Source organism: Crocodylus siamensis, chromosome 4 (genome assembly GCF_052110815.1).
Source record: "Crocodylus siamensis isolate JL-2025a chromosome 4, ASM5211081v1, whole genome shotgun sequence".
Lineage (NCBI taxonomy): Eukaryota > Metazoa > Chordata > Crocodylia > Crocodylidae > Crocodylus > Crocodylus siamensis.
In genome coordinates, this window is record NC_143398.1 from 58,872,321 (window position 1) to 59,016,499 (window position 144,179).

A 144,179-nucleotide genomic window follows, 5' to 3' on the forward strand; every position below is an offset into this window, starting at 1 on the left:
TTCTAAAGGTTATGTGAGTGTATTGAGCAGGCTGTGCTGGCAAAATGGGAGGATTCAGCATATTTTTAAAAGATCTGTTAGTTGAGCACTGGTCCCTGATTGTGTTGAGGGAGGAAAGAGATCATATAAACAGAAAATCCACTAAGGTTTGTCTGCCTACCTGATCAGGTGCTGATCTAGTTTTGTCAGAGGTATGACCAGGTGTGTGTTAGCATTCACATAAGCAGCGGACTGAGACCTTTAAATGAATACAGCCTTCAAAACACAACAAGAATGAGGTGCAAGAGTTGGAAAGACAGACAAAATTAACTTTCCTTAGAGGGGTTGTGCAGAGACGAGAGGGGAACAAGGAGGTTCTTGAGGCTATACAAGCTCTGAATGCACTGCCTTCTTTGTATCTGAGCAGTTTTTTATTTTTCCAATGGAGAGAAACTAGCCACCATTGGGGAAGGGTTGGTTTTTTTTTTGGTAGCCAGTAACCAGGCCAACAGCATACTTATTATTGAAAACCAGTATTGCAACCTGGAGGTGGACTCTATGATCAGTGAGGACCGAATATCAGGACTGTAAGGCTGCATTGCTTTGCTGATTAAATATTAATTGGACTCTCAGAGTAGTTGGCTAACATTGTATTTTCTGTAACCTAGTTGCATTCCTCCCCCATGCCTTTTAGATTGGTCCCTCACTCAGGCATTCTGTATTTTCCTACTGGCTTTGTCATCTTTTTGGTTCATGACTCTTAACATCTACTAATAACATTCAATCCTCTTTGTTTAACCTACCGCCTCCACCATTGCTGTATGGGTTTGTGTGTACCTATTCTTTTTCTCTCTCAGCATTGCGACCCCACTCCCTCCTCTTTCCCCACCCCTGGCTTCGTTGGCTAATATTGTATTTTCTGTAACCTAGTTATGCTCACCCCCATCACTTGAGTTAGTCCCTCACTTGGGCACTCTGTATTTCCCTTACAGCTTTGACATTTCTGTTTTATGATTCTGAACATTTTCTAATAAAATTCAATTTGCTCAGTAGATGTCACTCCCGCCCTCCCAATTTACTTTCTATATTATGTAAATCCAAACCAAGTAACACCTTTTCCCAAGAATTCCAGCAACCTCATATTTGCCAGGCAATAAACTTTGACTAGCAAATGCTTCAGCAAAGCCAAGGAACATTAAGCCAACAGAAGACTGCTGGTCCTAGCTAAAGCCATGGCATTTACAAATTTATACAAGCAGCTTTACTAGGCTTTATTTTGCCTAAGTGCAAGCTGAAACAACATTAATGGTGCTTGAGATGTATAAACTTAGCTTGCAGTAGATGCCAGACTGAAGGAAAATTTCCAATTGCCAATGTAAGTCTTGAAAAATATAAGGTTACTGGAATGAGACGGCCCCTCCAGGGGTCCTTAGCTCAAATCTTGAATTCCAGGATACAGGTTTCCCTCGCTTTATGCTGTACATGCATTCCTGGAAAATGGAGCATAACTTGAATTCACATAAAGGGAACCATTTTACAAGTAACAAATAGGGATACGTTTCAAGACCTCGACTGTACTGACCCCCAGACCTATTTCTACCACTTTTATAAGACAATTTTGGTACTCACCAACAGCAGACAGTACACACAAGCACAGGATGATGGTGAATGTTTAGTTGGTGTGAAGCGAGTAGTGAAGGCTTCATTGATAGATCAGGGAAAGGGGTAGGAGATAAGCTAGCAGAATGCTTAAAAGCCTTAATGGAGATGGCAACTACAGAAATGTTGCAGACAAGAAGTGAGTAGGAGATCCATACAGGAGACTATATTTTGGTGCACATCATTCCCACAAGGCACCGCACAAAGCAGCTGACTGTAGGCTTTCACCACACCAAACACAAGTGAATTTACCTTGCATAAAACAACATTTTGGTATAAAATGGGTGATCGCATAACAGCAAATTCGCACATGCAGAACCCACATAAAGCGAGGGAAACCTGTACTGCAAAAGGCCCTGAATGTAGCACAACTGGTGATGCTGCACTGCCTTGGGTTGGGAAAGGACAACAGGTTGCAGTGTGACAAGGAGTTTATGTCCTGTTCCTCAGGAAGCTATGATTGTAGGGGTTTGGAGACAGGGATGTGAATCAGTCTTTCTGCCCTAATCCTCCAACAGCTCTTTACAAGCAGAGCTAACACTACTCTGTTGTGGCACAGAGCACCCCCCTGCTCTGCAGCCTGAGAAAAACCTGCCTCCCTTTTCTCTACAAATGAAGGAGGAAAAAGCAGAGTTTCTTCCTTTTAGGTTTTATCAATTTCCCAATACATAGTGTTTGCTATTATTATCATGGGATGATTGTTCATTCCTCTCAGGGTGCAGAAAGCCCTCTGTAGAAATGGGACTACTTAGCTACAGAAGGGGCAAGGTAGTAGAGGGCTACAGGTAGGGGCTTGCATCTTCTCCATCTTCAAGGAGCCCTTCTCCATGGGGACCCTGTGGCCAACTCTCAACAGGGAAGATGTAAGGGCAAGACAGAGTTTGGCCAAGAATGTGCTCTTGCAAGGATCACCTGGTCCTTTTACCTCTTTCTTGTGTGGGAAAGCAGCTGGCTGTTGAAGGATTATTTTTTTTATTTTTCCTCTTCCCAACTGAGTTATTAGTCCAGTGGTTCTGCACCAGGGTGCCACATGACCCTTACAGGGGTGCCACAGTGCAGGTGCCACTGTGGGCAGGTGGAACTGCCTGTGCAACTCCTGCAGAGGCAGATCAGGAAGCAGCTGTAGCTGGAGCACATATGCTTCCCACAGCCCTTACCACTGCGACCCCACACACTCCTCCCAGAAACAGAGGTGAGCTGGGTAAGTGGGACTATCCCATGCCCTGTTGTTTCAAGGAAGACCATGCAGAGTTGGACCAGGGAGGGCTGTGGTAAGAGCACGTACTCCAGCCCCCTTGCACTGCCTGGATGGAAAAGCCAGGTTATACCACAGAAGCCCTTTGCACTGCCCATCTGAAGACAGGCTGTACAAGGACACCCTAGAGCAAACAAAACCATCCTCCTTTCCCCTAGCATTACCCCCTAGACTACAGGGGAGTTTTACCCAGGACATGACACTTGTTACTTATGCCTCTGCTCTTGGCAGCTTTAGGTTTATTAGATAATCCTAATTCAGGCAGAAGCATGCAGCAGCATCCTAACTGAAAAGCACTGAAGAAACAGTAAAAGTTATTCTCAACCCAGGTGCTGCCAAAATCAAAAGTTATGGAGGGGTGCTTAGGCTCTGAAAAAAAGTTGAAAAGCTGTCTTAATCATTCAGTTGTTTCTTAGGCAGGAAGTGTTTAGCCTAAAGGCAGGATTGTAGTCACCAACACTTTGCTGATTATTTAGTTCCCAGCCACCTGAAGACCAAAAATGTAACATTTTCCAGAGCTCCTAAGCAACTTCAGCAGTTTTGAAATGTTCATCCAAAGGCTCTTCAACACTTGTGGGTTCCTTAGACCATCCACTTCCAGAGACTCTAATATCACTGAGTCACAACACAACACAAGTTTCTGGTTCAAAAGGGCGCTTGAATGTGCAACTCACATGGAGTAAGAGATTCAAACTCATTCTGTTTAAGAGATTGCAATAAACATGTGTTTTTCTCTTCAAAAGAATTAACATAACATTCACATTACTTCAGATTATATTTTTAATGTTGAAAAACTATATTTATGAGAGATTATAGAACTCATTCCATTTTTATTTATACACAAAAACTGAGAAACATATCTATTTGAATATTTTTAATATGAACAGCACAAAGTATGGTGACATTAACAGGAGCAACAATGGACTTGAATAATCCATTCAAAATTAATTCAGATCAGGTGTACATCACTCAAACAGCAGCGTTTGAATTGGAGTTGGGTGAACCTGAACATATACTGGGACTCTAGAAAATGGAATGATATAAACAAGCTACAGTTCAAGTCTTGTTGAAAAAAGCCTTTTACAGTTTGTGTTTTGTTGGCTACAACACTGAAAGCAAGATGTAAACATGTGGCAATTTGCAAAGCTCTGTAAACGCAACTTACATTTCCCTCCCAATTTGTGCTCATGTTTGAAAACAAATGCTACTTCAAGTTTTGTCTTTATCCAAGGCTACATAGTAAGCTTGGAAAATAAATAGTTATTGTTAGACCCGCTTCTCAATCTCTATTTTTAAATAAATACTGAATAATACATAGTCCAGTGTTTACAGTAAGAGCATTGTATGCAATATTCATCATATTTTTCTACAGTTCCTGTTTTTCAAGAATGCCATGTCCAAGGGTGAAATTTGCCACTTTGTACAGGGCCAGCATGAGACTGGCTTATCCCTTACGTTCCACTTGATCCTCACTAATGACCTAAAAAAGGAATGTGTGTCATGAGCGCCCTGTGCACGTAGAGTAAATTTACCCAATGTGAACACTGTTTGGATAATCCGCTATTGAGAAAAAAACAATACAGGCTTTGGAATTTAATTCTAGCAAACTCATTGGACTATACTGAAAAATTGTGGCAATTTTTTGATACATTGAATAATATCACTATAGTACGTGTACTTGAGACACCTATGTTAAAAAGATAAAGGGACAGATGTACATTTTGCCAAGTCTGAAGCTGCAGTTTTAATATTTCTACAGGTTTCCCTCACTTTATGTGGTACATGTGTTCCTGGAAAATGGCTCATAACCCCAATTCACATAAAGGGAACCCACTTTAAAATGTAATAAATAGGGATACATTCCAAGACCTCAACTGTACTGAACCCCAGACCCATTTCTACCACTTTTACAAGACAATTTTGGTACTAACCAAAGCTGCTGCTGTGTGCTGCACTTTATGCCCAGCTGCAGCTGCAGCTGCAGCTGCCCTGGGAGCAGCATCCTGCCCTGGGGACGCACATGACATCACACCACTCTCAGGGCAGCTGCAGCAGCATGCGTACCAGCTGCCCTGAGCAGTGGGTTTCCACCACACCAATCATATAATGAATTTACCTCACATATAACAAATTTTTGGTATAAAAGGGTCATCGTATAAGAGTGAATTTGCACATACAGAACCCGCATAAAGCGAGGGAAACCTGTATTTCAATTTGGATAAAAACACTTATTTTTGTTAATATGCAGAGACTAATTGATCACTTCTATTTCAGAGGGGATAAACAACTGCAAAAATATACAGCATCCTATTTATTTACAATATATATACAAACAAAAATGACATTTCCTACAATAAAACATAACTGCATAGATTCTTCTTTAGAAATATAAACAGGCATGTGTACAATATGTGAACGTTCCAACCTTTCCAGCCTTGTACTCTGTTAAATCCTCTTTTTCATAGTTTATAGTGGAAAGCCTTACATTTTGATACAAATAAAACATTCTTTGTGCATATTGTAGGGAAAAGGTTTTCCTGAAGCCAAGTGCTCTTGGATATTTTTGTTTGAGCTCTTGGTAACAGGATATAAATCCATTTCTTGGTATCGCTGATTAAATTAAATACATTCTGTTGTGCCTCTGTCCTGTGCACATCAGGGATGGGATTTTGGAAGTGGGGTTGGGACAGTTCTGAATGGGAAGTTTTTTGAGTTTTCTCTTTTGCCAAGATGCTTTTTAATCTTACTAGGTTCCAACTCTCAGCTGTAATGATTGAAGGGAGGCTAGGGGTTGGGTGGCAGAGCAGGTAAGACATCTCACAAAAGCAGTGCTTCTCAACCTCTGTAGACTCCAGGCCCCACTCCATAACTCTGCTGAATTTAGTGGTACCCCATTTCAAGAACTATATTTCACTCATTTTTCTGACTATTAGAAAATAATTGAGCAATTCTGTTACGAAGAACTCAGAAAGACCACAAGTCAGAATGTTTGATGCTGTGGAATCCTACTTGAAATCTCTGGGTTTATCTTGTGAATCATGTGTAGGAGTCTGCACACCTAACAGTGCTAATATTGTGTGGCATCCTACAAAGGATCTCACAGCACCCAGGGTGCCAGGGAACTATAGTTGACAATCACAGCCCTACAGGTTTGAGGTTGAGCCTTATACTGAACTTGCATTGAAGGCTGCTCCTAGCTGACCCAGAAAATGTGCAGCTGGTCATTTGGGCTGGAGTGTCAAAGGCACCCAGACATGATGCCAGCCACGTTTCTTGTATACCGTTCACAACGGAAATCAGTGTGCCTTAATCACACCAGCTCTAGCTTCTATTCTTGGGTGGATCTTTTACTAGTTATTAGTGTAGCACCCTAAGTATGTATGGTGCTTATGTACCAAATGAGGCAGATGCAGAAGTGGAACCCTTACCATTCCCACACACATTAACAAAGCTACAATCATGTGTGGCCTGTCAGAAGGAAACACAATCTATATATTCTTACTAAGCTCAGAAAACCAACCTTCTGGAGCAGACGTCAGTGGGTGAGACTTTTCCTTCCTGCGTAAGACCAGCGTGAATGCACTGCTGCATGTGCACTGATGAGTGAAGAGACAGCTTCACTGATGCACTGATCTCCTGCCAGGCTCTGTGCACAAAGGTGAACTTCCTCCAAGGACATTATTACTTCCAAGAAACTAGACCCACGATGGCAATTTGCTGCAGTATGTTATCTATTCTGTTCGTTACAGGGCAGGACAGGACAGGGGGTAGCTTCCTTTTCACTTCTCTCATTGTCAATGAAGTGCTTATCCACACCAAAAGCAGAAAAAGACTATGAGTCTGATTCTCAGCTGATGCAATTTGGTACAACTTCAGTTCAGGATGGGGTCCTTTGGTATGACAAGGAATCTGTTCTCACAACTATTTTCTGCCTGCCTCTCATTACCAAATTGTTGTTCTTAAGAAAATTATCAATGTAAAATATTCTGTTATAGTTACGAGAAGTAGTTTTACACCCAATCTATAAAATCTGCAGTGATCACAATAGTGACAAACTCTCTAAAAGGACAGCATGCTGCCACCAGCTAAGTAGATATGGTATTTTTGATCCTACTGATTTAACAACAGAGAAACTTGTATATAGCATTGTACTGTGCTCTTAAAATCCTAGCTAAATGAGAGGCTTGTACATTTGATGGCTTCAAGTTCACTATTCCAAACAAACTAAATAATAACAGTACATTTTACAGATTACTTCATATGAATAATGTCATCCATCACTGATGTCAACAGATACATTCTTTACAGAATGCAGACCCCACTGTAAAAGCCTGATGAGAAAATAAAAAGCTTATTACTTCACATTTTTCTTATCACAGACATCAATAAACTATTTATGACTCCCTTTCATAAATATCTATATATATGATATCAGTAAACATTAGTGATATTCATCCCTGTACAAAAGACCAGCACAAAGGCCTATTTAAGGACTGAGTCATGTGCAAGCCTATTTTGGGATCCTAATATCAGTATGCAAGTGGTGGATAGGCCCTGATGGTCCTGTGCCTAGGGGAATTTCCTTCTGTCTTACTGATTCTTATTTTTATCTTACCTAATAAGACTGCAGTATGCAAATAAACCGAGTCAGGGAAAAGGAAAGAGTAACAGGAGAAATTTTCAAAAAGGTACAAAGGACTGTTTGTTTCCATTTAGTTACAGTGGCTCTCAGGTGAGCTCCTAACCCTCATGTGAGCCTTTGAAAATCACTACTGTCTCTTTTGTCACAGTCCCAATCAACTCAACAGGCTAAAATGCTTATTATTCATTACTTGCAGAAAGACAAGAGGAAAGGAAGAGGAAATGGGCAGAAGCAGCCCCAGAATTTCTGTGAGATAACACAGTAACCTATGATATTTTCAAAGGTCAAAGTTAGTTTTCCAGAGATCAATCTTCAAGGTCCTGAGAACCTCCTGTGAGCTGCTGTAAGATCTCAGCTCTTAATGACTTCAAGTGATACATGACAAGGCAATGGGAGTTGGAGGCAAATCAGCAGCTCACACGAAGCCCAGAATCTTGAAATGTCAGGTTCTTACATTAAAAAGAAAAATGAATGACACGATACCCATAAATTGCTAATGACCATTTTTCCTCCTTATTTACAGTAAGAGTGTAAAATGAAACAACGACTGAAAATGAGAGTTATCACAAGCCAGCAGACATAGCTTACTAAGAGGTCAGCTCTTGAATATCCTAGTTCAGGACTCCTGTGAGCCACTAGTGCCATCACTAAGAAGCTGGCATGGACTTTTGAGAGCTAGGCAGCAGACTCCCTTTGATTCACACAATTCAGCATAAACCAGTCTGTGTCTCTGGTAGTACCCTATTATTAGCAGTGATTCTGCATGTGATGATAAAGAGTACCTGCATATCATTTGATTCCTCAGCAGCTGTTTTCTAAACCAACAATATGGCAGTGTAAACGTTAGTTTTGTGGACAAGTACAATTCAGGGGTTCTGCAAATAACACTAATAGCTATTTTCTTAATTTTTATGGAGAATTAATGGATAAAAAATATAAAACAGGCTTTTTACATATATAAAACATGTTATGTTTGTTTAAGGAAACATCAAAGATTCTGATCCTCATTAAAAATCCAGGAGTGTATAAGGGTCAAAGCCTGCTCTCACTGAAGTAAAACTACTGATTTCAATGAAAGGAAAACTGGCATTAGTAGGGGTGTCAGTCTTTACACTGTCAGCTTTAGCTATACTCAAAACTAAGAAAAAGCTATTATTTATGATTAAGGCTTTTAATGTAATTGGAATTAGCTATTTTTTCTTTAAAAGAGCAGATGCTCTTTTTAGTAGTAGTAAATATTGGTTTCTATTGAGGAAAATTAGTATTTTTGACTCTTTCCATAAAGAAATTAGCTTGATCTGTTCTTAGTTTCAAATATTCATTGGTATATGCCAAGTATCTTTCTTGCTTAGTTTCAAAAGGAACAGTAGGTAAGCGATATGGAGTGGACAGCTGGTGTTGAATCCTCCCTACTAAAACAACAACAGGAATAACGACAAGAAGAAAACAAAAAAATCTTGTGCTGATGCTCCAGGGGAATCTTACAAAGAGTAGTACTGTGTTTAGGACCTACTATTATCCAACACCAATCAATGCTTTCATCGTGCTTTTCATTCAAGCACTCTGGAATGCTACACCTCCTAAGGTAAAAAGGTTTACAAACTAATAATGAAAATAAATCAGATCTAAAATGCAGAGTTTAAGAACACAGTTTTGGTGAGAGGGAGGAGGTATGATCCGACATCATGAGGGGTAATTATTCCAGAGCTTGGATTGTAAACAAATATTGCTTGTTTCAAAGGAGTAAATATTATTATTTTAACTAATACAAGATTAATAATGGAAAAATACAGTTCATGGCCAGAAGAGTAAACATACGTTCATTATGATCAGTACCAAATGGACAATGCCTATGAAGTCTTACGGAAAATCCGCACGAATGTAAGCATCTGAGAATTCAATGGTATGAGACAAACTGATATTCTGTTAGGACAACAAGTCAATTTTCTGCAAGAAGATACATCCATATATATATTTTCCATACCAGTATTTCATTATTTGGATTCGATCTGCGTAAACTCACAAAAAACGAAAAAGACAGCAACCAGGTTGATAGGGATTTTGGTGAGTAGCAAATGGGACTGTATTTTCAGTATGAGGTTGACTTTAATGGCCTTCAGCCTTGTCTCCTGTGTGTACCCAGTCATAGATGACCAAAGGAATGCTAACAAGGGAAAATACTAATCCCAATGCCAAGAACAAAAAAGCCTGAAATAAAAAAAGAACAAGTCTTTTAACTACGGCAACTTTGTTAAGCAAATTCTCAAGTTGATATTTCAAAAGTACAAATTAAAACGAAGACGCTCTTTTGGGTAGTGCAAAAACAAAAGATACCTGAATTTATTAATGTCACTAATATAATTACTTATTGAGCCCGGAAAAGGAAACATTCCTCTGCCCTCAGTTCACAATTCCTGCTGCAAGTGTTGCGTCTCACTGACTTGGTCTGAAAAGTACTGAATCGATCTTTCCTGGGGCCCACAAGCTCTGTTCCTTAACTAACCAAAGGACTCACTGAAGACCAAAGGAAAGCATTCTCATCTCATCAGGGTCAATTTCTATTGCACTTTAGTACTTGTTGGTTTACGGAGGTAGAGAATAGAGGCACATGTGAAACCAAGACATAACTACATGCCTGGAAGCTATTGCAAACCTGGCTGAAACAAAGAAATTGAATAAAATTGTTCCAGATTAGGCCTCTGCCATTGTCATATGAATGAAACCAAAAGTATGTTAACAGAAGGCATGATTCACAAGTACCAAAAGTACTCTCAGCAACTCCCAGAGAGTAAATAGACTCCCATGGGCACTGAAGTAAATTCTAGGACATTAGCAGGATCTTCCCTTTAGAAGTCCAGTGAAAAGATGCAATACTCTGCTGAGATCACTTTGTCACAGTTCCACATGCTTGTACATAGCTGAGAAGCTAGAATTACAGTGGCCTCCTTATGTAGGGGTGGCAAGCAAAACATGATGAATGTGAAATGCAGTAAATGTAATGCACTTCAGATTCTTTCAGGCAATGTGTTGCAATGGGAAATGCATAGAAGGCTAAGGTAGCAGTCTCTCCCTCCCTGACTTCACAGGACTCAGAACCTTGCTAGGTTTTATTGTTATTTGTTTTATAATAGCTCCAAGCAGATCAAGGCTCCTTTATACTAGGCACTCTACAAACACATAAGGATACATGATTTTGTATAAGTAGAGTGACCTTACATCCTACTTTGGCTGGGACAGTCCTGCATTTTGTAGGCCATCCTGGGCGGTTGGTGAAAATGGAAACAGAAGACTGAGATAGTGCCACCCAGTCTGTGCTGCTTGGCCCAGCTCCTCCTAAGCAGCCAGAGGTTGGGGGTGGGCTGGGCCCCACTTCTCCTGGGTGGGGTGGGGATCAGCTGAGGGAAGGGCGAGGGGGATTTCCTTAAAAATATGGTCACCCTATGTTTAAGGAGGATTATAATTTAATTTAGGCAAAACGAACCATGAGAGCATGTGGCAAATAATTGGAGAAAATGAGAGCGGAGGAAGGTATCTGAAATAGGTGGACATGCATGCTCAGACAGCCACATTAGATCTGTTCTCATTCTGGTAAATTTTAATGATCTATAATAAAACATACCCAAATCCTTTGACTCTGATTTGCTCTGTCCTGTTGTGTGATTTTTAAATACAATGACGAAGGAAGAATGAAAATCAGCATATTGGCAGAAGTTACCCCTGAAACATGCAAATAAATTAGTTTTGTCATTGTGGAATTTCTTCTCAGTAGCAACATTTATTAGCAGGCATCTGTCTGTTGTTTGAGACAACAGAATTGCATCAGGTGAGACATCAGCTTGCTGAATGTAATCCTTGCTTGAAAGATAAAGCTAAATTGGAGTGACCTCTCCGAGATGCAAAAACCTGGGTAGTGTATATGAAAAGACTGAACTACCCACATACCAGGGTTCCCCTCTTGTCTTGCTTTGTTAATCTAAAGGAAAGGCAGGTGCCAGTATGTTTGGAACCAGCTTGGCTGCAGGAGCTGCCATAGCAAAGGAGATCATTCATTTGCCCATCTATCGGGGGTCCACTGCTAGAGTGGCTGCTGAGCAGGATTAAAGAGCCCAGTCCACCCCATCATGGAGTGGACTTGTTTTACAACCTTTTGGCAGCATTTCCTTCACCGGGGTAAGACTAGTACCCCCTCTCCAATGTGCTCATTTGCACAAAGCTGTTGGCACCTTAGAGGTTGCCAGGTATTTAACTGCCACCCAGCATTTGGCATTAACAGTTGCAGGCAGTGCTTACAGGTCTACTGTAAGTTTTGGTACAAGTGAACCTGACCTGACCTGCAGTTAAGAATCACACCCCTAATCAAAACACTCAGTACAAAGACTACACAAAGGCCAGACCCAAAGCACATTTTTCAAGGAACAGATTTAATGTAGAGGCTTCACACCCCTTTAATGAAACACTGACTCTAAGAAGGCTTCTTCCTGTAGACTCTTTCCTATGCCATAGGAGACTTTATTGGCCACCTTTAAATGGGAAGAAAGCCCCCCAGGGATTGCTTAATGGTCAGACAAGAATGTAATAAGAAGCAACTATAAATATAAATAGTATAAAATTAGAATACTGTACCTACAACTCCAAATATGTCCTTCATGTTTGGAATAAAAATTACTAGCATATTAATAATAACCAACAGGACAAGAGTAACTAGCACATGATGGTGTAATTCAATCTTGGTTTTTTTAGCCAGCTCAAATAAAGAAGAACGCACCTGCAGAAAAAGAATGAGTTCTGTCAGAAGCAGGATATACCACTCAAGCACTTCTCAAACTAATTCTTGCTGATGCTGACCATGACAATGAAATTTGTGTGGACTTCAGTAATTCTGGAGCATTCAAATATAGGATCTTTTGGAATAACCTTTACATTTCACTTGATATCTGAAAACAGGATTAGAGTGCTTGTGTCTGTTGGTATTTTTCCCCCAAAATAATATTTATTTGCAGCAGTGGGCTATGTTACTGCTGTCTGTTTACGTTTCAGAATTAACTAGCGATATTCTGACAGGCTATTGAACAAGGCAGCCCTCAGGCCCAAGCTCTTCCAGCAGTGGGGACTATAAGAGGGAGCAGGACCACTGGCTGTTTAGATACTCCCCGCTCAAATTTATTGCTGTTCTGCTGGAGTTAAAAACTCAGGTAATTTGTATGAGTGTAATTAAGCAAGGCTGGGAAAGAATGGAGAAGGACCTTTATCATTTAAGACTGACTTAATACCAAGTGATAATTAATTTACTTTGATCCCATAGCAGTTTATTAATTCATGCATGCAGAACTTCTCCTTTAAGTCAAGTTCAAGTGGGTCTTTGGAAGAGCTGACTACAGGTTCTAGTCTTTGTAGCCTGAATGTCACTGACTCTGAAACTCACAACATCCAGCTGTGCTTTTGAGAAAGGGTGCCTATTACTGAATGTAACTATTTCCAAACTGCAAGGAGCCTTTACTTACAGTGAAGAAAAGCACTGGAACCGTAAGTATTACTGCAACAATTACAGCCACTCGCACTGTCAGGATGAGGACATCACCTTTACTTTGGTACTTGTGAAGCAGATTTGACCCCACAGCGTCTACAGGAAACACAATAGAAAAAGTGGTCAAGTAAACGGCCAATTAATTCACAGAAACCATCACTTAACAGTTTTTGTGAACAACAAATGATTTATCTACAAACAAGAGAGCAAGGAATGAAACAGGCTGGAGCATTTTACACTATGCTGAAATGATCCCATTACCTCAATTTAGGAAAGCATCCTAATTCAAGAAAACATATACCTAACTTTATGCAAAATCCCATTGTAGAAAAGGCCACAGTAAGGTAAGCGCTACGTTTTTTATATATATTTTTAAACGAAAGGCAAAAAAAGAGGCTACTGCTATTTGGGTTTTTTTTCCTGGCAGTTTAAAATGATATAAAAATAACCACATGCACTGCAACTTCTGAATTTATACTAAATTATAAGGTTGAACTAAACAAGTCCAAACAGCAAATAAACTGCTAAAAGAAAACAGAACAGCCACTCCTGAAGAAGAACAAAGCCTCTTTTAGGTTAACCTTTTTCCTTTCAGCATGACATTTCTTCAGCCACACTGACGTTGCTATCTAGCTGCCCTCCCTTGCTTTTTTTACGAACCTGCCACCCCACCTCAACATCACTTGCAGCTCTTGCACCTCTGCAGCCACCTCCCGGAGTCCACGTTCCATTCTAAATGCTGCTAACCTGGGTCAATATGATGCCCACACAATGGTGTTCTGACAACATTTCAACAAGGTATGCCACAAAGGTCTCCCTTCCCCTGTGATAACTGCTAAGGACTTGGTGTACTTGTATTCTGGCAGACAGGAAGGAACTGGAGAATGTGTTAATTTGTTTACACACATTCATAACTTCTTATAACCATAACCAAAGGAAGCAACTCCACAGTGCATAATGAGTATATTACAAAAGGGGCACAATTTGTTTATGAAAATAAAGGTTTATGTCACCTGATGGTACCCCTAAAGGTACAGTCTGGATAATCTGGGGTAAAGAGTTTTCATGGAATGCTCTGAGGAGATTTAACTTAAAAATGAGCTCTTGCTTGGCATAATCTGGTCTATTCCTGAAATAAAAACTGAACAAACCAAAATCTGCTCTCCAGAAAAATTTCTGAGTTTCAGGGAAAAGTCCTTCCTATCATGGACCACCTATCGCTATCCAGAGAGGAAGTGAACCCTGTCAGAAGAATGAAAGTCCTTCTGAATTTCCCTTCAGGTAGAGGTTGGAATTTTAAGTGGGGCTGTTACATTTCCTACTAATGCCCAAGTTTAAGTGACATGAGGCTCGTACTCCCAGCAGGAGCCCAGGCTGATGCCTCTGCATCTCTCCCCAGGTCTAGTAGTTAGTAAAGCAAAAGGCAAAGTCTGAAATGCAAATTCTGGTCACCACAGGAATACACAGATGCGCTGTGCAATGCAACCACGGTGACCTTTAGAAAAAACCCAGTTCCTGGAACAGTCTTTCTACAGTGTAAATAGAATAACTGTGAAAACTTGAGTACATGAGCAAATAGACACACAGTGCTGGTTTAAAAAAGAAAAGGCCAAAATAAAATGCTATTTGTATTTGTGAAAAGCAGCAGCATAGACAGTTTTTCACAGTCAGGAAAAATCCTGGGCCTGTGCTCCTCATGTCAGTGGGGGACCATGCTCCAAAACGAAGTCTTTGGCTATTTGGTGATCCCTGAGAAAATGATGGCTCAAGGCAATCACACTGCTTTCCTTCCCCACTATATCTATGCTGCCTTTAAGGCCTTGTTTCTGCATTTCAGTGTGCAGATGGACTTCACTCACACACCATCAGTATTTATGAACCTAAGTCTGAACTGGGGAAAGGAGCACTAAGGATGCAAAAGCACTACATTTCCCTTTATCACAAATTTCTGGAACCTGTAGGATCAGAAGAACACAGCTGTCTCTTCTGTGGTCTCCAAACCTGTCTTACATGAGGGAAGAATTTCAAGGAAATTTCAAGAGGTGAGGGCCTGGACTTTATTTGCTTTCTCAAGTCTAGTGGGAGAGATCTTCAGCTCCGTTGAAATCACTGGAATAGATTTCATAGATTTCATAGACATTAGGGCTGGAAGGGACCTCGGGAGATCATCGAGTCCAGCCCCCTGCCCAAAGGGCAGGAAGTCACCTGGGGTCATAGGATCCCAGCAAGATAAGCATCCAATTTACTCTTGAAGGTGTTCAATGTAGGTGCTTGAACCACCTCCGCTGGCAGACTGTTCCAGACCTTGGGGGCTCGGACAGTAAAGAAATTCTTCCTTATGTCCAGCCTGAAACAGTCTTGCAAGAGTTTGTGACTGCTCGACCTCGTCATCCCTTGGGGCACTCTGGTGAACAGATGTTCCCCCAGATCCTGGTGGTCACCCCTGATAAACTTATAGGTGGCCATCAGATCACCCCTGAGCCTGCGCTTTTCCAGGCTAAAGAGTCCCATGGCTCTCAGCCTGTCATCATAAGATCTGTTTTCCTGACCTCTGATCATGCGCGTGGCTCTTCTCTGGACTCTCTCAAGCTTCTCCACATCCTTTTTGAATTGTGGAGCCCAAAACTGGACGCAGTACTCCAGCTCCGGCCTCACCAAGGCCGAGTACAAGGGGAGAATGACGTCCCGGGATTTGCTCGAGAAGCATCTATGGATGCACGCCAGCATTTTGGTCGCTTTACTAGCCGCAGCATCGCATTGCAGGCTCATGTTCATCTTGTGGTCAATGATGACCCCCAAGTCTCTTTCTTCTGTAGTGCTAACCAACGTAGCACTGCCGAGCCTATAAGGGTGCTGCAGGTTTTTCCTCCCAAGGTGGAGAACCTTGCATTTTTCGGTGTTAAACACCATCAGGTTCTCGTCTGCCCACTTGCTGAGCTTGTCCAGGTCAGCCTGGATCACCCGCCTATCTTCTGGCATGGATGCTTTGCCCCAAAGTTTGGTGTCATCGGCGAACTTGGCCAGTCCACTCCTAACTCCAATGTCCGCATCGTTAATGAAGATGTTGAACAGTATGGGTCCCAGGACAGAGCCTTGAGAGACCCCACTGGTTACAGGGCACCATGATGAGTGACTGCCATCAATCACAACCCTCTGGGTCCGACCACGAAGCCAATTTCCCAGCCAGCGGATCGTGGTGGAGCCAAGGCCACAACTGGCCAGTTTGGCCAAGAGGTGATCATGGGATACCAGATCAAAAGCTTTTTTGAAGTCAAGATATATGACATCAATCTCATCTCCCTGGTCCAGGTGATAGGTCACCTGGTCATAGAAGGAAATGAGATTGGTCAAACAAGACCTACCCGCAACAAACCCGTGCTGGCTGTCCCTTAGAATGTTAGCCTGGGCCAGTCCCTCAAGGATGGCCTCCTTAATAAACTTTTCTAAAATCTTCCCCAGGATAGAAGTCAGGCTAATGGGCCTGTAGTTAGCCGGATCCACTCTCCTCCCTTTCTTGAAGATCGGTACCACACTGGCCTTCTTCCAGTCTTCGGGCACTACACCAGAGCGCCAGGAGTTTTCAAAGACCCGTGCCAGGGGCTGGGCTATGACGCTCGCCAGCTCCTTGAATACCCTGGGGTGCAGGTTGTCAGGGCCAGCTGACTTGAAGGTATCCAGCCTCTCAAGGTGTTCCTTCACGAGGTCAGCATTGATGGAGGGTAGGGGATTCCCCTCACCCAGATTGCCCTGTCCCATAGCAGGCATGGGCATCCCGTGTGACTGATGAAAGACTGACGCAAAGTACCTATTTAATAGGTTGGCTTTTTCCTGGGCGTCAGTTGTCAGTTGCCCCATCTGGTTTAGCAGGGGTCCAACATTGCCTAAATAGTACTGATTTATACCAGCTGAGAACCTGGCTCACTGCGCCACTTCTGCAGGAGGGTACATTTGGACCCATAGCTTCAACAAATGTTTAATTTTCTATGAAAACTTACTGGTTAGCAGCAGCCCAGCTGTTGGAGAATGGCTATCAATGTTGGCTCCTGCAGCATATGCACTTGGCTTCATCAATTTCCTCCATTAAACAGAATTGGACACCTCAAATTACGTAAATTTCTGAAAATTGGAGGCCTCATACCCACTATGACAGCCTGATGGTAGAAATTAATATGTTCTTTAGAGGATGACAGACAGAAAAACTTTTGGTGACCTACGACCAAAATGTCAAATTTCAAATTTGCTTTTTGTTCCTCCTAGGATCTGAGGCCCATAAAAAAAGAGTGCTGCTCTGATGGGTAGTTGGAAATAGGGTTTAAAAAAAACGTCTTGTGACTTTGCTAACCCTTCACGGAGAAGTCAGATGTCAGAGCTACAATATCCCTCTTCCTGACCTAATGGCCCATGATGTGCATGTGTTCTAAAATTCAAGATTTAAACTGTACTGGAACATAGGATCTGTTCCTGTTGCAAGAGTGATGCTGTATCTAATTTTTATTTTTTTATTATTATTTTGCATAATCCTTTTGAACGGGAAAACAGACACGATGTGTGACTCTTAAATATTTTTACAAAGTGAATTAGCATTCCTAAAAGAAGCTAGGTTGAAAGTCCTGTACAAAGAAGTATCCTACCTTTACCCACAAAACTATTTTCAACAGGAGAACTGCAAAATTCCTAAGACTACACTGCCTATTTATTTAACCAAGACCTGAAGAGAGGAACTCTTCAGAGGGCGAGAAGCAGCTCAGTTTTTGAAAACATTCAGTTCTTTACCTTTATGCTAAAAGTGGTAATAAAGCTGCCAACAGCTTTGGGAGTGATTTTAATGACTATTCGCCTTGAAGTATGCTCATTCTAATTTCACACAGAAAACTTAACAGCCAGTCAAATGACTTACTAGCTTTAGGTCATTACTGACCCGAGTTAAATTCAAACTAGCATTTCAGTTTTGGAAGTCTTAACATCACACTGCTGATCGCCAGCTCCTCAAGCAAAACTAATTTACATTATACTTCTTCCTGATCTCTCCTCTCTCTCACTCTTGAGGATATATTTGTCAATGCTCCTTGCAGCTACTCTCTGTATCCATTCAAAACACCAAGATTAATATGTTAATAAAACATTTACAAAAATTGAATGGAAGAGTCCAGTAAGGTGAATGAGTGTAAATCTCCTTTCTGAGGTAGGATACACTACTTATTTCATACGGAGTCTTTTTTATTTTGATACTATAAAAGTTGCTTACTTACCATAAAAAGTCAAATAGCCAAAAATGGCGGTCAGAAAGTACATAATGAACATGGCAAAAAAGGAGATGTTTGAAACCATCTGCATTTTTTTCTGCGAGCGGCTGGAAAAAGAAAAAAAATCCATAAGGAACATTTGAACTGTATTGAAATAACTGTTAAAAAAGCATCAAACCTGTGTCAAAACACACTCAATAACACTGCTAAGACTCCTGAATACATCTTCATTTAAAACAGAGTTCCCTCCGACTAGCCATACTGAATGAGAAAAATGCCTTCCAATCTTACTAGGGTTTTAAGTCAACAGAAGCTAACAGCTGTCCTGTCAGAGGTGTGTAGCAGAACACAGGGGTGGCCATGACATCCCCTGGTGGCCCAGCAACTCCTGCCCCACTCAAGCTCCTTGGGGTACCCTCCATTTTTACCTTGCCTGCCACTCCTTGATGTAACTTGTAGGGTTTCAGGAGGCTGCCTCAAGGGTCCCAGAGTGATCCCTCAGCCCTCTGGGTCCCTGATTCCAAGTTAGGTTGCCTTCACTACATGTGGCCTTAGCCCTCCCAGCCTTGGCCTAGCTCCTCCAGCCCTCAGGGCCCCTGGCCACAGCAGGTGGCTGTTGCCCCCACACCAGTCCTCAGCCTTCTGGGTCCCCAATCCCACGACAGACTGCTTTCACTCCCTGTGGCCATAACCCTCCCAGTCTTGGCTTAACTCATCCAGCCCCTGACACCAGCACAGCTGTTGTGGCTCTGCCCCAGTTCTCAGCCCTCAGCCATCTGGGTCCCTGACTCCAAGTTAGGCTGCTGTCACAGACTGCCCCAATAGGCACCCCTCCATGGCCTCTGTCCTCCCTACAGCCACCACCTGGTCCTTTGACTCCAAGCCTAATCACAACACAAATACCAGCAAGTCGCTGCACAACTAACATCCACCCCACTTTGGGTTACTGTCTGCCTGCAAGCTGTAAGTCCCCTTTAGGTCTCTCCTTCCATCTTTATGGAGCAGCTTAGCTACCTGCCAGTCTGCCTCCAGCAGCCATCTCCCTCAGGAGCTCCTCTCCCTGCAGCATGCAGGACCACACTGTCCACTTGGTCTCAGGCACTGGGTTAGGCAAACCAAAGCTCTACCCCTTCCTGTCATGTGGCTCCCCAGTCACATACAAGTATTTTCACTTTGGCTTAAAAGCCACCTGCTCTCCTCTGCTGCAGCTTCACCTAGCTGCTTACAGCCTTTACTTCTGGGCTGCCTGCCCTTTGTTTGCTGCAGTGCAGCTAGCTCCCTTTAAAGTAGCAGGGGCCTCGGGCTTCCTGTTACAAGGTGTAACTAGCAATTTTGGCATTTCAAGCAGAGATACTGTCAAGTGTCAGAGAGCCAGGGAGGGATTCTGCTGGTAGACCCTCTAAATCAGTGCCTAGGCCTGGTGCCCTGCTCTAGGTATGCCAGTGCCTCCTTATACTACTCTTCTGAGCAGCACAGTAAGGGGCAGCTTGGAGCTGTAATTCCATTTAAGGATCAGGAATACAGGAGAGGAAACTCATACCAGGAGAAAGCATTTCAAATATTTCTAAAGTTGCTGCTCCATGATCCTTGGCTACCTAGCCCTAGTGAAAGTTTGGCTGGCATAGCTATATTCGTTAAGAGTGAGGAAGAATTCATGTGTCCAGTTAACATATCTATGTTAGCAGAAGTCCCTGTGGAAAGGTAGTTACACTGACAAAAATGTCCTTCTTTGGCAGAAACCAAGCCTTTGCTGGGAGGGTGTAGTTATAATAGCAAATCTTTTCGAGTGTAGGCAAAAACAACATGATATGTTTTTTGCAATGGACTTTTAGCTCCATCAGAACCAACAGCTTTAGAATACAAGAGTCCTGTGCAAGCTGTAATAATTTGCACTGTTTAATTTCAGAAGTAGCCATGTACACCACAGAAAACCCCAGTAATATCATGCTTTGGAAAAGATAAATTCCAAAAGTTACAGGAGTCCTTCTTTGTTTACTTTTTATTTTATTAAAGTACCTCTCTTCTGAATTATATAATGCACAGCAACTCTGCGCTAACATTTTCCATGCAAAACTATTCAAAACAATTAAGCAATAAAAAAAAATCTTACTCTTTAAGTTCGCTGTAAATCGGAAGGACGGATGGGTGGCACACAAATGCAAAAGCAATGGTGGGCAAAGCATAAACAGTCTGTTTAAACACAACAGAAGAAAAAAACAATTAAGAAACATGCATATCTTTCCCAACGCCAAAAAAAATTATCAGTGTTTTAATTACCTCAGCTGAGGCTGCATCTTTCAACTGAATACAGAGAATGTAACCTGTTGATTAATGTGTATTTAACAAGACATCAAGAACACATTTTCACCAATAAGAAGACAAACTGTATTTCTCATGCAAAGGCTGCTGAGTCAGTCATACATGACAATTGTGCAGCTGTCTCTACCACCAGATTTCTTCCCTGTAATGGAACTCTCTCATCCCTGATTAACATCATGACACATTCCTGCGTAAAAGATGCAAAATTACATGCTACAAGGAGAACAATTAATTTTGATTTGATACCACAGGAGGAAAAGTGTGAAGCAGAACTGAACAGCTTCTACTGGCTTCCATGTTTTTACAGGTAGTTTTCTTTTAATTGCTGCAATGACACCAACATAACAATACTTGTGTAACCCCCTAGTGTGGAGGCTCTGAATTGGTGTAAAATGGGGCTTCACCAAGAAAAGCTGTGCTGGTGCTAGAGTATTAAACGTGGAGACCTGAATGTGGAGCTCATGTAAGTATGGCTCCATGTTTGCCTTAAAGACCAGGTGGAGAATCCAGCTTTAGGTACCGTCTTCAGTCCCTCATCTAAGTCAACAAAAGACTGGGGGTAGTGTGGAGGCAGCCCATCAATTCTTGAGGAGAAAGAGCCCGTTATCTTGCTATCAATCAACTCCCTGTGCCTGACAAAGGATGAGCATGAAAGGGCTTTGACAGGACTCATGCCCAGCTCTCCTTGGCCAAAAGAATGGGACCATTCAATATGTAGTCTTATGGCTACAGATTCACAAAAGTGCTTAGCGTTTTCTCCATGGGAGCTGACAGGTATTGAGTTTATTTGGTCCCTTATAGTTTGTTTTCTTGTATACAACTGAATTCAAACAAGATTCAGAAAATAGGTAGAAAGATGTCACTAGGTTCTTCCTCCATATTAGCAGGGTTGCTTATTTTGCTGCTCCTTTTGCATATGTTCTTTTACTAGATATGAACTGATTGTCCTGGTGTCCCCCTGACTGCTACACACGAGGGACAAACTGAAGGATTTTCTGGGGCTTGCTTCTCTTTTCTTCTTTTTGCATGACTAGAAAAACATTCTTGACCTTCATCAGGTGGAAAGAGGGCTCCTCTTCAATATATATCTTGAGCTATAAAAATGCTATTGAAGATTCAAAATATATATTAATTTTTAGGATGCAAACTACAATGTCCACTCTAATGCTCAGAGAAGCCCAAGGGTGATAGACTTCATAGACATTAGGGCTGGAAGGGACCTTGGAAGATCAAGTCCAGCCCCCTGCCCGAAGGGCAGGAAGTCAGCAGGGGTCATAGGATCCCAGCAAGATAAACATCCAAATGTCTGTTGAAGGGGTTCAAAGTGGGTGCTTGAACCACCTCTGGCGGCAGTCTATTCCAGACCTTGGGGGCTTGGACAGTAAAGACGTTCTTCCTTATGTCCAGCCTGAAATGGTCATGAAGGAATTTGTGAGCATTCGATCTTGTCATCCCTTGGGGCGCTCTGGTGAACAGACATTCCCCCAGATCCTGGTAAGCGCCCCGATAAACTTATAGGTGGACACCAGATCACCCCTGAGCCTGTGCTTTTCCAGGCTGAAAAGTCCCATAGCTCTCAGCCTTTCATCATAAGGTTTGTTTTCTTAGGCTTGTACCATGGGCTGAAGCAGTTTAGAGGATTATTCTTTTAGCGGGTGTACTGCGAAGCATGCTATTTCAGGGAGACAAATATCTCCTGGAGCAGCATGCCTCAGCCTGGTTGCAATCACCTGAGCTGTCATTTGGTACACAGACGGGAAAAAGTGCACCCCCTCAGAAAATAAAATTAAAACATGGTGATTACATAAGCTGGGTCTCTATAGCTACCCCATTACTACCCATCTACAGAAGGGCCAAGGAGAATCTGGTCTTAAATGATATGTTTAATTGACTTGGAACATGGACTGTCACCTCATAAATGATTTGAATTTTAAAAATAGTATCATAAGAAGAAACATACCTTGGAATTAAGGATAGCATACTTTGGCTTACACCCATACTCAGGTGCTGAGCTAAAATTTGATGGGATAATTGTTGTTGTATTTGTCTCCATTATGGGACAGAGTATTTGAAACTTCTTATAGATAACCTGGAATAGAATGGCAGTTACTTGTAAAAAGGTATTAAAATCAAACCAAATGATTAATCTTGGAAATGCTGTAGGGGCAATGTTAACCCAACCAAGACAACAAGTAGAACTTACCACGACAAGGAAAAAAATCATGCAACTTAGGGAAAATCCACTTGTATATCCAAGATAACCTACAAGAAATTCACAATAAATATAATCAAGAACTAGTTCACTTGTCAGATTTGTGTTTTTCTTTTATTTTTTTTTATAGCTTATTACTTCACACCATAGTTGAAGTTATTCCACATTATATATTTCATCCATTATATTCTGTGTTGAATTTATGGATCATATAAAAATGTGTATCTGTCATTTCACAAAGCTACTAGATTCAAGACAAATTAGAGCTTTTTTCCAATTTTTTTTGGCTCATGTTCATTTTCCTTCCCAGCCTTCTCTTGGATCACTTTTTAGTTTTTTTTATTTTTTAAAGGGATTTTCATAACAGATGCAATCTTAATAATAGGGGACTGCCCTCACAACAGATATGAAATCATGATGTGCATAAATATTAAAATTTACCATGGGATAGATTATCCAAAAGATTTCAATTTTAATTCCAGTGAAATTTCAGTGTCTCTATAGGCACTTTTTGAAGAAAAAAAAAAATCTCTGAGGTACCTGTCAGCAACTTTAGGAACCTAAATACCTTTGAAAATCTGGGCCTATGTATATAACAGTAATATAGCAGTAATATACATATCCATATATACATGTTACATATACATTAACCATTGATTAAAATTTTGAATTTTGACAGAAATTTAGATAAAATATTTGTCAATTACTTTGCAATTTGTTTAAATATTTTATAAGCACTATGTAATGTCAATTTACTTTATGCAACTAACATCTACTTGACCATAAAATTAGTAACCTATTCCTACAGTCAAGTACAAAAGATAACAACACATTATTTTGGATACGGTTCTATACTAAGTTCATTTGTTATGATAAATTTAATGTAGTTTGGCTTGTTCCAGGATGCCCAACACAGGGCTTATCCTTGGGGCATCATGATTCTCTGGATCATGACAGGGTGGCAGACTATTCCATTATGATGGAATTGCCAATGTTACCCTTACTAGAGCAATGGCTGGATACCTTCATTTTATAACATTGATAATACCTGTATTCTTACCTAAATTCTTAAGCAAACACAAGGGGAGGATTATACCAAATGTCACAGCTACAACAAGAACTCTCCCATCCAGGTACCATGCACTGTAAAATATTTCAAAGGTACAGTGAAATGTCCTCTTATACATCACCACTTTCTCTTTACACTGAATTAACCATTTTTAGTTCAGTAGTTATTCTTAGTTCAGTAATTACAGAATTATTTCTGACTCTGTTTATGCTGCATATTTAACTAGGTGCAAAGGCTAGGCAGCACCAATCCCTGAACTTCTCAGGACACTGGCTACATGTGGCATCAATTAAGTATTTTACTATGCATTTCTTAAAATGTGGCACTGTTTTGAATCAGAACTACAACAGATTTTCAGTCACTGAACAAAATGTTGGTGCCACTGGTAGAAGCTGTGGCAGGACTGGAAGGCTGAAACAATATCAGCAAGCATTAGACATAAGCCATCCTGCTAACACATGAAAATACTGCTTGATGGGGAGAGAGATAGGGAATGTCTGCAAAACAGTGGTTCAATCATGCTACTGAGGAAATAAGCCCTGCACAGCCACTCCCACTGTGAGTTTTATCAACCTTGGAACTGAGACAATAAGGATATCTGGCACTTGACTCAAGACCTGGGCTTCCAACAGGCTCAGGAACAGCAGCACAGGATGCACCCAGGGAGCCTAATGGCGATTGGGAAAGCTCAAAATGGGGGAATATTTCCTATAACATACTTGTGTACTGTCTAGTCTAACATTATACATCTCCAGGGAGAAGACTCTTTTTGCTAAATTACAGGTCATCATTGAACCTGGTACAAAGGACACATACTGATGGAAAGAAATGATACCCCACTTTGGTTTAAAAAGTTGGTAAATATCATCCATCAGTAGAAACAAGTGACACAAACCCAGGCTAGGTAACATCATCGTTTATTACTGTAGTAGTCTATATCATAGTAAATGATTTAAGGTGTTCAGAACTCCCAGAGATGCTGAGTACTTTCAACCCTTATTGATTTCAATAGGTGCCAAAGGTCTTCAGTGCCTCTAAGTCAGGGGTGGGCAATAATTTTGGGCAGACAGCCACTTACTGAGCTTTGGCAAGCCATCGAGCGCTGCATGACAGGCAGCCCAGGGCAGATTAATAATAATTTTCTAAATTTTTTAGGGGCCCCCAGGCCGGATTTTGCCCACCTCTGCTCTAAGTTCTGCTTGATATTTTGCAGGATCAGGTCCTAAGACAAGAATGTGGTATAAATCATTCTTCTGAAAAACCTAGTGTAAAAGAAGCAATTAGTCAAGGCTCATGACTGAATTTCTCTTTCTTTTTTCCCCATCTTCCTTCCTTTTTATAATCCCACAGAAGGATGAGGGATACCCAGTAATTAGTGCTTTTATAAACTCATCCTCTGACTTATCTACATGAGGTTTAAACTCTAAAGCCAAGAAGCAAAATAGAATTTAACTTACCAAAATGTTTCTTCTTCTCCCATTAGAAACTTTAAGGCAGAGGGCAGTTCAATTTTTACTATGAAAAGATAGCTGAGCATTGCTGCAAAAAACAGTTCGTGTTAGAAAACGAACAGCATCATATGGCATGAGCACACAGAAGGGTACTTGATCCCTTCATCTCATGCGAACCCTATGTATTTTGCAAGATGATTCAAGATATGGAATTCTTATGGATTCTAAAGTACTGAATCCGAGTCCTACCATCCAGGGTATCTACTACTCCCCCAGCTTGGTGTCATCTGAAAATTTGCTGAGGGCGAACTTTCCCATTTTCCAGATCATTGATGAAAATACTGAATAAAACCAGCCCTAGGATCAACCCCTGGAACACTCCATTTGATACTGGCTGCCAACTAGACATTGAGCAATTGACTATTTCCCCCTTAGCCCTGATCCAGCCAGTTTTCTATCTACCTTACAGTCCATTCATTCAACCCGAACCTCCTTAGCCTGCTTGCAGGACTGTTGTAGGAGACCATATCAAAAGCCTTGCTAAAGTCAAAGTATACCATGTCCACCAGTCTCTCCGCATCCACAAAGCCAGTCAGCTCATCATAGAAGGCAATCAGGTTGGTCAGGCATGACCTGGCCTTGGTGAAGCCAGGCCAACTGTTCCTAATCCCCTCTTTCTTCTCCAAGTGCTTAGAAATGGATTTCTTCAGGACCTGATCCATGATTTTTCCAGAGGCTGAAGTGAGGCTGACCAGTTTCTAGGTCCCCAGATCCTCCTCCTTTCCTTTCTTAAAGATGGACACTATATTTGCCCTTTTCCAAACATCTGTGACCTCTCCTGGTTGCCATGAGTTTTCAAAGATGATGGCCAGCAGCTCTGCAATTACACTGGCCAAATCCCTCAGCATCCTCGAATGCATCTCTTCTGGCCCCTAGGACCCATACACATCCAACTTTTCTAAACACCCCCATACCTATTGTTTTGCTACTGCTGGCTGCTCATCTCCTCCCCAAACTGCTGCAGTAGACTGGCAGTCGACCTTGCCTTTGAAGACCGAGGTGAAAAAGACATTGGGTGTGTCTACATATCGTGTTACGTTACTGGGCACAAACTGTGATGCCAGTGCTACGTCACCATAGTAACGAGCTACCTCACTATAGCATGTTGTTACACTGATGTAGCTCCTAAAAATAACTGTGCACCACCAGGATGGCACAGTAATGTTACTTCCTAAAATTCTTCCTAATATCTAACCTAAACTTATCTTGTTGCAACTTGAGACCATTGCAATCGTAAAGCAAGTACTAGAAGATGGCGCACTAACAACTGTGCTGTGGAGGGCATGTGTAGACGTGCCCATTGAGTACTACAGCCTTTTTTGCATCCTTTGTTACTAGGTTGCCTCCCCCATTTTAGTAAGGGACCCACACTTTCCCTGATCCTCCTCTTGTTGCTGACATTCTTGTAGAAATCCTTCCTATAACCCTTCATGTCCTTTGCTAGCTGCAACTCCAGTTGTGCTTTGGCCTTCCTGATTTCAACCCTGCATGCCCAAGAAATAGGTTTATATTCCTCCTTAGTTGTCTGTCCAAGTTTCCACTTCTTCTAAGCTTCCTTTCTGTGTTTTAGCTTATTGCAGAGTTCCCTGGTAAGCCAAGCTGATCTTCTGCCCATACTTGCTGTTCTTCCTACACATCAGGCTGATTTGTTCCTGAGCCCTTCATAAGGTTTCTTTAAAGTACAGCCAATTCTCCTGGACTCCTCTCCCTTTCAGAATGGCTTCTCAGGGGATCCTGCCTATGAGTTCCCTGAGTGAGTCAAAGTCTGCTTTTCTGAAGTCCAGAGTCCTTATTCTGCTGCTCTCCTTCCTTCCTCAGGATCCTGAACTCAATTGATTATTTTGTGGTTGCTGCTGCCCAAGTTGCTATCCACTACTACATTCCCCAGCAATTATTCCGTTTGTGAACAGCAGGTCAAGAATAGAATGGCCCCTAGCTGGCATCTCCAACAACTTCCTGGATTGCCTGTGCACTGCTATATTGCTCTTCCAGCAGGTAATCCCAAGTGGCCAGGAAGAGTATGCAGGCTGACAGGTTTGACCAGAAATTAATTTGAATAAGCCAGATTAATTTACAGATGTACACAGCACTGTCCCAGGAAAACGTGTTAGTACATTTTAACTTGCATACTTTGCAGTCACTTGAAGTGGGACAATGGATAGGTACCTCTGTAGGATCCCAGGAAAAAGGCCTTATCCTGGGAGAAATGCCACATCTTGCTTACATCCTGGGAGAATACAACATTGAAGGGCCACATAAAAGCCACATATATATCTCCATTCCTTAAGGTTTACTTTTGTGGGTTATAACCCTCCATTTACCTCCAATGTTCTGGAGAGAAGTGGATCCAAAAACAATAATTTTTCCTGGAATGCCAAAGACCTGCTCACCCAGCTTTTCATACACCATGCAACCTAGGTTAAAAGAAATGAAGGAGAAATTAAAAGCCAGTGATGACAAGGAACTATGACGTCAAAACTGTTAAGATTTCTCTTCAACTAACTGCTTATCTATGTTGTTATTCCTTCTGTTGACAAGCAAATGTGTCTGTTCTATAACAAATAGGCGTGAAGGATACTTATTTGAAAATATCCTCATCTTTTTAAACGTCACAGGAAGTGATTGGTAGCCATATGAGTTGAAGCTCATAATGGGGCTATTATCGCCATTTAATATAACAGTCCACCTACAGTCTTGTGACATTTACAGTACCGGCATTCTGATCTTAAGTTTTCTCCCTCAATAAGAATAATATAGAGCTGTAACTGAAGATAAAATGCAAAACAGCAGGGATCTGCACTCTGGCACACAAGTGAGAGAGCAATGCTTTAATTCCATTAACTGATTTATATGAATTCAGTGAGGCCAGAATGAATTAATAAATATTTATATTTCCTTAAGATCATATACTTACTTATGAATCCTCACTTTTTTATGCTTCCTATGAAAAAAAGGGAATATTGATAACTATAATTAAAACTTGTTTAAAGCCTGTCTAACTCAACAAGAAGTGAGTTAGACAGGCTATTCTGGTAAAATTTATCATTTTTCTCTTATAGCTGTGGTTTGGACTGATGCAAAAACCTTAGCACAATGAACATGGATTAGAATGCAGCAAGACCAGAAGAGAAATGTCGGATGTCAAACTCCAAGGATTGTCTCAAAAAGCTGCCATGCTGTTCAGACCTCTCACACCTCCGCTTAGCTGACATTTTCTCTTTGAAACTTGCAGGAACAAAACCCCAAATCTGTTTGAGTTTGAATTTAACTCAGCGCAGCCTAGAATCAAGGCTCAAGATTTTTTTAGGGTTGAAAGGCTACATATATGTATGCATCTAGTACACATCTACTTTGACTGCTGCAGCAATAGTAGCGATCTAGGATGTGAACATAGAACACATTTACACGAGTATGAGCTGCCTTTAGCCTACAGTAAATGGAGAGCATACACATCACATGCAGCCTAGATCATTCTACTGTGGTATAAAGATACTTCAGCATGAACTAGTCTGTCTGTTCTTAAACCTAGAGTAATTCACATCAGTGTACAAAATGTAAGTTACTCTGGTGTAGATGTGCTCTGTCTTGGAGGTTCAAATGTGTAAGCATTCTTATGCAGGGGTATTTTTTTTAATTCTGGGCCAACAGGTTATCTTAAAACAGATATTCTTGGCCTATGATCAATGAGGCACTTAACATTAGAATAATATGCGTGTGTGTATGTGCATGCATGCATGTGTGATAGACTGCATGCAAGGACTGCTCCTTCTTCCCTGTGTACAGTTTTACTCTGGATACAACAGCAACACCATTGTTCTAGTGATGCCATTTCATTTCCAGATAAGCCTCAGGATAAACATGAACTCATTGTGCTTTGAATTACAACCTACATATTCTAATGGATAACCCATGGCTTTCCTTCTACCTCATTATAGCTTGGGTAGGTTCAACTGCATCATTTTTCTGCTTTATAGCAATAGGCCAGGCTTTGCCCTCTGTCACTGGTATAAATCCTGAGTAACTATGGCTTAGAATCTGTCTATGTTTCTACAGTGTCATCAAACTGATGGGGGGGAAAGTGTTTTAAACTCTTCTGAACAATTTTTATTTTATGTTCTCTATAATCCTGCTACATTGATATACATCCTTTCAAGTTACCTGTTTCCTTTGCACATATCAACAGGAGATTTATTGAATAAATAGACAGCAATGTCACTGAAATCAAAAGCACCCTAAAAGAGAATGGAAAAATAAATGTTATAACAATTGAGATCTTTTGTCACTGCATTTCTTTTTAATCTATGGGATAATACTTTCATTTAGCCTAAGCCTCTTTTATATTCTTTTGCAAGTACAGAGTTCCTAAAGTGAATATAAATGTCATATATACTCTATATAATCCTTTATGCTATTATAGTACTAGAAAGGAGGTCTGTATAGATGAGAATCTGGGCCTTCACAACATACTTAACAGGCACAGAGTGTTTCCATACTCCACGAGTCTTGAATAAAACCAAAAGAAAAATGTCTTACCATGTAAGGAGTGATAGCAGTGGTGCGCTAGACAAGTAAGTGGGGGGAGGTGTTTAATGCTCTCTGAAAGCTGAATAAAGATTTCAGGAGGCATAAGGGCCAAAACCAAATGTCCTTTCTCAAGCCAAATTCTAGGTGAATTTGCTTTCTGCCTCTGAAGTGTAGCAAACAGTGGGAATGTAGCCATTTACCCCAGATGAAATGCTTAAAAAATGACCCTTGAAAAAAGAACCTATTGGAAATGCTTCATGTAACGTAGCATAGGCAATCCCTCCATTGATGGGTCAGAAGTTGCACATGCTTCTGCAGAGGAGAGCAGGCTGTAGGCCAGGAATTCTCGTTTTTCTTCCTTTGCTCTCTCATGTAATGCGTACACCCTCCAGAGTGCTATAGGTAATTGCTCAGTCCTCTTGCATTCTAGTGCTTTGCTCTACCCTGGGGCTCAAGGGGGAAAGACAGAGCCAACAAATACACTTTATGTGCTCAAAGGTCCTTGAGAACCTCTGGAGACTGGAGGTGAAGAGGCATGTTGGGATTCCTGCTTTCCAGTACCTTGGCTGGAGAGCTCTAACATTATTGCTTTCATGGACATTTTGAAGCACTTAGAGGAGATAGGTGGTGGGCTACAGATCTGCATGGTACTGAAGCACTCCGAACTGAATCAGGATTTAGAGTATTTCCAATGGAAGCCCGCCTGCACACTTTGGTTCCTGGTGTGCCACTGCCTCTGGGGACCAGGGGGGAGAACTGCACAAGTGGCTCTGCCCACTTTTGGACAGAATGCAGTGAGCTCTCAGCCTGAAAGCTGGCTTTAACAGGTGTAGTACTTTGCCTTGTATTAATATCACTGCTAGTCCTAGCCTCATACTAAGGTTTCATGCTATAGGTATACCTCATAGGTCCTCTCTGGGACTTATACTCCCATGGCTGCTCTCAAAAATATTGAAGTCCAAGGTTGTGAGAGGTACTGCAGGGAGACACCCCAGTAAGTTCATCTGCACATTTCTCAGTAGGCAACCATTGCCAAGTCTAGTGCCTGACCTTGCAATGAAAAGAGCTGAGACAGAAGCAATATGTTGCTACCTGCATTGGGATTACAGTTCCCTTCCTGATCTCGTTCCTGTGCTGTAGTGATGGGGTATCCATGATGTGGCCCCCCCGAGCTGACAGTGCTGACCTTCAGAAAGAGTCTAGAGTTAAGACAGGAATCAACACCAAGTTGACAAGTGCCGGACACTTGCCAGCACGTCCAGGAACAAGTCAGGCCTGTGGGTCAAGTGCAAAACTATTTGCTCAGTGCTCCATCTCTACTAGAACAGAGCATATTTCAGGCACTGCACATTGTTCTCTTTTGTATGTGGTTACTCCAAGACAGTTAATTTACTAGGGATGTAAATATTGGTTTAAAACATATTCATTTAACCTCCTCTAATTATATCTGCTTAAGGATTAACAGTTAACACAGCAGCTCCCACACAGCTGCTGCTGGGAGCTGCTCCTGGAGCCCTTTGACTAAGGGGAGGGGGCGAGGAGTCAATCCCAACCAGCCACATAACCCAGGTAAAGCCCTGAACTGGCAGGGAGAAAGCATTTGTGAAAGAACAGCTAATTGCTTAATTGATGAGTTACCATGAGGCTGCTGTTTTCCTGAGTACTAGGTGCCTTTGCTCCCCCCTCCAGCCTTCTGCTGGGACACTGCCTGGCTTTCCTTCCCCACTTCCTTGCCAGACTGCGCCCACCCCAAGCTAAAGGATAAAAGATAAGATAACCAAATATTACTGCATTTATCCATTAAATGATTGTTTAAACTTTCACACCCCTAATATCTACCTGGTTATTATGCAGTGTATGATTTAAATGTACCTTGCAGTACCACAAAAATAAGCCTAGAGTTAAACAGAAAGCTAGCTGCTATTTTATAGGGGTAGTTTAAACTGCCAAGACAGCTTTTCACAGAGAGGTAAAGGTAGGAAGAAAATAATATTCTTGCACTGTCCTTAGGCTAGAAATACTTCAGAGCTAAACTACACCTGTCTTTGCATAGATGGCACAGGGCCAGGGGGAAGAGTAGAAGAGTAAACTTTTTCTCAGGACCTACCGCAAAGCTGCACTGCTTGGAGGACAAGGAGGCAACAGAAGACAACTGCAAATAGCGTTGATCGTTCCTAAGAATTTGTCCACTGGGTCTGCACTGAGTATTGGCTAATGCCTTAGGGTACAGTAAGTACTGCTGCTAAACAGGCTCCCTCCAGAGAGAGTATGCTTGTTTGGGCACTAAGAAGGTACATGGGCATTACTGCCTGGCTTTTGCAGCCAGTCCTCCTCAACACTGAGTGGTTCTGGCTGTACAAGATTAATATTAAAACTGCTGTTTTTCAGATTCCAAGCTAGTAGTGTCTCTGCAGAGGTAAAAATAACAGTCCCAAACCAGCCAGGTAATCCTATGATCTGTTTTCCTTACCTCCCCTCAGGCGTCTCACAGGTCGCTATGAGAAACTGAGAAACCCAGTCTTTTCATTAAAAACATATGAAAAGCCTTTTTGTGCAAGGGCAGTGGTTTGGACAGATGAGTGCCAACAACATCCCAAGGAATGGAACAAAAATGTTAACGCCACCAACTCTCAAAACATTCAAAACAGAAGCAATGAAGTTTAGGCAATTCTCTAGACTCAAACTGTTCTCATACTCCACATTTTGCTGACTTTAAAAAGTGCTGGCATCCAAAAAAGCGATACACTTTCTCACAAATCCGGATTAAACATCTTGGGACAGGGAACGATATAGGATTATTAGGGCAGATTCCTAGTTGCCTTACCTGCCCGCCCCTGCCCCCATCATGCTGTCCATCCACAGTTGGGACCTCAACAAATCTTAGTAATTGGCCCACTGCAGTGCAGAGGCCAGCATTTTGTGACTGGAGGATATGTGGAGTTCATGTATTAACTGCATACTTGCCCCTCCTTCCCCCCTCCTCAGTGCTGCCATACAAATTATCTCAGCATTGTCTTTTTAACCTGGACAGAGCAAAGCTTGTTTCAATGGCAACTTCAGGGGCAGAGCTTCCTTAAAGGTGTCTGTGGGCTGGTCAACATATAGCCTTCTTCAGCCATGATGATTTCTTCCTTTCAGGCATGTATAAAAAGTCTTCCTTTAGCACAGCTTGTAGTTATTAGCCATATTAGATTGTCAACTCCTATGGGGGCTCTCATCTTATTTTATACCTGGAAAGCACCATACCTACCTATACCATTTAGTTACACAAATACTGTCACCATAATTATTTCCTGCTTTGTTTATTTTGCCTTTCATTTGCTAAGACTATTGAATCCCAATGCTGACCTTAGTTGGCTGCTGTAAATCAGGTATGATCCCAGCGAAGTCAAGCTGTTAAGCTGTTATGAAAGTGCTGAGGATGTAAATCTGCCCTGAGTGTTTAACTGTATAACTTTCCCTTTCCAGCTTTATTACATATGTATGGGGCATAGTATGTGGTTTTCCTGCATCACAATCTACCCAGTTCAAAGTAGGCTTGGAAATACTTTGGAATATTTTTACTTAAAAGCTGGAAATGCAATATGCATATCCCTGTATTCAAAATACAATGGTAACATTAATTTGTTCTTGCTTTTGATCGTCTGTGCTGTAAATCTAGAAAGTAATACATATATTTGTTGTATGTGATTTGTATATATGTTCATCAACAGTGAGGAAAAAAAAAAGAGTTGGATGCCCTGGTGGATTGGGGTTAACATTGCATGAAACACTGCATGAAACAGGAACATTTTGAACAATTCCATTTTTTGGCACAGAGCTCCAGATGCCACATTAATATTTTGTAGCTACAAGCCTGGTTTGGAGGCTCTATCCATGCTAACTTGCTTCTTATTCACCAGCTTGCCATGAACTACTTCACCTTTAGTTTTAAAAGATTTGTCTGCACCAATGTTAACAGAACTGAAACCATTAACCAGCCAGCAACAAGTGTGACTAGAAAAATTAGTATCCACCCTTAAATGTGGGCAATTAATTAGGTGAAAAATAGTTCTGTTCTTTATAGTTTAAAAAGTGTAGCTAACATTTATCTTAGCCAAATACTTCATACAACATTCCACAGCTCTATACAGTACTTGGGGCAAGACTGGTCCAGCAAAGACCACTAAAAGCTTCTCTGGGTTTTTTTGTATCATTGGTATGACCTATTTAGATGACAAAATTGCCTTTTTAGTTCCTTTACAGCAATATAAGCAGAAACACACTTTTCAATTCTCCAAGAAAATGTATACTTACTAGAAACGTAAGCAGCTTCTTAGTATAGCTAATGATTTCAATACCATTGTAAGTGTTGATGAATGGCCCAGAAAAGGTTGTTCTAGTTTACTAAGAACTGAAACAGGAAGAAGAAACCTAGAGAGGCCTCAATTAGAATAATTGTGGGGTATTATGTAAAGCTCAGTGCAGTATAAGGAACAACTGCAAATAAAATTCTTTTAAATCTATGTGGAAATGACCAAGTGCTTGAATTAGATCCCACCTATGACTTTGGCCTGGCCTAATTATGACAAGAGTTAGAGATCTAAGTGAAATCAGGATAAAATAGGTCTAATGCTTTGGAATGTTCTGGAGTTTGAATCCTGTTCCTGTGACAGCTATTTCTCATCTACACTAAATTTTTAAAGTCTCTTTAAAGCCAGGTACATGATTTGGTTACAGCTGTAGTATAGACAGGTACCTAAACGCTCAAAAGAAAATAAAATCCCAGAGTAAAGACGCAATGATTTCTTTTTTTTCAATGGGCTTCAGATTGGGCAATCTTATTCTGTCCACGTATATATAAGACAGACATTTGCAAATAGCATATAGAAACTTTGAAATACTTCACTAGTTAATTAAAAATCAATGATGCAACCATTGCTCTGGCCACTTTCAATTGTACTTTGATATATAAGCAGTGAAGTCAGCACTTCAGCAGCAAGAGTTCAAAACATCCTGAACCAATACTTACCTTTTCATATTTTAAGTTTTAGATTTAGACTCATCTTTTGCAGCATGTTCTCTCTCTCAGGAAGGGAAATCCTGGAAGGCAATCTCATGGATTTCCTACCTACCCCTTTTACTGGCTATGCACAGAAAAAATTTAAATGTTGAAAAAAAATATCATATTTAGGACATTGCATCTTGCCAACCATTATCAAATGACCTAAATTTCTACCCAGAACCCTTATCTGGTCTGCAAATTCTCTGGTAGATTTAGAGAGGTCATGAAACTAGGCTCTCACACAAAACTATGGCCTTAGCTCCACTGTATTATTTTTTGTACCGTTCTTACCACTCAGTATTTATACAGTGCAAACCTCTAATGTCACCCTCATGTGAACAGTAACTTGCCTTACTGTAACTAACACTGGAAACGTGGTTTCCAGTGGATGTAGAATTTTTAAAAGGGGGATGGAGCAGAGAGCTCAAAGGTGTAAGGGTCTTGGAGGTAGAGATCTCACTGCATGTGCACTACACAGTCAAAGTGGTGACTGAACTACCACTCCTCTATCCCCAGCACCCAGATCCACCCTTGGTTACACTGGTGCAAAAGACTCAGTCCTAGTTATAGAGTACTTAGTTTTGTTTTCATGTTTACAAATGAAGACCCAAAAGTGAGTACTCAGTGCAAGGTCAATCAAGGTCCTTTAGAAACAGTGTTTCTCAACCCATGGGTCATGACCCAAAAGTGGGTCGCAAGACTATATGAAGGGGTTGTGAACAAACTTTAAAAATGGATTCTCCTTTAAAGGAGCAAAACATAGGATATTTGCTTTTTCCTTGCAGAGTTCCAGCCTGCAAGGGGCTGCTTGGGGCCCCCATGCCTCATATTCACCCACCCTCTGCCCCACACTGAGGGGTGAAGGGCCACCGGCAGGGCCAGGGGGCTGCTTGCTATTTAAGCTATTTTCTGGGTCAAAACTGGCCAATGGTTACAAATGAGTCCTGGTACAAAAAAGGTTGAGAATCACTGCTTTAGAATAAGGTACCAACTCACTACTGACATTGAGTATTCTTCAAATATTATGGTATACTCTATTGTACCCCTAATACACAGAAACATCTCCCACAAGTACTAGTGGAATATATATAATATGCAATGGATTTTTTAGCATCAATCATATTATAAAGAAATGTTTCTTCTGGAATCCAAAGTCACACAGCATTGCGCATCTTAATTTCCTAGAAAGTGGCATCAATCCATTTTTAAACCACAAGGTTCTCCTACTTTACCAACTGCCTTTATTTTGATGAAGCCAAGTACTTCACTTCACATTTCTTTTTATAATGAAGCTGCAGGTCTAATTTGTTTCAGCCTTTTGCATAGCACACTGAAATGTTTTGTTTTAACTCTCATAATTCAAAACCAAATCTTTTATTTTCATGATGTGCATTTGAACAATTTAGATTTCTCAGCTTTATCTCTCCTACTGTTCCTTAAGCAAGCTTTAGGGCAAAAACTGTGCTTTGGGCTGGACTGTAATTTGCTTTGCCACTGGGGGTTATACCAAAGAAGTCTCTTCTGTCATTCTGCATGGCCCATTCAAAGAACTGATACTATGAACAGCATTTACTTACTCCCTACCTACATCAATAATTAAATCACTCTTACAGAGGTAGAGTTAAGTAAAACCACTGGTCACAGTTACCCTTTCCACATCAACCAGTGGAAACTTATAGAAGATGCTGAGTATAACCCTTGAAAGAGACAGTCTGTCTTAGTGCTTCTCTTTGGGTGGAGTTTTTCAACATAGGTCCCATCATGGACTCTTGGTGCAAACTGCACATATCCTTCCTTTGTAAGGCAGTATTATTACATTACACATGTGCTGAAGGATTTTAATTTGAACTGTTTTTTAGAACAGTTTTGTGCTATGTAATGAATAAACTATAAGCATCTGGATTCTTGATGCTGCTCCCAGCAAAGGCAAAACTTTCACTGATTTCATTGGGAAAAACATTGAATTCTTAATAGTTGATATCTAACAGTTCACATTTTTTAAATACATAAACATAACCCATCCACCTATCTTAATAAGGACTGCACTGCTGGACATCTGACCCAGAGCAGAGGTAGAGAAAAGGAGTGAGACTGCACCCAGACTGAGAGGGCCTAATAGACTGCAGATTAAGCAGGGAATTATCTAATTTACTAACTTTCCCCTACAGCTTTCTACTTTGTATGCTGTAATTTGGTATGTACTTGTTTAGATTGCATTTTCTAGGGTGGGGGCAGAAATGGGATAAATATATGGTAAATCAACTATAACATGGACAAGTTCTGCTCCCTTAGTTATAAGAGGTACCACAATGAGGTACCACTTTCTGATGAGAGTTACAGATCTGTAAATCACTGAATGTGTAAAAAAGTAGACATTATTTTACCTTAACTGATGTGTAAAACTGTTATTTTTAGCACATATTTAACTTGTAGAACCTGGCTGAAATCTTGGTAGTACTATGGTCAATGGTAAAACTCCTACTGGTTCCAGGATTACACCCCTTGTCTTTGTATTCACAACTGTGATACATTTATTTCTGAATTTCCAGGCATCTAAACTTAAATCCATGTTTAGATACAGGCCCATTAGCCTGACTTCTATCCTGGGAAAGATCTTAGAAATGTTTATTAAGGAGGCCATCCTTGAGGGACTGGCCCAGGCTAACATCCTAAGGGATAGCCAGCACGGGTTTGTTGCGGGTAGGTCTTGTTTGACCAATCTCATTTCCTTCTATGACCAGGTGACCTATCACCTGGACCAGGGAGATGAGATTGATGTCATATATCTTGACTTCAAAAAAGCTTTTGATCTGGTATCACATGATCACCTCTTGGCCAAACTGGCCAGTTGTGGCCTTGGCTCCACCACGATCCGCTGGCTGGGAAATTGGCTCCGTGGTCGGACCCAGAGGGTTGCAATTGATGGCAGTCACTCATCGTGGTGCCCTGTAACCAGTGGGGTCCCTCAGGGCTCTGTCCTGGGACCCATACTGTTCAACATCTTCATTAATGATGTGGACACTGGAGTCAGGAGTGGACTGGCCAAGTTCGCAGATGACACCAAACTTTGGGGCAAAGCATCCACGCCAGAAGATAGGCGGGTGATCCAGGCTGACCTGGACAAGCTCAGCAAATGGGCAGACGAGAAGCTGATGGTGTTTAACGCTGAAAAATGCAAGGTTCTCCACCTTGGGAGGAAAAACCAGCAGCATCCTTATAGGCTTGGCAGTGCTACGTTGGACAGCACTACAGAAGAGAGAGACTTGGGGGTCATCATTGACCACAAGATGAACATGAGCCTGCAATGCGATGCTGCGGCTAATAAAGCGACCAAAACGCTGGCTTGCATCCATAGATGCTTCTCCAGCAAATCCTGGGACGTCATTCTCCCCTTGTACTCGGCCTTGGTGAGGCCGCAGCTGGAGCACTGCGTCCAGTTTTGGGCTCCACGATTCAGAAAGGATGTGGAGAAGCTTGAGAGAGTCCAGAGGAGAGCCACACGCATGATCAGGTCAGGAAAACAGATCTTACGATGATAGGCTGAGAGACATGGGACTCTTTAGCCTGGAAAAAAGCAGGCTCAGGGGTGATCTGATGGCCACCTATAAGTTTATCAGGGGTGACCACCAGGATCTGGGGGAACGTTTGTTCACCAGAGTGCCCCAAGGGATGACTAGGTCGAACGGTCACAAACTCCTGCAAGACCGTTTCAGGCTGGACATAAGAAAGAATTTCTTTACTGTCCGAGCCCCCAAGGGCTGGAACAGTCTGCCAACGGAGGTGGTTCAAGCACCTACACTGAACACCTTCAAGAGTAAATTGGATGCTTATCTTGCTGGGATCCTATGACCCCAGGTGACTTCCTGCCCTTTGGGCAGGGGGCTGGACTCGATGATCTCTCAAGATCCCTTCCAGCCCTGATGTCTATGAAGTCTATTCGTCAGTCAGTACTCTGAGTATCGCCTACTGTCTGGGAAGCCAGCATTTCTGTACTCCATTTACTTAGGTAATCCAGCACACTGAACCGTGAATGGCCGGAAACAATCTCACTTACGCTCAATGCATATTTTCTGTACTCAAAGTGAAAATGTGCTCAGTTCTGCTGTACAGTGCATGAATACTTACAGAAAAAGGAGGATTCCTGTGTTGGCCAATGCAAAGGCAAGGCCTAAAATCCCACTGCCCATAATGGCATTGCTGAGATTAAAGACGGACATTCCCAATGAGGTTGTTCCTGGAATCTAGACAAAGAAAAAAAAAGTCATATGAGAAACAACTTAGTGTACATTGTAGAGTGCATTTACGCGTTGAATTCCAAATCTTGTTATAGTAAATACAAATACTAATACTTGTTATAGTAAATACAAATATTCATTTTTTAGTATGATACAATATAAAAACCCAGTACAAGATTTGAAAGAGAATAAAACACTGAATTTTTTATAAACATTTCGTGATTGCTGCCTTATGCAAGGAACAAATGGACATAACCTCTCGAGTCATATACATCCCTCATATGTTTTCAGTATTTCCACTAAGTCTGTGGCACATGTTAAAACACAGACTGATAGATTACAAGGCCAGGAAGAACCTTCATAATAACCTGGTCTGACCTGCTGCGTAACACAAGTCATAGCATTGCTCCGAATTAATTCTTGTTTGAACTACACAACAGGACCTGATTTTCAAAAGCGCTAAGAATATGCTGCTCCCAGTAGTTTCAGCTGGAATTGTTTCAGCATCTCTTATAACCAGGAATCCTGGTTTTCTCCGATTTAATCAAAAAAAAAAATCACACATTCTCTGATTAAAAACTCAAAATCTGCAATTCAAATGAAACACCACTGTATATGTATGTGTATGTAATACATATAGGTATCAACTGAACACAATGTTTTATTGATATATTTACCATTTTAAAGCAATTTGGAAGCCTACCAGTACCTCAATCACTCAATAAATTCTATATACTATAACATTTTGGTATTTGATTTTGGGTTTTTTATCATGGAAAAAAAAAATCAATGCTCCCCCTCCCTTCTTAGCTCACCCATGATGCAGGTCCAGGCCCCTCACTCCCCACCTCCAGTCGTCCCAGCCCTGCCAGAGGGGGCCCCCAGCTGCCAGGGATATGGGGCTATGAGGCCAGACACCTAGGTCCCCAGCTCCCTGCAGTGTAGCAGAGTGCAGCAGCAGCCCCAGCCCTGCCCAACTCCCTCCCTCCCTCTCTATAGGGGCCTCAATCCCCCACTTTCCCCTCTTCCTTTTCACCCCCCAGAGTGCCAGACTTACCTGTAAGAGCTGCTCTCAGGCTGCCTGGCAGGGAGGGGTTGTGTGGGTGTGTGTGCATGCGCATCCCTTTGCAGGCTGCAACTCTGCCAACATGCAGAGAGCTCTTTACAAAAGTGCAAAATCTGCATGTTTCTCCATTAAAATGAAAACTCTTAAATTTTTCCTCAGATAAAAGGGGAAGTTGCATTTTTTTCTGTTTTCCATGGCAAACAGAAAACCCAGATCCCTACTTATCACCAAAGTGAAATGCTTCAAATATGCACAATATACAGTTTATTGAGAGTTAGAGAAAGAGACTTACATATTCATCGCACTTCTTTTTTTCCAAGTGGCTGTTTGTCAGACTTCTCCTGCTTTCCCGGTCCGAAATAAACTTGCTAAAAAGAAATGAGAGAACATGTTACCTAGCAAAAGGATGTATAACATTCTAGTACATATTTCACTTTTATAAACAGATATCGGATACGTAAAAGGAGGTCCAATTCATTGCTGTTTAAAATGGAGGTCAGCAACTACAGCACATACAGGCTTTGTTGGCATGTCTGCAGTGTTCCTAAAGGTGGGGACTTTGTCTGCACCCACAGCAGGGCAGTGAGGAGCTGCAACAGGCAGCTAGGAACAGCACCTGTACTGCAGATGGGATGTAGGCAGAAGCAGGGAAAAGTTGTAGCAGCCAGGATCCTAACCACAAAGCCCGTATAACGCAAGAGGCTTATCTTATTGAGGCTCACCCTCTAGTGCAGGGCCATCAAACACGCCTTTGGGCTGTACTTGGCCTGCAGTGTTGTTCCATCCAGCCTGCTGGGCTACTGGAAGTTGGGAATGTGGTCTACTACAAAATCTAGGGTCCCCGTGCCCTGCTGGACATAGCCATCAGCAGCACGGGGGTGAGCAAGAGATGTGTGACACCCCCACCCCTCCCCCTACTACTACTTGGCGCTGCCAATATCAAACATTCTCATTCCTTCCAGATCCCTGCTGCCCCCAGCCCCAGAACTGCAAAGCCATTGCTGTCCCTGTTACCAACTATTGATCCTGCATATCTGCCCTGGTAGAAGCCCCATGGTCTGGCCCTGGCTCAGGGCCCAGGATGGGTTCAGCACGTTTGTTCTAGCATCCTACAGTGACCCAAACTCCCTTCTCCTAACAGGGGTTGAGGCTAAGGGATAAGGGCCTGGCTGTGGTGCTAATGAAGCCAATAATCACTAGGGACCTACCTAAACTACAATGAGATGAGGGGATTTTCATGGGCTACAAGCCAATTTTGTGGTGAGCATCCCCGCCGCTGCTGATTGGCTGAAGGGCTCCAGTGGCCCCTCCCCTTGCTGTTGATTGGCCAGTCACTTATCTTCAGACTGCAACATTGCATCTGACTTCTTAAAAGATGGTGCAGAAACCTTTTTGCTTTCCTGACTGGTGGCTCCACTGAGCCAATGTCACTACCTCAGCCTCTCAAATCACGTGCTCTATGGCTGCAGGGATTGCAGCACTTTATTTGTATTCTGATAAGTTTCCCTCCCCAACCCCCAAGCCATTTTACGCAAAATTGTGGGAAACACCATTTTTTGGCAGTGATCTTGGAAACTACTGTTTTTCACGGTTCCTACAAAAATCCCCAAACCTTGATTTAAGTAGGCCCCTAATAATAACTGGAGTTAAGGGGGTGGAATTGGCACTGAATTACCCAGGTCAAAGTTGCAGGGCTGCACAACTCTAGCTTGAGCTGCACTCCATACTCTGCGGCTTTAGTCAAAAATCTGGCCACTAGATTTATAACAAAGGGTTCTGGTAAATCCAAGAAGTTAGCTCACTGTTAGTTAGCACAGGAAAGTAGCAAGAGAACTGCTCTTCAGGGTGATGTAGCCCTCTTCCTTAGACCTCACTTGCACTACCGTATTTTTTGGACCATAAGACGCACCTGACCATAAGACGCACCCAATTTTTATGGCAGGAGAGACTATGTGTGTTCCGGCTGGCCATTTTTATTGCCGGCTCCTGGCCACCGGCACGGGCGCCGGCTTCCGGTGTAAACAAGCAGCGGATGTCCCGCTTGGGCTCCGCCGCCTCCGCGGGCAAGCTCCGCCCCGTCTCCCCGGGACACGGCATAAACAAGCGGCGGGTGTCCCGCTCGGGCTCCGCCGCCTCCACGGGCAAGCTCCGCCCCGTCTCCCCGGGACATGGCATAAACAAGCAGCGGGTGTCCCGCTCGGGCTCCGCCGCCTCCGCGGGCAAGCTCCGCCCCGTCTCCCCGGGACACACACCTTCGGACCATAAGACGCACCCTCGTTTTCCCCCCACTTTTGGGGGGAAAAAAGTGCGTCTTATGGTCCGAAAAATACAGTATTTTCTTTTTCTTTCTGCACAGTCTCTTGCTATTACGATAGAAGCATCTGTCCGCTGCCTTTGGGGTCCACCACTCTAGAGTTACGAGCACAACACTTACAGTAATTTTCTCCTACTTCCTTTCTCTGATGAAATCTTTTGGATTGTGTAAATCTTGTTGGGTGGTTTAGCTTCTGTGGGTCTGTGTAAAGTGAGAGTCCTAACCGCTTTGTTAGCTTACAGATGGGTCTCTGGACTCTAGCTCTTGCATCAGTTATTCTAATATTTGATTTTTAACTTTAATTTAATCCTCTTTGAAAGATTCCTTTTGTTTTAGGTAAATTCAAGCAGCCATTATTTAATATAACAAGCAAGCAAAATGAACAAAGAGCGTGACTTGACTTAAAAACCTCACTATGGGCATGTCTACATGTCACTGTGATTTAGTAATTCCTTTTGGAAGTACTAAAGCACGGTGCAGTAACCTCCCATACTGCACAGCACACAGTTAGATTTTCTTGCTATGTCACCATAGCAGCATGCTAAAATGGGGGAGCACACCCTTACAGCCACATACCCGCTGATCACGTGTAAATTCACATGATCACTACATCTCTGTACCACACCATATAGCGACATAGCGCATCACTACGTTGCCGTAGGGCAATGTGTAGATGCACCCTAGAGTTTCACATTCTGAAGTTGTTAGATGAACTAACATCTGCTGGCTGGGGACATACAGTTCTAATTTACCTAAGTGTAATAAGCTCCAAATTAAACTGTGTATTACTTTAGCACATCAAAAGTTATTGCAGGCTATACTTCTGCATTTTTAAATCAAAGATCTATATTTTTAAACTAAAGCCCATGGTTGCCTTCTGCCCAGTTTCCATGTGCTTCAGGGCAGGAATCCCAGTAGCAAGTTTTGCCTCAACACCCCAGATCAGCAGTGGTACACATGGTTTAATATTCAATGCATGTGGTTTGTGATGTCACAAACCACACATGCCTAGACACAGCCTAGAAGTCCATCGAAACATTTGCTACTCGTTTTCTGTCAATACAACTGCTTATGATAGCAAGTGCTATCTATGTTCAGGAGTAAAGGCTAGCCTGGATCGCCTTGCCTCTGGGTGGCATCCTAAACTGGTACTATTAGGTAGCACTCAATTTATTATTTATTTACATTGGGACATGAACCAAAATCACCAGCCTAGATGCCAAAGGTCATCTGGTCCCATGCAGGAAGAGCAAGGGATGAGGGCTGGCTTTGGTCCAGGTACTTTTGCTTCTGTTTTTCAAAACTGAATGAAAGTTTCGCAGGAAGCTAGCTCTTTGCAGCAGAAAAGTCTGAGCAGGATAAAGGTAGAATCCTTTAATAATTTCAGCTTCTGTTCAAAACCCAACTGAATACCTCTCTATAGTACTTTGCAATAATCATGAAGGACATGGCATTATTCTATTACTAAAATAATAGAAAACCCTTAACATTATTTTACAGCTAAATTTAATAATAATAATGTAAAATATGCAAGGATATTTTACTTCAATTACTCGAAAGAGAATTTTTTTTTGAAGTTTAAATACAAGCTTTAGATGTGAACCTCTGCTGAATTTTCTAAAATATATAATCTATTAGGGTTTTTCCTACTATAATCTTAGGAGTAATGGTTTTGGATATACTCCCACTTGCACTTTTTAAAATATAACCTGAATCTACATTTATTCTTATTAATGCAAGTTACAAATTCACAGAAGTCTAAACTACATGGACATGGCCAGTAAGGTTACAATCCTCCATTTGTGGATTAAATGACAGTGAAAATCTTTGCTCAAAATGTGTCTTGTTCTAATTATTATTATTGTTATTATTTCTGCACACTAGAAGCAGACATTCTGAAATGTTGGCTTTTTGATGTACTATATGTTTATGCATTTTATTGGACTCATTTGAAAGATTCAAAAGGATGAATAAATTGTTACTCTGTTTGCTTTATCTGCTGTTGCCGCCTTTGCCCAACAGATGTCACATATGAAATTCAAATTACATCTTCAAATGGAGCATGACTTGGTAATGAATAATTCAAGACCTATACTGAAAATTAGAATACTGTTTTTAAACAGTGTGTTCACAGGACAGACAGTATCAGTGGAAAAATACTCACCTATTTATCTGGCCATTTTCTACCTCTGCAGAGTCATTTGAATCATTGCTGATGTTATCATCTTCAGGGACCTTCATATTCTGCAACTCAGTTAATTCCACCCCGTTTTTGAAAGGCATCCTAGTTTAGAAACTGTAATATCCAAATATTATGGCCTGATTGATATTCTGAATATATGTGGCAGTCACAATGTGAACTGGACAAACCTAAAATTCAGGAAGAGAAACAAGATGTGCATTATCAACAATGCATAGTACTGAAATAAATGAAACCCTTGTACCAACACTGTCAAACAACTACCAATCAAAAAGGAGCCTCTTACCAATTAAATCTTAAATCTCATTAGGGATACAGGTCACTAGAAAGATTATACTTAGGCTGAGTCAATAATTTCCAGAGATCACATCATACATTTCTAAGAATCAAAGATGGAGTAAAATTCTCTCAGACATTAATCAGAACTCCAAAAAGCAACCAATTTTTGTCAGTACTTTCAAGTGGATACTTCAGACCACTCACATTTATAAAATGGTGAACAAATTTGCAATACCAACATCATAGACCAAGTTTGTAGCCCAACAGCCAAGGAATAAAAATGTTCTGTTAGTTCAAACTCCAGGAAGTTGTCATTCTATATTTCTTTATGTTGTCTCTTTCCTACTTACAAATATAAAATGTCTCAGCAGTTATAACTTGGATTACAAGAATCTACCCTGATGCCAAGTGGAGGCAATTCAGGAATACAAGTACTTCTAGTTCTCCTTTTTCCAAGCAGTTAAATTCCAGTTATTTAAATGTGCCAATATCTGTAACTAGCTAATCAGACAGAAAAATGCCACTGATTAACAATTTCATTAAATGAAGGTTACAATCTGAAGCATGATGTAAACAAAATAAACTCAATCCTTTGACACATAGGCAGGCTCTCTCTTCAATCAACCAATTTAAACCATTCATTGTAAGAAATAAATTCTCTCCTACACTGGAAGATGCTTACTTGTGATAACCAAAAATAACTAGGGAGAATGGGATGAATCCACTCCCATAAAATATGAGTCCTCATCAGAGATACAGGCCACTTGAAATACTATACTTGGGCAGAGTCAAAATTTCCACAGATTACTTCATGCATTTCTAAGAATCAAAGAAGTCTGTAAGTCAGCTAACCACAACCTGTACATGTGGGGAAGGGTTTCAGAAACAGTTCTTGCAAATTTCTAGCCTAGGCTACAATATTTTTTATTCCTGTCCCCAGACCTTAACATTTGCCAGTCAGCCAGGGGACAACAGAGGAATCTTGATCAAGACTCAAAATACTGGGGGAGCCAGGCATTCAGAGCCTCAGAACTGGTTCAAGCACTCAGAATAATGTCTTTGTTTATCCCTTTTTAATCTCTTCAACCCACCTTCACCTTCTATAGCATTCCCTCCTTTTTTCCCTCTTTTCCTATCCATTGTATAAAAAGGACTTTACTCCCTTCTACTTACTGCTCCGGCTCTCTGCAAGTCCATTCATAGCAACTGGTGAAGTCTGCTGCCTACAAAAGCTCATTGGTCTCTGAACAAGTTAGTCTATAAGATGCCACGCTGCCAGACCTCCTGGTATAAATGGGCTACAAATACATTTAGGCTGATTGTTAAAATAAAATTTCTAACCAAGAGAGCAGTGGGGTTCTGAAATAGGCTTCCATGTGGAGCAGTGGGAGCAAAAACCTTGCTCCTTTGGAGATGTAGCTTGATTACTTTATGAAAGGGATTCTATGACGCAGTGTCTGTAGGGGATTAGGTTTGACGTAGGAGGCCTTTTCCATTCCTATGCTCCTGAAATAAAATGTACTACTCTGAAATTGAAAAGAGTGTCTACACAAAGGTTTGCATGGATTTAACTAAATTAGTTGAAAATCTGAAATCTAAATTAAATTAGTGCAAGCTTTTCATGGAGCCCAGTTCTGAAAGCACTTGTTATATGCATAGCGCATATTACTTCTACTGAAGAATTTCCAGACCTGTCCCTACACATTAGTGCTTAATATTCTCAAACTGAAGTGCAGAAATTAACACTTCTCAGAACCGAGTCAAAGGCAAAGTTCACAACTCACTCAGGTACAGCTCACACCCCTGCTTTTGCTAATGTTCAGCTGAGAGCTGCAAAGCTGGATAAAAGAAGACAAGTGAGCTGATTTCAAGATTCTCTTGGCAATAGAAAAACCTAGAACCTGTGTTAATGGAAGCTTAGATGCTATGAAAAGTGGATATAACAACATGTTATGCAGTCCTGCCCCACTGAAGTCAGTGGAAGATTTACCATTCACTCTGAAGTGAATGGAGCCAGGATTTTCGATTTCCCTTCAGCATCCTAATACTTACCAGAACACACAGTGTTCATGTTAGCAGTTTGTGTCTGCTGGGCTGGGGGGGGAATTCCCTGTGAATAGCAGCCTGAGGGTGGAGGACCGCTGCTACTCACCCTGGGATGCCGTTGACCCGGAGTAGATGTTGAGTCGTCAAGTTCCTGCCCTGGTTCTCACCTGCCACGACTTGCTGTTAGGTTCAGTAAGGCGGTTCCTGGTTACTCCACAGCCCGGGATCCCCGGTGGTCACGTTGCGGGGCTCCGCCACCCCTTGCACCCTGGCCTCACGCCTCCTCGGGTGTCCTTTCTAATCGATGCCCCGGCTCCCTATCCTGAGGCCAGTCGCCTCACCGGCCCAGCCGACCCTTATCCTCAGGCTCCCCGTGCCCTGGGCGTTACAGGACCGGGTCCCGGCCAAGACGGGGTTTCCTCTACGGGCCCCTGCCTGGTCCTCCCCAGCGATACTCCTCGACGGGCTCCTCTTCTAATGCGAGGAATCTGGAAGGCTAACACTAAGTCTTTAGCCCGGACCTTCCTAGGTCCCTTGCGGGCAACCCTTCTCTGGCTTTGGCCACCAGTGGCCGACACCGGCCTAGGCCCTACTGTGCCTCGTCAGTGCCCTCCCGGGCCGACGCCCCGACCCCAGACCTGTAAGCCCCGCAAGTTGAGGGTTCACAGTCCCAGAACTCTTCCTCACTGGATCCCTCGTCTTCCGGGCCGGTCTGCCGCTCCCTGCTTGTTGTGCTGGGGCTGGCTGCCACTGCTATTCTCCCCTCCGTTTGGGCGGGCTGCAACTCCCTGCCGGGGTCGCCCGTCTCCCCTCTGAGCAGGCCCACCGTTCGGCCATGGTTGCCGCTCTCCAACCCTTGGTCTGGGCGGACGGCAGCTCACCTGCCCCCGACGTCCCTTGACCCTCCTCTTGAGGGGTTTGGGTCCCATCCCCCTCTGGGGTCCTCACTCCCAGTGGGTGCGAGGTTACCTGCTCGCTTCCTGCTGGGATCCTCTGCCTCAACGGCAGAGAGCCCTCTCTCCGGGTCCCGCCACCATCTTTCCTCGGCGGCCGCTTTTATCGCCGGCCTCTGACTGCCGGCACCGGCGCCGGCTTCTGGCTGCACCGGCGTAAACAAGTGGCGGATGTCCCGCTCGGGCTCTGCCGCTGCCACGGGTAAGTCTCGTTCTGGCTCCCCGGGACACAGTTCATTAGCAGTTCATTTTTGATAAGATAATAGTTGGCTATTAACATCAACAAAATGACCCAAGTAACAAGAAAAAGTTTTTCACTACATTTCAGATAAAGGAATATTTCAGTCATCAGAACAATGCATATAACTTCTCAAATGAGAGAATTTCCTAAGCTGATAAGCCACTCGGGTCTAGAGGTTTATGCAGAAACCTAGGCACTTGGAAACCTGGACTATTATCCTGACTACTGTTAATTCACTGCGAGTCTTTGGGCAGGTGCACGTAGTATTTTCATCTGTTTTAAAAAAGGATTAAAATAACACAACCCCAGCTTTATTAGGTGCTTACAGGTCCGCAATTGAAATGCTAGGTAAGTGGATGGCATTACTATGCTTTGAAGAAAGCTCCAAAACTTTTTTAAAATAAAAGCTAGTCTAAATGTAAAAATATTGCTTGAATAGCAATAACAGCAAAACGCTCTTGATAGGTGCAGCTTTTATTTGCTATACTAACAAAATGCTTTGCTAGTGTAACTTATGTGGGTTCTGGCAGTGAAATAAACTACTGGCAAAAATAATTTTATGTCTGCATAACTGTGTACACACTATGGCTTTGGCCATCATAAAAAATGTTGGAATAAAAAATATAAAACTTTTGCCCAACGTTGCTAAGCAAGCAAAAATCCCAAGCACTGACTTGGCCTAATATTTAATTCTTACTATTTTGGTTTTTAAAAAGCTATACAGCTACAACCAATTATCTGATCAGTAACTGAATTAATTCCAATTTCAATCATTACCTATATTCTCACCTTCCTTAACCCAGGCTTGTCCAACATGCGGCCCACCAAGCCATTTTCTGTGGCCCACGGTGCTGTCATGGGAACCCCCTGTCCCTCCCCCAGCCCCTCAGCAGCTTCCTAATGGCTGCTGAAGGGCTGAGGAAGGGTCAAGGTTCCCACATGCACCGTATCAGCTTGACGTTGCCAACGCAGTGTGGCTCTTCCCCTCCCCCCTCATTTCACTGTGTCCCTTCCTGGCCCCACCCCTCCCTTCCTCATTTGCAGGCTGGTCCCCGCCGTGCGCGTGGGCTGGAGCAGGTCGCAGTGCAGTGGGCGGGCAGATGCAGGGGGCATGGGTGCTGCCGTGGAGGGATGCTTTGGCCAGCCCATGGGAGATGTTGCTGCCATGGCTGTTGGAGCGGGAAGCCGGTGCCACTTCTGCCTCCCCACATCCCCCCGTGCCCGCAGACATTGCACTGGGGGTGGTGAGTTGCAGGCCCCAGGGAGGGAGGGACCCCTCCACTTGGGCTCGGGCTGCCCCAGGGGAGAGGGAGCAGAGGGGTGTCCCTGCACATCCTGCACCCCCTTGTAGAGTCCCCACATGTCCCCCTGGCTGCTGAGCCCAGGTGCGCAGGTGTGGGAACATCCTCAAGGCCGTCCAGGTGGCAGGGAGGACACGGCAGGGTCAGGCGGCACCCCTTGACCCCCAGGCTGCAGCCAGACTGGACAGGCTGTGCAAACGCCCGCTCCTGCCAGCCCACTGGGTGATAAAAAGTTCCATGATCTGGCCCCACATTCAAAAAGGTTGGGCAGCCCTGCCTTAACCCTAGAAAAGAACAGAATTGTTAACCGGCATGCCGGCTTGTAAGGTAATGTGAAATCAGACGTGCCCACTGTGGCATGTCCAGTTTTTCTGAACCCCCATAGCCCAGGGCCATAACTGGCTGCACGGGGTCTGCCTCCCTGTCCCGCAGGAGGGTCGGCAATACCCAGGACGCAATGAGAAAAGCAGTGGCCTGAATAATCAAGGACGCCTGTTCAGGACGCTCAATTAACCGGTATATTTTGTTATCTGGCATCCCCCATTCCTGGGGGATGCCAGCTAACAGCACTTTTACTGTACATATAATTTATTTACCCTACGTTATTTATACAGTACAATACCTTCGCCTTGAAATTTATGGAAAGGGATTATGAGAAGTCAGATATAATGCATTTTTTAGCATTGTTGAGAACCTCACAGACTATTAAAAAAAGCTTTCAAAGAACTTGATGCATTTTCTTTACCCCACTCCTGAAAGGTCCATCATTCTAATAGAATCCCTGAAATCCCAGCCTCCTGGATGCTACAGCACAGAGGTAGGGAGCAGGAAGTAGAGCAGGAAGTTGGGCAACAGAGGACCAGAGTGGTACTTGGGAAGGGTACAGGGCCAATTTGTGGCACATCTGAGAAAAAGGTTCGCCCTCGTTACTTTAGCGCTAGTAACAGGCTTAATCTATTTGAAAAGTTTGGATATCCGAACAGACCACGAGATGGTAAGTCCAGTCATATTTATCTGCTTGTTCCAGTAGTACCTGTACACAATGACATTCTAGACAATTTCTCTCTCTCAAACCTGGCACTTCTTACGTTAATGTCACAAGAAAAGGAGGTAATGGCACCTGCTTCATGCCTGTGATATCTTTTACCTGAATCTAACCTTTATAGACTTTTTCCTCATCTGGCACCTTTCATAAAGTGTCAGAATTCTGCCTGTTCAAAAGTAGCAGATATCTGAGAGGTATGTGAGGGCAGTTGTGAGCTTCAGTAATATTCTTTCACTTCTGCTCAGGATTTTCCCCACATAGCTTTGCATAAATTCACTGTGGAACTCCCAGTAATCCAATTGTCTTTTACCATGGTAAATTTCCCAGATACAATTAACTACGTTTTAACTATGGAATTCAAGATAATTTGCTTAAAAGCTGAAATCTGATTTAATTTTCTGTTCATGCATATAACAGACCTGCCTCAAACTGCTCTCTGCAGCTTATTAAAGCAATCAGAATCCAGAGCTTTGTGTTTCACACAAACTGCTTTCTGCCAAGACTGGGATGTGATATGTGCCCTGCCTTTGCTTATACCTTTGAGTGTTCTTTGCAGGGAATAGCAATATGACCCACAGGAGTATAAGGACATAAATAATGAAACAATGAGTTTGAAAATGTGTATATTAAATATTCATTTAAAAAGCCAAATACCAAAATGGGTCTTAAAAACAGGGTATCATGTCAAAAGCCAACCTCCTCTGAAAGAGACTTGATAAAGGAAATTATAGTGAAGTTGGAAACAGACATTAAAAGACAATACTGTATAAAGATAAGAGAAATGAAGACTAATGTAGAGGTTCTTTACCTTTGTTACACTGTGACCCTATGTTGCAAGAGTAAGTAGTATCAGGAACATCCAGTCTCATTATTTTTGGAGCTCTCTATTCTATTCAGCCATAATGAAATGCAGGGTAATACATTCTTCTAAATCCTGGTTACAGTCTCCTAGCTAGCTTAAGAACCCATGGTCTACCAGGTTGTGAACAGAACTGTAAATAAGGGATTGAAAAAGTTCAATTCTGACTCATCTACTGACTCATTGCTTGGCTTTTGGCAACTTACTTAACGATGATGCAAAAAGAAAAGGTAAAAATATATTTTAGTATAAAATTTCTGTTTTGATATTATAGAAAAATGATTTATGCAAAACACAGCAAAAGGATTCCACAAACGAGCAACTTTTTAAAGAGTTACTTAAAATTTGATTTGGTCCTGAATGTTCAAAAGACTCCTAGGGAGGGAGATCTTTATACCTCCATTGGTTTTATGCAGTTCCTCCTACCATCTTTATTTCAGTTTCTGCATTTATAAAATTGGAACAATGATATTTATCTGCCAACCTCACTGTATAATATTTGTAAAATACTTAGGAGTTAAAACGAACTGTTATGATTATAACAAAGATTAGCTGTTCAAACTTCCTGTTTTGGATTTAGGTTATAATAATTCAATACTACCTGTAAATATAACTTTAGTTTACCATTTATATTCAGAATAGTTAAATCTTTCCACAATTCAGGGCCTACTCCATGTAACCCTTAGACCAAAAGCGCTTTCCATAAAATTGATTAAACGAGGCTGAAATTGATTTGTGGTATGGATTCCTCTTAAACACAATAATAATATTCACTATTTTAACTAAAACCAATTTTTTTCCTGCATGTGTATTTTTAAAGATCATATTTATTTAGGCTTAATGTGCTAGCCCCCCCTAGTATGGAGAAAGAGGCAAAACCACTGTAAGTTAGTGAAAATGTAGAAACACAAAAGGTCCCAGTGCTGCCCAGTTACCACTCTTTCCTGCTGGAAAACTTTAATATTATAAAAGCCTAAGTCTGTCTGTTTGTAAGGCTTGATTTGCACTCCGATTGGCTGACGGAAACACCCAATCAGAGTGCTCCACATGTGGGGGAGCGCCACAATGATTCCAAAGCTGCCCGGAGGATGGGACAGAGGGTGGTAGAGCCGGGGCTGGCCTTGGCTTTCCATCCCCGCTCCCTGCAAGAGGCAAAACAGTAGCAGCATGGGGCATTAGGTGGCAGCACTCCATCCCAGCACGCTCCCTCCCCCCCCATCATTCTTGATGGGCAATTGGCTAGCTTGATAGATAAGGGCTTAGTCTATCTATCTGTAATGCTTTTGGGGGCGTGGGTCTCCCCAGTCCTGCGTCAAGAATGCCCGTCAAGAATGACAGGTGGGTCATGGCTCCAGTGGAGCAGGCCAGGCGGAAGCAGAGTGGGGGAGCTGGGTTGCACACAGCCGGATGCGGAGTGGGGGCAGTATGGGGTGGTAGGTGGCGGCAGGGGCGCGGGGCCGGATGCAGAGCAGGGGAGAGCATGGCTGGACATGGAGCAGCAGCAGCGCGGGGTGGTGGCATGCCAGCTTCCCCCACTCCCCTGCTCCTGGGAAGTGGCAGCAGCACAGGATGGTGGCACTTCACCCCCTCCTACCCTGTCATTCTTGACAGGCAATTCACTAGTAGTGGAATAAAGGTACAAGGTCAGACTGGACAAGTAAGGAAGAAATCCCTTTAAATTGTTTCTCCTCCTCCTTCATGCATTAGTGTCCTTGTGAAAAGGTAAGTTTGAATAGTGAAGACGAAGTGATCCTCCATACCCTATGGCATTCTACAGAGGATTTCTGAAAGAAACATGGGAAAAGAGTCCTCTCCACTTAGACTCCAGAGCTTCTGAGTCAGACTGTTTATAACCCAACCATCACCAGCCTTTCTACAGTTTTGAGTGTCTTAGGTACCAACCACATCACCTCTAATCCTACCGTACAGAAGAGAAGAAGCAGTGGGGCACATGCTGCATCTGGTGCATAATGATTCAGGCGAGTGCTCTTTCTCACATTTTTTTTTAAAAGAAAGTAAAATTTAGAATCACATTCAGAACCACTTGATTCCTCTGAAGTCAGTGAAGCTACATCTCAGTGAAGTGTCACCAAGTATCTTGTCCCAATTGGGCTCAATGATTCCTGGGTTCCACTGAAGTCTTTACTATTTATTTTGGGAGCAGAACAAACAGGGCATGGTCTGAATTTGGCCTCTTCTTGATACTGTTTATTTACTCTTCTATGCCAGCTGAGATTTCCTCAGTCAGCCAAAAGGTTGTGAAGTCTGGGCCTATGGCATTAAGTTTTCTTCTGAATATATATTTTTCTACTAAAAACATTACTGATTTGAGAGAGGTCATTGAGAATACAGAGCATCTTTTCCACGTTGGAAATTATTTAATCAAAGATTAAAAAAAAACAAACTACAGCCAGTGTTTTCATTTTGGCACAATGAAAGGTCTGCAGCATGTTGCCTCTCCAACAATACCAAAGAACAAAAGATGAATGAAGCACCACAAAGCAGCAGTCACTTATCAGTTGAAAAAATAGGTTAGTAGAAATGCCTACGAGCAACACGTGCATGCTGGCAAGCTGCATAATCTAATGATATGCGGCAGGGTCAAACCCGAGGGGAGGCAGGCAAAGGGCAGCTGATGATGGGCATGATTTCAGTTGTCCTTCTGGACCTAAAGCAATGTATCTCAACCAGCAGGTCACAACACAAAAGTGCACTGCAAGAATATACGAAAGGGTTGGGAACAAACTTTAAAAATGGATTCCCCTTTACAGGAGAAAAACATGGGGAACCGTGGCTAACCCCCTGCAGGCTGGCAGAGCTCCAGGCTGCTTGGGCCCCGCTGCCCTGCAACCCCCCACCCCCACTGCTCTGGGGCTCAGGGGCACTGGGTTGGGACCTGCTATTGACATTTACAAATGGGTCCTGGTACAAAAAGGGTTGAGAACCACTGACCTAAAGGAAAAGCAGGGTGTTTTTGTTTTTTTCACATACAGCATCTCTCCTCTTTCATGAGGCCCACATCTTAAAGCGACAGATGGGAGGCAACCTCCACGTTGACAGCAAGGGAGCAAAAGCATGCCCTGCCCAGGAGAGCCGTCTGTACCCATAGGTGGATGCGGGTAAATTTAGCTCCTTTGTTCTTGCCTGCAGCTCCAGGAGAAGGGGAAGAGCTGAACCCACCTTCTCACACACCTCCGGAGGGGCCTTGGATAGCCCGCAGGCAGCGGGGGTCCCCGGGCGCAGGCAAGGAGAGCCCCCAAAGCCAGCCAGAGGCGGCCGCCTGGGGCAGGGTGTCTGGAGGCGCCGGAGCCTCCCCGTTGTCTCGGCGGGGTTTCGGGGCCGCCCCGAAGCCCGGAAATGGTGGGGTGGGCGGCTACAAGGGCGGCGCAGCATCCCGGGCCCGCTGTGGCGCAGCACTGCCAAGCCCCAGGGCGGCCGCCAGCCCCCCGCTATCCCGGCGCCGTCTCCCGCCAATTCCTAGGCGCGCGGGGCTCCTTCAGCCCCGCCGCGGGGAGGCCGCCGCACGCACCCAGGGGCGGGGGGGGAGGATGTCCCCGCTGCCCTCAAGGAGACTGAGTTCCGCCGCTGAGTACCGGATGGGGGGCGCACACTCACCTCCCCTTCGGGCGGGCCCTGGTGCTGCCTCCTGGTCCTGGACGCGGCCCGGGGGATGGGAAGGACAGCGGCGGCGCCGACGGGCGGGAGAAGGAGGCGATCTGCAGCGGCAATGTGGTAGTGGCGGGCAGGTGCCTCCTCCCCTTCCCTTCCTCTTCTTCCTCTTCCTCTCGGGCCACGCCGTCCCGCCCCGCCTGCCCCCACATAGCCCGGCCGGCCTGGCTGCTACCCCCAAGGCTGGAGCAGGGGCTTGGCGGGGCCTCGGGGCAGCGCCTTGCGAGATCCCCTGCGAGCCTGTGTGCAGCCTTTGTCTGGCTCCATCCCGGGGCCGCGCCCCAAGCGGCGCCGCCGCCCCTCGCTGCTGTGGGCCGTGGGTGGGGGTCGGACCGCGGGGGGAGCCTGCACTCGGCCTGCCCCGCCGGGGGTCTGTGCTCCGGCCCCTGCCCCGGTTTCTTGGCTGTGGAAAAACCCAAAAGACATTTTTGCTGTTGCTGAAGAGGAGGAGCGCTCCCAGGGCGGGATGCTCCGCGCCGTGGACTCCTGTTAGAAACCTCTGGCTTCATCAGGGGCATCACCATTGCCCACCTCAGTTTGCCTGGCACCCTGAAAGGATGCCCAGGATGCCACCAGATGCCCTCTGTGAGAATCATAGAAAATGAGGGCTGGAAAGGACTCTTTATGATTCTCAACCTTCTTTGTACCAGGACCCGTTTGTAAACATCAATGGCCAGTCCTGGCCCAGTGCCCCCCATTCCTGACCTGCTGCCCCCACCCCAATGTGTGAGGCAGGAGGGGCGCAAGCAGCCCCATTGGGGGCTGGAAAGCCACGGATTCCCGTTTTCCTTCTTTAAGGAAAATCCATTTTTAAAGTTCGTTTGCAACCCCTTCATACATTCTTGCAAGCCACTTTTGTGTTGTGACCCATGACTTGAGAAATGCTGATCTAGTCCAATCCACCCCCCAAGGCAGGATCATCCCCAGTGAGATCATCCCAGCTAAGGCTTTGTCTAACCGGGTCTTCAAAACCTCCAAGGATGCAGATTCTGCAGCCTCTCTGGGTAACCTGTTCCGGTGCTTTGCAACCCCTGTAGGGAGAAAGATAATAGGGAAAACTAACCTAAACTTCCTTTGCTACAGCTTGAGACAGTTGCTCCTTGTTCTGTCATCTGCTACCACTGACAACAGTCCAGGTCCATCTTTGGAAACCCCCTTCAGATAGATGAAGGCTGCTATCAAATCCCACCTCAGCCTTCTCTTCTTCAGACTAAATAAGCCCAGTTCCCTCAGCCTCTCCTCAGAAGTCATGTTGCCCAACCCCTTCACCATTTTCGTTGCCCTACCCTGGACTCTCCAATTTGCCCACATCCTTTCTCTAGGGGTGGGGCCCAAAATTGGACACAGTGCTTCGGATGTGGCCCCACCAGTGCTGAATAGAGAGGAAGAATCATTTCCCTCAATGTACTGGCAGCATTCCTACTAGTGCAGCCCAGTATGCCATTAGCCTTCTTTGCAACAAGTCACACTGTTAGTTTATCTACAAATCCTTGGCGTGCACCATGTGGTTTTGTTGTGTTAGGCCTTCGGCACAACAGCCAAACCCTTACAGTGGGCAGCTATCAGTTCCCACCAAAAGGGGAAGCTTGTGTGTGGCTCCCCAAATCGAGTACAGAAAAGCCAACCTGTGCCCCTGACTATGTTCGCTAATTTCTCCATACATTATGTAAACTGGAAATGTTTTCCCTGCGTAGTCACACGTTAATACAGTCAAGTTTGAAACACGTCATGGTTTTGTTCTTCCGAAAACAGAAAAAGGAAGTGGCATGTACGCTAACTGCACAGCAGGCAGGTGCCTGTGTGTTTGATAGGTCCCTGATAACCCTGTAAACGATTCTATTATATCATTTTAATAGAACCTCAGTTCGAAAGAAACTAAAGAATAAATATGTAAAAATGCATCGTCACTGGCAAATAAAACCCAATCCTACCATTATTTACGTACATATTTAATGATAAGAACTTAGTTTCACTGACTTGAATGGAACTGCTACATGCTTAACGTATGTGCTTGTGTAAGCTGTGATACAGGGCAGCTTGCAGAGCTGTGCTCTGGCAGCCTGCAGAGGATTTGAGTTGTTACAGGCCTCAGCTACAGAGGCTTTCCTCTTTAGGTCACAAGCAGTGGCAGTTCTTGCTTGTAGTTCCTATTTCCAATTCAATCCACTCTGTCAGCAGAAATGGCAACTGTCATACCTGTAGGTACCTGGCTTAAGGGAATGATACTTTTTATTGGTATGTTCTTTTTCCTCAAAGGGTCTCAGACCACTTCATATATATTAAAATAATACTTTGTAGATAACATCTGAAAAGTGCTGTATAAACACTGACTAATTAAGGGTCACATTAGCTAATTAGACACCTATATTACAGGCAGGAAAACTGAAGTTAGAGAATAGGTGACTTGGCCAAGTTCACAAAGTAAAGAGCCAGACTTTCAACCTTTATTCACACGAGTAAACCTCACTGTCTATTCACACAGGTAATTTAAGTAGCCCTGTGGAAATCTCATATGATTAAGGGATGGAAGATCAGATACCAAATTAGAAGCATAACTCCTGACTCATTTCTGTGCTGAAAGTACCCAGTGTTCCTTCCCAACAGCAGATAAAACATTTAATTTACTTATTTGGTTACATAATATGATATTTTACTTATATTTAAAACTGAGAATGTACAAGAATCTCAAGAAGAAACCTAACACAAATGTAAATTGCATAGTGGATGTGATCAGACCCAAACAACATTGCACATAATAAACCTATTTTTCTTCCTTTGTATAAAATAAGAACCAGATAGTGATTAATTAGTTTTCATAGCACCATGCTATCAACTCTTACATTATAGTTGTGGTAGTTTCATGTTACAAATATGAGTTTTATACATTAACAGTAATTCCTAGACCCAAGCTTATTACTTTTTATAATATTTGATAAAATTTAAGATAGGAGAGAACCAGGCAAAAATAATAGTACCTTTCATTAAGATACTTGGGACTGCGGTGGTGTGGGCATTCAGGTGCAAGGTTGACAGCCCAGAGGTCAGAAGTTTGAAGCTATAGCAGAAGTGCTCACAGTGCAGCCCTGTCAGATTCCAATTAATCTGCAAATTCTGCTAAATACCTTGTCAGACAAGGACACAAAAAAGGAAAGACTAAAACATGTATCAGATACAGTTTTCTTTCAAATGCATCTCCTCAAATTGCCACTGACTAACCAGTAAGTGTTTTTTTTTTCAGATGGTAACAAATTTAGTTTTTAGAAAACTAAATTACAAATGTCAGTATTCTTTCAGCTGACTTTTAAACAGCATTGGAAGGTGCAGTGCTCCTGATGCGCAGAAGCATGTGTGGAGATTGCTTATGTAAAGCATGCTTGTTTGAAAGCTTGATCATATATCATAGAAAAAATAGGATCAAAGGGCTTTTTACTCTCACTGATTGCTCACTGACTATTTTTGAGACTGTTGGTCATATTCACCTTGATATCTTGGAATACTTCATCTTCTATGACCCTGTCCTCTAGTTGTTTTTCTACCTTTCGCTTTTCTTCAGATTTTCTTACTGTAGGTTCCTCTCCTACCCACTTTCTCCATGGCCCTTCTCTTCCCTCTTGTTCTTTGTATCCTTTGTCACTTTTTACATATGATCTCATGCATGTATATGGCTTCAGGTATACAAATCACATTTTTATACATTTAAACAGTTCACAGATCCACTTTTCCTATCCTGTCTTCTTTTCACGTCTAGACCTATTTGCCACTTGCACCTTATCTTCAATGTCTATCCATGAACTTAAACTTACCTAAGCATATTGAACCTTCTGCTGTGGCTTTTAAGGGTGCCATGCAATGTTAGTACAGTTAGGTGTATCAACAGCCATACATGACTGACACGATAAACCCAGAGATTTCAAATAGGAATCGATGGTGGTAAAGCATCCTGCTCTGTTGTGGTCTTTCTGAGTTCTGTACAACGGAAGAATTGCTCTAGTATTTTTCCATAGTCAAGAAACTAGTTTAAGCTAACAAGGTTGAGACCCACTACACAAGGGGCTAAACACAAGAACAAGTTTTTGTGAGGGAATTTGGAGTGCATCAGATACTCTTAAAGGTAGTTCAGTTACTTGGCATTTACTATGTGGTAAGAAGTTGCACTTCTAGATGCATTGTAAATTCATGGTATAGTATTCCTCATGGTAGCTTCTTCACATGCCCATATCCTTATTTAGGCCTGTCACTCAGCTCTGCCCTAATTATATCTTATACATGTAAAATACTTATCAGTCAAAGTAATTTCAGACCCACATCTTGAAATAATGTTTTGTTTATCATGGATAATTTTAAACTGACTTTTAAAAAATCATGTACATTATCTTCTAATTATTTTCTCTAATAAAAATTCTGCTTACAAAATTAAACCATATAGCTCTTTCGTTGGCTACAATATGACAAATGTGACAATTTAGAGAATCTGCCTATGTACAGTTTATGAATTAAGATTGATTGAGGGGGGTGGGTTTTTATGTATATTTATGTAAGGTTGCAAACTATTTTGGAAAATAGACTTAATTGCCTTCCTTGTTGCCAGTTTCTTTTATAGTGAAATAAACACACAGGGTAAGATGGGTGTATTTGGCACAGAGTTAACAATAGAGGATCTTTCAGTTTTGATGATCACTCATTTTAATGCATAAACAAATTTGACAAATTTTAATGCATAATTTTTGACAAAGTTTAAGTAGGCTGTGGCCGAGAGCCCATTCTGAATACAGTGGGCTTGGTAAATTAACAAAGGGACACTTGGTGGGGATCTTTTATAACCTGAGGAGACTGCTCAGGGAGTCACCTGACAAAAAAGATGCTACAAGAGAAAGGATCTTTCACCAGCCATTCCAGAATGAGAGAAGAAAAACAAAAGGAGGCCAAGAGCAGAAACAGGAAGCTGGCTGCAAGATGACGAGAGACACCATATTTTAGGAGGAGTCATCAGCTGCAGGAGTTGAATCCGTTACATGTAGAGGACTCTTGACTTAAGCCAAAAAAGCTCAGAAGTGATGAGGAAAGGGTAGCAGGCAGACTGTGTGTAGGCATATGCGACTGGTAGGGTGTGCATGGGGGTGCACATGCCCCCCATGACAGGGCCGTTGACTCCCCAACGGCCAACACTGACACTGTGAGCAGGGCCGGTGCCCCCCCTTGACAGGGCTGCCGCTACTGGTGGCTTCTGAGGAAACCCCTCCAGATTCAGGAGGAACCAGTTGCCCATGTGTGCAAGCATGTACTGTTTTTGTCTACATCAGTATATTTTTGTGCTAGCTCAAATGATTGAGTTTTTGACCCCTGACAAAGTCTGTGTCCCTGTTTGCTCCAACTATCATGCATCCCTGCAGAGTGTGTTCACCATACTGGAGATCTTAGAGAGGATGAACTTCAGCTATGGGGGAATTTCAATGATCAATACTGGTCCTGGAGCCCTAAACCAGGTGAACTCTGAGGTCCTATTTCCATGAAGGGAAACAAGCAAAGAAGTAAGCCCAGAAGCTGTTCCAGAGAAGCCAAGGAAAGGATTAGTGCTGATGCATACTTTGACCAAGGGAAGACTAAGATTATGTGGGTGCTGAGCTGTTGCATGCTGGGACCCAAATATAGCAGCCAGAATGATTTTTCCAGTTGGAAGACCCCTATGAAAGTTGTGTCACAAGGTACTGCCTTATTATGTCACAATTTCATTTGGCATACCATTTAAATTATCAGAAAAATCTGCAACACTCAGTCTTCCATTTGAGTTAGTGCACTTCAACACCTAATAAAAGATGGCCTGCCAGGCCTGCGCTTGTTACAACCATGTTAGAACCCTGCTGTTGCTATCAGGTTTTAGCATGGGGTCTCTGGCTTCTGCAGATCAGGATATCTGGTATAACAAATTAAGTTCTAAAAAATAGCTGTTGATTACAATGCCTAATGGAGTATTCTCTGCATGATTTGGTGCGTACGGTTCTTGGAAAATATCTGCCCACACTTGTTAGGGAATCTACAAATACCAATGGCATCAGCTGTATTTAAACATGTGTTAATCCGCCTCCAGGCTTTACATGTTGAGACAGCATAGTCCAAAAAATCAACTGTCTTGAATGCACTTCTTAGATGTTGTTATCATTAGATAATATAATTACTCACTTTACTTGTCAAACCATGGTATTCAAATATCAGGTCAATGATACTGATAGTGGATTAATAAAATCTCTTATTCATCCTTTTTGCATTTAGGTATTCTGGGAATGCTTTTTGCTTACCTTCTGACTGCCCCATTCTGCTAATTTTTAAAGATGAATTAAGCAATAAGCATATCTATATCTATATGTAAGGCATCATTGCAGTGGCAACATTCTGACTGTAATTGTTCATCATTTAGTTATATCCTTTCACTATAATCCATTGTTTCAGTTTATAACATTTTTTGTTCACCATAGAATTTTCTTTCAAGTGACAGCAAAGTGCACATTCTGATTCACATTCTGATTTATAGAATACTTTTGTTGTAATGACTAAAATAATTAATCCCAGTAAAGTTACAGATGTGGTAGATATTGATAGCAATGGCAGCAATTTTATGCAGGCGCATTTGACAAGCATGTTTAGTAATATGTTGTTTCAAAAAAGTGCTCTTAATGTAGCAAATTTAAGGCCAATTTACATTGTGTTATAATAGTTGGCCTTTTTCTGAAAGAATGAGACCAAAACATAACCATGGGACAGCATTGAGCTATTACACACAGGCCAGATTCAAAGGATGTTTTGTGTCACTTCCGGTGGTACAGAGTAACTTTAAAAACAGCTTAACTAGCAAGATTACACTCAGAGGAATTCTCTATAGTGTAGGGTTGCCATAACAGATGCTGTCATCCCTGGAAATCTTACAGCCTCAATATGAGGGTACAGTTATGGGAAATGGAATGTGGCTGGGGACTTTATACCTTGGCAGTTACCACCTGCTAAAACAGCTCTTTGGGACTACTGACAGCTGCTGTAATTTAGAGCAAACTGGAGGCAGTTCCACTATAAACCAGGGAATATCCTGTTGGATAAGACCCTAGTTATAGAGATTCTATTGTATAAAACAGCTGTGCTCAACCTATCTGGCCCCATGGGCCAGAGGGATAGTCAGGTCAGTTCACGAGATCAGAGTGTTGATCCCATCTGGCATACCAGACCTGGTGGAAGATCAACCCCGTATGCTGGATCCAGCTTTGACCCAACCCATGCGCTGGCCAGTCCCATGTACCAGATCTGGCCACAGCCATGTCATTTGGCTCTTAGGGCTCCTCAAGTGTCTGGAAATTCAGAAGTGGAGGAGTGGTTCCCAGAGCCATGGCAATTAATGCTGCCACTGTTCTCTTGCAATCAAATATCCAGACCCATAGGAAACTCTGTGGGCTGGTTATCACGGGTCCACTGGCCAGACCCAGCTAACAAGCTATAGGTTGAGCACCACTGGAATAGAAATGGGAGGATGAAAAAGTTTAGCCCAAACTTTGTGTGCTTAAAATTAGACATCTTAATCCATGCAGTAACAACAGTATTTCAGAGATGCTGGGCATGTGTTGCTTCCATTAAAATCTTGGGGGACTATAGACACTAAGCACCTCAGGCCACTTATTTAGTTCAACTAAAAACAGATTTAGATGTTTAATTATAAGTGCCAAGCATAAAAATACTGGCTTGATTAATAACCAGCAGTGATGTGCTCAGCAGCGTTTATGGCAGCTTGAAGCATCATGGAAAGAATTAATTTGAAAAAATGGGACAGATCCTCATAGTTTCCATGTAATAAGTTGGAAGATAGTGGTAAAATGTTAAGGCTATACTTCCCTTCAGTGACTAGCTAACTAATAAAGACTGTTATGTTAAAACTCTGGAAGGCAGTGCATGAGATTAAAGAAAGTCTTCTCAAAAGTATATTAATTTTTAATACTTTAAAAAAGAATAAAACAAAAATAAAGTTAGTGTTAAACAAAGGGACAAGTGCAGATAAGGAGCAAAGCAGGAGTGTAAAACTTATTTGAATAAGACATTTCTATAAGACAGACTGATATATGCAGTGTTAGACATCATGAAACTTGTTTTTTCTTTTTTTATCTACATTATGCTGTCCATCCTTCAAAATACATACAAATTCTGCTTTTACTTGCACCTGTTCAGCTCAGTCAAATTAAATGGCCATCAGTAAGAGTAGAATGTAGCCTATAATCCATTATGCTCTGAATATAATGTATGGATTGAAATTTCTGTTCTAAAGATAATCAGACTATTACAGACCAAAACTCTCTATGATTGTGTACGTACAGTGTGCAGTATGTGAACAGTTTATATGGACGTGTTAAATTTCATAGAAGGGATTTGAAACTTATATTGAAGCTTAGCCTGAACATCTTGATATAAATATATCACAACTGTCTGATCTCCTTATGACGCAAGTAGATCCAGAACAGGGTAAGCATGACTGCACTCTTTACATCTTTGACATTCTAATGTATTCGAGTTTCAGATAATTGATAAAAGAGCATAGCAAACAAATATTTGTTTGCAGCTCCATCAGAAATCATGTTTACAGTCTAAAATTTCTTTGGAATAATTACTATTTCTATATCTATCTCAGGGAATTATATAGCACTTCTCACTATAACAGTAAAACACTTAAATATATTGAGGGGCAACTCATTGACTAAGTACATAACTATGTATTACATGCTTTTCAGTAATTCAGTTAAGCTTGATGTAATTAAAGCTACTAGTTATGAAGACAGAATTCAATGAAAATGTTTTCAGAGCATAATTTAAAAATAATATGCACTAAATTGGAAAAGTAGAGTGTCTACCTAACAAAGGAGTCAGTCTTCTTCTTATTATTATTATTATTGACTGTGATGGTAAGTCCTCTGTTCATCAGTTATCTACAAATCTCAGCATACTTTTCTAAATGGGGTAAGTATTATTCCCATTACAGAAAGGGAAGCTTAGGCATAGAGAGGATAAGTTACTTATCCAAGGTCACATAGCAAGTGGTGGAGCTAGGTATTGTGGATCAGAGCTAGCTACACTTCTCATCCCTCCAATCTTTCTGAGTGTACCCCTGCAGGCAGTGAGTCCTAAAACTTCAGTTGTCACAGGGCAGAACCCCATGGCTCTTCCATGCTTAGACCAGGAGTCCATGCTGTAGCACTTTGCATACAAGCCAGTATTATGTGGCAGGATCAATTAGATGCAAGCCCTTCAGTGCTTCTGCTGAAAGCTCTGACCAGGCTTTAATAGGCTGACAAGCCATCTTTTATAAAACTAAACATTATTTAACATTAACAGTGAGAACAAAGCATAGGGTGAGAAAAAGATTTTAAAAAAATGTACCCACCTATCTTACCTACCAGTAAAAATATGCCTTACCTATAGGCATAGGTGGACTTTTGTTATCTTGAACATAGTGACTTATGGAGACTGTGAGTTCAACCTGCCTCCAGATCTCAGTCTTATTCACGCAAAATTTCTGTGTCCCAACATTTAGATCCCCTTCTGTTGTCAAGCATGACCCGTTGGGCATGTCCAGATGAGCATGTGTGTGTGTTTCCCCAGAGACAAATAGCAGTGGCACATAGTGTGCTGCTGCTGCTTGTCCCCAGAGAATGCCTGTGCATGTGTACTCTGGCATACTGCAAGTTGCCCTGAGTGAGGTAGGGATGCCTTACCTGGGATCCTGGGGGACTACTGGGGTTCCAGTGGTGGTGATCAGGGAGCCTGGCTGGCAGCTGGAGCATGGCTCTGGCCAGACAGGCTCTGGCTTTGGGCAGTGCATGCTGCTGCCACATGCACCACCCCACTTTCTTCTAGTGCAGGTTTTTTTCACACTGGGATCTCCCGCCTGCTCCATCCTGTTAATTAGCAGTGTGGGGAACGCCTGCATGTGCAGTGTGTGCCATGTGTGGCACTGCAGATGGGTCTGTGGTGCTGCATACCACATGTGTGTGCTCATCTGGACATGGCTGTTGAGTTCAGCATGGTTAGAAATAAAACTTCAGAGTAAATGATGTCTGCATTGCTCTTTCAGCATGGGTAAATGGGGGTCGTCTAAAGATAATATTTGTGTCCATGTAGTCATGCAAAGACCCCCTTCTAGTCACATAATGAAACAATAATAATCATATAAACAAAATATAAATTAATTGATTATTACAGGTAGCCACCCTGGGCACATCCAGATGAGCATGCAAGGGCATTTCCCTAGGGACAAATAGTAGTGGCACATAGTTGTGCTGCTACTACTTGTCCCTGGGGAATGCCCATGCATGTGTGCTCTGGCATGCAGCAAGTTGCCCCGGATGGGGTAGGGGAGGCTGGGGTCAATAGCTGGGCTGGCCCCAGCAGCTTTACCTGGGATCCTGGGGGCTTTTTGGGGCTCCGGTGGCAAAAATCTGGCAGCAGGGAGCCTGGCCAGCAGCTGGAGCATGGTTCTGGCTGGCCAGGTTCCAGTTTTGGGCAGCTCACTCTGCTGCCATGTGTGCCACCCCACCTTTTTCTAGCATAGGTTTTTTGACACTGGAAGATCTCCCACTGTCAACCTCTACCTCCACACACTACAAATTAGCAATGCGGGGAACACCTGCATGTCAGTGTGTCAGGGGGGGCCCAAGCAGCCCTTGCAGACTGGATCTCTGTCAGCCTGCAAGGGAAAAGCCATTGCTTTCCATGTTTTTATCCTTCAAAGGAGAATCCAGTCTTAAAGTTTGTTCTTGACCCTTTCAGACATGAATGGCACATGCCCTCGGTGGCTGGGGGGACACAGCTGCGCTGGTGATGGTGGGAACGCGGCAGCGGCGGCAGGAGCATGGCGGCAGTGAGTGGGGAGCTCCCACAGATACCATCAGCACTGGTGGCAGTGGGGGGTGGGGGTAGCGAGTGCTGACCAGGGGTTGGTGACCACCCGCAGGCACCACTGGTAATGGCAGCAGTGGCCAGCAGGGATTGCACATGTACCTGTGTGCACCCCGTATGTGTTGCCCCTGCTTCCATATGTTCTTGCAACCCACTTTTGGGTCACAACCCACAGTTTGAGAAACACTGCCCTAAAATACTCTAGATTAGGTATACCTTTATATTATATTATCATAACAGTACAATGTAGCTGCATAAGGAATGAACAAATGTATTTAATAATGTTAACATAAACCCAGTTCTGCAAAATGTTTGTGAAAAGTGCAAATGGGTCTGATTAATAATTTTTCTAGCTTCAGTATCTGTGACTTTATTTAACTATGGTACTTCACATTTGCTTTGCTTTAAGCATATGAGTAGTGCCATGAAAGTAAGTTATCCAAGAGAAAACTAACTGATCATATTAGGAAAAAACTTTGTTGGGTCCATTTCTAAGTCTATTGAAATTAATGGAAGTGGTCAAGTGCTTCAAGTTAAGCAACTGATAATATATTTTCCTAATTTGAGCCATAACATAGAACAATAATAGTGATCAATAATACAAATAACTGTTTAGGAGTTACAGCAGCTTATACATAACGAGTAGTTTGGAGATCAACACAGCCCATGATTCTCCAGCAGGACCATGTCTAACACCTGTTATCTAGCAAGAAAACATGTTTCCCTTCTGAAGAAAAGCTATCTAGGTTTGATCTAAAGTCCATGGAACGGAAATTAATGCAGACTTCCAGCTGTTGCCTAAAGCCCTGCCCCAGCGCTGACTGAAAAGAAAAGGAGTAGAAAAAAGTAATTGGGGATCATGTAAATAAAGATTGCAACATAATATATAGGTGCAAGGGGGCTGATTAAGATTTCACAGGTAGAGATACTTCCTTTTCAATATTTGACTCTGTAGCCTAAATATTATCTTAATACACTATTTTGGGATGCAGTTTCCAAGTTTTTTAATTCTTACATAGTAAAAGTGTTATTATATTGCATCATATAATACAGGGCAGGGTTAGGATTCCGAGAGACCTAGACCAGTTTGAGGATTGGACCAAAAGAAATCTCATGAGGTTCAATAAGGACAAGTGCAAGGTCCTACACTTAAGATGGAACAATCCCATGCACCACACAGGCTGGGGGCTGACTGGCTGGGCAGCAGCTCTTTGGAAAAGGACCCAGGGTTACAGTGGACAATAAGCTGAATATGAGCCAACAGTGTGCCCTTGTTGCAAAGAAGGCTAACAGCATTCAGGTTTCCCTCACTCATGCAGATTCTGTATGTGCGAATTCACTCCTACGTGATGATCCTTTTTATACCAAAAATTAGTTATATGTAATGTAAATTCACTCTTTCTTACGTGATTGGTGTGGTGGAAACCTGTAGTCAGCTGCTTTGTGCAGTGCATTGTGGAAGTGACGTGCACCAAAATATAGTCTCCTGGGTGGATCTGTGCTCCTTGCTTGTTGTCTGTGACGTGTGTTTCTACAGTTGCCATCCCCATTATGGTAACATTCACCACCACCCTGTGCTTCTGTGTACTCTCTGCTGTTGGTGAGTACCAAAAGTGTCTTGTAAAAAGAAATGGGTCTGGGGGTCAGTACAGTCGAGGTCCTGGAATGCATCCCTATTTGTTACCTTGTAAAGTAGGTTCACTTTATGCTAATTTGAGTTATGCACTATTTTCCAGGAATGCACGTACAGAAAAAAGCAAGGGAAACCTGTACTGTGCTGCATTGGTAGAAGTATTGCCAGCAGGTCAAGGGAAGTTATTATTCCCCTCTATTCAGCACTGGTGAGGCCTCATCTGGAGTACTGTGTTCAGTTTTGGGCCCCCCACTACAGAAAGGATGTGGACAAATTGGAGAGAATCCAGCTGAGGGAAACAAAAATTGTTTGGGGGCTGGGGCACATGATTTACGAGGACAGGCTAAGGGAAATGGGATTATTTAGTCTGCAGAAGAGAAGACTGAGGAGGGATTTAATACCAGCCTTCAACTCCCTGAAAGGTGGTTCCAAAGATGATGGAGCTAGACTCTTCTCAGTAATGGTAGATGACAGAACAAAGAGCAATGGTCTCAAGTTGCAGCAAGGGAAGTTTAGGTTAGATATTAGGAAGAACTTTCTCACTAGGAGGGTAATAAAACACTGGAACAGGTTACCCAGAGAGGTTGTGGGCTCCATCCTTGGAGGTTTTTAAGACACAGCTAGACAAAGTATTGGCTGGGATGATCTAGTTGGGCATGGTCCTTCTTTGAGGTCCTCCTCCTGAGGTCCTTTCCAAACCTAATTGTCTCTGATTCTATATAGAACTTTCCCCTCCCCCATGGATCATCAACAGAGTGAGTAACTTTGGACTCATGCCCAGTCCACTACCACTTGAGCTGACAGCCATTGGTAGCAGAAAACAACTATTATTACCTTCCTATGTGGACCTCTGACTGCAAGGGGCAGACCAATGCTTTGCCAGTGGTTTTCACAGTGGTTTGTTAGACAGCACAGAAATGCTGAGGCTTCGTTCTATTCCAGGTTCAGAGAGTGTTCTGCTTCTGTCCACTGCAGCCTCTCCCTGTTCTCCTCTGGTCTTATCCTGAGCTCCTGTCTTGCTTGCTTCTCCATTGCCACTGTTCCTCAGGCCCAGGCTCATTTCCATCACTGACTGTTATCCATCCCACTTCCAGCCTCTGCTTCTTTCCACCAGTCTAGATCCTGCCACTGACTGCTGTTCTTATTTCAAGCAATGACTTGTCTTCCAAATTCCTCTCATATTCCCATTACCCATTGCTCATTGAGAACACAGAAGAGAGAGGCTCTCTGCTCTCAGTTTGTCTTTACCAGATTTCTGGTAACACCAGAAACCTACAGGAACTGTTGGTAAGTTCTCAGCTTCTGCAGCACTTGGATGAGTGCAGCATTTCTAGTCCCACTAAGGGACGATGAGTTTCCAGCTTAGTCAAGTATGGAGGCTATGATGGAATGCAGGGTACTTAATGTAGATGGAATTTGTGGATAATTTAGCTGTCAAATTCTAAGAAGCAAACATCAAAACTGAGATTTTCAAATACTTGTAAGTTGGGCAAATTTTCAGAGGAACAGCAAGAAGTACATTTTTACCATGAGGAAGATCTTTAAATCTGTGTTCCAAAACACAAAGGCACTAGAGCTTTTCAGTAAAATGTTTTTTGAATGTTTTTTGCCAGGTAGTGTACGTTTCCCAGTCTTCATTCTTGGAAATAGTTGAACCAAAGAAAAGAATTTTAAAAAAAGACAAAACACAAAGCCTGAAGCAAACACTCAGTACTGAAAAGTTGAGCCTAATGGGTTAAAATTTGACAGGTCTCAAGAAATTGAAAACAGGTTCTTAAAATGGAAATTTTTGGACAACTGTAATGATAACTATTGTTACCTATGTCACCTAAGCTGAGAAATGCAGCAAGCAGCAGCAGTGGCAGTAGCACTAACAAAAATAAGAAAACAAAACAAAAAATGCAATAAATAAACAAAATTAAAAAATAAGACTTTTAATCTTTCTAACAATTTCAAATCTTAAATCTACATGTAATAGACATGGCTAAATCATGCACTGCAGATAATTTTTTTAAAAAATGTACTTATATTTAGCCAGTATCACCAGCACTGATGACCAAAAAAATTAATAAATCTTCACCGTTCCTACACTAAACATTCTGTAGGGCAAAGGCAGGACCAGCAACTGTTAATTACCGCTGAAAGATAGATGTGCACAACATAGTATGATTATTGAAATTAAATATTTTTTTAAAGCTGAGCAATATTTGCTCAATTGTATGTTTGACTGTTTTGCGTATGTAGCTTTTACAGACACAGGACACAATGTGTTGTCTGCCATAAAAACGCAGAATAAAAAGAAAGAGCATGCCACCAAAGTGAATCACTGGGGCAGAATTAACAATCTACCTCTGGACAATTTGATGATGAATAATTCAACAGATGTTGGATGGAAGCATGTGAGAAAATAATGCTTCTAATGCCGCTTGTCAGTAAAAGCACTGTTTGTGTTTGACTAAAGCTCGACTTCATAGTCCTTTGCATTTTAGTGTATTTCAAACATCTCATATTTGAGAAGAAAATTTTAACAATTCTTGTTTAATCATAGTAAGTAATGATTTTGTAACCACGTACCCAAAATTTATTTTTCATTTCGTTATTATTAAAATCATGACAGAATAGTTTCTGTCTACTTAATTTCTCTCCCATGTAGGTTATACTGCCCTGACAAGGGACTATATTAATCCTTAAAGAGGATCAAATGAGAGATGAAAAATTTAAATTGCAGTCCCATTAGAGTCCACTCAAGGGTTATTTTCTTGTTTTTCATTTCCTGTCAGAACTTGATTCTTAAATGAATTTGACATATGCAAACTCAGAGCACATGCAGTAATCGTATTTCTACATAGATTTGTGACTAGGATTAGAGGTGGGATTTAGGGTTAGATCAGGATCACCATAACTTCAGCTGCCAGCCTCCTTAACTAAGGGCTTTGAAGAAAGACCTAGAAACAAAATGTATTTGATGGCTATACTATTCCGCATCATAGAACATTATTTGATATAGAACACATCTCTGTTGAAAGCCATAAAGTTAGTACACATTTTAAGTCTAATTTTATAGCTGGTTGGAGCCTTTTATCATGTGATATCTGGTTTGCATGTGTAGCTGCTGGTGCCAAGGTAATTGTGCAATTAACCAGTTAATTGCATGATACCTGAAATGTGTAAATGGGGTGTTACAGGCACATCATGACTTGGATTTCTATGCAAGTGAAGGAGGGAGAAATTGCCCCCTCTTTACCATCCTATAAATGCTTACCTGGATCTTGGTTATAAGACTAAGTGGATGCTGGCTACCTGCACTCCCTAGCAGAGTGATGAGATTGGGATGGAAAACTGACTTGCCATACTGGATGCATGGGCTAGGAGTGTTTTTATATGTTATTGTTATAGGCCAGCAGCAAATCATCATGCTCTGAAGCAAGAGGGAAGCAACATGGGAAGATGTCCCTACCTGCAAGGTGATAAAGTTTATGTATGACTCTCGCACAGGATTATATCTAGAGCAAAAGTCTTAGTCCTCAGCAAAGACAAGAATGCTGCATTAGGAAACATCACAAAAGTTCCGAAGGTTTCATTACAGAGTAATGGAGGTATGAGGAAAATCCCCTGAGAAGAACCAGTCTTGGAAGTCTTGGTAATAGGCATTTTTTTCTTTGACAGGACTGTAGAACGAGGTGCTTAGTAAGGCTGTTGTCCTCTTTCCATTACACTACTCATGAGGCTGTTATTGCTTTTTCAGATTATGTAGCTCTGAAATAGGCTAGAGCCTCTTGAATTTATGAGAGTCAAGCCAACTAATGCATTTGTTACCAACAAATAAATCATTAACTGAAACACACCAGTTCCTTCTTCAAAATAGCTTTGTATCAAGAAGAAAAGTAAATAAGTATACATGTGCGGAATTAAACTTTGGCGCACAGCATTCCTGCTGCATGAGAAATGAAAGGCAAACACAAAGGATGGGATTTCTGTGTCCACAAAAGCAATGTACACACGTAAATGAAGCAACTGTACATACAACTAAACAAATATTTATTCAGTTTTTAAAAAAGGATTCAAATGCAATAAATACACCATATTGCACATGTGTAAATGTCAGAGCTTCTTAATAATTGATAGCTCTTACCTTTGCCCCTCAGAATGTTTAATATGAGGACAATGAGGGGTTTTAAAGTAATTTTTACCATCAGTGCTGGTAATCCTGGTCCCTGGTTGAGGTTCATAGGCACTGCAGTAATACAAGTAATACAGAACATTTACAGAACCTTAAAGTCCCAGTAATGTTATCCTGCTAAGAAGCCTCATCCCTCTTCTGCAGGTTCTATTTTCAAATAGGAGGAGATGTTTCTTTGAGTAGATTCAATTTTGTAATCTCAGAAGCAAATATTTTCTCTGTTAAAGAACATATTGTGAGAAATTCTGTGATTGCACAGCTGGAGTAATGTCTAGTAATATTTATAAGAACCAATAAAACTGAAAAGGCAGCCTGTTCAAAGATGTTAGGTCACCCAAACCCCATTAAATGCATCCCAGTGATTTAGGTTATTTTTCCATGGTTGGCCTGATTTAGCCATTTAGAATTAAGGTGTCTTGCATGTGTTAGCCATCCTTTTAAACATGAGTCATAAAACACACACACAATATTTTGGTCTTGAATATTTTGGTAATTATCCAGAGGCAATTTTGTAAAAGTATTGGACAGGAATAGTGCCCAGAGTAATGGCAAATTCTCCTCCAACTGAATGCTGGGAGGGGGAAATTTCTGTTCTCTCTTTCTTTGGTGCAATTCCCCTCCCCCCCACACACTTCCCCAGCTGAATTACTTCCTAAGCACTGGAGACAGAATTTTAAATCAAATGTCTTTCTTATGTGCGTGTTTAAGGTGATCTGCATGCAAGATGAAGCCTACTAAAGTTCCTAGTCCAAAAACAAGTAAAAACATGCTGAAATCAATTGCACTATTCACCTGTTTAAAGTTAAGTATGTGGGTGAAACAATGGTAACCCTTATATAGCATGGTCTTCTTTTATATCTTAGTAGCAGAAAGATCCATTCTTTGCCCGGATCATTATTTTTGTAATTGCAGTGTTTGTTTATTTTCAGAGAACTTAGTTTAACATGTTTAGGTAAAAAAATATTGTTTATTTTTAATGAACATAGTACAACATACTTAACATTTAATATTCAACATGGAGCAGCATTTCAAATGACATCCAAATGAATGATCTTTATTGTAGAACTTCTTTGTCACCATGGTTCACTGTGTTTGTTTTCTGTTTGCACAACTCTATTCGACTACCGACTCTAGTGCAAGCCACATAGCACTAACTGTCCATGTGAAAAGCATTGTTCCCTTAGATAGTCACTGGAAGCCCCAAGAAGGATCCAGTGAAAAATAACCCACCTATAATTTTCTTTGGGTAGTATTCAGTAATTTTGGAAGGTTTAGAGTAGATAGGGCCAGCCATTCTCGAGTTGTAAGTGAACATACATACAGACATATGGACATACAGTTAATTTTATTTATTTATACACACACACACACACACACACATATATATATAGACTAGCTGAAGTACCTGATCTCTGCCCGGGTTGTTACTTTCATAATTGAAGTGTTTGTTTATTTTCAAAAAACTTAGTACAATATATTTAGGTGAGAAATGTTGTTTATTTTTAAAGGACATAGTACAACATATTTAACATTTAATATTTAATGTGGAGTGAAAAAAAAAGGCAAGCATCAATATGATAATGACAATTGAGCGGAAAAAAAGGCAACCGTCAATGTAATAATGACAATTGAACTGAATTCACTGCATCCAAGATGGAGTAGTACCAGTTTGTTATTTGACAAGCAAAGTAATACCAGTCAATGGAAGCCCCAAAAATGGTCAAGTGAAAAATAACCCGCCTATAATTTTTCTTGGTGGTATTCAGTGATTTTGGAAGGTTAAGAGTAAATAGGACCAGCCATTCTTGAGTTATAAGCAAACATACATACAGCAGACAGACATACAATTCATTTTATATATATAGATTAAGACTGGTGGTAAAGTCTCTACTGGGCTGTTATGGTCTTGATGTAACCCAATCACAGCTCCTGTACTAAAGGGATATAATATTGATATAGATAGTGAGACAGGAGAAGTCTGGGATAAGCTAGGATAGAAACAGTTCCTTAGGTAGTTTGGGGGAATTTAAGAGAAGAGATCATTCACTTTGCAGCCTGATTCATTCAATACCCAGATACAGGCCAGATCCAAAGCTTAGTAGAAATGGAATCTTTTCATTGACTTTAATAGACTTTGCCTTAGGTAAAAAGAGAAAACATCCTCTGGTGGAGCAGTGTTTTCAGAGAGACCTTGTTGGCAATTCCCCAGAAAGTCTGGAGATTTTTCTTGGACAAGCTTGAGAACAAAGCTCCATATAGTAGGTGGCCATCTATCTGTGCAGATACTATTTTTACTTTAAGTTGTGTTGGGCAGAATATTTGCAAGTGAACTCCTTTGATCTTGTGATTTCTTCATCTAATAAATGCTGTCTCACTGAGGGTATGTCTTCACAGTAGAGTTAACTACAGCCCATTCCCAGCTGTTGCCTCTAGCTCCACTTCCCATCTACACATTACAATCTCTCACCCGAGCTTTAAGTTGCTTTCAGCCCAGGCTACTTGGCTTGGCTTAGGGTAGGTTTTAGAGTTCAGCTTCCATTTTCACTTAGGCTAGCACTCTTTCTGCTTTGCAGTGAGGATGGAAAACTTGACAATCCTCTGACAATACTGAATGAGTCCTTCCCAAAATTTCCCCTGTAGCACCTAGAAGGCCCTACAAATTCTTCCTTAGTTCAGTAGGAAAGAATCATATATCTGCTCAGTACACTGTATGAGAAAGTACTTTAGAATATACCACCAGTCTAATGGCACACATGGAGACATGCAGTATGAATGAAGGCTGAGTGACATGAGTGGGTCTACTGTATTGCTGTTTACCCTCAGGCTAAGCTAAAATCAAGGAAACTCTTGGATCATCCAAGTTAACTCTGCAGTAAGAGCATGTCCTGGGAAGGAGACAACTTTCTGTTTATTGTGGAGAAGCCCCTAGGAGTTTGTAGTAGGAGACTGCTAAGTGTGCCCTTTCATAGCTGCCTACAGCCCTTCATCACAATCAGTCTACTACAATAGAAAGCTTGGTCTGTAATAACTGCCCTTACAATAATGATGTCAGAATTTACAGTACATGATCTATGAGTTTTAACAGTCTATGGCCATTGCCTCTTCCCTGTAAAGACTTTAATCAGAATAGTGAGAATATTTGCTGATTTATGTTACTGCTTCAGGCAGTGCTGAGGAGAAATTTGAACCAGCCAAAGCAAAGTTTAGACTACTGTATATTACTATTATTTAGATTCACAACTCAGAGCACAACTTCTTTCCATTCCTGTGTCTTCTAAGATATAGAACATACCATCAACAATAGATGCAGACAGAAGTGACAATTTTTGCCTGATTTGGCCATATGCACAGACTGCTTTCTGGCTGCTGACAGCATCAAAAATGGCCAATTGGGTGAAAGTCTGACTCCTTGTTGCATGAGGTATCAGATAAAGACTCTTCAAAATATAATGTCTTCTGTAACTTGTGTCTGCACTGCTTCCCAGCCTGTCTGTGTTCTCAGAATGGGAAGGGGGAAAGTGAGTGGAGGGAGTTCAGTCTGGGGGTTTTTCAGTTCTCCCCCCTCCCCCTGTGAGATAGGTATATTGGAACCCTCCCCCCCACTGTGGGAGGGCTTCAGTTCACCCACCCCACCCTTCAGTACTAGCTGGGTAGCCCCAAGAATGAGCTCTCCCTACTGCCTTTCCCCCCCTCCCATTCTGAAAACAGTGAACACTGCCAGAGAGTCATGGTGGTTGCTATGAGAATCTGGCTGCAGGCTCCCAGTTCGATTCCCTTTCCTGCTGGAACTAGCAGTGAACTTCTGTTTGGTCCTGGGTAAGGTTGTAACTCAGAAAGCTCTGCAGAAAATGTTCTGAGTTACAGCTGGGAACTGTACAAGATTACAACTACAGCTGATTATTCAAAATGCATCTCTCAGCATACATATGAACATATACAATAGCTCTTAAAAGGAATGTGCTTATTTTTAGCATGTGCAATTTAGCAAGGCATAATGAAATTAGAGTACTTTCGGTACTAGAACATGGCTTCACTTTGTCTCTTTTCAGTGAAGAAACCTAGTTTCTTTACTAATACATATGTAACCCTTACCAGCATGATAGGCTGGGTGATATCTGGATCCTCAAGGTGTCAGTAGCTCTAGGTCAGGAGTAGGCAACGTTTTCTGACCAGAGTACAAGGTCTACCTTGTAAGGTGCTTGAGTGCCAACATGACAGAGCCCAGAGCCCAGCCTCCCGGATGCAGCCAGCCCACACAGCCCAATCTGCTTGCAGCCTTCCAGCTGCCTGCTGGGAGCAGCCTAGGCTCTGTGGCTGGTAGCAGCTGCTTAGAGCCTGGGCTGGCTGTGGTGTGGCGAGCAAAGTGACCTTGCATGCCATACTCAGCACACATACTGGCAGCTGCTCACCCCTGCTCGAGGCTTTCCCTTAGGCAGATCTGCTGAGGTGTCCCATGGAGGGGTGTATCCCTCACCCTCACCACCCAAGAATTTACTGCAAGCCCAATGAACAAATGGGTTTCTTTATTATACTCAACTATATACAGAAAAGAAAGGATTAATCAAAATAAGAGCTCTCATCAATAGTTAGTAGTAGAACCAACAATTTGAATACAATCTACAAAATGCAATATTAGCCAAATAATTCCTTGACACTGGGTGGTCCCACTTAAAGCAAATAACCTCAATAATTACATCCCCCTGGTTATAAACTTTCAAAAAACAGTTTCCCTTAGAATAAAAATCAATTCCTATTACAATAAATGGCAACACAGCTTTAACTATGACCCACCACTAGATGGCAGAGGCAAGGCTTCTGCTGCTCCAGGGAAAATGGACTCTGCTCTGTCTTGGTAACTCAGCAAAACAAGTCTCCGATCAGTCACTACAGGTAATAGGATTTTTTCTTTAGTTTCCTTCTGAAAAATACACCTCCTGCAAACAGCAGGGGTTAAGTGTCCCCTCACACACTGTGGGAAAGTGGGGATCCCTACTAGTCGCAGCTAGCTCCCCACTTGCCTTTGGGCATGCTGCCTGCCTGTCTCACCCACCACACCTTGTTGGAATAATGAAGAGTTGTTAAATAAGGCAGGAAGCTGCCCATTGGTGTACCCCCAATGTTGGGGGGGAAGTGTCCGCAGCTCCGTACCTCCCCTAGAGCTGTAGCCCAAGCCTCACAGATGGCATCCAGATGCTATTAGTCACACCAGACCCACACTAGGCTCCAGAATCCTCTTGGCAGGACCCTCCTCTGATCCCTCCACTCAGGCAGCCACTTGGCCACCTTCATTCAGGCTGCCAAGTTCCCTATAGCTGGCTCCCCTCTTGGGCATAGTTCCCTCTCAGGACCTTCAGCCACACATAGGCCCTGGCCTCACCTCAGACAGGGCCCCAGGACCACAACTCTGGGTGCCCCTCATGGTGGTCACCTGGCCCTTTCAATCTGCTTGGTCCTGGCCCCAACATTGACCAGTCAAGAGGGGCACTCTACCTCCAGCCTCACTAGCCCCACACTCTCTCCAGGTCCCCCTTCCTGGATGTGGGGAGATAGGGTGATTCACACCACAACTGGTGCTCCAGCATCTCACAGGGGACTCTCATTCCTCCCCAGAGCAGCAGATCATGGTACTACCCTAAGATCTTAAATGCCCCCTCTACTCAGGGTCTCAGGGCTTTCCTCCTTGTGTGGGCTCAGATGGCCATAGCCATGCCTGGCCCCCTCTACCTCCAATGTCCTAACCCACCTGAAAGTGGGAGCTAGGGTTAAGACACCCCAACCCACCTTTCACTGAGGTAGTAATTTCCTGGGGAACTCCAACACCACTGAGAGCCCCACCAGGCCACCCACTCCCAGCAGGGTGCAGTTTTAGGTCATACCCAGGGCCAAGAGCCTCCTGACCATACCCTACAGCTCCTGCCCTTACCTCCAGGGGTAGCCCTACAGCCAGGCAATGTTGTTGCCTAGCCTTCTAGGCAGGCGAATGTCCTGTTTATATGGGGAGCCCTGAATCCAAAATGGCTGCCCTGATCAGGCACCTGCCAGCTGCTGGCTTTAGGCCCTTAAAGTGGTAGGCACAAACAGTGCCCTGCCACACACACCTGTGCAGATTTGGGATGCTCACAGCCTGCTCCCTCTCTGGGCTGTCATCTCTCCCAGCACCTTTGCATGCAGACAGTGGATTCCTTCAGAAGGTCTCTGTTTCTGCAGTAGAGCCTTTCCAGCCCAAACAGAGGGCTTTCCTCTGCAGATCCCTGACCAGGCAGCTGCTCCCAGCTCCCAGCTAGCTTACCAACACCTGCCCACTAGGACTGCGTGAAACAGCATTGCTCGGCTTCAACATCTGTTTTGATGAAACAGTGTTTTGTTTCAAGTTTTGTTTCATTTCAAAAGCACTGTTCTGTTCCATTCTGTCAAAACTGTTTTACTGTTTCAATGCTGTTTTAAAATTTTGCCTACCCAGCACCAGGAAGATGGGTGCTACCACTGGCCCCAGCCAGTACCACCAGCCTCCTGTCATCTGGCAGGAAGATCGGGCCCGCCTGCACCCCCAGAAGGGCTGCGGGGGCTGTGTCGGACTGCTCCTGGGGGTGCAGGCTCCCAATCTGCCTCCAGGATCACAGGAGGCTGGTGCTGCTGCCAGGGGCCAGTGGTAGGCGGGCCTGGGGCAAATCAGCTCATTTGGGGACACTCCCTTACTCCGGGAATGGGGAGGCTGCAGGTCCCCACATGAGCTAGTATGCCCTGGGCCCCATACCAGAGCCGGCCTGAGGAGGGTGTGGGGCCTGGGGCAAATCAGCTTGTGCAAGGACAAGCTGGCACCACAGGATTGGGGAGGCGCTGGGTCCCCACATGAACTGATATGTCCTGGGCCCTGTACCAGAGTCGGCCTGAAGAGCCTCCTATGATCCAGGAGGCAGATCAGGGGTCTGCACCCCCCAGAAGCAGTTCAGCACAGCCCCTGCAGCCCTCCTGGGGGTGTGGGTGGGTCCGATCTGCCTGCCGGATGACAGGAGGCTGGTGTTGCTGGCTGGGGCCTGCAGCAGCACCAATCTTTCTGGCGCTGGGTGTGGGCTATGCCCAGCACCATCCCAGGGAGCAGAAGCAGCCTCCAGTAATCCGGCAGGCCTATTGGGTCCCCCACAGCCCTGGGACTGCTGCAGGGCTCTGCCAACTCCTCCCGGGGATGTAGGGGCCCCAATCTGCCTGCCAGATGACAGGAGGCTGGTGTTGCCGGCTGGGCACAGCCTGTGCCGGGAAGATTGTTGCTGCCACTGGCCCCAGCCAGCAGCACCAACCTCCTGTTATCTAGCAGGCAGATTGAGGGCTGGCCCGCACCCCCAGGAGGGCTGCAGGGGTTGTGCTATCCTCCTCCCAGGGGTGTGGGTGAGCCCCAATCTGCCTGCCAGGTGACAGGAGGCTGGTGCTGCCGGCTGGGACTAGTGGATCTTCCCGGCATTGGGTGCGGGCTGCACTCAGTACCAGTCCCAGCTGGCAGCAGCAGTCTCCTGTCATCAGGCAGGCAGATAGGAGGCCTGCACCCCCAGGAAGAGTCCAGCACAGCCCCGCAGCCCTCCTGGGGTGCAGGCAGGCCCTGATCTGCCCGCTGTGTGACAGGAGGCTGCTGCTGCTAGCTGAGACCGGTGCTGAAGACAAGTAAGCCTGGCTTTGAAACTTCAAATGTTTGAAACTTGTGAAACATTTCAAGTGCCTTTGTTTTATTTTGAAGCTGTTTTGAAAGCTTTTGTTTAATTTCAATTTCACTATTTCAAGCTTGAAACTCATTGCAGCATCTTCAAAACGAAACATGGGGCGAAATTTCGCACAGCCCTACTGCCCACTCTTTCCCTGTGTTCTTGCTTACACAACTCCAGTCCCTCTGCCTGAGGGAGGAGCAGGGGCTGAGTCTCTGCCCCCTCTCTAGCCTGGTGTTGATCTCCTCCAGCTTCTCCCCATAGTAGCCAATCAGAGCCTGGGGTTTGCAATGGTGCTCTGGTCACAGTTCAAATGCTCCAGTAAAAAGCATGCATTTTGCACAGCATACCCTCTGCTTGGAAAAGCTATTCCAGCCTCTATAAACTTTTTGCTGCCTTTCTTGCAAGGCACAGGTCACTCATTCAGCTTGCAGCCAAGTAAGCCTTTGCAGCTATTACACATAGAAAGAGAAGAGACCCAGTCATAGACCAGGCTTACTTCTTAGTGCTACAATGATTTTTTCAAATCTATGATGGCTGAGGCAATTTGGAATGAGCCAAAGAGAGTCAAGGCCAATTCCTCCATTCACTGATGGTATTGCATCAAACTCAGTTACAAAGTGTCCATGCCTCTTCCTTCCTGTCTGATTGTTTGAAAAAGTTCCAGCCAACTGTTTTCAGTAAACTGATCATTTTCAGGAAGGACAGGTCAGAGTCAGCTATATCACTTGGCAGTCTGAATACAATGCTGAACAATTTAGATTTTTTCAAGATGAGTGTGCTTAAGAAGGGGAAGGAGTACGCTTTATACACTTGCTACTGATGGGACCTGGCAATGGCTCCTAAGCACGGGCTGATTATTCCTTTTTAGAAGGAATAACTTGAACAAGTACAGCACCATGTTACATTTATACTATGAAAGCTAAGTATATGCAAAGTGTTAGAGTGACCCTTATTGCCTCCTATCACTACCCCCAAAATGGGCACTTATGTATGCATAGATACAGTTTCTACCATGGCAAGTAGAAAACATCTGTTTAAGCTACTTCTGTGAAGGAGGAAAATCAATAGGGTGGGTGGGTTGTGGTTAGGAGCCATTGCTGGGTCCTACAGTCAAAGCTAAATTTGTGGACTCTGTCCCTGGCATCAAGAGCCTGCTCTAAAATATCTTTGGGTAGCTTTCGTAAAGCGGTTATGCCAAGTGAATTTGCTTTGACTTAACCTGAAAGTTAGAAAAGCCAGCCCTGCCACTGCCTGTCATTCCTGACTCCCTGGCCTTCCTGGATATATTTGTTTGTTCATCCTTCGCAAGCAAAGATGACCGCATCCAATGGGGTGGTTGGGGAGAGAAGTGAGAAAGGAAGTGGGAAAGAAAAAGGGAGGAAGAAAAGAGAAAGGGAAAAAGAGAGGAAAAAGGAGAAAGAAGAGACAGGAGGGGGGGTAGACACTAGGTCGCGTGGGTATGCAGGTGATTTGTAAGCCCAATTTTTGCCCACAACAATCTGCTGCAGCAGGGGCAGGAGAGTGACGAGGACTGGACATGAGAGGTCCATCTTTTCCTGGCCATGCACTTCCTCACTGCCTCTGCCATGTGCCGCCACTTGAAGGCCAGTGCTCTGCTCTGGACTGATGACCTCCAGGGCGGTCCATGATTGCCACTGCTGCCACTGCTGGTGGTGTCTGCAGGTTGTCGCCAACCATTGGGTGGCGCTCACCCCCCGCTTTCTGCTGATAGTTCTGTGGTTGCCTGCAGCAGCTCCCCGCTTGCCTCTGCCACACTCCCGGTGCTGACAGTGCTGCCATGGGCACGTATCATTCATGTTAGTGTTAGAAATATTATTAAAAATGCATTATCAATAGTGCTGTTAGAAAAACACAGCTCCCTGTCTCCCTGGTGTAAGAAGGAGGGGGTTGGAGGGGAGGCTACTAAGGGCTCTTTGTACTAAGGTATCACTCTCTCTTTGTTCTGCAAATTTACTATCTCTTTGTTACACTAAATCATACTTTCTTTCATGGCTCCCACATTTCTTAGGCTAGATAAGAGTAATTACCATCTTAGCCTTGGGCTTGAACCTTGTATAACCTCGAGTTCTTTCTAAGCACGCGTAATAAGCTAATGCATATAAGACTATCCGCCCCGCATACTTAAGTAGTTAATTATAATACACATGCGATGTATGATGTGACGTATTCACATACATGTTTGTATGAACTGGAAATGAGTTGTAAGAGTTCCTGCTTCTGTACACGTGCTCAGGAGAGAGGGGATAAAAGCCTGCTGAGAAGTGTTCCCCGCGGGCAGAGGGTTTTGATCTTTTGTCTTCTCTCTCTGACCCTATTTGCAAATATATACCTTTTGTATTGCTAATGGAGTGTATCTGTGACTGAGAGTTTTTTTCGCCTCCCGAGAAACGAACCATAGCAGATTTCTGCAACATTAGTAATAGAAATAGAAGATAGACTTATGTGCTATTAACTAAAATCAACAGCAATATTACTCTGAAGACTAGAAACATTTGTTTTTTTCTAGGACTTTATTGCCTTAATTTCAAAATAGAGATGAAAAAGAATATTTGCTAATGAAATTTCCTTAGCATCACAGGGCAGGCACATGGCAGGGCAGCTGGCCTGGCTGATGATAAGCATGGTTCCTGGTTTTCTCTGTTAAAAATTTGCGGTTTTTCCATGATTAAAATGAAACTATATATGTGTGTATATATATATGGAAAATTAGAGCTCTCCATGCCCCCTTCACTAACTAGGATACAGGTCCAGCTGTGGCTGCCCCCCATGCTGCTTGGGGTGCTGAGCAGCCCTGATATGCTGGTGCCCTGCCCAAGCCACAGTCCCCCAGCCCTGCCAGTGCTCCTAGCTCCTCACCCACAGCCCCCTGGCCCTGCTGGTGCCCCTCACTCCCAACCAACAGGCCCCCATTCCTCTAACCCTAGAGGTGTCGCTCACTACTAACCCACAGCCTACCATCTATCACTGGTGCCCCTTACTCCCCACCCACAGCCCCCAGCCCTGCCAGTGCCCATCATTCCTGACCCACAGACCCCCAACCCTACTGGTACCCCTTATATCTGACTCACAGCTTTCTGGCTGTGCCAGTGCCCCTCGCTCCTAAATGGAAGACCCTTGGCCCTGTCACTGCTCCTCACTCTCCAACCACAGCCTACCTCACTCCCAACCTACAGCCCCCCACCTCCTCCAAGTGCCCCTCATTCCTAACCCACAACTCCCCAGTCCTGATGGTGCTCCTCACTCCCTACCCCCAGCCCCTCAGCCCGGCCAGTGCCCCTAACCCCTGACCCCAGCTCGCCCTGCCCTACTGGTGCCCCTTACTCCTATCCTGCAGCCCTCCACCTCCCCCAGGTGCCCCTTACTCTCAACCCACTGTGCCAACACCCCTGCTGGTGCCCCTCACTCACAGCCCACAGCCCCATGCCCCTCCCAGCCCTTCCAGAAGGGGCCTCTAGCTGCCAGGGCTATGGGGCTTGGGACCCAAGTACTCAGTTACTGGCTCCCTTCAGCAGTGCCCAAGCCCTGGCTGCTGCCATTGCAGGGGAGAGAGGTGTGGGACATGGATGTGGGCTGGCTGCTGCAGGTTTGGGGCTCCCCATCCTGCTGCCCTGCCCTCAGGGGCCTCCATGGCCCAGCAGGTGAGACTTAGTGTGGGAGGGAAGTGCGGAATGGTGGGGCTCCGTGCCATCACTGGGAGCCATAAGCTGCCATGGCAAGGCACTCCCTGCCCACCTGGCAGCAGGGGCAGGGATGCAATTCTGTGCTGCCACCCCTGCTGCTGTAGGGGGCACCTCACCATGGCAGTGTGGGGCTCCCAGCATTGGCACTGAGCCTCCCTGCCCTGTTCTGCCCTGTTGAGCCAGGTTCCACCCACTAAGCTGTGGAAACCCTGGGAGGAGGGCAGCCAGGTGGGGATCCCTGAGCCCACTGTGGGCAGCCTACATCTGCCCCCACTTCATGCACAAACCTGGGGGCATGTCCCACCTATGCCCACCCTGGGAGTGCATGCAGTCATGGGGACCTGGCTCCCTGCTTCCCCTGGGATGAGCTGCCCGCAGTGCTGTTCCACTCCATGCCTGGGCCTGTGGCCATGCATTCCTGCTGTGGCCCCAGACCCCATGCATCACCCTGGCTGGGCAGTGCTCCCAGGCTCAGCCCCAGCTGAGTCTCAGGCCCAACCCTGCCTAACTCCCTCCCTCCTTCACTATGGGGGGCCTCAATCTGTGCATGCTGGTTGGGGCTGGTGCTAGGGCAGTGCTGTCAGCGGGTGTGGGGTGGGTATGGGTGGGAGCGCAGCGTGGGCTGCCCTGGGTGACAGTGTGAAGGCTCTGCTTCATGTGGATCACCACAGAGACAGCTGTGGGCTGGATGGTGGTGGGGAGGTGGATCACACCTGCACCACACTGCCCAGGTGAGCTGTGCTGCACATGGCCCCTTCTCCTCTGTCCCTCCCTCCCGCCACCACCCCTGGCCAGCTCCCAGGTCCTAGCATGTGGGCAGTCCCTGCCCCACAGCATGCCTCCCCCCCACACAAGAGACTTTATTTTTAGCTATTATGCAAAAGAAAACATAAATACACTACTCAAAAAACATAAACCAGGACAAAAATATCTTTTAAATGAAATGTGCTATAGTAGATGTTTGATTTTTAGAATACAATTTGTGTTTTTATCTGTAATTTGTTAAAACGATGTCTTCTGAAAGATTTTGTATATGAAGCCCTTGACAGCTCGCCAAAACTCATTAAGTGACCTTCCAGCCAAAATAGTTGTCCAGCCCTGGAGCAGATGACCTGTGGAGGTCCCTTTCAGCTTTTCTTCACTGTGAATCCTCTTTCTTTGGTTCATACATTTATTTTCATAGGCAGATCCAGGATTTTGAAAAGGTCTTTGAAAAGGGCTGCCAGTGTGGCTCCTCCTGCTCACAGCTTCTGCCCCCCAACTGGGGCAGGCAAACCATGCTGCAGGAGCAACAGCAAGAGACTTTTTGAAGTTCCTGAATCAGGTAAGGATCTCCCACTTCCTCTTCTTAGCACCCCCTTCCTTCCCTCTGTGCTCAGTGGCCCCTCCCCTCGCCTCTCCTGCCCTCTTCTCCCCTCCCATTCCCCCATTACCCTCTCTAGTTACACAGGAAGGGGAGACCTACCAACTGCTATTGCTCTTGCCCTGCTTCAGCCAGGAAAGCAAGGAGTGGCTATACAGGGAGTTGGGCTTAGCCAAAGACAGCAATGATGGATAGGTTCCCCCTCCCTGTGCATGATCCTGGGAAACTCACCTGCCACCCCTGCTGCTGCAGTCCCCAGATGAGTCTGGCTTCATACACAGACACTCCCTGAGGCTCTCTCCACCCCTAGGTCAACCAGGAACATTGTGCTCTCCATCCTGTGTCCAGAGGTATAAGTAAAGCAGGGGCGGGGGTATATATATAACTCCCCCTCCGCTTTACTTGCATATAAACATATAAACACTTATATGTTTATATATACCTTTTAGGCAATAATCCCTGGACAAGTCCTCAGGATTTCTCCCACTTTTTAAAAATTACCCAGCACCTATTTCATGTTCAGCAGTCCTCTACCTTTTAGACTTAATATCCTTTTTTGTTAAAGCTCACTCATTCTTTTTGTCATTTAGTTGCCCTCTCCAATCTCAAAGGTAAGTCAGAGTTCAGTAACATATTCACATCTACTAGGGTGTCATACTTATTACAAGAACATTGCTGCATCTATCATGATTGCCTATGCTTTAAGACCAGATATTTTTATTTCTAAAACAATGACAACCCATTCTTCCCTGTCAAAAGCTTTATCTGGATCTAGGAAAATTTAATTTTAATTTCTGGTTTTGTTTCATTAGTAAGTATTCATGAAGATTAGTTTTCACATGAGGTAATTGACTGCTGGCATTATATGCCGTTTAAAAAAAAGATTCCCACCTTGCATCACTTCATCAACTGCGTTGTTATATCATTAAACAGAAAAACTGGGCAAGAAAATATTTAAAAATAAATGTTACAATACATTGGAAGAGCTGGCAAGAGGGTGTGGTAGAAGAAACTGTGATTGGTTGGCCTACAGAAAATATGAAAAGTGAAATGAGGAAAGATTTAGAGTGCTTACTTAAGTTACATTTTCACATGATTGGGTCCCTGAAAGTGCTCTACAGCCATGACATAACACATGTGCATGGCTTCAGAGAGCCTTTAAAATGGTCAATCATGTGAAAAATTAACCCGGGTCAAGTAAGGTAATAAATGAATGTACTCTAAAAAAGAGTGCCTTTGGGAACTTGTGTTCCTCCAGGGTTAATTTTTCCTGTTTTGCGGGCCTGTCAGTAGAAGGGGGGAGGGGGGGAAGAGGGGGAGGGAGCAGCCAGCATGGAGCTGCCAGCTGCTTTGCCTGGACTGACCTAGCAGGGACAAGGTGAAACTATGGAGTGGAGCCCACTCACCTCATGCCCCCCCACCATCCTCCTCCCCACTGTCATGGCTGGGAAGCCAGGCCTGCTGTGGTGAGAGTGGGGTTCCTTCTCCTACCCCCCATGCCAGGCCTCTTGAGTGGCAGCACAGAGCTACCAGCTGTTTTGCCTGGCCAAAGCTGGCGGGGGGGGGGTGTGTGGAATAGAGCCCCCTTGCCTCACACCCCTTCCCCTCCTTAGCTACCCCTCTGGACCCAACAGGCAAACATTTACATAAAGCACTGTGTACAGGGCACTGCAGGTGCCTGTCACTTTAAGGGCCTGGAGCTGGTAGCTGCCAGGTGCCTGATGAGGGCAGCCATTTTGAACCTGGGGCTGCCCATATAAACAGGGCAGTTTTGCTGCCTGGCTTGCAGATGTCATTTGGAGGAGCTGTAGGGGATAGTCAGGAGGCTCTTGGCCTTGGGTATGACTTAAAACTGCACCTTGCTGGTTGTGGGTGGCCTGGTAGGTCTCTCTGTGGTGTGGGAGCACCTAGGAAATGTCAGGCCGGTTACCACCCTGGTGAAAGGTAGGTTGGGGTGCTTTAACCCCTAGCCCTCACAGCTGGGTGGGTTACCCCTTGTTGGAGGGTCTGAAGGGTGGACCCCCAGAGAGAGTGTGAGGCCCTAGACTTATGCCTGTCTGAACCTCCCCTGGCTGGCCCATGCTGGGGCCAGGACTGGAAGAGTTGAAGGGCCAGGGGCCCACTGCTAAGGGCCTGGGGTTCTGACTGGCCTGGAGGTGGGCCAGGGCTAGTAGCCAAAGGTCCTGGGGGGACCACACCCAAAGGGGAAGCAGTTCAGGGAGCTATGTTGCCCAGGATGAAGGTGAATTAGGCTTCTGGAATGGAGGGGTCATAAAGAGGTTCAACACTAGGATTATGGGGCCCAGTGTGGGACCAGTGATTGTGAGAACTTCTGGATACCATCAGTGAGGCTTGGGCTGTGGTGTAGGCCTCAGATAGTGCCCCCTGGCATTGGGGCAAGAAATGGGTGACCTCCTGCTTATTAAGATCAGTTAAACTATTAACAACAAGGTGTGGCAGGAGAGAAGGTGGGTGGTTAGCCCAGAAACAGGTGGGTGTGCCCCGGGAAGCCGACTCTGAGAGGCCTGCCTGTTACACACTAAATTAAAGCCAGGCCCTGTATGTCTGTAACCATCCTTAAAGACTGGTTTTAACTTATCCTGAAAGCCCCTAGCTCAGGGGCCAGCAATTATTTTGGGCAGAGGGCTGCTTACTGAGTTTTGGCAAGATATTGAGGGCTGCATGACAGGCAGCCCAGGGGAGATTAATATTAATTTTCAAAAATTTTTAGGGGTACCATGGGCTGGATAGAATGGCTTGGTGAGCCACATTTTGCCCACCTCTACCCTAACTGGTGGGACCAACAGCTGTAAGCCTGCTGCCTGGAAACCTCCTTAGATCTCTTTTACTCGTATGTCTGGGCCTTTTTCCTTACTCACTACCTTCCAAAAAAAAGCATTAAAATTTCTGCTGTATAAGGTTTCTTAAGCCTGAATTGTATTACAGAACTGCAAGACAGAATAAAATAATTCATCAAGGTCAAGGAGCACGATTTCCTGCTAAACTGAAGGCTGAAAGGGTAAATAAAATGGATATTTTCACTGAAAGAGAATGTACATTGAAGCATGCTGAATGTTACCAATTCAATAATAATAACAAACATCACAAGTCTCCTGCCTTAGATTGTTCCATTTCACAGGAATTGATAGATAAGTAAAGTAGAACTTATAAATGTCATTTTTAAAGATCTTGGTAGGCTCTGGGGTGAGGTATGAAACCAAAAGCAGGAAACCAACTCTTTTAAAAGCAGTGGTGTTGAATGGCTGCACTCTGCCTAACAACTTAGTTAGGAGACTGTGGCAGCAAAGATCTTTGGCAATGTTAGGTGTTTGACTCAGAAAACTTTTAAATGGTCTGTTCACAGATGGGACCTACCTAGGGCTGTGAGTTTTATTTTCTTTGCTAGTTCAGAATTGTTTACTGCAAAGTTTGAGACTGTAGTCATGGAAAGGGGAAGGCAGATGTGTTTCTGTGAATTAATATATGCGAAGGTGTGTTCTGCACTCTCAGTTCTCCAGAAATTTATATAAATAGAGTATGAGGTGTCAGAGCTGAATGTTCAGCCAGCATTGAGACAAGTTAAAAAGTAAAAGCCAGTATGAGGTGTTAGCTGGTGACCACAGTGAGTAGGGATGTAAGGAGAACAATGCTCCAGTGGGTAGAGTTCTGGATAATTGAATAGAATGGAAAGAATAAGGAAGTAAGAGATCTGTCACCCTCAAAAGAAGGATCACCTCCCCATGCCTTAAGGTAGGTCTATCTTCCCCTGGAGAGGGAAATAGGTCACTGCATAGATCTTACTCTGTTTCACCTCACTTTTGTAACCTGGCCGGTACTTGGAGACATGCCCCTATCTCCAAATGAAGGGATTTTAGTGGGTGCAGGTGTGCTGTGGGAGGTGTAGCTGCTTATGGTAAGCAGATCCCATCCACATGGGGGTATGTCTCTGAGATTTGTCATACCGGTTTATGAAACATCTGTCCTGGACCATTTCCTGGTTTAAATTAAATTGGAGTTTCCCAGCATTCTTTCTATCCCTGGGCTGTGTGCTGTGCTGTCTGCTCCAGCAGAGAAAAGTTGGGGTGGGGGGGAGAGGCAGGAATTGCCCCCCACCCCAAGCAAACTCTGGCTGGGGTCTGGGGCTAGGGAGGAGGGTTAAACCTCCCTTCCCCAAAGTACAGAGCTGCCCTGCCCTGCTAAACTTACTGAAAGTTACTGCTGGCTGTGACTGTGGTCTACAAATACTAGAGGCACCTGGAAGCAGGAAGAGGAAGTGATGAGCAACCCTGTAGGGTGCATCCACACATGCAAGCATGTGCACTTGCAGCAGCTCAAATAGAAGCGGTACAAATTTGAGCTGGGGCTTTTTGCCTCAGCGCATGTGCTTGGATATGCACTTTGTCAGGGAGCAACTTATGCTGCTTGGGGCAAAATAACTCTGCCTGGCTCCTCATGGATCTTCAGCAAGGGGGAGCTACAGCCCAGGAACAGTCCTAGCTCCAGCAGTATAAAAAGCCACTCTGGCAAGTAGCTCAGGGCTACTGGCTCTCAGGAGCTTCTGGGGCCCAGCCAATTGGTACCTGGGGACACTACCTTTTGTGCCAGCTAGGCTGCTGAAGCAGCCCTGAGAGTTCCCTGCACCCTCTACCCACTGCAGGGATCTGGCAGTGGGGGCTGCTGCCTGGCTGTGACCTGCTGTGCACCTGCTGTGAACCTGCCAGACTCAGATGGGGACTGCACAGCCAGTAGAGGCATCTACCCCTCTGGGCCAGCTGCCAGTGCACTGCGGTTGCAGGGTTGGCCTTTGTGCAGCACTACTGCCATTTGTGCCCCCTGCCCAGCCATCTGGGCAGCTATTGCCTGGAAGATGTTCCCAGTGTGGTGGCCTGTTTTGAACTGTTAAAGCATGTCCTCCTGGTCTCATTTGGCCAGGAGGTCAGCCACAGCCAGATGGGTCCAAGGTGCCAGATCTGAGGAGGCAGGGTCTTGTCACTGGCCTCCTTAGCAGGAATTCTGGTGTACCCTATTGGAAAACTGAAAAATCCCTAATTTAAAAAAAAAAAAAAAAAAATCCCCAAATCCATGTTCCTCCACAAGTAAAACAAAAGACCACTATAAAGAGAAAGAGGGAGTGAGACAGAGATAACGATCAGTTGGACAATGTTTAATTGATATATCTACAGTGTTAAAGCAAATCTTTTATCATAATAGGGTTGGCAGGGGGTGGGGGGGCCCAGCCCTGGGAGGGGTTGGAGGGCTGGCAGGGGATGGGGCCAGTCCTGGCAGGGGTTGGGGGGCAGGGGGGGTTGGTGGGGCCATCAGGGCTCCCCCCTCCTCCAGTCCCCCTGACCCTTTACTCACCAGCACCGGAGCCCTGGTGCTGAAGCACATGGCCTGGCTGGCCGCATATTTCAGCACCAGGGCAAGGAGCAACCATAGAGACGCTCTGGCAGCCAGAGTATCTCTATGGAGGACCCAGCCTGTGGTTGCCTTGGGGCATGGCCCTACCCCACTTTTTTTACACTTCTTTTTTTTTTTTTTTTTTTTTTTTTTTTTTTTTGACCCCTGGATATCCAGGGGTGTAATTTTCTCCCCATGCTGCAAGTTTGCAGCATGGGGAACCTTTTTTTTTTTGTTCCTGCATGTTCCTGTTGCCCTGCTTCAAAGGGATTTGAGGCAGGGCAAGAGGCATGTGAGCGCCCATGAGGATGCACCTGTAGAGTCCTGCTGCTGTAATTCTGGACTGCAAATCCCAGAGACCTTGGGGGCAGCAGGAAGAAGTGAATGCACACCCCAAGCTGGCAGTACTCTAGTGCGCCCCAGCTTCTAGCCTGAGCCACTGCAGGCATGTAGCTCCATCTCCTAAATCAAAAGTGAACGTGTATCCAGTTGTTTCTCGATTTCATCTCTGCAGCTTAGACTAACCTACAAAGACTCAATTGATTCAACCTTGGGCTTTTTGACTATCTGTACTTAGCCACAAGCACAGAACTAACCCAGTTTTTGCCCCAAACTATAAATCACTGCCTAAAAGAAGCATGAATAATTCACTACTGTGTGCTTCCTGGAAGACTAATGGCTTTAATAATGTGATTGGAAAAACATGAATCCTGTTTGTCCTCAGAAACATGAATATCAATATTGCAATATGGCAAGAGGTCATGTCCTAAGAAACTTTTAAGTGATCAGATCTTTGAAGTCCATAAATCTTCTAACTTAGATAAGGTTTCCAGTTTAATTAATAAAATCCTCCCTTACATGGCACACCTCATCAATATGGACCCTAGAGGAAATTGCTAGAGAGTTAGGGAATAAGTTTTAGTATACATTTTCCTGGGGGTGGGGGGGAACTCCCCCCAAAAACAAAACAAGCAAACAAGCAAAAAATACCCAAATCTAACTGAAGTAAAAAATGAAATAAAATTGAGGAGAAGCAGGTCAAAGAGGATATAAAGAGAGAACACTAGTTTTAAATACCTAAACTTGAGAAAGCCAGGAAGTGTAAGATTTCAAACAAATCACAAGCATGGACATTAAAGCCAATAGACATTATTAAGATTGACACATCCCATTCAAGAACCTTATTTTTCATTGCTTATCTTCTTTTCTATGGCATCGTACATCAGCTCTCAAATTTTTGAGCCACTGCCTAGTATTATCACTCAATGAGCAGATTCCATTTACCTGGTTGGGGCATTTGTAAAGATTACAGCTTCCGATTAAATGCTATGCTTATTGGACACCACATTTACACAGTGGGCTGTCCAAGATGTTCAGCTTATAAAGTGTCATTCTGAAGTGATAGAGACTACCGTCTCATAGCGCCTCCTGTAAGTAGCTGTAAAGTGAAACTAAAAGTTACTACTAAGGCAATTGGACTTTTGATTTTCTATTGCTTATAATTTTGCCAAACTGTTTGGGCTGAACTTCTTTTATGGGACACCCACCTCAGACTGAATTTCTGAGTGAAAGGAAGTATAGAGCGAAATGTCAAACATAATTTTCAAGACTGGCATTTAACAAAAACACATTGTTTTGCCCATATTACAAAATTCTGACAGCTTGTTTTTCTTGAGAAGCTTCGGTGTTCCAGTCATTGGGAGTACAAGGGGGTGTTGTAATATACCTTTTCATATTTGCTTTCCCAACTGTGGCCATGTTTAAGCTTTTGAAAAGTCACAGTTTGCATATGCTCAGCACAGATATTTTAGCTGTAAGATACCTTGAAGAGTCCGTCTGTAGTAGCCATGCTCCAAGCCAGGCTGAGCTGAATTTTTTCTACAATTTAGTTTTAGGATGTTCCAGACCATACTAAACCTGGATCAAGGCACCAATGGCAGCATGGAACTTGTCTCTATTGTGGCTTTAGTGACCCTTTGCTGCTTCCAGGCAGTGTGGAGAAAGAAGCTGCCTTATTTGAGTGCACAGAAAACAAAAGTCAAGGAGGAAATGGAGAAAGTAGGTTGGGACAGGATCAGGTCATCTACCTCTCCAGAGTCTGGCACCTCTAGTGGCCAGACTGGTCTGTCCATGTTCCCCGACCTCCTACTATCTCTCACCTGCATGACTTGTTGCTAGATATATAAAAGGGCAGGTTGCCCGCAGAAAGCAGGGTGGCTTACTCCCTTTACCTTTCTCTCCTCACCCCACAGGTGTACACCTTTTTTAAGAAGGCCAGGGTCACCTTGGGGGCTAGAATCATGTCCTCCAGCTGCACCATACCCATACCTCACAGATGATTCTTAGTGGTCCCTTCATTGCAAACCTCTATGTGCAACTATACTGGGTCCCTCAGGCTCCCAGCTGCCTGGCTTCAGCCCTTTTTATCTGATTGAGACTCTTCAGCCCAGATCCACTGCCTCAGATCCTAGCTTCCTAGGTCTCAGCCCCAGTAGCTGAGAATGGCCCTCAAGCACTCTGCCTGTGGCCTCCTCCACCCTTGCAGCCAAAACCCAGTCCTCCAGTATTAAGCACTGTCAAAACATAAACACAAGCAAACCACTTTCCAAAAAAAGTCAACTTGTTTAACACATATCCTAAGCTCCCCTTGGCTTTCTCTTTCCACCCCAAAGGGACTGCTTAGGTATTAGCCAGTCCATCTCCCAAAGTTCTCTATTTCAGGAGATCTACCCCCTGCTGCATGTGCAGCCAGACTACCTGGCTAGTTCCCAGGACCTGGTTTTATGTGCCCTAGAGCTCCACCCCACCTTCCTGTCAGCTAGCTTTCCAGCCACACACAGGGCTGTTTGATTATCAGCCTATTCCTCCCTACCCTCCCTGTTCTGATCTGCTGCAGTTTAGCTCAGCAACCTCTATGGGCGCATGTGCCTCTTGCAGTATCTCAGACTCCTGTGAGATGCTGCAAGAGGCACATGTGGGAATGAGAAAATGTTCCCTGAGCTGCAAATTTGCAACATGAGGGCAAAATTAAACCCCTGGATATCCAGGGGTCAAAAAAACTCTCAGACAAAAAATGTGGGGCAGGACATGGTCCCAGATGGTGCTCTGAGGCAACAGGAGGCTGGGTCCTCCACAGAGACTCTCTGGCTGCCAGACACTCTGGTTGGCCCTCACCCGGGTGCTGAAGCATGCTGCCTGCCCATGCTTCAGTAGCAGGGAGCTGGACCAGGGACCAGTGCCAGTAAGTAAAGGGTCAGGGGGATTGAAGGGGGGGAGGGGAGCTATGGGGGGAACTCCCACCCATTCTCTCAGCCCCCTCCAATCCCTGCCCTGCCTTGCCCTAACCCCCGTCTGCCCCCTGAGCCCCCCCAATCCCTGCCCTGCCTGGCCCCATCCCCTGCCTGCCCCCTGAGGCGCCCCATCACTGCCCCACCCAGCCCCATCCTCCCCATCCCCCTGAGCCCCTGATTGCTGTCCCCCCACTGCAGCATCCCAGCAAGAAAAAAAACCTGCAGACAAAAAATGCGGCACCTACGGGCCATTGCAGCTGCTGTTGGGGGTCACTGGGGCCCTCTCTTGCACAGAGGGGCTGGGTGACAGCCCTAGTGGCCTCAGCCTGGGCCCTACTGCTCCCCTCTGCCCCATGCTGCACAGGGGGGGCTCTGCCAGGAGGACCCAGAGCCCCCCCAGCCCCTGCTCCTGGAGTGAGGAGACTAGCAGACTGACAGACCGATCCTGGGGCAGAAGTAGTAAGTTGAGGAGGAAAGGGGAGACTGGTATGACAAAGAGCCAGGGTCTGATGAGAGACTGGGACTTGAGCAAGGTGTTGGCAAGGAAGAAGGAGGCTGAAACTGTTTGAGGACCTGGATGAGGAAGAATTCTAAGGGAGGGAAACGGGGCCTGAAATCCAGTGGGACAAGGAATACCAACTGGGAGGCCAGAGTGGAAGAAAATGACAGATTGGATGAGGAGATGGGACAGGGGGATACGGCTGATCAAGAAGACTGGGACTAAGATGAGAAGCCTGTGGAGTAAAGACAAAGTATGTGAGAAAAATGGGCTTGGATTGAGAAGCCTGGGATTGGACTGGGACTGGGACAGGTTGAAGAGGAATAGAGCAGGAGGTATTACGCTTAGTGGTAATAAGCAGATGAGTATGTGCCCACTAAAGCACATTCCTTTCCAGATGCTGGAATGGAATTTAAGATCCCCAAGTCTTACGTTTCCTCTGTTGTCAGTAAATACTTGTGAAACCTACACAGATGGGCAAGTGACCCATTCCTTATTAGTGACAGTCCTCCTAAAAGGTAACTTTCTACTGCTATTGATCACTTTCCTACATCAAGTGACAGAGGCCTTATATGGTAGATCTGACTTTGATGATGGATCACACCCATATTAATGTGATACCACATGATGAAATTGCTGTTCTTCGACATTTTTTTACTCTCTAGGGTATTACTGCTACACACAAAATACATTAAAAGTACATTATTAAGGTTACAAAGTCAAGCATTCAGAAAGTGCAAAATGAAAATTAAGGTTGCCTGTGCAACCCCTGTAGCCACTGGAAGGAACATAGTGAATGGAAGCGGATTTCAGGAACAGAAAGGAGGGGCTCATGAGCAAAGAAAGGGAATGCTGCCCTAGAGAAATGGATTAAACACTGAGACAGAGTTCCTATGTTGTGTCAAGGAAAGCATGCCAACCAAACTTACGTTTGGTCAGTAATGCCTCGTTTCTTGGGTGCCTACCTCGATGATCTCCCAAGGTCCCTTCCAGCCCTAATGTCTATGTGCTATAATCTGATTTGTACTGAGAAAAATCCAATCCAAAACATTTTATATTAGTGGATACTTCTAAGGTCAAAGAATAGGGGGACCTCGGTTCCTTATCTATATAGTGGGAGTAATACCATCCTGCCATCTCACAGTGGTCTTATGAAAATTATTTTTTAAGCACTTAGATACTCTGGTGCTGATCACCATAGAAAAGGAAGAGGGAACTAATAATTGGGTCTTCAGGACATGTTTTGAATAATGTGCCATAAATAATGCATAGGGAAACTGCACAAGATTAAACAAAATACAGGCAGTCCTCACACTTATGGCGGGTTATGTTCCTGGAAAGGGCACTATAAGTAGAAATGATGTAAGTTGAATCTGATTTTCCCATAGAAACAATGTTATAATAGGGGATTCATTCTTGGCCAAGGGCCTGATGCCCAACTTTTTATAGAAATGACCATAAACACCATATTTAAATCAACTATTTAATAAACTATAAATGATATACACTGTACAATACAAAACTTTCTAAAATGCAATGCAGTAACTAATCACATAACATTTTATTTAATCAGCAGGCCATGGGCCGGACCCAATCGATTGATAGAACTGGAAGGGAGGCACTGGGGCAGCGTGGAACAGTTACGGAAGGCAAGCTCCTCAGTCCTCATCCGGGGCAGGCAGTGGCAAGGCGAGGCGAGGCAAGGGTAGGGCTGGAGGCTGGCATGGGCTCCGCTGGCTCCAGGAAACTGCTCCACTCCCCAGACCTGATGCCACATGCCTCCTCGCTCCCTGAGGTGATGGAGTTCCCTGGAACTGGCAGAGTTCATGCCAACCCCCAGAACCCCATCCCTGCCTTGCTATGCCTCTGGGAGCAGAGGCACGTGGCCTTGGGAGTTGGGAGTAGAGCAGTTCCCCGGCGCCGGCCTTAGCCCTTGTCCCCATTTTGCCTCCAGGAGAGCATGGCCTTAGGGAGGGGCTGCTGCCTGAGCTTACTTCCAGTAAGTGTCCCATGCCGGCCCTGGTGCCTCCACCATGGTCCGTGCCCAGTTCATTGCCTGCTGTAAGTGTGAGGATCTGGAGCCATAAGTAATGACAGGGGTGTAAATGGTGGAGTGCCGCAAGTGTGAATCACCGTAAAATGAAATGCCACAAGTTGAGGACTGCCTGTACTGAATAGCTGTTGATGACCGTATTTGCTTGTATGCCCTATATCTCCAAATAATATGTACTTTGTTTAGGGAGGACAGAATGAAAAAGTTTTTTTCAGTCATAGCTGAATTCTGGCCACAAGGCGCACAATTCACTCATCAGCCTTACTCACCTTCCCATTTCTGCTCAGCTAAAAGCTAGAGTTTAACTAAATTGGCAGCAGTTTTAAGCTGAGCCATTACATTTAGCAGCATCTGAGACAAGGGCTATGTACATGCATTTAAATAATGTAAGATAATTCTCCCTGGTTTGTTCTCTTGGTAAAAACACTTACCCACCACAGCACATACAGACATTCACCTTTCCATGAGAAACTCTCCTGGAAGTGATTTAACCCTGGTTTTTCCCAGGTTATTTTTCTCTTGAGTGGCCATTTTTACTCTGAGAGAAAAAATCTGAACATCCATATATTTAGGATTTCTCTTGGGAGAGCAGTAACTCTCTCAGGAAAAACTGAATATCTGTACAAAGCCAAAGGCAAATAGCTTGGCTAAGCTGCAGACTCTCCCTTTCTGCATGCGGCCCCCTCCTGGAAAATCTTCCAGTGCCCCATGCCTCTATTCCCGTATAACTACCAGCTTCTTCACTTCAAACAGGGGTATCAAACATATGGCTCATGGGCTGTGTCCAGCCTGCCTAGATACTTGTGGGCCATGGAAGTTCAAGGTAGGGCCTGCTGCAGAATTTGGGGCCCTAGTAGAAATAGCTATATGTAGCAGGGGACTGAGTGAAGCTTGCATTCCCCTACTATGGCAAGCTTCCACTTGGCCTGCTGCTTGGTACACTGCTGTGGCAGTTGCTGCTGCCATTGCTGTAGTAACTACAGTTGCTGCCCTGTGACCCAGAACAAATTCAGTTTACAAGAAGTGCCTGCAGTCCAGATCTGGCCCTGGACCCAAGGTAAAATTAATACCTTGCTTAAAACTGTCACATACTTATGCACAAAATTAAGGTGTATACATAGTGCATGTGAAGAGCATGCATTAATGCAGAGGTTGTCAACCAGGAGTACCCATACCCCTGGGGTACCCAAAACAGCCCTAGGGGATATATAGGGGCAGGCAGGGACAGAGTACTGCCATGCAGCATCCTGTGCTGCCGTTGCCAGCCCAGCTGGACATGGGGGAAGCTCGCATGGAGTAGCTGCTGCCACTCTGCATCTGGCCACTTGCCCCCTCCACCTCCTGCTTGGCATCCAGCTGCGTGCCACCACTCTTGCTCAGGGGCCAGGGGTATATTGCTCCACATCTGGCTGTTGGGGGGTGGGGCTATGATGCAAAAAGGCTGAAAACCCGTGTTAATGGATTGAAGCCAGCTTCCAGTCTGCTATGTCTGTTTGACTGAACCCAGTTTCTAAAATATGTAAAAACTTGTATCCCGAGGGCTTTGCCCAAGCACAAGAATCTGCTTAATTAGGTCCAACTGCAAGAGTAAAACTAAATTGCAAGCAGTCTGGGATATCAGCACTTGATACACTAAGTACTTAAACCAGAACAATTGTGGCATCAGACATATGGTACAACTCATGCAGCACTCTCTCGTTTGGCTTTAATGTCCAATTTGGAGCTGACTATTTCAGAGAGTCAATATATAGTTATATATTACTATGTATTAAGCACTATAAACTGTTAATTCATTCTTAAAACACATTAAACATTTTAGATAGTATAAACACATCTGCAGGAAAAAAAAAAAATCACGCAACACTGCCAAAAAACTAAGAGCCCCTTAATTAAAGCCCCTACTTTTCTGTAATTTACTATAAATTAAAGCAGCACCTTCTTTCCAGAAAGGACACATACACAACTCCTAAGGATTATCTATTTATTTATTTTAGTTCAGTTAAAACAAACATACAATGTTTCATTGAAACTGTGTAGCACTCTGCCAACAATTGTAGTTGCATTGTTGTTTTCTAACAATACAGTGGATATATACAATATATACAAACATGTACCATAGGATACCTGCATATGAAGTAGCTAATGCATTTGGGAAATTGTTTTATCTGAGAAGAATCGGAATTATGCATTTTTATGGACCAAAATGACTCCTGTGTTTATTGCAACATATACATTCATAATAAATAAAATCTTTGATACTAGCATACTCTTACACACCTTGTGTAATACAATTTTCCATTTTTAAAGCATGAATCTTCTGTAAAAAAAAAAAAACAACAACATACCCAAACAAAAAAAAACCAACCAACTTTCCTTTGACAGTTCTTACACAGATGTAAAATGGGAACAGTTCATTGAAGCAAATGTGATGATCAGTGATGACAGAGGAATATATACATAAACCCAAAGTCCCAAACCTATTATATACAGTATACTTACAGTATATACACACACACAATTTATTTACATAGACTATCATAAATATTGAAAAATAGGTTTAGCTTTAGCAGATTAATGCTCTATAAATAACATGTTACAGTTATGACTGAAATATCATGGAAGACAGCAATGAAAAATGAGGTGATGTAACAGTGGTTTAATACTGAAGCTGCTCATTTTAGGTTGTTTGCTGTTAACGAACCTTTAAGCAGACAGATTTACAAAACCAAAAAACAAACAAACAAACAAACAAAACAACCATATATCAGAGAAAAATCTAGCCAAGTGGTACTCAACTGTAATAGCTGGAGAACTATTTAGTCACTGAATAGGTTTCAGAGTGATGTATAATGTAAATGTCAGACACTTGCCGCATTAGGACTCAAAGTATTGATACAACATGATAAGATGCTATCATGAAAACATCTACATCTCGTCTCCCCTCTGGCTGCTATGGGGAACTGAGAGATCTTCCTCTTTTACCCTCTTGCTCTTTTATTGTTTCAGAGAAAGAAAAACTTCAATTTTTCACTCCCTTTGATGTTTGATATGTAATCTCTTCATTCCCTGCACCCTACAAGTTACATGGAGGGAGGGCATTTTAAACCTTCCTCCATATTTCCATGTTTATGGGGAGGAGGAGGAAGAAAAGCACTCTTAGCACCAAGACATTTGCTCAGCACTCCTGCACAGGCGTATCAGGCAGCATGGATAATTGATGAGAGTCTGATGTCCACTCTGACAGTAGGAGAAGCATTGATCAGGTCTGACATTGCAGGTTGAGAACCACTGGACTAATCATACAAGCAAGATAAGAGAAATGAAGCTTATTATACTTGTATGCTATGGATGTGGTCATTAGTTGTTGTAGTCATGTACAAGTATAAATAGACTACAACATCTGCAATTTTTCCATAAAAGGCTGGACAAAGATAAACATAATCTGTCAAACAGTGATTATTACCTGGAATTAATCCCAGTTAATTTTATGACAATAGATCTTCAGTGCTGCTAATTCAACTGATTATATGCCATTATTTGTTCCCTCTGTCAACTCTAAATGGAATTTCATTGATCATATTTTAAAAACATCATGCCAGATAAAAATAGCTAAACAGTCTCATGACTATTTCTTTAATAAGCTCTGTCTGGGTTTTCAAATCCATCATAGTGATGCTTGAAAACCTGTTGGTAAGTCAAACGTGCTTTAAATGCAAGTACCATTTCTCTTCAATCTGGGATAAGACAGAAAGCAAACATGCAAGAGAAACAAAACAGCTAATCACAACCATACAGCACCTATTTCCTTAGCTACCCGATTAGGTTCCAAAAATGTATCTATTTCTGAAGCAAAGTGTATGAGATGACGATCCAGTCCATGAGGAAATTTAATACTACTGGACAGCATGTTGCATGAAATATCCCAGTGGCCTATGTGAAGAGAATTTGTACTGAGCACCGAGTACTGGTGCAGTTTGCAGATTAGACTTTTACTATGGACAAAAACAGGAACAAAAATTATCAAGTAATTAAAAATCCAATACTGGATGAATAATTTGAGAAATACTGTACAGTTTGTAAATACTGTACAATTAGTAAACTATAGCAGGACCTCTTTATAATAGTGTACATTTGGTGGTCGAAGGTTGACCAAAAACAAAAACACCCCAAAAAACCCAAAGCACAGCCATAATTGACAATACCATTATTAAGCAGTACTCCCCATTAAACTCAATGAAGAGTTCTGTCTATCAATTACATGATATGACCCAGTATGATTTAGTAAACAGCTATAGCTGAAAAGAAAAACAAACAAAAAAAACCCTGTTTTACCCAATTGCACTATTGAGTACCTCAAGAAGGGAAATATCAAGATCTTTACCAAGAAAAGATTTCTCTATATTAATTTTAGAAAAAAAAAAAAGTTTCTAACGCCATTCATTTCCAAAAGCCTAATTTAAAAAAAAATAAGAGCCTGAAAATTTGAGATATATTACCATTTTTGAAAATATAAATAGTATATTTAAATTTGGTATGCTGACTTAGGACATCAAGAATGACTTGTTTAATTAACTGTTTTAATAACTGAATTTCACTGACAAATCTGTTTCTAGTCAATGATAGTGGACTGACAAAAAAGGTGGGACACTGATTAATTTAACAAGTTATTTCTAATGGCCAAAATAAGCAAAAAACCCAAATCAAAACAAAATAAAAACTAAATTATGCCCCTACAGAAAGGCAAGTTGTATTAAATTTAGAATGCAGATTAAATAGCTTTATATGGTTTTGTAAATTTTTGGGATAAAGTTTTATTTTTTTAAAAAAATGTTTTCTTAAAGTCAAAATAGTGCTTTGAGGTCCATAAGAATTTTTGGTACAAAAAAATAATAGTGTTTTCTCTCTCTCTCTCATTGGTTATTTAAAACACTTTGCTGTAAATTAAGAGTTATTTCTCACATCAAATAGTTCCATTAGGCACATTCAAGTAAAATAAAATATCCAAGTAACAATGACAAAAGCCAAACATGGCTTGATAAAAGTCTACAGAGAGTTCTGTCCATTCTCTGGAATGGAATAATATTGTCACTTCCCTCAGCCAGAGACTCATGCGGTTTGGTGTTAAATTTTCCATCATGCAGAATAGTTTCTTTAAAAGAGTTCACTTATTCTACAGTCAGAAGAACCAGCATCGAAGAATCTGCATTTTAAAGGAAGCAAACTTGCAAACATAGGTGATTTTCATTCTCAGATATTTGAGTGAACACTGGCATCTGAAGTGGAGTATCTGATATTAAATCAAGCCAGTTAATGTCCATCAGATCCAAAATTGTGGGTCCAATCTAGAATAATCAGGGTCATACATCCAGTCATCACAAGTATGCCAGCAAGCAGGAAGAGTATAGCCTGTAAAGAGACGATACAAAAAATGTATTTCAGATTTTTCTCATTAATTTCCAAGGAGCATTAGTTATATGTTATAAACTGGTAAATAAATACTTGCCCCAAGGAACTTAAGATTTAAAATATTTAAGGAATGTTACACCATGTAGTCAGATAAACTAATTATTTTCATATGATTTGGTCCCATTTTAAAGCCAATCATACTCTCAGTTGATATCTAGTACTAATATGAATGGAACTGAGCAAACCAGCCTGATTCTTGGCCAGAACATCTAAGATCACAGGCAACAAGAATCAAGTGTAGAAGCCCAAATTATCAAGTAGAGGTCAGCTCATGCTTCACTCAATTTTTGTACCAGTTTTGAAGAAGCATTTGAGGGTAGACATTGAGGCTATAGTTTAAACACTGAACAGATGTTCTCTGGTGAACACAGACTAAATACTGTTTGCAATGAGATGTTTGTGTATTTATGTTGTTCCTGCCAAGATAGATAAAATGTGCTCCATTGCTACTAATGGGTGCTGACGGACATGAAAAAACAAACAAACAACTAACTACCAGAAAAGGCAGAGCATTATTTTTACTCAGTTCCACAGCACCTGTATAGATCGGGTGGCTTCAGCAGGGCTTTTTGATGCTTCTAACTAAATCTGCTTCAAATCAGCTATTTAGCTGAAGCACCCAATCTATAGATGTTGGGCAAGCTGGGTCCAATTAACACAATGTCTCTTTTGGGCATGTGTTGTGCTCAGTGTGGTGGCACACCAAGTTTAAAGCAAAGCACCTTTTTTTTTTTTTTAAACTTCTGTAAGCAGCCAGTGTGGCTGGTCAGTAATGGTGCAACTAAAATAGCTTAAATTTGGTATAGCTCTTGTTCCAAGTTAGTGGATATATTACCTAAACTGCAATATCTATACAATATGATAGGTAATATGTTATACTAATATACAACAGATAGATAGGTAACATACTAGATAGAGGCAAAATACATGGCATTAACTGCCTCTCAGCCACTCAGTAGCAGGGGAAGTGAGAAGCACAGCAAAAAGCAAGACTAAAAGGAGCCACTGTGCCATGAACTTCTGCTAAGATTTACATAGGTCTCCAACACTTCGTTCTCATCAGCACGGTGACCAAAAATGGAGCATGATCACTCTAAGCAAAAGTGAAAAAAAAAAAAGTGGAGAGAGTCACCAGGATGCTCTCCACAGACTTCCATGGTGGTTCTCTTTTCAATTACAACTGCCTATGAGCCTACAGTTTGTTAATAAAAAAAAATTGTGGAAACAGCTCTTGACTGCCAATTAAAAACAAAAAATTACCAAAATTCTGAAATCTTTAGACTATATAGAAACAAACTAAAACCCTTGCTCTTAGAGAATGACTAAACTTTAGCATGTATGTACTTTTTGATACATACCCCAATCTTCTGGACTGATTTCATTGGTTCTTTCTTGACAAGTTTAATATAGAATGCAGAAGGAAGTATAAAGATCAGCATGGCAGCAGCTGAGGCACCTGTAGTTTAAAATATTCAAAGTTCACAGAAATAAGTGAATCTTGTTTCCTTAATTCATTTAAATAATTTTTCCCATTATTTTGAAGGGGGGAGGGAGAAACTCTGAAGCAATATAAGTATTCTTACCAATGAATCCAAATATATCTCGAATTGTTGGGACAAAGATGACAAGGACATTGGTAAACACCAAAAGAGATACAGTAATCAAACAGTGGCGCACCCAACTGAACTCTTTGCTGGCACATAGCAACTGGGTGATTGAACTGCGGATCTATAATAATAAAAGTTTAAAAAATTGTCACAAAAAAAGTCCTTAAAATGAAGCTTTCAGCTTAATTGCTTGACAATGTTATCAGTTGTTGCCCAACCACCTATTACTAGAACTAAAAGATATTAAGAGAATAATACTGTTTTCCCCACTTTTCTTTATCCACTTGATAGATCTTTATGCATATTTAATTTAAGATTTGTATATTGCTTATTTAGGTTTTAATGCAGCAGCACATGAAAAAAAAATACTATATGAACAAACAAAATATAATGAGGGGGACTATGAGCAGATAAAGTACCCACTTCTTATATAACTTTTGAAGTCAATGGTGTAAATTCTGAACAAAATAGTTCATGTATACCAACCAATAAAAAAGAAAATAAAAAAATCGTAAACACTTTCAAATGGGTAGTTCTCCCAATTACTCAGACTATGTAACACTGAAAAATTATATGGGAAAAGAGGGATTTACTGTAACTGATGCCTACTATTCATGAGTCTTATTGTTTTTCAGTTAAATGTATACAAAATTATAAATATAAAAACTTGTTACATAGAATAGAATAAGTCACTTTTACAAGTTAAAGAAAACAAAAACAAGTGAGAAAAAAAATGGCAGTTGCTTTTCTTTTTAAAACAATTATTATGTACCTGTAGCAGAAGGAGAGGGAAAGGATAGCCAATTAGTAACTTAAATGAAAGTACAAAATGCATTCTTATTGTAGTAAAAAAAATTACTTACTGGGAAGATAACTACAGGTACAGTGAGAGTCACAGCTAAAAGCACAGCTAGACGCACAATAAGAAGAACAACATCTGTACCTAGGACTTCAGAGTAAGTATGAAGCAATTCTGGTTCCACATTTCCTGTCGAGAAAAAAAAAAAAAGCATTTTAAATAAACTGTAATGAATACACTCCAGGAAAAAAAAACCAAACAACTCACTGCATGCAACAGGGATAGAATTCCTTAGAAATGAAGCAAAACAATTCCCTTCCCTCATCAATCTAAACTGAATTCAAGCTTCAAATGGTGTTGCATCAGCTTATTTCTGTGTGGGGTTGTGAAGTAAGAAGCAACGGAAGAACAAGACCTTCCTTCCCCCACTATTTTACTCACAGGAGTACTCTCCAGTTAGGCCAAATGGTGTTTTGTTACCTCCTGACCTTCATTAAATTTGCATAGTTTAAAACAAATTAAGTCCCCAGTTATCAGAATCAGGCAATGTTAAGAAAACTCTTAAAGCCACATTTTGTTTTTATTTATTAATTTCTGGGAGTCTACACTGATATGGTGACATATGTAAATAAGGGCTGAATTAAGGATTAAAAAAAGAGTACAGAGAAATTAGTAGAAAAAAGGGAAAATAGTGAGAGAGATAAGGAAGATTTGTGAACAAAATTAGTGGCTAGCGAGACATCAGAAAGCTCATTCTCTTACTGAGACCATATTTCTGCTTGGAATCATAAGTTCCTTTTTATAAAATGCATCTTTTATATAAAACTCAAATCCTTTTACATACACATATGAATAATCAACAGGTCTCAGCCACCAGAAGTTTTTCTGCATTTTTTTTTTATGTGGATAAACTTAAGCACAAAAAAGTAAAGGATTTGTCCAAGATAAAGCATGTGTTGAGCAGAATTAAATTCTTGAATTCCAGGCTTGTGCTTTAGCCAAAATCTACGAGTTTATTTTTATTATGCACATACACATAACATGTTCAGTAAATAACAAATTTGCTTAATTAAAAAAAATTAAAAAAAACCCACATTTGTTTCTTGAGACACGTTTCATTTAAAAATAAAATAGAGGAGATAAATGCTCACCATAAAATGTCAGGTATCCAAAAAGAGCAGCCAAGAAATACATGAGAAACATGGCAAAAAAGGAAACATTGGATACTTTCATCATCCTTCTTCGGCTTCGGCTAGTAAAAACAACAAAATCAAATATTAATACCAGTGAAAACAGTTAAAAAAAAAAAAGTTACATACAGTAAATTTCTTCAACCATATGCAACATTTACCCTTTCAGCTCTTCATAAATAGGAAGAATGGCAGGATGGCAGACAAACGAAAATGTCAAGATTGGTATAGCATAGACAGTCTGAAAAACAAATATACTTCATGAACATCTTGGTAGAGATGACAAATTTATCTTCACAATATTTATTGGTAAGTTCCTACTTTGTATGTTTGCTCTGTTTATCACAAACTTTGTTTCAACTCTATGAACTGATTAAAACCCCAATATATTTTAAGACTCTCTTTCATTAACATTATTAAAACCAAATCTCAGTTTTCACTTTGTTCTTTAAGACTCCAATTCTGAGAGGTCTGGACCATCCTCAAATCCCACTGAAATAGGCACTGTATTCTTCAACTGTCAAGAAGTGCTAAACGCCATTTAGGATTAAACATTCAGTGTGTGATCTTGAATACTTTTATTTACAAGAGAATTCTCTCAAATGGATAGTTCTACGAATTTTCCCACAACTTCACTACTACAGTAAAAGCTTTGTTATCTGGCACCCATGGGGAATGGAGGGATGCTGGGTAACAAAATACGTCTGTTAATTGAGAGGCCTGAACAGGCATCTTTGCCTGTTCGGGCTGCCGCTTCTCCTGCCATGTCCAGGGTGTCACTGCCCCTCCTGCAGGTGCAGAGGGACAGGGAGGCAGGCCCCATGCAGGCTGCTTTGGCCCGGACCGTGGGGGCTCGGCAAAACCAGAAATGCTATGGTGAGCACTTCTGGTTTCAATTTACCTTACAAGCTGGCATGCCAGTTAATAGAACGTGCCAGCTTGTAAGGTGCTGGTTAAACGGAGCTTTTACTGTATTACAGATTTTGAAGTCAGGGGGAGATTTCCATCAGCAGAGTTCTGTAAGCCTCCCTAGCAAGTGGTATAAGACCAACTTGCTGGGGAGGTTCACAAAAAAACTGCAACTTAATCTTTTAAATTTAATCTATAAATGCTTTCCTGAACAGAGATAGGATTGCTTATAGGCCTAATCATGTTGAGTGCTTTCCTAATTTGGGGCTTTAACCATGAGTGTTACTACTCTCTCTCAAGAAAAGCTGGACCCCTCCAGCTCTCTTTGAACTCAACAGGAAATTTGGAAGTTCAGTACCCTGCAGAACAGGGCATATTGTCCCCTCAGAACTGGGGGTGGAGGGAGAAATTACCCCATCTCTATTTAAACGTATATGCCTTTAAGAAGAGTGAAATTAATTTGTAGTTACCTGTGAGTTGAGGATGAAATATTTTGGTGTACATATGTCATCACTAGTGAAGTTTTGAACAACTGCAGTTGCAACAGTTGTAGCAATTGCTGAATGTGTCAGTGTGCCATTCAGTGTTGTGTTTACCACGTCGTGGTCCATAGGACAAGGGATCTGAAACTTTTTCCAAATTACCTAAAAGGAAGACCATATTACATTGTGTTACATTAATTGATACAATACAATAAAGCTTTCCAGACACCATATGTAATCCTGTTTGGAAGTACAGTATTATAAGTGTTGCACAACTATAGAGAAATTATACTTACAACAATAAGAAAGAAGACCATACACAGTAAGGAAAAGCCACTTGTATATCCTAAATATCCTGTATTCAAGAAAAAGAAAACAACATCTTAACTTTGGTATAAGTATGCATGTTTTTGCAAATGCAATGCATTTCAACCCTTGGCCTGCAGACCCATGTAATCTGGCCTATGGGTCTCCCCATGCATTGGGAAATTCAATGGTGGGGGAGTGGTAGTGGCAATTAACACTACCAATGCTCCCCTGCTGCCAAATTTGCAAGGCCCATTGCTTGGATGGGCCCCATTTCCCTGTGGCTTGATTAAGTTGGGGCCCAATGCAATCACATGAAAAAACAGCCAGGTAGGGCCTGATGTAGCTATATTGGGTCCATGCATCGGATCTGGCCCACAGACCAGATCAGGCCTGTAGATGAACCTGGCACTCCTTATCTTGTTCTCAGGCTGAAAAAGGCCACGCACCACTGGTCTAAGAACATTATTAAAACAAAGTTCTCACAAGCTTGTTTTTAAACAGAGAAAAAAATGGCAGTCTAAAACATTTAGATGTAGTAGGGAATAATTCATATTCTCCATTTTCACAATTCACCTACCAAAATTTTACATTCAAAACAGTGGTCTCTTTCCACTGTTTAAAGACTTTATAATCAAATGCCATGAGGGCTCACAATTTTTATAAAAGCAGAAACTTAGCTAACATATTAGAAATAATTATGGGACTGTACTTAAGGAAATAAAGTGCAATGTGTGAAGCTTTAGCCTTTCTTTCTTAATATTTGGTTCATGTGCTTACCAACACACAAAGCTGTGTAGTTTACTGTGAGTGAACATCTCAGGCATAAGCAAAGTTCTGATTTATTTTTATTCATCCAAATATCATGAAAGTCAAACCAACCCACAACCTGCCCTTTACTGAACCGTGCACACTCACATACTCATCACTGAAATGCAGGCACTTGTGAAAGGCTGTAGATAGATAGCAATACTGTTTAAGACATAGAGACCATTTCCAATTTAAAATGCTGGCAGAATTTAGCTAACTAAGTAGAATTTGCCCACACCACTAGGGCTCCCATCCACATCTTGCTGGAGTGCCATGTGATTACTGATGGTAACAGAAGAAAACAGAATTCTGCCCCATGTGCCCAAACGGTAGTTACTCAGCTGTGTAATGGACAATTTTTGCAGCATAGCAGTTTGTGATCCTACTCCATATACTGTGAAAATGCAAGCATCCACATGGCCATGTAGGCATGTGGCTCTGCATGGAAAACAATTAGGTGAACAAACTGTGACCCACCTGGGTTTTCCCTTGCTTAGCAAGGCCTCTCTACCCACCACGCTGTTCAGTCAAAACACGAAAAGAAGGAACTGCCTCCTTCAGCATCTAACACCTGCTAGTCATGGGTTTTTTTGCTAGGTGGAATTTCATGACTTCCGCTTGTCCAGGGCATGTGCAGATAGAACTAGATACCTGTCCAGTCAGAGTACAGCCTACAGCCGCAGGCATCCACACTGCATGTGGAGTAGGACTGCCAACTATGCATGTGCCATAAATGGCAGTTATGTGGCTGGGTAACTGACATTCAGGCATGTAAAGTGAAATAGGACTCTGTCCAAGGAGTTTAATTTATTGCACATTATCCTGTTTCCATTGAAGTAAATGAGAATTTTCCTACTGACTTCAGCTGGAACAAGACTAAGTTTTATAATGTATCTGAAAGATGAGGACTCCAGTTAGCTGCAGTTCCCCATTCCACTGCAATGGAATACTGAGTCAGTACAGGTTCAACAACATGACACCAGCTATTTATTCAGTACTGATTAATAGGAAGCGTGCCACCAACCTAATCATGAGCAGTACTACATTCACATTTTCCTCCGTTGCCCTAACAAGTACAATGAGTAGGCCACCTCATGTAAAACTGAGAGACCTGACAAGATCACAGTTAAAGGTGGCAGAACTGAAAATCCTGCCTCAAATCCCCATTCACTGTATTTTTATATTCCACATGCACTTAATTCTGTAGCCTGAAACTACTTCCTAGTTATTGCTCTTAAGGACTACTCTTCTTAAGAGCAATAAGAAGTGTTCATAGCCCTTAAGGACTATGAACATTAAATTGCATACTTTTCTAAACTTCCATGAGTTGAGGAATCAGGACTATGGACTATCATAGCAATACCCTGGACTCTCACATGTAAGGTCTAAATAGCCAACCAACCATACTTTTCCAAATGTTAACTAGGTGAATTGTTCTAAAAGTGAATTATTCTCTTACCTAGATTTTTTAGCAGCGACAAAGGAAGAATGAGCAGTAAAGACACCAGTATAACCAAATAGTCACCATTTAGGTACCATTCACTGTAAGAGAAAATAAAATTACATTTATTAAACATTATGTGTTATAGTGATGACATGTAAGGGATAGTCCTCATTTATCTTCCTAACATGCTGTTCTATATAAATCAAAAGCACCAACGTAAATACCCTGCAATGCTACCAAATACAAAGACTGCTTTGTGCTAAAATTTCATACATTAGTGCAAACTGAAGATATTGCCTTCAAGATATTTGAGAATGTTTTAGCTAGTTACAGAAAAACTAGCATTTAAAACCACCTTTAGGAAAAAAGGTAGTTCTAGCATATACTTTGATTGAATTTCACTCATTTCAGTTGAATACTATCTGAGTCAGGTAGAAGCAATATTCTACTTGCTACTACCAGGCTTCCCTGTTCTGTAACAGGAAGATCCTCTGCTCTTTTCAGGGAAGAAAAGAAAAAACCAACCACACAAAAACCCAAACCCTTTATGTTGCCTCATTGCTCTCCAACCATACATACAGAGAGAGCTGATACAGCCTCTGGGGTATCTACTGCCACACTGAGATAGCTTTGCAAGGTCAGGGAGACCATTTGGTAATTTGGCTCCACTGAGAGTTGCTAGCAGGTTGGGGAAAAGCTGCTGAGGGCCATATCTGAAGTTGAAACCCAAGACCTCTACCTAGTTTACTTCTTCCACTTTGTTCTGTAATCTTTTACGTTCTATGAATGCTGGAAATAGTACCATTAGATTCATAGAAGGACACACTATTATTACTATTTAGATAAAAACAACTACAACAAAAGATATATTGTTGACTTTGGCTGGACGTTTAAACACCAAAAGCCGTATCTGACTTTCTTGTAAAATGGGGTAAATAAGGAATCATTTGAAGTCACCTAAGATAACTGAATTTAACTGACGCGATGGGGCCAACTTCTCTCACTTCTTACACTTAAAAACATGCGTAAGAAATTCTCAAATTAGTGCAATTCAGATGTGTGTAAGATAAAGCTGAAGTACTTTTTTTTCCCAAAAAAAATAACAAAACAAGAAGACAACGTTCTGATGGGTAACTTAAAATAAATGAATTGGTATTTTTTAAAACGGCCACATATTTTCTCCTGCAGTGCTGGCATATAAGGAAATCTAATAAAAGAATTGATGGAGTGCAACCCAGAACTCTTGTGTTCAGAATAGTTTATGGCTGTGCAGGTAGAAATGCTTTCGTAAGAGGTGAGAAACAGGGATTTGCAGCCCTTCAGGTGAGGAGGAAGTTGCCCAAGTAGCAGAAGACCCAAGGTTAAATTCTAATCACTAAATTATGAAGACTCCCTTTCACTTTCTGTAGCATTTTTTGGACTTGCACATTCTGCCCAAGTTGGCACCAACATTTTTTTTTAATCTAACCCTAAAGTATTAGAATCTCTAGAAATTCATTTATCCCTCGGGTAATAAATATTTTCCATTATGTTAATGTTTGAAAATCATCTCATCAGTTCATACTTCCTGAAATACATTAGGAAATAACAACTGTGACCAAATTTACTTTTCAGGATTAAATAATATATTGGTTGGCATGTCTGGTAACACTTACCAGATATTCTTATGTAACTTCTTCCATAATATGATGCAAGATACATATATAAATTTTTAAAACCTCTCTCCTAGTAGAGGCTGGATCCAGGGCAAGCGAACCACTCGGGATAGGACAATATCAAGTAAACAAGAAAATCCTCACTGAAGCTCAGCAATGAGCTCTGTATCTGATTCAGAAGCTATACTAAGGTGTTCCAGAGGAGGTTTTTGTATAAAATGTATGCAGCATCCATTTTTGTTTCTACTAATAGTTTGTCTGATGTGGGGTTCTAACACCTACCCTGTGCTTTCTTCGATGTTCATAAATGCCTTGATGACCAATGGTAACTCGTATTTCACTATGAAGAGGTAGCTTGACATAGCTGTAGGTGAAAAACATTACGGATCATTACAAATACAGAATATGATACACGATGCAAGAGAGCCACAAAACATGTTTCTTAGCTTTACTTGAACACAAGTAGTTAAAGAAAACATGTTATGTGAGACAAATGGTCTCTGAGAATAAAAAAGGAACATTTATCACTGAAATAACAGGTGTTTTTAAAAAGCCCTCACCTCCAATGTTCTGCATTGTAATTGATCCAGAAGCTGCAAGTTTTCCAGCTAAACCAAATGCCTTCAGTCCTAATTGTTCATATAATAAAGACCCTACAAAAGACAGTCAATTAGAAATGCTTTGTTACTAAGAAAAAAAAAAAAAGGTCAGGAATATCTAGCTGTAAAAATATTAAGAATGTACTATACCTCCTTCATTAGCCGTCTTCAAGAGGAGGTGAACTGAATACAAAGAAAACATTGACACAAATATCAAGAGAATCCTGGGGAAAGAGAGGGAGAAGAAACAAATCCCAGTAAGTTTTAGACAGACAGACAGACAGTCTCAATTCATTTAATGTAGCCCTACTTAATTAAGGATATTATTCAAACGAAGGGAAATTGAGCTAGAACAACCCTTCACCCCTGCAATGATATCAAATACCATGCAATCCAATCCAGACAACAAATTTAAACAAAAATAAGTGCAAGTTCTTATGCTAGCTAAATGTTTTGAGGAGGGTGCAATCAACTATTGTCTGATCTAGAAATATCATACTAAAAATCCATATCTGAATAACTAAAATAGTATAATCCCATGTTTAGACCTGGTTTAAGGAATAAATGGCATCAGTACAAGCATCCCTTTTTACTGCAAGTAATGTGTATAGTAGTAGTTTAAACTTAAAATGTGAACCAATTCCATTGTATTGTGATTGATCCAAGACATTAAATGCATTTAAAAAATCCCTCTGTGTATTGTTTGGAGTTGCTCTAAGCAGCTGTTTTACTATTCTCTTATAGATTACCGTGTTCAGCCCCACAGAAAATTATGAAATGAAGCAGTATAGCTGACCAGGTACTTAGGTACACAGAAAGGCCACTTGGAATGGTGATGAGGTAGTTCAGGCTGAATGCCCACTTGGTTTCTGGCTTATATGCTGAAATTGCCAGCAAATATTCCAATGCTTACATGAATACCAATATACTAAGAACTCTACTGAGACTACATCTTGCACAATCTGTTTAATAGCTATCATATATTAAGAAGCTACAAATCGGTATTATAACCAGGGCCAGATTTTAACAACTTTGCTATTAAAAGCTATTTGTAGCGTTATTAATCTTCTGAGCTGTGAACTCTCATTATTAGCTTAGCGATTACAAATCTTCTGGTACCACAACTCCTAATTGTATTGTATTTTGTAATAGTATGTGAATTAGCTTAGACTTCTCTCAGCAGTAATCCAAACCTGCTTCAAATAAATAAATTTTGAGGGGAAAAAGTAATTACTTTAAAAAGCTAAATATCAGGATTTTGTGCTGAATTATTCAAATAACTGACTTACAACTTGCTTCTATCCACCCTTTCTTTACCAACTCCTACAAGATATCCTAGCATGCATTTTTCTGGTGACCTCATAACTACTGCAGAACCTCTCCAGAGCATGAAATTGGCATATAAAGGGGTCAGATGGATATCTGTTTACTATCTTACTGAATGGCATATTTTTGCCAATTTAATTCCTGGAGTTTTATGAAATAATTAAAGTTCTCAGCAAAACAATAAGTTTATCATGCCATATGTTAACAACCCCCCTTAAGCCAGCTTCACACACCACTGGGTTTCTGTGGTAATTGTAATATTAGCAGCTAGTGCATGCTGGGACATCTTCTAATGGAAATCAGTGATCTATAACCTTGAGGAATCTGAGAAGACAAAAAAAGATAAGCTTGAAGTCAGCTAGGTGATGAATATAGCTGACCCCCTTGTTTTTTTAGGGCTTTCAGTGTGACACTATATTTAGGGTAACTACTTCTCTTAACAGAGACCTACAACTATTTTTAAGACTACTGTTCAATCACTTGATGACACACTGTATTAGACCATACCAAAGCCAATATTAAAAAAAAAAATCTTCTTTAAAGTTCTCTAACTCATTTCACCATACCGTATGCAATTATGTTACTGTACAAAGGCTATGTCTACTTTTGGTATAGATATAAAAAAATTGCGAGAGGTACCCTGCCAACACCCTCTAGTGGAGAGACCAGCAATAGGCTCCTTTGCTACTATCACTTAAACCAGTTTCCAAACTGAGGAAGTGAAAAATTACACTTTTGCTGATGCAGTTGTGTCCATGCTAGTACTGGCACAACTATGTTAGCTCAGGGAGGAAGGATCACATACTGACTGGCTTAACTATATTAGCAAAACTTTTCTGAGTATAGACCAGGATTAATGTGCAAGAAACCCCCCTCAAAACTATTCTTAGCTATCCTGCTCTATTAGCTGAACTAAATTTTGAGACTATAAACTTGAACTCTCACTGAAGGTACCAGGAGAAACCCTGGCCCAGTATTAAATTGACAGCAAAAGTCATATGAATTTCCAGGATTCTTTCTAATAATCTTGAAATGAAAAAGAATGTGGAATTGGGTCCTTAAAGTGCATCTCCTTCCATTATATAATAGAGTTTAAAATCACTGCAATGATTTTAATACCAGGCCATAGCTTATCAAATAAAAAGGAAATCAACTTTACCAATAGAGCAATACAACTCACTTTTATAGATCTGTTAAAAGCTTAAGTATTTGCAAGTTTCAGAATAGGCCAAAACTGCTAGCATGCTAATTGCTAAAGCAGCCAGTAAGTCCCCAAATGAATCCTTACATTACTGAATTCAGTGGCAGTTTTGCAGTCTACCTGCATGAGGTAAGGATTTCAGCACTACTGCTTGTCTAATAATAATTACTGGGCAAATTAACACTTTTGATTTATCAAATATACTTACACAAAAAGAGCAATTCCAGTGTTAGCCATGGCATAAGAAAGTGCAAGAATGCCACTACCCACAATTGCATTGCTCAGATTAAATACTGACATTCCAAAGGAAGTAGTACCCGGATGCTGTGGAAGAAGAGGAGGCAACTATTAACAGAGAACCAGTTATTTTCCTTTTAAGTGAAAATTACTCTCTGTCCACCAAATTCTTAGTGTGCTAACTACAAAAACACCATTAACACATACTTACATATTCCGTTTCATATTTCTTCTTTCCAAGATTGGATTCAAGTAAAAAATTTTGATTTTCTGGATCCATATCTACATAATGGCTGTAAAAACCAAACAACAAAAATCCATCTTTAATCATCATCATCACTAATGTCTTTTATTTTCACTGCTTTTAGAATTTATCAGTGCTTTTTATTCCTTCTCATGGGAAATCCAATCAATCAAAATTATCTATTAAATAAATATATACCACTGTATATTCAAATTTTTGTATTTGTAAGATATATGTAAACATTCAGTCTTAAGGTCTAATGGACATTTTATGGTGCTGTACAAAACGTTACGTGTGGAAACAAAAAACAGATGCAAACAAACAAACAAAAAAACTGCAAACCCTCTGACCTCTTCATAGCAGTTGGTTTGGTTGGGTATGAATAGCTGAAGTCATTGCTATTGGAGCTATAGCTGCTGCTGTCCTCATCTGGAGAGATGTTAAACTTGCCCATTTCTGCTTTGGTCATGGCAGAGATATTCAATATGCTTTCCTCAGTTATCAAATGAAATAAGGAGTCTTGAGGCCGATGCCCCTTCCGCGGTGGCAGCCGAGGCTCCGCTCCCTCTTTTGTCCTTGGCTGCTGGACTTGCCTTGTCTGTGAAGGTAAAAAGGAAACGTCAATACTGCAGTGGTCTCTCGAGCTAGGTCACGTGAAGAGCTTCTGCTGCTGCTTGTCGGGGCTGATTCATCCCCAGCCAGGCGAGTGGAAAAGTACTAGCCGAGAAGGGAGGGGAGGGGAAAGGGGGGGGGGGAAGAGAAGAGGGGGACGAGAAGGAAAAGTACAAGACACTGGCTCAGGCGTAGAACAAAGATAATCTCCAACTACAACACACAAGCACACGCCAGGAGATGTGATCTGAATAAGCAAGGCTCTGCCTTTGTGTGCTCGTATGTGGGGTTATCCCAGATGTGCTCTCTGGCTCACACAACAGCCCATTTAAAAAAAAAAAAAAAGAAAAAAGAAAAAAATCAAACAGAAATCCAATGCACTGGGGCTGTTTGGAAGGCATTTGCCTCCAAAAGCAAATCCATCTTTGTGCGAAGCCAGTGAGGCTGCAGGGCAAAAACTGCAATATTGATTTTATAACAAAAATAAAGGTACCCAGGTAACATGCTTTTTATTTTTGCTACAGTATTAAGCCAGTGATCGAGAGAGAGAGCGCCAGGAGAGAGAGAGAGCGCCTAGAAGGGCAGCACCTCCACCCGGGGCCCCTCCTATACATACCAGGAATGAAAAACTGATGCAACACTGATGTGCGATTATCACACCGCCGGGTCCCTATTAACCTTCCCTGCAAACATTTTCGTGCTGCTCACTCCTCTGTTTACCTCCCACTCCTCCCTCCCCCCTCGACACGGGATCCCCGCATTTTAAATGGGAGAAAAATGCAGATCAGTCACAAGACTGCACCAGCAGAGTCCGGCCCCGCATTTTCCCTCTCCCTTCGCATGGAAACGAACAGCAGCGGGACCCGACACCCACCTTTCCCACGTAGCGGCGGCTCCCTAACAGAAGCAGGGCACGGCCAGTGGCGTCGCCCAGCCCAGCCCAGCCCAACCCAACCCAAACCGGCGCTCCTGCGCCTCACCTCACCTCGGCCGGCGATGCCGCCCCGCGCAGGGCTTCCCTGGTCGCTGCGGCGCGGGGGCACGAGTTCACGATGAGCTTTTCAAGGGCAGGGAAAACAAAATCCTTGAATGGCTTTTTTTTTGTTGTTGTTGAAAAAAAAGGGAGCAGGGACGGGCGCGCTGCAGGAGGGGCGAGACGGGGCGAGGCGGGCGGGAGCTGTGGCTAGCCACGGTGCGCACTGTCGAAGACGCCGCTCGAGCTGTGACTACGGCGGCAGCCGCCAGTACTTTTCAGACTGGAATGTGGAGACGTCACCGGGAGGGGTGGGGCCAGGCAATGTGCTGCTGCCTCGCCTTTGTGTACTAACACGGCGCAGCGCCCCTCCCCCGGCCGCGCGCGCGCCGCACAAAGGGAGAAGCGGGCGAAGTGCTTCGTGTCCGCGCTGCCCGCGGCAGCAACAATAACAACGACAGCTGTAACACCGCTGCAGGGATCCCAAACGGCCAGCCCAGTTGATGCTGGTGGTGGGGAAGCGCTTCCTCCCGCCGGTTCCCCGAAGCCGGGCGCTCGCGTTCCGCTCAGGGGCCTCTCTGCGTTCAATGAGCGCCCGCTCCCCCCCGGCCACGCGCGCACGGCGGGAGGCCAGGCCCGCGCTGCCCTACGTCACGTTTCATACGAACGGACAAGGAGAGCCTACAGGCCGCAGGGGTGGTGGACCCGTGAGGCAGCTCGCGGTCCCCGGGGCATATTGCGGGAAGGGCCGTCACTGTGGGGGCGATTCCGGACTAGCCGCGGGGATTCCCGCCCCCCCCTCCCGGGAGAGCGGGGCGCTTCAGCTCCTCCTGCGCCGGCGCAGAAGGTTCTAGAGCGGCGTTGCGCGCGGGGGGGGGGGGGGGCGACTGCGCGCGCACAGCGCCCGGCTCTGAAAATTTTCCACAGCTGCAGCTGCTGCACGAGCCCCGCCCGTGGCCCCCCCTCGCGTGACGCCAAGGAAGTCACTGCCTTCCTCCCCCCCAACCTGGGGTGGGGTTCGGTTCCCATGGGAGCGAGGTGCGGGCCGTTGGGGGGCATTAGGCGTGTGGGAGCAGGTCTGAAGCGCCTGGCGCCTCTGCACGTGCCCGCCCGGTCAGGGGCCCCCCGCCAGGGCATGGAAGAGGGAGCACCCAGCCGCCTTCCCTGACCAGCCAGGTGCCGTGCTGGCACCAGGCAGCAGCCACAGCGGGTGCATGGGATCCCAACCCCCCAGAGAAGGGGAGCAGGATATGTGCCCAACACCCTACTTACACTCCTGGTGGCCCTGGCAAACTTTTAGTATGTGCTCCCCTTTGCTAGTGATAGTGATAATAATACAAAATTACTGTTTTTGGGTCCCCTTTCTGTCTGGCCCCTGCCTTGCCATTGGGTTGCCCCCCACCTCAGCAGCAGCAGCAGTGACTGCTGGGGCCAAATGGCGCTGCAGAGGGCCTGCCGGCTGGTGAGGCTGGCACCAACGTCCTGTCACAACTGGAGGCTGGGGAGTGGCAATATTTTTCTGGGCTGCTCACAGACAATTGGCCCAACTGTATGAAAAACCGAACTTTAAAATCAGGTGTGAGTTCGGTTCTTAAACTCATTCATCTTCAAGCGAGGCCGGAAACTTTGGAGCAATTGGGCAAGCGCCTGTTTTGTGTCTATCACAGATCAGCTGACCAGGCCAGGCAGGGGCCTATGTGGATTACTTGCAAAAGCAGCCTATGTATGGCAGGATTTGTTCCCATATTTTCAACTGAAAAAAAAATTAGTTATGTAAATGCTAGAATGATGGATCTTTAAATTACGTCCAGAGCATCTACAGTATGCAAGGTGCTCTTTATCAGTTTGTATATCCAGCTGAATGTGGAAATCCAGCTAAATGTGGTAAAATAGTGGTAAAACTACTTGCAAAGCCAGCCAAGAAAACCAAATCGGAGCAAGCCTGCATTTGCAACTTGTGTTACTGGGAGGGAAATAAGAAATGCAATAATGCAGGTGAAGGGAACATGTCAGTTTAATTTTGGAGAAGAAATACATATCCTTTGACCTGGATATACGAATGCAGTATAATACAGCTTTTGTGTCAAAGGCATCCCTATGAGCACTTATAAAGCAATTAGATTTTAAATGAGATGGGTTAAGTTCACCTGTTCATTACAACTCTCAGCTTTTGGTGCCACTTTTATATGTGTGGGTATGTTTGTGCGTAAGTAGGGAGTGTGCAGAAGTAGCCACTGACTGATCACATAGCTGCAATCACTACAGTGGGGCAGGTGCTGACCTGTGCCTTGGTACTGCCCTGCTATGCCTCTGCGTCCTGTTCATGACAATCACCTAGTTTTGGCAGGTTGCAATAATGATTGTTTTCCCCCTTTTAACATTCTTTTACATAATTTGGTTTATTTACTTCACCTGTCCTTTACCTGGCTTGCAGCGGCTTCTGATAACTTCTCTGTGCCACAAGTTTATTGATCTCTTGCCTTTCTTTAAATGATGTTTATTTACATAATGGAGTTAGACAAAAGTTATTGTTTTTACCTGATATTTAGTTTAGGCTGTATCTGTTTCTTTCCCAGGCCTGAAGAAGGTTGATAAATAATATTAATCTAGAAAGAAAATATTATATTAGAACAGAGCATAGGGCCCTTAGGGAAGGCTTCACTGTACAAACATGTTGCAAATAAATGTCCTGCCCTGAAAAATTTACAATTTCTGCAATCCTTCTTTTGTCAAAAAGCTTTTTGATTCAATAAAATATATCACATTTTTACATTGTTCTTTTTCTTTTCTCCAGGATTGATGACGCAGCTGCAAATAATTTGTGGCAGTTTGAATTTTAAAATTTTGTATTTAATTTTTTTTGTAACTGCAAACACATCAAAAATATTTGTTGCTCTTCTGATTATTGAAATATATTTTGAGACAGAATAATAAATGTAATTAGTCATCAGTTCTTTCCTACAGTTACTCTACCATATTATTCTTCTTTTGCTTCTCATTTAGCCTTGTTCTTTTTTCTACTTGCTTCAACCTCCTCCTTTTCCCCCTTTTCCTCCCCTTGTCTCTAGGCTTTTCTTCTTATTCCCTTTATCCCTTACCCTCTCCCACCTCTGTATCTTAAACTTTGTTCTGTACCTGCCTTCTCTACTTTTCACTTTGTTCCTTGTGTGCAGTCTTCACTTGCTTCACACTTTCTTAGAGCTTTGCTATTAAAGACATTTTCTGTCTGAAGATTCTGTATCTACTAGGCCAGGGGTATAAAACTCATCCAGCCACCCGGGCTGGATGAGGGCTGTGGGGTCGGTCTGCAATCTGAATGTAGCATGAGGACTAGCCACACATACCAAATCAGCCCACAGGGCTGCTCTGGCATGAGCATGCATGCAGCATGCACTGAGGACCAGCTGCATGTGTTGCTTGCAGTCAGTGTGCTGGTTCAAGCCCTGTGTGGCACTATGCAGCATGCAGTGTATGGGACTGGAAGTGATCCAGGGCATGCTCTACACAGTGCACAGCGCCAGTGTGGGGCATGTGGCACCCTTGCCAGACCAGCCCTATACACGGAGTCTGGCACATGGGACTGCTCTGTGGGCCTGATCCAGGCCAGCCCTGGATCCAACGCACAGGGCTGGTCTGGTGTGAGTGCCACATGCAGTGTGTGTGCCAGACTGCTCCCCCCCAATGTTGCATGCAACAAGCACTGATTTTAGTTTGGTGCAGCAGGAAGAATACAGGGCTGGTCTGGGGCACATGCCCTGTGCCCCTGTGCCATACTGGTCCTGCATGCAGGATCCAGCACAGGCAGCCTTTCTGTGAGTCCAGTCTGGATTGGCTCTGGATCCATTGTACAGGGCTCATCTGGCTTAAGTGCTGCATGCTCCATGCAATCCAGACCAGCCCTGCACTGTGTTTAGCCTGCACCAGATAGGTTCCCCATGCCAGATGGAACATGTGGGGCTGGGGAATGCCGAATGTGCTGCATGTAACGGGCAGCACTATAGGCTGGATGATACAGCTCCACTGGCTGGATTCAGCTTGCAGGCTCTATGACAGCCCTGTACTAGGCTATTTATTTATCTTTAAGACTGTTGGCAATGAAAGAAACTTTTTTCTTGTTTTCTTTTTTGCGCATTTCACAGTTCTGTAGTTTTGCTATTGCCTTTGACAGTTAATTTGCTAGTTAATTTTATCCTCATGAAAGGCCCTGTAAACATCAGCAGCCTGAACCCTTACACCATTTGGGAACAAACGAGCAAAATCCAGGACATTTAAAAAGTCTTCTGGCCGTGGGCTGGAATAACCCAAGTCAGGTCCGAGTGGGTGCTAGGATCTTTCTGCATCTGATGTTTTTCCCTGCAACAGAACAATGCAAGCACCTGCATCAGTGAGTGCTACTGAAGTCATATGTCTGTGGGCTGTATCTAGTGGCTCTGTGAGCCAGATCCAGCCCATTGGCTTTAGGTTGCTGACCCCTGCTTTAAAATATTCTATAATAGAAGCCTCATATGCTAGTAGTGTTATTGTAGTCTGCAATGAACTCTGCGCATGTATTTCCTATTGTGATTATAGTCTCACATTCCAGACTGCTATAGTTTAAGGGTCCATCAACTTTGCACTCTTGGATCTCTGTTTTCAGGCCTATATTTTTTGGCTGTGAAAATTCACCCCCTGCTGTAACTTGCTTTACAAGTTCTCAGCCTGAGAACAATTTATTTTTAAATCGGATTAGTGGGTTTTAAGCTAGGTAAGAATAGTATTTATCATGTTCCTGTGATAAATTAGCCTTGATTTTTAAAAACAGTTTTTCACTTATTAATTCTTCATATCTTCTTTTTCACTTTATATTAATTCTTAATTAAGATACATGTTGTTTTTAAAAAAAGTTTTGGAGTATTATCTGTACCATGTGGACTACAGTAGCTTATTTTATAACTTTGTTACCTACGTTGCAAATTATATGCATCGTAACATTGTAAAAGTCAAATCTAACCACTGGATTTTGGAATGATACTTCATAAATTGCCCAGAGGTGCATAATTAAGTAAAGTAATATATTATTGCAAAACAAATACTTTTTACAGTTTCATATTATTAATTATGCCTGTGTTTAGTAAGAGTATGAAACCCTTTAAACTTATAATGTATATAAGGTGAAATCTAATGCATTGTTGAGGGGTTGTGGAAGGCACATAATACAAAGTCATGGCAGTGTGCTAAGAAGCCACAGAGCTCTGTGCAGAAAACAGTGGCACCTTACATATGATGGTACTAACCTACATAGCTAGTCCATGGTATTATAAAGGAAGGATGAGATACCTGAGAATATGTACAGTGTCATACTTCATGGGTTTATGAGTGTGTAGATCCATCTGTTCACAAAATTTAAATAAGACAGAAGTTTCTGGACTCTTCCAAAGTTCTGATTGCTGCTCTTAGCACACATGTACAGCTAGTGGTATTCTGTTCTGGGCTCTGATCATGTATTCTTTTCTCATACAGAATTTCTGCTGAAGCCAAGAGAAATTGTGGTTGTATAAAGAGTACAGGATTTTTATGCTGCCCATTGAGACTCATGATAAGTTGTGTATGAGGAATATCATTCAAATGTTATTTAATTCTATATACATAAAAGTCTTAGTCTTTATTTACACTCTGATTGTCTGACTGAAGCAACCAATCAGAGAGCTCCAAGAGCGTTCAGACAGGTGATGGCATTGCAGTGTGCCGCCATGATGGTGGGGGGGCCAGGCCAGCTGTGCTGGCCTGCTCCACCCCCAGCCCTGCTCCCTGTATGCAGCGTCAACGGAATGGAGGGAAAGAAGGGGAGCAGGCCTGTTCCCCCCTCCCCCAACCAGATAAGAAGAGGGGCTGGGGCTGGACATGATAGGATGCAAAGCTGCTGGGCCCCAACAAAAGCCAGCAGGGAGGGGGAGGGGGCATGGTGATGGCATGCTGCTGCTGGACCCTGCCAACAGCAGGGAGGGGAGGCAGGCAGAAATGGACCTTAGCGCGGGGGTGGCCCTGGACCCAGAGGACAGTCTATATAAAAGGCTTAGTCTGTCCGTCCATAACACTTTATTTGCACTTTGATTGGTTGTCTGAAAACCAATCAGATTGCTCCAAGAGCATTCCTGACAGGAGGCAGCAGTGGTGGCACACCACCATGACAGCAGGGACACAGAGAATGGAGTGCTCGCCCTCCTGGCCCTGCTCCCTACAGGCGGTGGTGAAGGAGCAGACAGAGTGAGGGCAAGCCCCTCTTTTGTACCCTGCTGCCGCCAGGCTGCAACAATAGCCATTAGGGAGGGGGAAGGGAGAGCAGGAAGGGGAGGGGGGTTCACAGTGGTGGCGCGCTGCCACTGCTGGGCCCTGCCAGCAGCCAGAAGGGAGGGGGAGCCGAGAGGGGAGACAGGCGGATGCAGGTCCAGAGGAGGGGATGGGGGGGAATGGTGCTGGACCTGAAGTGGGGGGGAGGGGGGGAAATGGGTCCAGACCAGAAGCAGTGGGGGGTGGGGGAAGTGGCCCCAGACTTGAAGCGGGGGTGGGTAGAGGGGAATGGTCCCAGATCGGAAGCAGCAGGGTGGGAGGGATGGGGGGAACTGGCTCCAGGCCTGAAGTGAGGTGCGCAGGGGGTGAATGGGCTGGGACTGGAGGCAGTGGCAGGGGAAGCAAGCCTGGACCAGAAGTGGCATAGGGAAGCAGGACCAGGCCCAAAGTGCAGGGGTAATGCAGGGGCAGGAGCCGGACATGGGCCTCTGTCCCCACCCCCCACATCATTCTTGACAGGCAATTTGCTAGTCCTGAAATATTTTTCCTGTGTTTATTCTAGCCTAGCAGCACTTTTTAAAACCATATTTACTGTACCTTAACATTCAGACGTATATGAAAGTCAGGGATAAATCTTGACCCTGTGTTTTCAGTTAACCAGTTGTGTAATTGTGTTGCAGTAGGCTCAGGACAGGAAGTGCTGCATGTAATGAACAGAAGAATACGTACCCCCAAAATGAATTTAGTCTTAAAGGGGCACTGCTAGATGCTATAAAAATACTTTCGTTCCCATTCTCTGGGCACGTATATAAATGCTATTATGGCACATGGGTGTGTTTTGCTCCTTGGCATGCTGTTTGAATGGAGCAATAAGCTCTGGAGTTTATTTATGGATATCACATTGAGCCAGGGTAGAGCAGCCCTGGCTGGCAGGAGGTACCAGGGGTCAGCCTGCCAGCCTAAGGCAGCTTCCCCTGGCTCGGCAGCTGCACAGAGGCTGGCGGGGGCATGAGGGTGCTTCAGCACAGGGCTAGCCAGCTGGCAACCCCTGCATGGAAGCACCCTTATGCCCAGCCAGCTGAGGCAGCATCTACACGTGCACTGCTTTGGTCTTTTTTACTCCACAGCAGGATAGTATTTGTATTTACAAGTACTGTCCTGCTGCACAATAAATTAGTTTACTCCAGCCTAATAGATGTGCACATGTAGCTGATAAGATATTTACTCAGCAGCTAAAAAGTCAACTAAACAGTAAATTTCTCATGTAGATGCACCCTATAACACTTTCTTAAGAGGTTTAAATATAGTACTCTCTCCCCATTCATTCTGATTGTTTCCACTTAGAACACTTTTTTTCCTGAGAGATTTATACATATATATATATATTTGTATGTACATGTATAGTTACATATATGTGTGTATGTGTATGTATATTCATACTTCTGAGAATAGTATTTGTTAACCTGAAACACCCCACTCTCAAAACCTAAATACTTTTATCTATATACTACAGTTATTATTGTACTCATTGTCTCAGAGCACTTAGGTGCCCTGCTCCTGGTAAAGAGCAGTTGAGTGAAGAGGCACAGGTGCTCATTGCCAGGGTAACCGGCAGTAGTCAGCTGACCGGAAGCGGCAGGGCCTGGCATATATAAACCCCAGGGCAGAGGCCAGGATGGCAGTTTCTTGCTGGCAGTTGATGGGGTAGGAACTCTGCTGGTGTTAGGACAGTGAAGTGGCCAAGATGCATGAGCAGTTGGTATGGGTAAAGGAGGGAGCACCCTTAGGGGTGGCTTGAATAATGGTGTAGCCAAATTGGCTTAGATTTATGCTTAGGGGCTTGAATTTTTGTTTGTGATTTATGACTGGTGGTTTGGGTGAGGCTGTTAGGGGTTGGAGGAGGCCGGGGGGGCCATGGTAGTGTGGGGACCCTGGTGCCAGAGTGGGTGCAGCATTTTGAGGTGTGCGGACTGCAGCCCTAGAGCAAAGGGATCAGGCATAGCTACAGCCACCTGAGCCCATCTGCGTGTGTTCAAGACCTTGAGCTGGAGATTTGGGGCCAGGTATGGGTACAGCCACCTGAGCCCCAAGGTGGTGAGAAGCCCCAGAGCCAAGGGGGCAGTCAGAGAGAGACGAGGGCTATGGCTAAGACCTAACAACATTTGGGTACATCTGTGAGGCTTGGGGTGTGGTACTGGGGTGGCTAGAGCCACGCATAGCCCATAAGGCTGGGGGCATTGAGACACGGTACAGAACGGGGCCAGGATAAAACAGAGCACCGTGTCCAAGGGGATGAAAGGCAGCCTCCCTTTACTATATACAAGATCAAGGCATGGTGGGTGAGAACGAGGGTGCTTTAATGCAAACTTGGCATGGAAGGGGGTGCTAGGGGAGATCACAGCCACCCCTAAGACCCTGCGCTGTGACACTCCATTATGAACAATACATTTGGAAATATTTAGAGGAGCCCAGAGAGATGTATTTACATGGTACTAATGTAGTTTGAAAGCAGTATGCCTTTGGCAAATCAGGATGCATCACACAGCACAGGGAGACTCACCCAGAATCACTGTGGGCACAAACACTTCATTCATGTTCTTACTGTTTAGTGGTAGCAAAATACCTGCCTGTGCACTGTTGACAAGCCGGAATTCCTGAATACCTCCTTATCATATACTTTCCTGGTTCATCTAAAGTGTGTATTTATGGATCTCCCAAATAATCTAGCAAGGTCTGCATTGCAAAGCAGCAACAGTCCTCCTTACTTTTTTGTTTTTTGGTAAAGGATGGAGATGTGGCAGTTTACAAGCTGATTGGAGTCATCTGTGCCTCTCCCACAATTGTGGGAAACCTAAATCTCAATCTTCAGTCCGCTCAGGGTATTGACTGTCTTTACTATGTATCCATGTAGCAAAGCAGTTACAGCTTCACAAACTCTTATTATCACAGCATCCACAATAGACCTGCCAATCCCAGTGGTCCTCTGTGGCCATGTTTACGTTCCAGGGGTAGCTGGGATGTTTCCTGGTGGCCCCACAAGCCTTGCCCTGGTCTGGCTCTAGGGAACCCTCTCCTCCTCATCTGTCATGCCTTGATCTAACTATCGAATGTTAGAAAGGAGGCTGCTTAAGTGTCCTAGAGCAAGACTTCAGTTCTTCTGACAGCCAGCACCTGGACCACACTGGTCTTAGTCCTCCTTTGCTCCGGAGAAGCCCTCTTGGCCTGCTTGTGCCCCTCAGGTACTTTCAGACTTAAGGGCTATTCATGGCCTCCGAATCTCCCCTACTTCTGTTGCCATGCCTTGCGGGTATTACTGGACAGTTGCTCCCTTGTTGGGGGTTTCTGCCTTCTTGGCTTCTGCCCCTTTTCTCTAGCTGGGCCTTCTAGCCCAGGCCCCCTGTACTGGACTTGGCTTCTGAGCACTAGCTCTTATCTTGATTACTTAGGTCCTGGGCCCCCTGGCCCTGTTTCAGGCCTGCTCTGGGTCCCCAGAGGTGATCTGATGGCCATCTATAAGGTTATCAGAGGTGACCACCAGTACCTGGGGGAACGTTTGTTCACCGGAGCACCCCAAGGGATGACGAGGTTGAACAGTTATAAACTACTGCAAGGCTGTTTCAGGCTGGACAATGAGGAAAAATTTCTTTACTGTCTGAGCCCCCAAGGTCTGGAACAGCCTGCCATCAGAGGTGGTTCAAGCTGAACCACTGAACACCTTCAAGAGTAAATTGGATGCTTATCTTGCTGGGATCCTATGACCCCAGCTGACTTCCTGCCCTTGGGCAAGGGGCTGGACTCTGATCTTCCGAGGTCCCTTCCAGCCCTAGTGTCTATGAAATCTTCCCTGCTGTGGGCAATGCGCCTGTTTTGGCCCTGTCTTTACCCTGCTCTGGGCACTGAGTTGGCTTTAGCGCTTTCTGGGCCCCTGGTCCAGTCTCCACTCTGCTCTGGACACTGAGCCTGCTTTGGATCTGTCTGTACCCCTTGGCTTATCTTATCTGCGCCCCTTCCACCAGCCTTGCCTTGCCCTCCCCAGCCCTATCTGTCTTGAGTTGCACTTGGCTGCAGTCCTTTCCTAGGCTGCCACCCTATAAGGCTCAAGCCTGGTCTGTGTCTTGAGCCTATAGCACCTGGCAGGGCTCCTAACACACTTGTACCTTCAGGCACGGGTGGGACCTTCATACCACCACTACTAGTCCCAGTTCCAAATCACCAGCAAACTATAAGAAAGGAATGAGCCCTCTGACTATAATACCAAGTAACCAGCTCTGGGTCAAAATGTAAGAAATGGCTATCTGTCTGTACAACAAGGCTTCCCCTTATTCTGGGTCATTCCTCCGCAAGGCAGCAGCATTCTGTTTGCTTCCCCCAAGGTAGCACTGGTGCCAGCTAAAAGCTCTCTTGGCTTCTCCTGCTCTGGAGCTATTTTCTCTTGATCCTCCAGGACCAGACTGACCATATAGACTCAGTGTTGAGCTTATACACACATTAAGCCCTTCCTGCTTCTGGTCAGGTGACTTAACAGCCATTACAGGAGTGTTCATTTTGACCCTAAATGCCTGCCTACCTGACTTAGTGGCTGCTTAGTTACTGTTTGCAGCTCTTAGCCCCTGAGTAGCCTGGCTGTCTGTCCCTTGTGCCTCCTACATCCAGATTTTGGCCACAACTCAGCTAGCAGGTAAGTAGTTAGTTCCTTAGCTGCTAGCTTCCCCTGTTGCAGTTTCTTCTTAAGTAACAGCAGCCTTCTGGCTCCATGTTACATTCCCATAAAACCTGTAATATTCAGGGGTTGCCAGTTTCCACAGGCACTGGACATACGTTTCTGGATTGCTTTTTTTTATAGATTTCATAGACATTAGGGCTAGAAGGGACCTTGGAACATCATTGAGTCTAGCCCTCTGCCCCAGGGGCAGGAAGTCAGCTGGGGTCACAGGATCCCAGCAAGATAAATATCCAAATGTCTCTTAAAGGAGTCCAGAATAGGTGCTTGCACCACCTCTGGAGGCAGCCTGTTCCAGGCCTTGGGGGCTTGGATAGTAAAGAAGTTCTTATGTCCAGCCTAAAATGGTCTTGGAGGAGTTTGTGACTGTTTGACCTTGTCATCCCCTGGGGCACTCTGGTGAACAGGCATTCCCCCAGATCCTGATGTACACCACTTATATACTTATAGGCAGCTACCAAGTCACCCCTGAGCCTCTGCTTTTCCAGACTGAAGAGACCCATAGCTCTCAGCCTCTCATCATAAAGCTATCACCTTTCTAACTAATAATTGCTATCACTTTTCTAATCCTAATTCTGATATTCTGGGTTTGGGATGAACTCCTCAGACAGTTGTAGAAATATAGCCTTATTATCCTGAGGTTCTAGGTCAAATGATAATTATTTAGAACAAGATCCATCACTGAAATGAATTCTCTTCATACACCATGAGAAACAGCATCCATTTCCTTGCTTATAAAAGAGAGTTTCCACCTCTAGTTCTACCTGCAGTTGGTGAGTTCTTAGCAAATCCTCATGCAATAGCATTGGCAAAGGGAAAACTCATAGAATTTCTAAGGCTGGGACATTTGCTCACAAATTTCTCAGTGAAGAGGGGTAGGCAAGGTCTTTCAGAGTACAAAGTGTGATCACATCCAGAATACTGCAGCTTGTAGCTGTACTGGGAGCCATGACATGGATGTCCAGAAATTACTCTGTCCAACACACTTGAGGACAGTATTAGTATAAAAGGAGGAGTGTACAAGTAACTTCACTGTACTATATGAGTACATGTTTGGATGCACTGTCTTCTTTTGGCTAGCATCCAGATAAGTTAATTGATATAGAGTGTGTCTACATGTGCTTGAATGCACCTTTTCTAATGGACATTAAATTTAGTACCTCCAATATGAGGTACTAAATTAAAAAAGCATGCAAAAACACTACTGTGCATTAGCATAGCCTAATGTATATTAATGTTGTTTAATTCACAGTAGACTTTTACTGTGCATTAGCATAATGTCACTGTTTTGTATATGATGCACAATAAAATAGTTTACTGCACATTAAAGGGTATGTGTAGATGTGCCCATAGACTCTTAAAACTAAAGTGATGTCGTCTGTAGCATAGATAGACCTTCTATGTACTTCAGTGCTCATATACTGGAAGGACATCTGCAGCTGTGTTGTAGTCTTGTATTTTATCTACAGGATGTGGCTTTATTCTGGAGTCGCAAGGTATTCATGAGAATTTCACTTCCTCAGCGCAGTCATCTGTAACTCTCATATAGCCTATTTACATATGCTTTCCTTTGGTTAAGTGTATTCCACTGATGGTGAATACACATTATACATCCAACAAGTAATCAGAATAAAGACAGAGGTATGGAGCAATAGAAAAAATGTTTGTAAATTCACTTGTAACTTTCAGACTAGGCACAGATGTTACACTTAATGTGCTTTAAGCACACAAAGCGCTTTACAGCCATAACGGAACAGATGTTCAAAGCACATAAAGCACTTCTAAAAAATGGCAGTTCCTGCTCTAAATTAATCAAGGATGGATGTAACTTTTAAAATGCTTTCTGTTAGAGTGCTTTATCAAATGTCTGTGTCAGATCTCAGTTTCATTTTGGAAACAGAGAACAGATTTGAGAACTGAGATCTTGTGGAATGTGCGTCTTTTTGAGCACTGCATTTACATTTTAGTAAAGGATATAAATAATCTAAGGTGCAAATTAAAAGAAGGTTTTTAAATGCCAGAGGAGTGAGATTCTGAAACGGTTTTTTTTCCACTACTCCAATTGAAAGGCTAAGTGGTTTTAAGATGAAGCTGTATAAAGTTGTGAACAGGATTCTGTGATATGGTTTTCCTGTAACAGCAAAACACTAGACTTTACCCGGGAGGGTCCTTCCATTTGTACAGTCCTGATTTTACTTAGAATTTAGCAGGCAAATATTATGGCTTTAACTATAGGAGGCAGATTATGAAGCAGACAAATATTTGGTCTTAAATATAGTTATAATGTCTTTTTTACATGGAATTCTCCAGCTATTCATCAGTTTTAATTTAAATATTTTTTTTCTTTGTTTTACTCCTTTTCATATAATTAATGTAACTATTTCTATAGAAGTGTTGTTGGTAAATTCCATTGCATTACCTATATTTTGGAGCTTCAAGTATTTAAAGCACTATAACCAGAAGATTGTTTTTCTATGCTTAATTTTAAAATGATGACTGAAAACTTAGACTTGATTTATTTTTTAAGCTGTTTTTGCAGACTTTACCTGAATACTAATGGCTTTATGAATGTGGTAAAGAAGTGCAAGATCAGTCCTTAATTTTGTATTTCCTGCGAAAATATATCTCAATAGAGAGAGCTTATTTATCTGTGCTGATTAATAAGGTCCCCATTCCACTAACATTTCTGCATATAATTAACTTAAGGCAGATGAGTTGTTCTGTCTGTATAACCTCCAAAATTTCCTGTGTTGAACATACAACTGCATTTTCATTTATAGGTTGTTACTTAGGCCCCCTTTACATGTTACATTTATTATGCAATTAACCAGTTAATTGCACAATGAATTTAGACCAGCTACAGGTGCAAAGCAACTATCACACCATAAAAAGGTTTAACCAGCTATAAAATTAGAGCTTGGAAATGTGGAATAACATTATTGCTAGTTGCTATTCAGGTTTAATTTGCACCTGTAGCTGGAGCTGGGAGTCCTGCAGCTGAAGGATCTCTCAGCCCTGACAGCACCCCATGACTGCAAGCTACTAAGGCATGATAGGACCTGATGCTGGATCCCACAATCATGCCTCCTGCCATGCGCATGTCTATCATGCCTTTACATGAACGTCTAGAGGGGGTCCTTATAATATTAAGTCTACTTTTGGAGGGTAATTTTTATTTTATTCCTTTAAGAACTAAGGTCTATTTTAAGGCCTTGTATATAAATATAGTAAATAGACCTGTCCTCTTCTTCTAATGATGTTTATTATTTTCTCCATTCATTGTTCTGTGTGGATATGCATGCATCATACTCAAGATTCACCAGACTGTTTTCTGAAGCCTTTTTGACAGCAGTTTGGTGCTGAGTAACAAGCATTGGATCAAGCTTTTACTATAGATCTGGGCTTTTTAAATTCTTTAATGGCTAATACACTTCTAACTTTTAGTTATAGTTTTGAAAGTATGCAGCTGAAAATGCCAGTTATTAATTTAAAGCATTGTGTGCAAACACAATTAAATACTTTGTATATGGTGGGAAGTACCTTTTATCCAGTGAGTTTTCAGGGCCTTTATAAGTGAATGCCAACACCAGTATAATATCGGGCATGTGTAGATGAAACAAAATATTGGTTATATCCATAGTAGGCAGTAGGCATTACTACAGAGGGGGCAGAAGAGCTGGTAATAGCCTTTTGGCATTGATCAAATGGCTACCCTAGAATAGGTGAATAGTTGGTCTAATAAAAGATATACCTGCCACGAGTTTTGATTCCTTTTACCCTTGAATAGAAGCAGGAAGGCAGTACCTTTTAGTTCTGTAATTTGTATCAGTGCAGATTTTTTCCCCCCAAGGTAAACCCACATCAGATTCTGGTCAAGTTATACTAGTATAGGATTGTATGTTGGGTGCTTGCTTCTGAAAGGTAAGCCAGTATTAATATGTTCTGTGCCCTGGTCCTCAGGTGCTTTAGTTGGATAAAACAAGAGTATTCATTAATTTTTATTAGTTTAAAGCTCTAGCTCCCTGACAGAAAATACCAAAAGTTCTAAAATTAAGTTGTCACAAATACAAAGCAAAACAATTTTACATTCTAAATATGGATTCAGCAGAATGGAAAATATTATTCTATATCTTTATTCTGCTTGTTTTATTTAAATACTACATTAAAAACAGCATTTATTGAAATCTAAGTGTCAGTAAACACTGACTACTTAAACGGTTACTTTGGCTATCTGTGTTTATGTACAGTAGTTACTGAATTTATCTGAAATGGCTGAGTCATGCTTTTGCAATGATCCAGGGCATTTTTACTTGGAATCAGTGGACTGCCTGCTATCAAGAAGGCAGTCCTGTCCTCCTGTCACAAGCAACAGAAGCATGACTCATCAGTTACGCAAAACAGGAAAAGTGCTATAAACGAAGGAACACAACTAACAGTGTGTGTTTTATGCTGGCATGTAAAATGAATCCAAACCATGGATTCTATGGTAAATCATTTCCTGATGTCAATGACTGTTTAATATTTAAATAAAAATAATGAAATTATTTTCTTCCCATTGTGATGAATTGGTACCATCATACAGCTATTCGGTGGGAGTTTTGTCTGACCATGTGTAGCATGGGAACCCAGAAGAGATGTGTAGCTGTCTTTAGTTAAGGTTTCTAAAGAGAGACACAAGTCTGTGCATGCATCTGTGAATGTACATGTGTACACATACATGCAACACACAGGTACATGATTGGAATGGTGAGACCTCAGCCTATATATAGATTATGATACAAGTCTGTAAACTGTACTGAGTAGTTTATGATGCTGTAAAACTAGCCTTCTTTTTCACAGAATGTAAAAAGTTTTATTGTGAAACCATAAATCCATCCATCCATCCATCTGTTCTTTTAACAGAACTTTTAAAATTCCTTCACTTGAATTCTTAGACAAATATTGAATTGTGACAAACAACACCCTAGTTTCAATCAATATAAATATTTAGTATTTTTTCTGTTTCTAAAATATTTAAAAATGTTACTTAATGCAAATAGTAGAGGCATAATTCTCTAAGAATATGTATTACCTTTATGCATCTCTTTTCATATAGTAGGGGTGGAATTCTATTTCTCTTTGTGCACCTCAATGTTAGCTTTCTAGCTGTCAACCTGGCTATTTTTTCCCATTGCTTTTACATTTTAGCTGCATAAGCCTGTGTGTCTGCTGAGCATGCACAGTAGGGCTATATACTGGTCAGAATATGTCACTATATATGTATTCATAGCTTCAGTATATACACATCTGGGAAAAAAAATGACAGAAGCTGAGGAGGAAGGTGCCCTGCTTAAGATTTTAGTCCCAGGCACTAGGTGGCTAGAGCACTTACCCAGGGATAAGTCCTAGGTTCTGTGCTTCACCTTGCCCAGAGGTGACTTGAACCTCTGTGGGTGCATCTATACATGCTATTAAGGCTCAGCAATAAACTCTGATGCAATCTGTGCTAGAGTCAGCTGCTGCCAAGAGCAGTGGCTCCACATGTGCCTAGGACCACAGCAGTTTGTGTTGGAGTGGAGCTGGCACCAGGCTGGGAGGGATGGGGGCAGCCCCAGGCTCTGGGTGGTGGAAATTGGGTGGTGTCAGGAGCACAAGGGTGCTAAAGTGCAAGGCTAAGTGACAGGTAGCCCCTGCACTTTAGTACCCTCGTGTCCCAGCCAGGCCTTGTCACTATCTACACATGCATCTCAGTGGGCTAAGTAACTGTGTCATAAGGTAGTACTGTTCCTGACAGTGGCACTTTACTGCAGCACTAATCAGTCAACTCCACTGTAAAGCCCATGTGTAGATGCACCCTGTGTCTCGAACTTCCTAGCAGAGTGTTCTAATAACTACCCTAAAAGTTAAATGTTAATCAAAGACTTTCCAGTGTTCTATTTGAAGTTAAGCCACTTCCCCTTGCATTTAATAATCATTGCATAAAATGGATTAAACTCAATGCAGAGGGGAAACTTGCTCCAGAAGAAGCAAGGGCCTAGACCTGCTCCCTTCTGGAAGGACAGCCATCTCACTGAGTCATGTACTCTTTAGATTGCACTAGAATGAAATCTGACATAGCCCCTGGCCTCACATATCTCCTTTTCTTGGCTGCCTAGGAGGTCAACTTTAAAAGGAGTGCTGGGTATTCAGGTTAGATCATGCCAGACCTCTCATATGGAGGTAAGAGCACTGTGTTGCAAAGTCAGACTACAAACATATCATACTTGTCCTGCGATAAACAATTTTATCGCAGGACAAAGTGCAGTCATTCAGACATCTGTATCCATTGTCCTGGGATAAATCCAAAAAAGGTTTATGGGCTAAAAAATACCTTCAAATTATCCTGAGACATCACAAAGTGCATCTGAATGATTATCCCAGGATTGCATCATTGAATCAATGGCAGAAAAGTGTCAATGCATTCAGCTGCTTACAAAACACTGATTAGAAGGGCAATTTGTGTGTACATGCCAATTCCAGGAGAAATGTAGACACAACCTATCTAAGGACAAAATGCAGTGTCTGTTCTCTGCCTCAGATATATAGGTCTGTAGCTCTTTTTGGGGGAGGGAGGGATAGAACCCTCAGATCTGGCTTCTCAGACAAGTACAAGAATCACTCAGTTTTGAGAGCTAAAGCATGGGAAAACCTTTTCTTCTACCTCTGTTTAACTTGTTTGTCATAGGTTTCTGGCTGCCTACGTATTTGGGACTTAGACACAGGTACATGTCCACAAGCATATATGTCTACAGAGCTGTATGTGTTCCTTACCAATGTGTAGCTTATTGCACGTTAATCTTTACATGGCCATAGTGCAAGAAAATGGAACCATGACCTATGCATAAATGGTATTTCTGGAATAGAATTCTACCCTAGGTGTGCATAACTGGGGTCGGCAACATCTGGCCTATAGAACTGCTGGATCCAACCCATGGAGTGGGGCTGTAACAGGGTACAAAGCATTGCCTCACTCCCCATGATGACAGGGGTGAGCTCAACAAGCTAAGCCCATGGAGCCAGAGGTGGGAGATGATTGTCACCAGGAGGCAGTAGTAGATCAGAGGCTAGGGGGGTCCTTGGTCTGTTTCTTGTGTGGCCAGCCTGGACACTGGGGCCAAGATTGTCCCCTCATAGACTGATTGCATTCAATCTGTTTTTACAAAGGTGTTTTTACATAGGCTTCAAGGGTGGGGTGGTGGGTGTTTTAATTAGAGCAGCTCTTGGAGCCATTCAAATTAAAACACCCACAGCATCTCACGTATTTGCATCCCTGAGATTCAAAATGGCGGCAGGGACACTAACTAAAGCTTGTCAAAAAAGCTTCCATTAAAACACCTTTGACACCTTTTTGAAGCACAGGGATGCTGATACACAAGACACAGAGGCTGCTGGAGGTGCGCTAATTAGCATGATCCGGCATATGAGATTGAGTCTGCTGCGATACACTGTAAATTACAACACATTGGTGCACCCTTACCACACACCTACAGGCACCCTAAGGTCCTGGGAGCATTTTCTGAGCAGACAGCATATATCTTCCCCAATTGGGAAGGACATATATAAGTTCTGGGCCTTGTTGATTCGGGCTCAGTCCAAACATTTGTGCATGAATATTTAAGTCTCTGAATGTGGCTCTGTGATTTGTATACATAGAAATACCATGCCTTATCCTATTGCCAAGGTGTATGTACCTGATGATTGAAGCCTGGACGGCCAAGTTGACAACAGCTGTGGCCCGCTATCCCACCCAGTTATAGTGGATTAAGACTGGGGCCCACTACCCAAATTCTTGCACCGAGCAGCAAAGAGTAGACTGGATCAGGAAACACAAGCTCCTCTCCAGGGCTGACTCAGGGACATGCCCCGCTTTACTCCTGCGATCTTTGGGCCCCAAACCCTCCCACAACATAAATGCCAGAGGACCCAAAGGGAAGCCCCTGCAACAGAAAGGGAGCTGAGTAAGAGGTCTGGAAAGGGAATCAGGGTTCAATATGAGTTCAGTGGACCTGAGGAAGGCTGCTGTGAATGCAGGCCCCTCTGGAAACAACCACCCCGATTGGGAGAGAGTGCCCGTCAGAGGGGGACCTGATTTTGTTCAGAGATAGAAGATCCAGTATTTGCTTGTCTCTATTGCCAGCTGGCCAGAGTGAATATAAAAATAGTGGACCCATACCTAAATGCTCAGAATCCCCATTTTGAGCAATGTGAAGATGTCCTAGTGAGGCTTATTAAAACCCAGAATACAGGAACCTGGAAACCCCAGTTTTTGGTGCCCAAGTTGCACTGAAATCAAGTATGAAAACTGGCATGTGATGTGGCCTGGACCGGCCACCTGGTAGTAGAGAGAATTCTGGAGAGAACGGCCACCCAGTTCTTCTGGCCAGGGATCTATGAAGAATTTAAGAGGTACTGCCAATCCTGTCCAGGTTGTCAGCTGATGGCCCCATGTTCCAGATATTGGTCCCTCCTGGTATCTTCACTGCTGGTCAAAAGACCCTTTGAACATATGGCAGTAGACACTGTAGGGCCTTTGAAGCACCAGTGGGGGCTGCCTCATCATTATACTAGTAGATTATGTGACCCACTGTCTGGATGTGGTACTTATTCAGAATAGCTCAGCCTCAATAGTGGCAGCTGAATTGTGAAGATATTTTCCTGGGTGTGGCTACTACAGGAGGTATGGTCCCTCTTCTGAGTCCACTCAGCTCGATTCCTCAGTCTACCACATAGAGATGAACAGGTTAGTGGAATGGTTTAATCAGACTCTACAGTGGAGGTTAAAAATGTTTGTGGGGGGGAAAAACCCCAAAAGTGGGATATGTTGTTACCATATTTGCTATTTACAATTCAAGACATGCCCTAGTCCTCAACAGGCTTCTCCTTGTTCAAATTATTGTATGGGAGACAACCCAAAGGCATACTAGACCCTCTCCAGGAGGCCTGGCAAACACGAGGTCTACAGCTTCAAACTATTTTCCAGTATATTCTTTAGCTCCAGAATGGCTGGATCTGGTAGGAAGATTTGCACAGGAGAATATAATGCACAACAGGCCCAGGAACAACACTATAATAGAAATGCCTGACTCGAAGTATAACAACTAGCAGACAGGGTCCTGTATTACTCCCTCTGACAGATATAAAGCTATTAGCTAAGGGTCAGGGGTCTTGCAAGGTTGTGAGACGAGTTGGGGAGGTGGATTATGAAGTTCACTTGGCAGGGAGATGACAGGGAACCCAGATGCACCATGTGAACCTTCTGAAGCTCTGGAGGGCTTGAGAAGGCCTCCAGGTGTCCATATGTCTAATCGCAGAAAAGGGGGAGGAGATGGATACTCCTCAAAACCCAAATGGTATGGATGCTCAGCAAGGGGAGGCAAAACACTCAGAGAGGACTTCCCAGATATCTTCATGACTAAATCTGGGAGGACCCCTTTAATCACCCACCATACTGTGTTGAAGCCTGGATGCCCACTACATAAGAGGGTCTCCAGGATTCCTGAGTGGTTGTGGGAGACTATGAGAAAAGAGATGCAAAGCATGTTTGTGATGGGGGTGACTGAGGAATCCCCCAGTGAGTGGAGTAGCTCCATCACCCTACTGCCCAAAAGAGACAGGACAATCAGGTTCTGTATAGACTTTTGAAAACCAAGTGTGGTGTCAACATTTAATGCTTCCCCCATGCCTCAAATTAACAAATTATTTCAGTGGCTGGGGGAAGGCTAAGTGCAATACTACATTAGATTTAACAAAGGGGTATTGGCAGATTCCCCTAACCCCAGAATTCTTGGAGCTGATGGCATGTGCAACATTGTGGGGACTATATCAGTTCTACACCCTCCCTTTCAGACCTCACAGTGTCCCAGCCGCCTTCCAGAGGCTCATGGATAGTAGTGCCACATCGTGAATGTGCTGTTGTATATCTGGATAATGTAGTTGTATTTATAAGCACGTGGAAAAACATTTCCAACAAGTTAGGGCAGTTCTACAATCACTTTGAACTGTAGGCCTTATGGCCAACCCAACAAAATCCAGACTTGGCTGTGCAGAGGCAAAATATTTAGGCTACACTTTGGGCAATGGGGAGATCAAGCCACTTATTAATAAGGTTCTTAATAGAAGTCCTGGTGCCCAAGACAAAACAGCAATTGAAGTTGATTGATTAGTTACTATCAACCTTTCTTTGTACACTTCTCCACTATAATGACCCTGTGACAGATAAACTGTAACACAGCATCTTGGATGGTACACTGGATCCCGGTGTGTGCAGAATCATTTAAGGAGGAATTAATAGGATATTATGCATTGCACCAGTATTGCACAGCCTGGATTTGGAACACTGGTTAATCATACAGAGAGATGCCTTGGACAGAGACTCTGGAGCTGTTCTTTTGCAGAACTTCAAGGATGGGGACTACCCAATCCTTTATATGAGCTGAAAACTCTTAGCTTTCTTTGCCTCCATTTTTTTGAGCAGGGACCGGGTCATTCCCCCTGCCCCCCCCCGGACCCCTGTAGGCCCCAGGGGAGGCGCACCTAGGCCTACGGTCAGAGAGGACCTAGTCAGGGAACTTCTGGAGGGACTGGACGTATTTAAATCAGCAGGTCCTGACGATCTACACCCAAGAGTGCTGAGGGAATTAGCAGAGGTCATTGCAGGACCCCTGGCACAACTTATGAGCACTCATGGTGCTCTGGCATTGTGCCAGATGACTGGAAAAGGGCCAATGTGGTTCCCATTTTCAAAAAAGGGAGGAAGGAGGACTCGGGAAACTATAGGTCAGTTAGTCTTATCTTGATCCTGGGTAAGCTTTTTGAGAGAATTATCCTGGTGCATGTCCACGAGGGGCCAGCATGGGAGATTATGCTTAGGGGCAACCAACACAGGTTCATTAGAGGCAGGTCCTGTCAGGCCAACCTGGTGGCCTTCTATGACCAAGTCACAAAATCTGTACAGGCAGGTGTTGTGGTAGACATAGTCTTTCTGGACTTTGGGATGTGAGACAGTGTTGAAGGCCTTCCTATTCTCATTAAAAAGCTAGGAGACTGTGGTGTCAACACCTACACAGTCAGATGGGTCGCCAACTGGCTGGAGGGCTGCACCCAGAGAGTGGTGGTGGGTGGGTCATTTTTGACTTGGAGGGATGTGGGCAGTGGAGTTCTGTAGGCCTCGGTCCCCAGGCCCGCACTGTTCAACATCTTCATCAGTGACTTGGACTATGGGGTAAAAAGCACCCTGTTCAAATTTGCAGAAAACACTAAGATGTGGGGAGAAGTGGGCATGCTGGAAGGGAAAAATAGGCTGCAATTGGACCTAGACAGGTTACGGGTGGGCGGATGAGAACAGGATGGGATTCAACACTGACAAGTACAAGGTGATGCACCTGGGGAGGAAGAACCAGCACCATATGTACAGGCTAGGGAAATCCCTTCTCATCAGTACAGAGGCAGGAAAGGATCTTGGAGTCATTATTGATGCCAAGATGGGCTGACGGTGTGGGGATGCAGTCAGGAAGGCCAACATGTACCTTGTCATGCATCCACAGATGCATCTCAAGCAGGTCCAAGGAGATGATCCTCCCCCTCGATATGGCACTTGTCAGGCCGCAGTTGGAGTACTGCATCCAGTTCTGGGTGCTGCACTTCAGGAGGGATGTAGACAACATGGAGAGGGTCCAGAGGAGGGCCACTCTCACGATAAGGGGGCAGCAGGGCAGGCCCTACGAGGAGAGGCTATGGGACCTGAACCTGTTCAGCCTCCAGAAGAGAAGGCTGAGGGGGGGATCTAGTGGCTGTTTACAAACTAGTCAGAGGGGACCAGCAGGCATTGGAGGAGTCCCTGTTCCCCCAAGTACTACCAAGAGTGACAAGAAATAATGATCACAAGCTGGCAGAGGGTAGATTCAGACTAGACATCAGGAGGCGCTATTTCACAGTCATGGCGGCTAGGATGTGGAACCAACTTCCAAGAGAAGTGGTGCTGGCTCCTACCCTGGGGGTGTTTAAAAGGAGGTTGGATGAGCACCTTGCCGGGGTCATTTGACGCCAGTACTCTTTCCTACCATGGCAAGGGGGTCGGACTTGATGATCTGCTCAGGTCCCTTCCGACCCTAACTATGAAACTATGAAGCTAGAGAGCAAAAGTATTCAGTCATTAAAAAGTATACCTCACTATAAAATGGGCAGTTGAGGCTCTTTGCTATTACTTTCTAGGGGTCCCCTTCACACTGATGGTTGATCATGAATTTTTTAAATTAATTGAAGTAATGTGAGGACATCAGCTCTAGACTCTTGCATTGGTATCTGGGTTTACAGTCATATGCATTTGAGATATGTCATCAACCATGCATATATGAATGTGAACTTCTCCTGTGAAGGAGGGGTGGGGGCTAAGTGCAGAAGAGTGAATCTCTGACTTCACTCTTGAGGAGAAGGGTAGCTTGCCCCTGTTAGAGAAGGTAGTTGCCTGATTAAAGGGCTGCAGATGTGGGAAGGCTAATGAGTGTATGACTCACTGAGAAGCAAAAACCACAGCAGGCAAAACCAGTGGGAGGAGTGGAGGAGAAGCACCAGAGGCAGAAGACCTCTGGGTTATGAGGAGGACAAACCTGGGAAAGGAAGCTTGAAGCTACAGCAGACCCATCCTGGGATCTAGGACAATACAGTTTCTTGTTTTCTTACTTTAGTTGATAAAAGACTGTATATGACTGGGGCATGCTGAGTGGTCCTCCAGGCAGCAAACTTTAGCAGGGTGAAAGACTGAATTTACAGAGAGATGCTAGAGGAAAGGGGCAAAAGCCTGACTGAAAAGGCCACAAGGCAGTGACCTGCTACAGGGGCATTCAGAGGCTTTGGTGACAGGAGCGTCCCCTGTGCTGTGTTGTGGGTGGGTGGCTGGGAACTTCACCCTTGCGCAATGGCTGGGCAGAAGGAAGAAGTGATGGTTGTGGTAGCTGGGTCCTAGTGCTCCCCAATTTTTATCCCAAGTTCTGTCACTCCATGATGCTGCTGGAAAATGTTGAAACCCCTAACCTATAAGCATTAAGAATTTCATATTTTTATTTGCAGAGTTTTTGGTTGTAGCCACGTTGGCCTATGGACATAGGCAAGCAAGGTTCTTTGGGTAGATGCAATATCTTTTATTAGCTCAATTAGTTTATTGGTTGGTTTAATAAAAGATATCACATCTCCCTAAAGAACCTTGCCTGTCCATATTTTTATTTAGAATTGATTCACTTATTATTGAAGCCTGTGAGAAGTCAATGGTAGCAGTATTGGGCCATTTTTGGTGTGCAGTTCTTGTGAGATTCTTGTTTGGATTTGTAGTAATTTTGATATAGGCTTCAGGGATTTTAGATTTCTTATGCAACTTACCCAGCCAGCCTGAAGTGAGCCTGGGGAATACACAACTAACCATGTGTGTAACAACATATCTGTTTGCCCCCTCAAAACTTCAGAAGTATTACTCACATGCATAGCTTTAGGCATGTACTAAACTTTTTGCAGGACTGGACATTAAGGAGTCTCTGTATTACAACACTCTTAACATATTGTATTCAAAGAATATCATGGGGATAGACTACTGTTCTCTTTCCATGGCACTAATACAACTTAATTATACCAGTGAATAATACAAATGCTACATGTTTTTAATAGCAAAATTTCTATAAAGTGTGTACAGAATACATAGAGTTTAATAAAATAATTGTTTGATCACCATTCATTTGGGACTAATAACATAATTCACTTGTGGTTTTGCTAATTTTGCTAATGCAGCAATTTCTAAAGCATTTATAAACGTTTCTAAAACGTATACCACAACACATTATCTTGTATTTTAAATCTTCCCCCGCACGTTTAATTAAAACTATACAGTTACCCATGATTAGCTGTTGATAGGTTAAACACAGTTTGTTTCTGCCTGTTCTGATTACAAAAATTATGTTCATCCAGTTAGTTGACAGGATGTTTCAGGTCATAGAATCATGGAAATTAAAGGCTGGAAGGAACCTCAAAAGGTCACTGAGTCCAACCCGCCCACTCTGGGCAGGAATATTTCTGAGATTAAATGATTCCAGTGAGGTGTCTGTCTGGTCTCCTCTTGTCATGTTTTAATGTGACCCAATTTTCCTGTAAAGACACATTTCAAATAGAAAAGGGACGCAGAGCATGATGAGCAAGTCCTGATGAGTGCGCACGTGTGGTTTATAGTGCTGCAAACCCATTTGAGGCACTGCAAACTGCATGTTGTCTACGTGCTCCCTTTCACTGCGCAGCTGATCTGCAGTGTGGTGGGTTTCTTTGACACTGGGAGATCCCAGTTCGAAAAAACCACCGCTATGAAAAGTGGTACAGTGCACATGGCAGCAGCGTGCGCTGCCAGAAATAGGAGCCTGGCTAGCCAGAACCACACTCTGGCTGCATCCAGGCTCCCAGCAGCTGGCTTGATGCTACTGCTGCCCTTGGAGGCCCCCAAGACCCCAGGTAAAACTGCTGAGGCCAGCCTCCATTACCCCACTGAGGTCACTTTGCTGCATGCTGGAGTGTGTGTACTAGGGTGTGACTTGGCACAAATAGCATGTACTGCTGCTATTTGTCGTGTGGGAAATATATGCCCCTACATGTGCGCACTCATTGGGATGCCATCCTCTAGGGTTTTCATAGATTTCATAGACATTAGGGCTGGAAGGGACCTTGGGAGATCATCGAGTCCAGCCCCCTGCCCAAAGGGCAGGAAGTCAGCTGGGGTCATAGGATCCCAGCAAGATAAGCATCCAATTTACTCTTGAAGGTGTTCAATGTAGGCGCTTGAACCACCTCCGCTGGCAGACTGTTCCAGACCTTGGGGGCTTGGACAGTAAAGAAATTCTTCCTTATGTCCAGCCTGAAATGGTCTTGCAGGAGTTTGTGATCGTTCAACCTCGTCATCCCTTGGGGCGCTCTGGTGAACAAACATTCCCCCAGATCCTGGTGGTCACCCCGATAAACTTATAGGTGGCCATCAGATCACCCCTGAGCCTATGCTTTTCCAGGCTAAAGAGTCCCATGGCTCTCGGCCTGTCATCGTAAGATCTGTTTTCCTGACCTCTAATCATGCGCGTGGCTCTCCTCTGGACTCTCTCAAGCTTCTCCACATCCTTTTTGAATTGTGGAGCCCAAAACTGGACGCAGTACTCCAGCTGCGGCCTCACCAAGGCCGAGTACAAGGGGTGAGGCCACAGCTGGAGTACTGCGTCCAGTTTTGGGTGAATTAATAATAAGATAATTTCAAGGTAAATTATACCATAATAAAAGGAAGTTATATGCAATATCTGTTATAATATTAATGAATTTGATTTGCCTATCATGCTGGGTTTTTTTTTCTTGTTTTTGAGATTTTATTCATTTTAGTTTTGTTGGGATTGTAATTAGCTAGTGTAATTTCCTATATTTAAGTAAGTACTAAGCATTTCCTACAAATATTAACTTACAAAATTCAGAATTATGTTTGTCATATCTCATGGAAGAATATCATGTAGTAATGATTACTACCCTGGACTAAAATATACAATACTGATTAATACAAATATTGACTTTGCCCATAGTTTTCTGTATTGGTGCTATATCACTTTAAAAGTTAACACTGCTTTTCTGTTCATATCTTTCAGGTGTCCACACTGTACAGAGACAAGACAACTTTTGTCTTTTTTTTTAAAGCTGCTTCCTTGGCCATTTACTTGGTTTCACACTAGTTTTCTTGTGTTATGGCTGATGCCCTTAATCCTCAAGAGTGGCTGGCCAGTTCTTACAACTTCAGTGACAAGTAGAATAATTTTTTGCAGTGCTTGATGACGTGCAAAGTGTTAGGATAAACCAAGATTAAAACTTTATTAAAAATAAAGAAAATGGAGCCAAAGGAGCAAGGTGAACTAAGGAAAAGACAGCAGAGAGATGAAGGATAAAGGGCTGATGAGGTACAAGTCTTTTTTTCTTTTGCATTTAATTGGGTATATCTGAATTTGTCTTGCCTTAGCTTTCTCTCTACACCTTATCACATCCACTTTTTCCTGTTTCACCATTGCTGTGTACCTTCAAAATTCTCTTTACAAGGGGCCAGATTTTGTCCTACATTCGAGGAGCTTTGTTGTCACTCCGCTACCAAAAATAGTCCTACCCCATCTTGGCCAGCTACAGGTAGGTCTCCTTAGTGTAGCGGCATCCTTCCACCTCAGTGACCCTTGGCTGTTGTAGCTATGAGTAGATCCAAGGATGGCTTGTATATGTTAGCACTGAGACTGGCCTTAAGCAGGGCAACATTGTACTTTGGTGGGTTGCTTTGCATAGCATCATCTCTATTGGTAGACAGTAGATTTTTCCTTCTGAATATGACAGATTTTTGTGTTTTCATTTTGGTTGCAGTTGGAAATTCTGCTTATAAACTATGATGAAGATAAGAATATGTTGGATTATGATGATCTATTCTTTAACGAAAATTTATAGTTAATCTGTACCTGAGAACACACAAATGTGGCATTCAGAGTCAGCTTCCTCTTTTTAAACATAGCTTTTCTGCTAAGTATAAATCCAGCATCTAAAAATATTGTGGAACAGTAAGTTTTTATATTAGTTTAGACAGAGTAAAATGTGCCAGTTCATTTATTATTTATTAGAGAATCTGCACTCAAGTTTTAACATAGATTATTAAATGTTTCTCCAAGCAAAATAATACTTCTATAAATTAAAATGCAGTATGAAAAACATACTTATTTAATTTGGGGTTCAATAAAGTATAGTATCACATGGCAGTGTGTTTTCTCCTTCCATACAGAATATAGGGTTCAAGTCCTTCAAACATTTTACACATGTGAGTAATCTGATTAAGATCACTTGCTACTTGTCACTTATTTCTCGCAAATAGATCCACTATTGTAAAGTGCTGTGCCAATGTGACTCCTATGAAGCCAATGAAATTCCTTGACATATGTTGGCAGGCCTGGGACAGAGATAGTAAGGCATACATGACTGATGTCCAGTAAATGTATAGAAGGTGTCAATGTTACTGAAAAGTGAGTTACTTGGGACTCCTAGAAACACTTCCAACTAGAGGAAATAGTTTTGATTTAAGAATAAGAGGTAGGTTACAGCAAGCATTTACCTAAGCATACAGGATTGAACAACCAGAAAGGAGTACCTTCCCCTCTTGTGCAACTCATGTGGAAAGGCACAGTGGATATGAAAGCCTTATCAGAGAGGAGTAAAAGTAACAAATATATTCCAATACTTTTGTAGCCCGGGTACACCCTGGCGGGGGGTGGGGGGGGCGTCCTGTCTTCTAATGACAGTGGTGGTGGTCAGGCAGGGTGCTGAGGAAGGAGTCAGCTACTAGAACAGCTTCCTCCCCTCTCTATAGAGCTAG

General features: G+C 43.2%; 2 protein-coding genes across 4 annotated transcripts; both read right to left on the minus strand.

Moving 5' to 3' along the window:
* Positions 1 to 3,752: 3,752 nt before the first annotated feature.
* Positions 3,753 to 55,512, minus strand: SLC38A1 (solute carrier family 38 member 1). 3 transcript variants are annotated; one of them, XM_090042395.1, is made up of 16 exons: positions 55,136 to 55,507; positions 44,761 to 44,966; positions 40,575 to 40,650; positions 39,107 to 39,222; positions 29,572 to 29,645; positions 27,735 to 27,827; positions 25,360 to 25,441; positions 23,894 to 23,976; positions 22,825 to 22,883; positions 22,582 to 22,710; positions 20,413 to 20,492; positions 18,309 to 18,409; positions 13,037 to 13,155; positions 12,159 to 12,300; positions 11,155 to 11,252; positions 3,753 to 9,743 (listed from the first exon to the last, which is right to left on the minus strand). In XM_090042395.1, the coding sequence occupies exons 2-16, from the start codon at positions 44,877 to 44,879 to the stop codon at positions 9,642 to 9,644; spliced, it is 1,473 nt and encodes a 490-aa protein (XP_089898521.1). In that variant the 5' UTR covers positions 44,880 to 44,966; positions 55,136 to 55,507; the 3' UTR covers positions 3,753 to 9,641. The 3 variants fall into 3 exon arrangements, with proteins under 3 accessions (XP_089898521.1, XP_089898522.1, XP_089898524.1); XM_090042396.1 differs by lacking the exon at positions 55,136 to 55,507 and adding an exon at positions 54,701 to 55,040; XM_090042398.1 differs by lacking the exons at positions 3,753 to 9,743; positions 11,155 to 11,252 and adding an exon at positions 11,284 to 12,055 and having other exon boundaries at positions 55,136 to 55,512.
* A 42,377-nt stretch (positions 55,513 to 97,889) lies between these two features.
* On the minus strand, positions 97,890 to 116,064 carry SLC38A2 (solute carrier family 38 member 2). Its single transcript, XM_090042399.1, has 16 exons — positions 115,795 to 116,064; positions 114,548 to 114,795; positions 114,165 to 114,246; positions 113,925 to 114,040; positions 111,340 to 111,413; positions 111,151 to 111,243; positions 110,873 to 110,954; positions 108,951 to 109,033; positions 106,672 to 106,730; positions 106,364 to 106,537; positions 105,146 to 105,225; positions 104,946 to 105,046; positions 103,859 to 103,983; positions 102,972 to 103,116; positions 102,747 to 102,844; positions 97,890 to 101,328 (listed from the first exon to the last, which is right to left on the minus strand). Exons 2-16 carry the CDS (start codon positions 114,664 to 114,666, stop codon positions 101,230 to 101,232), a joined length of 1,530 nt encoding a protein of 509 aa, XP_089898525.1. The 5' UTR covers positions 114,667 to 114,795; positions 115,795 to 116,064; the 3' UTR covers positions 97,890 to 101,229.
* Positions 116,065 to 144,179: the final 28,115 nt, after the last annotated feature.

Bases quoted from the DNA above. Each gene is read 5' to 3' on its own strand.
- SLC38A1 (XM_090042395.1), bottom strand. From the start codon at position 44,879: ATGCCTTTCAAAAACGGGGTGGAATTAACTGAGTTGCAGAATATGAAG. The intron at 25,442-27,734 runs GTAAATGGAGGG...TGTTTTTTGCAG, and splicing joins TTCTCTCCAGAACATTGGAG to CAATGCTCAGCTATCTTTTC. The intron at 22,884-23,893 runs GTAAGAATACAG...AATTTCTTGTAG, and splicing joins GTGTTTGCTTAAGAATTTAG to GTTATCTTGGATATACAAGT.
- SLC38A2 (XM_090042399.1), bottom strand. From the start codon at position 114,666: ATGACCAAAGCAGAAATGGGCAAGTTTAACATCTCTCCAGATGAGGAC. The intron at 111,244-111,339 runs GTATAGTACATT...TGTCTTTTGTAG, and splicing joins GAAGACGGCTAATGAAGGAG to GGTCTTTATTATATGAACAA. The intron at 105,047-105,145 runs GTAAATGTTGCA...TGTTTTTACTAG, and splicing joins ATTTATGAAGAGCTGAAAGG to CCGAAGCCGAAGAAGGATGA.